This window comes from Tinamus guttatus, unplaced genomic scaffold (genome assembly GCF_059628265.1).
Source record: "Tinamus guttatus ecotype Peru unplaced genomic scaffold, ASM5962826v1 Tinamus_guttatus_pri_ptg000301l, whole genome shotgun sequence".
Taxonomy (NCBI): domain Eukaryota; kingdom Metazoa; phylum Chordata; class Aves; order Tinamiformes; family Tinamidae; genus Tinamus; species Tinamus guttatus.
In genome coordinates this window covers 933,763-1,077,941 of record NW_028288835.1, presented here as the reverse complement: position 1 = coordinate 1,077,941, position 144,179 = coordinate 933,763, and the positions used below count along the sequence as shown (strand labels likewise).

The 144,179-nt window shown below is 42.6% G+C and overlaps 1 protein-coding gene across 1 annotated transcript; it reads left to right on the top strand.

Moving 5' to 3' along the window:
• Nucleotides 1-27,971: 27,971 nt before the first annotated feature.
• Nucleotides 27,972-128,236, top strand: PDGFC (platelet derived growth factor C). Its single transcript, XM_088528083.1, has 6 exons — nucleotides 27,972-28,105; nucleotides 87,081-87,276; nucleotides 101,688-101,868; nucleotides 121,079-121,286; nucleotides 126,164-126,381; nucleotides 127,085-128,236. The coding sequence occupies exons 1-6, from the start codon at nucleotides 28,000-28,002 to the stop codon at nucleotides 127,199-127,201; spliced, it is 1,026 nt and encodes a 341-aa protein (XP_088384209.1). The 5' UTR covers nucleotides 27,972-27,999; the 3' UTR covers nucleotides 127,202-128,236.
• The last annotated feature ends 15,943 nt before the right edge of the window (nucleotides 128,237-144,179 follow it).

Genomic DNA, 144,179 nt, shown 5'->3' with positions numbered 1-144,179 from the left:
TGGAATTTCCTGTTCCTGTTTTGAAAGAACATAGAATTTAGGATGTTGGAACAAGCACATTCCCCTCGCTTCCCCCACATTAGAAGAGAGGAGTCTGTGGGGCAGCCTGAGCGCACAGAGGAGCTGTCACACTGTAGAGAAATAGTCTGAGCCTGGCTGTCAACCATCGAGCCTCAGCTCCAGGGACCAGATTGCTGCTGCTGAAGGGCAAGCGTCGATAAACAGGAATCAGATAAATGGATAAATAATACAAAATAGATAAATAAGAGTCAGAAATGAGTCAGTATCTAATCACAGGCCTGCATCACACATGCATAAAGAGGCCGCTGCCCAAGAGCCGTTCATCCACACTGCGAGTGGAGTGGCTCAGTGGCGCTCTGACGCGCGCACTAAGCCTTGGTTCCACCAGCGTGGGCACAGCAATGCTGCACTTCGGTATATGCTGCAAGACTCCCAGCTGTAAGCGCGAGGCAAATTCAGCCCCCCTAGTATACTAAGCACAGTTGTGCAGCTATTTTCCCCCAAAGCAAAATAGTCACTTTGAGTTTACTTCACATAAGTCACTTAGTGTCAGTAAAAGCAAATCACTCTCCTTTATCCGTTTCTCCCCAGACTGAGTCAGGAGTAATCTACTAGCAGTTCACAACAGCAGCTAATGGTTTTATCTTTTGTGCTAATGCAGCTACATACATTGAATATATTGGGAATATAATCCTCGGGTTTGTGAATACCTCCTTCTTTCTCTTGATGGAGAACCAAGCGGCTTTTCTAGTGGCCTTCTTCAATAACAGAAACATGACTGTGCACAGACGCTGGCTAGATTTTGAAGTGATTTTCCATGAATTTGTTTGGCATTCCTATGAAGGTTGTGACACTGTTCTTTTAGGTCTACAAGCGACTGCATCCTTTCCAGCTTGTACAGAAACTTTTGCTATCCTGACGCCAAACTCATTTTTGTTAATGGGCTCAATCCACTGTCAGTGCAATCAGTGAAGTGCATTTTTCATCAGTCCTAATGGGAGCTGGACTAGCGCCTGTGTTTCTAAATAAAGCCAAATACTGGGCTTATTCTGTATTCAGTTATACACATGTAAATTGGAAATGGGCCAGTTGGCAACTCCTTTTTTCTTTTATTCCCTTTTGTGTTTTGTGTGAGGAAAAGAAACCCACTTTATTAGGGTGAAAAGGGTAAACCAGCAAGATTACAAGGATGAAACCGCCATTCTCTTTTCAAGTGATGTTACACTTGATCTGGATGTCTCAGCTCAAAAGGAGCTTTATAAATTATCCCAAGTTTAGCATCCTGAATAACTTACAGCAGCCTTAGGGCTGATATGACTTAAATTCAGCTGTCCACATATTAAAAGAAACTTTTATATTACTTTTGGTTAAGTATAACAACACTCAAACTATACCTTTTACATGGCACCCATGTCTGAGACAGAATGTGAACTAAACCTATCATGTCTGTTCTAGTCACCCCTTCCCCTCAGGAATTTCTCTTCATTTATTTGCTTTGGCGAAGTGGAAAGATTTTTGCACGGGCTCTGGCGTTTCCATGTGTCTAAAGATATCATAACACAATCCCTGTATTTGACATGCAGGTGGATTATGACAACAGGTTATGCAGCAGAGTTTTGAAAATAAGAATGACAATCTGTTGAGTTTTCAAATGATAATAGTTTTCTACACAGTTTCTTATGCATAAAAATGACAGAAAAAAAAGTGCTTGAGAACACATGCAACATTGCCAATGAGCTTACTCCAGCTACTTCAAAAAAACTGGAAGTCTTCTACCTAGTAAATTTTTTCTCATGTATTTTCTATAGGAATTGCCTCACATTTTTCTAGGTATTTGATTCCCACATGTTGAGTCTAGCAAAAACTGATAATAAGTTTTTTCACATTTTAAATTTTATTCAGTGAGTTTAAATCATTAGCAACAGATTTATAAACTGCAGTTTTATTCACTGTCTTTCACTCTGCTCATTCCTGTTTGAAAAATGGTGATGATCGTAAAAAATCTGATGTCTAACAGGAAAATAATAGCATTTACATGCATATGCAAATATGTACAACTACATAGATAATTACTGACTGTATCTTGCACAATATGTGTCTTACAAAATGAGTGTAAGGAAATGATCATTTAGAGGACAGAGACTGTGATAGAAATCGCGTGGAAAGTGGCGTTGGAGATGAGCACATAGAGAAGAGCAGGCCTCGAAGACTGGCAGGCACTGGGTAATCCCATAATCCTTTCATTTGGTAGAGAGTCATGAACAAATATTTTCTATCATCCTTGAAAACCTGTCTTCACTGACAGATTCTTTCTGTGTCGTTCTGCATTTAGCTATCAAAATGTAGAAGACTTTCTTTCTTTCTTTCTTTCTTTCTTCCTTTCTCTCTTTCTTTCCTTCCTACCTTCATTCCTTCATGGAATAAATAAATAAAATAATAATAATAATAATAATAATAATAATAATAATAATAATAATAATAATAATAATAATTCCCCTAACTGTTCTCTTACTGTTCTGTTCTGGACTGCTGAGCTAACAGGCAGCGCTGTTGGTTTCCATGGAAGCTGGAGTTATTGGTGGAGCAATCAAAAATGGTTCACAGAGGGGAAATTACCTTTTCTTCTCCACCTTTCACAGCCTCAGTCATTTTCCCTGGCACTGATATAGTTAAAGATACAAAGGCACGCATCAAGTTTTGGTATTTCAAAGATAAGCACAGCCACATTTTAATAATCTGAAAATTGGACTGCATGAGTTGTGGAATATTTACTAGTGACTTATAGGGGTCAATCAATGTTTGCCAAAGCTCCTGGAAAAATTTTCTAGCTGTGTTTCAAAGGATTGTAATAATTAAATGAGTGACAGAAACATCAGTATGAAATATGAGCACCTTTTTTTTTCACTAGCTATTAATTGCCTGTTAGGTAAACACTGAGGAATAAAGAATACATAACTTTCCCTGTGAGAGAGTAAGAGATGCTTTGACAAAAGTTCAGTTTATAAACATTTATCAAAATACCTACAGGATTACAGGCAGAGATGGACATTTTCAAGCAGTTGTCGTGATGGTGATAAGATATGTCATTGACCTACAAATGGGAGCTTACCAGTTCAAGTTACCAAATTCTTTCAACTACTGCCTTGAATGGAATTCAGCAGAAACAGTTTCCAATTAGAGAAGTCCTATCAAGGCAAAAAGGATCATTGTTTGGGCTGTCATCCCAGCTGATGAATTTTCTCACCTGTGAGGGCTTTTTCATCAATTACTTTATCTTCTCCTCCAGTGATATTTCTCTTGTCAATGGTTTTATACTCTTTAATTCACTGTTTCCTCTTGATTTCTAGGCTGCTGCATTTACTTAAAGACATTTTGCTTATTGCTACAAGTGAGTTTGGTTGTACATATTTAATTAATGCTATGTTTTATGTCAATATATGTATGTGTCCCCATTTATTTGAGCCACACGGCTTATCTTTGCTTCCTCTTCAAACAACTCAACTCCTCTTATGTCTTTCTTTTTGTTTTCCACAGAAAAATATGTGATGAGTGATACAAGGTTCCAGTAGTGACAGAACCTTTCCATACAGAAATTCTATCTCATTCCAGTCCTTTCTAAGCTATGAGATATAACATTTTCAAAGCCACATAGATAATTTACTGTGATGGAACGAGTGGTGACATAATGCACTTCACTCATGGGAAAGAAATAGGAATAGGTTTTATTGGTAATGGCAATGGTTTCATGAGATTCTATGGCAAGGTCACTTACTAGTTACTGCATGGAGGTTCAAGGATTACCAAGGACACCCTCCCGTTGGGTCACGAGGTTCAGTCTGGGCTTCCTCGCTTTCCAAACTCCTTCTGAGAGGAGTCTGGGTGCAACTGGATCCAGTCCTAGTCCCAGACCTGGTCAACGGTTTAAGGGATTTGTGCACAGTTACAAGGTAAAGTTTACAAGTTCAAAAAGGGAAGGGCGCGCTATAGTCACTTACCACGAATCTGTAGTGGGAGGATCTCTTAACCTCGAGAAGTATCCTTGAGAGGCGTCCCTGCTCAAGGGGACATCCCAGTGTGCAGCCCATTGCCATGCAAGGAGAGCTCAATGGGCTCTTGGGCTGTCCCCAAGGATAAGATGCCTGACTGATAGTCATTCTTTCCATTCAGAAATGACTGTTGGCTGGTGTACTCACAGTTAGCCTTATCTCCCCGTCAGGACAGGGCCATCAGGACTGTTATTGATGGTTGATGTCTGGGTGGGGGAAGAAATCAGCGAGGCGACTACCAGGATCAGATAATGTGGTAGTTAACACCTGAATAGGGCTATGTGTGAGAAGTCAGGCTGAGCTGGGGAAGGAGCCCGTCTGTCTCATTTACCCATACATTCTCTGTGTTTTTTAAGAAAGAAGAGTTCTTGAAAGATGGACTTCTCCCTAATGAAGTCTAAAATTTCATTTAAAATGCTTGATTTTCATTATCCAAGAGACTGTAATTCTGGAGAATAACTTGCAATATGAGAATTCTTAACATTTTTTATCTATCTGTTCCAGATTATCTGGAACATAAGATCATTTGTGCTTAAGACCACAACTGATAAAATAATTACTCAGTGCTTGAGATCTACTGGAATTTGTTCCTAAACAAAAAGACAATTTCGGTGTTCTCATGCCGACATTTTAGAGGTCCTCCTCAGCATAGATCTTCGAAGTATTTGAAACTGAGGTAGAAGTATATATATAATCCCAGATTTATATATGATTCTGACTTTGTCACTTTGATAACCAGTGCTATGTACCAAGAGGTCTGCTGTAGTGTTCATTATTACTCTTGGACTTGATGCTAAATGAAATCTTTAATCTGAAGGGAAGTGTTTTGAGGGACTCGAGGGAAGTGTCAGGTGTTCTGTATGAGCAAGTGCCAGAGCAACGTCACGGAAGGAAAGAGATATGAGAAAACTGAAAAATGTTTGCCAAATTCCCATCACTTCTGAGTGTATTTGCAGATATTCCTGATATTCATGCACACAAATACTCTGAACTCCCATACTTTTAGTAGGTGAATTGAATTCCTGCATCACTGTGCTTATACAGGTAATGTACTGAAAGTATTTATTTTCAGATTACAAAAAAAAAAGAGATTTTCAGAAGAAAAAAAAAGTCGCCGAACCATTTTTCCCTACACAAGAAACACTGGACACAGGAAGCCTCATGAAAGATTACCATAAAAGCTAAAAATAAACAGGGATTACTTGAAAACACAATTGCTCAATATATCCAGAACTGCCAGCAGCCGTTTCCTCTTTAGGCAATTGACTTCATAACCTTACCCAAAGAAATTTCCTGGTCAACAAGTCTTTTCAGAGGCTTTGCTAAAAGAAAAAAAAATACCTTGGTTTTATTTGGTTTCCTTCAGACTGAGTCACTTCATAAGAATTCAGACTAAACAGTTATAGAAGTTGCTAAAAGTAAACTAGTTTGTCCCTGTAGAGGAGTAAAGGCAAACAAGCAGCTATGAAAGCTTGTTGGAAAAAATCTCATTAGCTTGAAGGGGGATTCAGATATCTACTGCACGTCTCTATCTGTGTATTGCAAGATATTTTTTTGTTATTTTTTATTATTATTTTTTATTATTTTTTATTATTTTTTGAGCTTTCGTAGACCCTCACTGGTATAAAGTAGGTGAAGGATTTCAGACAGAAAGGGTTAGCTCCAAACTGAGTATTCAGATAATTACACATAAGAGTAGTAAATATTCTGTGAGCATCACCTGGTCCTCAGTGATGACCTTGGGGGGATTATTTACATGAACAAATTCAAACATGCCGGACTATGTGTTAGTAGCAAATAGAACCCAGTCTCTTTCCTAGTTCTAGCCAGTGATTGATATTTGAAGCAGTGACAAATCTAACAAAGGTATCTAGAGTGGTGAAGTAAGAAATTCTGGCTCCCCTTTCCATCAGAATCTGGATATCTTTCTGTTTATACAGCAGCGTGGACAAGTGGGTTGGCCATAATCTGTTATAGAGCTTCAAAGCACAAAGCACAAATCATATCCTTAATTCCAGACGTAACTCTTATCAATAAAGCTTCATAAGATATGATGAAGAGATCTGTATGGAACAAGACACAGGAGGCACCTTCCATTTCAAATGCTTAGATTATTTTTAGAAGTCCTCCCAGTCTTAATGGAAACAGGCAGTTCACATTCCAAAGACTCACCGGCTCTTCTTTTTAGATTTCACAACTGCAAACACACAAGCCTGAAATCTGACTTAAAAAAAGATATGTCACAGAAAGTTTCCTATTAGAAATGTTTTTAACCACAATGGTCTAACAGATAATTATTTTATTTTGGTAGAGGCTTGCAGCTATGGCTCTATGTTGAAAGTCAGATCTAAGCACATGCTGAAACACTCACTTTCAATTAAATGCTCCCAACTGTTTTTTTTTTTTTTTTTTAATTTCAGTATTGGATTTTACTACCTCTTATTTTGCTCCAAAGAAAAGCTGTTTTTAAAGAAAGAAAATAACAATTAAAATAAGATAACACCCTGCCAGGACCTTTTTAACATAACTAAAATTATTTGTGCATATCCATGTCTTAGTCTGACCCACTCTAGATGTAATAGTTAAACCTATTGTTAACTCTGTACAAAGTAGATCACTTAAGAGAATGAAGTCTTGTACTTTTTTTACTCATTTTAACAAACATTTGACATTGTGGTTTAAGAATGCAGCGAAATTTCAATTGACAGACATGGTTAATCTCCCTTTCTGATGTTTCATTCCTCTCTACAGATGTTATGGATATAGGGCCATCCACAGATAAAGTGCTGATTGAGCTGTAATAGACGCTGGTTCTTAAAACATGCTTTGAAAAAAAACAGTGCGCTTTTTTAAACCTTAAGGTCTTTTCTTGCTGCTTCTGCTTTGGTCGTCTATTGCAAACTTCCTGTCTACCTGCCACAAACATTTGATTACAGCTTCTCCACCCATCTAAAGAGGAGTGAAAATCTTGCCCTGAGGCCGATGGTCACGGAATCAAGGAAGAAAACAAGTTGTTGTTCAGCCTGGAAGTGTCTGCAGCCAAGAACCGCAAAGAACCCTCTTTCCTACTGTCAACATTCAAACTCCTTCTTACTGTATGTTAACCACGTTATAATTGTATTTGGAACCCAGCTTTTAGCTAAATAAATAAATAAATAAAGCTAGATGGCCAGCGCAGGCTGTAGGAGGTCAGCGCAGGCTCTCCTGGCAGACCAGACCAAATGTGAACAAATAGGAGAATACAGATGTTATGTGAAAACAATTTTTCTAAAATAATTTTAGCAATACAGGTGAAGCCCAGGAGTCCTAAGTCTTTTTATCACTCAACATTTTATATAAACATGTAGGTTAATATCACTTAAGCCTCTTCCTCAAGCAGAATAGTTTGAAGATGATCTCTCAATACACAAGAAGCAAAGGAGGACAAAACATTCGCGTGTTGCAAAAAGGCAAAACTATGAACAGGAGCAGGAGCAGGACTCACTACTTACAGGCGATGTGTGGAATGGCAAGCACCTCTATAACTGCATAGACCATGTCCCCAAGCCTCTGTGGCTGGGAAATTCATCTTCTCTAGCCCCATGATTCTCTACTACAGATCCAAAAGTCTTCAAGGAATTGAATTACAAATAGCGGAAGAGTGCAATAAAAGACTGCACTAGAATAAAATATCTTCAGATACGAAAGAGCAGATTCTGTACAGAATGTGAGGACTCGTAATGCTCTCACTATATAACACAAACTTGTTGCAGCTGAGAGAATTTCAGCTCATAGGCCCTATGTTAGAAATGCCAGACTTCATTCCGACCCACATCCTTTTCCTTTTTCTTCCAGGTCAAGGGCATGGCAAAGACTGAAAAATACCTCAAAGGAAAAAAAAAAACCAAACAGTTTCAATGTCTTCAGACAGGAATTCTCGTGGCACATTCTGCTCAGTCAGGGGCGTTCTCCTCCTTTCTTCGTCCCCTTTGGAGCAGGGTCCCCTCCTGGCCGCCCGGCCGAGGCCGCGGAAGCCCCGCTCAGGCTCAGCCCGCAGGCAGTTCATCTCCCGGAGCGTTCGGCACGGGCTGCTGGAACTGCTCTGTAAGGCAGGGGAATCCTGCACCTGCAAAGGCAGAACATATTCAATGTTGAAGAAATCACAAATACAGGTGTATGAAAACATCACAAAAAACATCAGGGAATGTGCTTATAAATTTATCTGTAAATTGTCTAAATCAGCTAAAATTAATGCCTCCCAGCAAAGTTCCACTTTCTCAGCACAACCAGCTATCAAGTACAAGAGAAGGAATGTGTTTTGTAATTATTTGACATCCTGATTCAACCAGGAAGAAAATCCAAGTGTTTCTTTGTTTCTGTTCTTAAGTCTTTGTACCATTAACACCTTATATATTACCTCATTCTTTAACCAAGGGGTCAATACATAATTGCAATTATATTACACAGCTTCCCTTGAAGTGTTGTGTGACTCAAAGCTGCTTCATAGTAATTTCTTCTGGTGAAATTAAAACACATTCAGACAGGATTTAAGAATGCTATACTTAGTTCCATGGCTGTGCGTGGCAAGGAAGGAAGTCTGAAGATATTTTTGACATACGGCGTTAACTTTGGCTTGTCGCAGCGTGCTGACTGTGGTCACAGGTGATGCGGAGCAGAGCGGGTTAACAGCCGGCTCCTGCACACTGCTCAGTGCAGTTCATGCTGCTGAACGGATGGTCACGTCGTGGTGGTTTTGCTGTGCTGTTTTGGTGGTGTTTACCCCTAGGTGGTTCTAGGGAAGCTCCCCGCTTGCTCCGCTCTGGAGCAGTGGCTTGTCTGGAGCCTGCAAACGCCCCGCGCTCTGTGCTAAGGCTACGGCAAGCAAAGCCAGCTACAGCCCTGGGCAAAGGGCCCATGGAACAAGGTGCAAAGAACATGGCCAAAATGGTAGATCTGGAACCAATATGCCCATCCGTAATCTTAAAGGGCATTTAAAACCGTATTAACTTGGTACCGTCTAATATAAAAATTATCCCCTTGTGGATCAGAATTAAAATACACACTTTCTTTTCCATTTGTATGTTACTCTGGGTAGCAATACAGAATAATCTGAGTGAATTAGATGTTTCATCTGAACCTATTGCATCCACAGAATTAATTTAAATATATAATCATACTTATCAATGCTTGGAGCTTTGAGATGGTGCAGTTTCATACTCTGCTGATGATATCTGAGCCAAAAAGCCCACAGCCTCAGCCCTTGTAAGATTTGCTGAGAGCATGAATGGGAAAATTCCCGTATTAGCCAAAAGGCTGGGTGTTAAGTCACTGTCACGGAACCTCCCAGTCAAATTTTGGAATCCATCCGGGTGTCCGTTCTGCAGAATCCCCCCAAATATCAGAGTCATTCCTGTTGAGGGTGGGTTCCTATAGTGCACATGTGAGTAACTTCCTGAGCTAGTTATGAGCTTAGCCTAAAACCATGCTTTGTTCTCGGTTTAGGAAGGGACTTACGGACATGCGCCAAAGGATTATAATGAATCACTTTGATACCACACAGCAGCCCAGACCACAGTAATATCAAATTAAGTATTTTATTTTGCATACATACAAATATATTTATATCCTCATGTATTTCCAATTTCCTGAAGACAAAGAAAGATGAATGTAAGACAAGATCTTTGTTTTTTTCTTTTTTTTGGGGAAAGGTCTTGGTGGCTTCTTAGAGTACTTCTGTCCCAAATGGATTCATAGTTCTTAGGAAACCTGTGATGGAAAAAGCAAGAGACAGATTTCTGCTACTTTGAGACAGCAGCAGGTTTGTTGCAAAATAAAATGCCAGATCATCAAACCGATTATGCTTTTGGAAAGGACATTTCTAGCTCAGAAAGAGGTCATGTTAAAAACAAAACTAAAACACTGCTAAACAAATTTCCAGCCCTTAAGGCTCATTTTATTCTCAGTCCTTTGGATCACTTTTTCCTTGTTTGTTTGTTTTTAATTCTGTATTGGCACGCATATAATTGTTGCAGATCAAGATGCAATTAACTACAACACTTTCCTTGACACATCTCTAAAGACCGAGTATCAGATTCCTTTAAAATGCAAGAGGGCCCTTCCCCCTAGGGCAACAAAAAGCAGGGCCAGTTCCTATTAGTTACGATTCCTTCCTGGAAGAAGCTAAACCGTTTCATTCTAGACGGCTCTTTCTAGCTCAAGTAATAAAGACAGGTCTGGAAATCCAATTACCATCTCTCGTCTGGGGTTTGTTTAATACGTTAGAGAAGGTCTCAGAGAGAGAGATCCAGAAGACATATTTAAGAGGTTTTACTTTTAAATTTTATGTTTGTATCCTTACTGTTTACAGTTCAGGTTTTAAGTAATGTAATTTTAAAAGTAAATACACTGTATTTTAGCACTGCTTAGCCTTTTATTCTTTCTTTCTTTTTTTTTTTTTTCTTTTTTTCTGGCCAGAACATCAGAGAAAACTTATAGTTTTTCCGCATTCTGTTTGTGGCTCTGGCACTGACTTGCATCTCAGTCCATAAAGCAATGGAAATGTGGTTGTGTTTACCTAGATAAAAAACTACTGAGAACAGAGAGAGAGGGATGAGCATTCATTCAGAGAATTAGTTTTAGCCCTACATATGTCAGTTTTGATTTTCATCCTTCTAAAACCAGAGTGAAGGTATGTGACAGGAACAGGTGTGGAAATCTATGGGGTTTTTTAAAGGATATGGAAGGGCAGTTTCAAATCACAGCAATGAAAAATATCAGGCTTGAACTGCTTGCTCAGTCAAAACAAGTAAGCACATTTTAAAGACAGTATTTGCAGTAACTATTTCATCCACGACCTGGAAGAAAAGTCACAAGACAAAAAAACCCACACTCTGCTATGCTGAGAAGAGTAAATGAATCAAAATCCATTGCATAAACAGACCACTCTGACTTACATTTGTAAAACATCTGAAAAGGTTTGAATAAAACCTGCTGTACCAACGAAAATCATTTATGGTATGGGTGGAATGATTATGTAACTTTAACTTAGATTTTGTGGTGAGGTGATGCAATATGAATCAAATGCAAGTGCATAAAAATTAGTTTACACAGGCTACCAAAACCTGTGTTTCCCTGATCAGACAATTTACTTGTGCATGTAACTTGCTCGGCACACAGGATCCGCTGCGCCACGCTGCCAACGTATTTGCTTTGTCAATTAAGAAAGATTGATCCCTCGTGCATTTTCTCATGAGCTTTCCTTTACAGGGGCGCTCAATTTCAAAACAGAGAAATCCACACAGCCTTCCTAAAGGGCAAACAACAGAAGCTGGCCTTTTTAGTGAGTTTTTTTTTGGGGGGAATGGTAATTAAAGTACATTAAAAGCAAAGCTGAGACGAAGCTAACAGGAATTGCTTTGTTGAAGGGATCTGTGTTTGGAGCAAAATAGGTATTAATGTGGTGAAGGGCATGGGTTGAGAGGGGAAGGCACTCGAGCCAAAAATGGAAACAAAGGAAAGTCTCATTATTTCTCCTCCCACATTCTAGAGGCCATCCCATCTTCAGCTCAAACCACTGATCTCAGAGTCAGCTACACGAAAACAGACATACCAAGAAAGACAAATCCAAAGTGCTCCCCGTCTGCTAATTTATATATGTACATTTACACACAGAAGTTTGAGTAATAACCATAGGCAATTAAGTAGACAAACCAGCTTGTTTCAGAAACAGATAATTGTTAGCATTTGCATGAAACAGCTCAGCTTCAGAGAGTTTTTTTCTTTTTTTTTTTAAAAAAAAGCAAAAGCCACTCTACCAGAAAACTCCAGATCCAAATAATCATAGCAGGTTTTTTTGAAGCACCAGGGTTTCCCCAGACAGCCTTCCTAACTAAAGAGACTCATTGTAGGCTACATTTTGTGCAACATAGTTCATTTCCCATTTATGAGTCTTGAGGATCTTCAAACAGTTTAGAAGAAATAACAAAAATATTGGAAAGAGTTTAACTTACAAAAAAGAGGCTTAAAATCAAAAACTTGTTCTAATCTGTTTTTAAAATCATATAACACAGTATTTGAACTTGACATCATACCTACCTTTTTGGTCCATGTGAAGGGAAATGAACCAAAAGGAAAATTCTCTATGAAAGTATCCAAGCCACTTTTAAGGTCCCAAATGGAGTAGTGCTGAGCCCTGTCCCATGGCCACAGAAGCCCTTCTCTGTGTTTGGATGGGTGCTCAGGCTGGCACATGTGCAGCCCTTGGTAATCTATTGAAACAGATTAGCTCTCGGCCCAATTTTCCTTGTTTTTCTTTTATAGTATTTCTGACCATTAATTTTAATAACTGTCATGCTCTAATGTGTTTTATATGTTATCCTAGTTAAGAAAAAGGCTGCTGGTTTAGAAAAAAGCATTGAAAACATCAAGACAGGGGTGTGTGGTGATTGAAGTATGTGAAGAATGAGTAAATCTGAAGGTTAATGTCATTAAAGCCAACACTTTAAAGAAGAGCAAAGGTGTGAGAAGCAGTAGCTGGACTGATACTCTGTGACTGCAGAGCTAGAGGATAAGAAAGTCAAAACTGCTGAGAATCAGGGGATCAACCTGCAAGCCAGTACCTGGCCTTGAGATTGCCGTTCTCAGGGTGAGCCTGGCCAAAAAGATCACTCGGATGCTAATGTGAGGCCTTAACTCTCACTGGTCTTTTAGTTCAGGAGTCTCTGTAGAGCTTTTTTTGAAATCTGTATTGTGGAAAAAAAAAGTCTCCTTTTACTAACAAATCCTGAAAAAGGTATTCATTTTTAACCGGAAATTGCTTTTGGAATCTGACTTCTTTTGACTCATAATATAAATAAGATCGGGAATTCCAGTATTTTGTAACTTGAATTTCGTTCCAGTGATTGGCAAGCAGAAATTCCAGGAAAGTTGTGTATTGGAAGCTCTTATTTGCGATGTTTTTGCCGTCTGATGGTGTGGTAAGCCAGATGGACTTCAAAAATTTTTGATTCCCTAGTCCTGAGTCTGCACTTGGGTAGGGCTTTCAGAAGGGCTGCTCAGAGGTGCTGGTGACACCGTCACACCGTTTACCTCTCACCTCCTGTATCTCCCTGCTCCTCGTTTCCACTGGAAGCAAAAGAGGCTGAACATCATGTGGAATAACCTGTGCCTTGCTGCAACTTACAGCCAAACACTGACCTTGAAACCCAGCCTGGCAAAACTGTTCTGGATCTCTGGGCCCTGCAGAGTCCCCATGAGCACAGGCAAACTCTGCCGTGCCAGTCTGCCCGCCTGAAACTGACTCTACCTGCTTGGTTAAGCTTAGTAACATAGGGGCCGTTTCCTCAGTTAGATAGCAAAATTGTTTTGTTTCGATGAGAAGATATCAGCTATCTTACATTAAAGTTATGTGCCTAACTGGAATTTATGCCTCTCTCAAATTCTGACTAAAATAAGATTCAGTTCCTCAGAAAGATTCCCTCAGCTCCCTTCAGTTCTGCCTTAAACACCTTTTCAATAATAGTGCATTGATGCTAAGGCAGATGAGTTCATTCTTGGCTTGCTTTGTTAAGAATGACTGTATCCAGTAGTAGTTATGACACTGCTTTTCCAGGCTTCCATCTAATGCAGTCTTGCTTCTTGCTAAATTACAACCACTTTAGGACCAACAGTTTTCTCTTCTTTTGTGTTTGTTTTGTTGTACTGAATTTTAACATAATATTAATCTGATACATACCTTCCTTTTATAACAAAAAAAAAAAACTGCTGTATGGAACTCCTTAAATATTAATAATGTATAACTCATTTCAGGGTTCTAAAATACTCTTTTAATCTTTCCTTTTTCCTTTTTAATTTCCTCAGTGACTTTGGTTAGCAAAATCTGCTGATGGCAAAGCTGGGGGGAAATATGAAGAAAGGAAAGAGCGCTATATTAGGCATGAAGAATTGTGTGTGAGGGTTGAAAAAATAGTGAAAAAAAATGAAATTTAAACTTGGACAAAAGTTATTGATACAAATGTCTGCTCTGAGCCTGTTAAGATCAGATCTATCAGGATTTGCAACACAAAAGGTATCTGAATACATTAGTGGCATATAGTACAAGGAGTTCATAAAACTTCTGTCTAGATTTGCTATTCCAAGAAATGAAGAAGAAATATTAATGAAAGAAGTGTAAATCTTGTCTACAATACTGTGGGCAATGCTCCAGAAAACTATTTCTAAAATACAGTCTTTGGGTAAGCGAGGCGTCTTGATGATACAGCAGGTTTCTGCAAGTGGCATTTCTGTGCCTCTTGGCAAACTTCGGGGTATGTTTTTGTTATCTGATCGTGAGTAAAAGCCTGTCCCAAAGCAGGGAGAGCCGTTCCTGGCCCTCTGCCTGGCCCTAGGGAAGAGGGAATCTTGCAGTTAGCTTAGGTAGCGGGAGCACCTGTCCTCACTGCAGGGCTCCGAGGGCGCTGCGGCTCCGAGAGGCCTCCAAGGTGGCTCGACATCCACCAGCGACCTGGATAAAGGATTTGCCTTACACTGAGCTGGAAGGTTTCAGACAGATCCTCCGTGCTGGCTCCAGGGCTGGCCCACACCGCAGCAAGGTGCCTCCTGGCTCCGTGATAACCATGGACAATCTAACAGAGGGCTCTGGAGTCCTCTCTGCAGATCAAGAGCCTGGGAGTCGAATGGTGCGGTTGTTCGGTGCCTGTCTCCTTGATGACACCAGCCTTTTGAACCCTCAGCTGGAAAATACGATTGGGTAGTCTCTCGAATGAGTGAAAAGATCGTGGATCACCTGACCTTTTTGCAAATTTTCCAGACATCCCTTTGGAATTTCTCCAGTCATTGGAGTGTCTTCCTGCCCCTCCCCTGCCTCAAAATCCCACAGAATGTTAAGGTGATTGAGAAGTTCTCTCTGCAGAGTGGAAGGTTATTTTTAGAAAAACCTTCAGGTCGTCAGCTTTAGTAAGTGCAGGATGCCCGATCTCTATGCTCACATCGGGATGAAACTTAAATCGAGCAGTTAATCAGCCACAGTATTATTTTAGGAGAATATTCATAAGGGAAATTGAGCACCTTTTTTAAATGTTCTAGTGGTATTTACAGCCCTGAGCTTGGGGCAGAGGCTCCCCTGAATGATGCGTAAGGAGCCCTGCTCTCTAAAATCTGGATTCACAGCAATGTATGTGCTCCGACATGGCCACAGACAGCAGATAGCCAACAGGTAAAGCCACAGAGACACGATTTCCTCTCTGCCCTTATGTAGCGTGTTAGATAGGCACGTTTACAGCGGAAAGGCTCTTCAGAGGAAGGAAGCTCAGGGTCCAGACACCCTTTGTTTAGCACTTAGCATTTAAATGCTAGATGGAAAAGCAGGTACCGCTGCTTTCTCAGCACTCAGTGGCCACCCACACATACCCACACACAGAGCCAGGTTCGCAGAGCTTCTCAACATGTTAAACTTAAGAGCTGGATCTATGTCTCCTGTTCCAGATCTTCAACTACCATCAAGACTTCCTTGGGAAAGCGTGTCCTTCCTTGAAGGTGTTCTTGAGGAGCAGGTTCACACCAATGAACATCTCGGGCCAATGTGATTCCAGTTGATTAAGATTTGCCAGCTGCTTGGATTTGAGCCCTGCTCACTCAATGTTCATACTGTATTTTCAGTTTATAACTGCACTGCAGCACACCCTGTCCTCATCTCACAGCTGTAAATAAAGGGATTGCACCTTTACAGCAGTGTCAGGGAAAGCAAGGCCCATCACCTGCTCTTTCATGGCTCAGACTTTAAATAGCCTCATTTAATATTGCTCCTTTGAGGTGTGTATGAATATGCTGAATCATGTAGCCAAGCACTTCTAAAGTTCATATTTTCAACCCCAGGGCTCTGAGCAGCTCTACAGACTTGATGTAGCCATGGCTGTGCTATTTCCTGTTCTCATTAAGATGGAGCTATAATCATCTGCTTTTACAGTTTTCCAAAACTTCTCTATTAGCCAGTTTTATTAAAAATATATATATAAATGCGCCTTGCAATGAGATTTTGACGTTGGGTGCGAGTCTCACTGAGACCTGCTTACTCCCATGGTCATTTTTAGCAGCTGCTGCTTAGCAGCCTTCCCAGTTACTGTTGGAATAGGAAGTATTTCATCAGAACGGGAGGTTTGGTGTTGATACAGGTTTTTCCCTAATTGCAGAAGTGTTTATTTTCCAGTTGCTGTGAACATCAGGACAATTAAACAGGCTGGCATAGAAGCATTTTGCAGTGTGCTGTAGCTAGCACGCCGCTCCTCACCAGTACAAGCCTACGCCTGAATCCGCAGAACGTGTGATTTTAAAAGTCTCCAATCTAGCAAAGCCCAAAGGCGGCCCGAACAAGCGGGCACCACGGCTGGATGGCCAGGGATGCGCCGGGAGCGCGGCCCTCGCCCGGGGAGCCCTCGGCACGCGGGCAAGGCGCGAGCGGCCGCGGTGCCGTCGCTGCCGCGCGCGGTGCTCGTGCGTCCCGCGTCGGCCGGGCTGCCTCCGGGTGAGCTGCTAGCTCTGCGCAGAGCTGCAGTGTGCTCATTGCTCTGTACCCGTGCTGTGAATCCCCCGTGCAGCACCCCGGGCTGCGGTGGCTCTGCCACAGCGACACCTTCGAACTGGGGATCAAGAGCCGCGTGGTTAAGCTGGATTTGACCGAACTGCCTCCGATGGAAAGAGTCAAACGATCCGGGCAGATCCGTATGCAGAGCGCAGCACCAGCCAGCCCACGTGCTAGGAGCAGTGCAACCCTGCTAGGGCGACATGCACATCAATTAGCCCTTCATTAGCCCTGGCAGCGACTTCTCCGGGGTGAAATTTTCCTTTCTGCTTTCAGTTCTGAAGCGGTTTCAGGAGCTCTCGGTGAGTAGATGTCAGGTGTCAGCTGGTGGTTCTTACACTTCACTCCACCCTGATACTCCACGGGTGAGTGACGAGTGGCTACAGGAAAGGGAACGTGTTGCTGGGAGGTTTTTAACCTTTGTGGGTGCTGCAAGCTGCTCTGTGTTGTAATGAGCGAGTTCACGTCTGCAAAGCGAGGTGTGAATGTTTACCTTATACACTGTTATTTGACAGATCCTCAAGCTTATTAATTTCCAAAATATTATATAGTTTATTATATTGTCTTTATACGGTGTCATTGCAAGTTGGAACCTGATTTAATAACCTTGAAATCACAGCAATATTAACAGTTGTACTATTCTATTTGCACATTTACCTAAAATAACTCATAAGACTGCCCTAAGCAACTAATGCACTTTGTCCTACAAAGAAAAATTACTCATATTAAATAAAAAGCTATAAACCAAAGTGAACAACCTTAGGAAAAGGATTGGAAGAGGTTTGCAAAAAGCATTTATATTTTTCCATTGTGCAATGTGAAACAACCATTCTTAATACCATAGAATTCACATAAGAATTAAGTGACAGAGCAACCCTGACTTCAGTCAGATAACTGCATTAGCAGTTTTCAGTTGGTCCGTACGGTGCGTTGCGTTTTTCTCATCCGTTCATAGCATTACTCTCTTTAGTTTCAGCTAAAATTGCAGGTGTTGAAAGCACATTTACATGGGTACTTGTGCGCAAGTGTGGTGGGCTGCCCATGGCTTGAAAAAGAAAGAGCACAAAGACCTGACAGTCTGTCGGGTAATGGCTACAGCCAATTTGCCTGAATTTGCCCTCACAAACAGCTCTTCTGCAGTGTAAAGATCTAACAGGGCTGAAAGAATAAATACAGACTATAGATATGCCCATAAAACTTGTAGAAGAGATTGAGAATGACCTTAAAATAGCAATTAGTCTCTACCACAAAAGCAGCATTGATTTATTTCTGTGTATTTGAGCAGAATTCTGCAGAATTACAGCCTCTGCACTGGGATGAAGTGGGTCGGTACTCTGTTGGCCGCCTTCTACAGTCTATATGCAGAAGATGTAAAGTAAAGTAAGTTAAATTCCTGCTGCTTTCATAAGATTTAAGGCATTACTGGAAAATCTATTACTATAATCACTTGCTAAAACTTACTGCACACAAAACTCTTCTCCGGAGTATATGAAACATAACAAATCAGCTTATAAGACAAACTAATTTTTGTAGGTAGTACTAAGCACACAAGCATGCAGCCCATACGAGATGGACAGAAAAGAATGAAAATGCATGAGTCCTGAGCACTGAAGGAGATATAAACCAGAAAACAAAAAAGGCAATAACTGCGTTTTTACAATAGCTTTACTGAGCTCACGGAATATTCATTCTATTTTAGGATGACTTGGTCATGACCAGGTGGGCATTGAAACAACAGCCTTCATTATTTTCTTCATAAAAAAGATCAAAATCTATTCATTACCCTGTAAACAGGACAGCTGAATTGAATGCAGAGATCCCATTATTAAACTATCATTCTCATTAATTTCCAATTACATGATGAACTGAGCACTCTTTCTTAGCTTTGTTTTTGATTTTTAATGAATATAATGGAATTAACGTTCCTCAGTTCAGTGGTTCACAGAACTGAGCAGCAATGTGCTGAGCTATAGAGGATCGCGTGTTATTTGCTTTATTTAGGCATGAACAGGCTCACTGATGCTACATGTGTGGTAGAATTCCTTGTGCACAAGAGGTTTTAGGCTCTCATCCAACAGGGTGATGGGCAGGATTAGGAACCCAATTCTACAGATCCATTTAGGTTGTCTCTGCAGAGTAAGAACTATCTGAAAACCAGGTTATAGTTTCGAAATAGCTCCTTGTAATAACTTTCATATTTTGAATTGATTAAAGGCTTCTTCAAAATACACGATTCACTTTTGGGCATTGCTGAAGTGCTTTCCAAACTGAAGGTAAATTCTCCAAAAAGACACTGACAAGTTTGTCACCTTCAGCACCTGGTTAAATTGCAGGTTTTTGAGACTAACATCCCGAGAAAGCACTAGGGAATTACAGTTTCAATACTCACGTTTTTATAAGTTTGGACTGTAATGGAGTGGTATTCTTCTCAAAATAGATTGTGACAAGGCAGGACATGTAACAGTATCAGAAACACAATACCAAATAAGTACTGCAAAGACCTACTGTCAACCCGAGCACATTTTATGAGATGATCTGTGATCCAGATGGTAGTGATGCTGAAGCTCCTCTTTTTTCACGGTGCTGCGGGAATAAGATACTGTGATTTGATGCCGGTGGCTGATCAATAAAGAAAAATGTTGGCAATATTTCGGAATACTCTGCATTCTTAACTGCATGGCATGAAATCCAGTGATTAATGGTGGGATAGCTTTGAAGAATTACTGGAAAAAGCTTCAATATTATTTTCTTTTGTAGTATATTTCCATTCAATGGATTGGCAAAGAAATAACAATAAGAATTTACTGGTCTGAATAATGTAACACTGGCACATTCTTTATAATCCTGTCCAACTGGCAGTCCTCGATTCCCTGCAGCATTACCTGGATTTCCAGATACAAAAACAAATGTATGATTTAAAATATTAACACAAAAATGCTTTTTTTCCAAGGTTCTTCTACAGGGCAGCCACTGAATATCTAAGCAAAAATTCAACTGCTCTTCTGTATGTCAGATTTCTCCAATTAATTAAAAATCTGCAAAAATTCTTCCACCTATACTTATGCAGGAAAGGATAGAAGGAAGCAGGTAGAATGAAGTCTCAAAGCCCTGGGCAATAGTATTTTGTCCTTAAGAAATCCATGTAGAGTCCATACATGCTTTTTATATATATTAATGATTAAGGAATTAAATAAAAGCTATTTAATAATTCTAAAAATATTAGTACTATGTAATATACTCTGACACAATCTATTAAGATGGTTTGACATTATATAAGACATATTTCTTGGAAAATTGCATTGGTTGAAAGTCGTTTTCCCCCATAGTGATTCTTATTTCTCCCAAAATAATTCAGCTAGTTCTGTGAAGGAGGCAACTGATGGGAAACTTAGTGTTCCTGATTTTCTATGCCCCTCATGTTAAAGCTTTCTTAAAATAGTTTCCACTGAACCCAGGTATTGGAGAGGAGAATTAACTGTTTTGTCAAATGTGTCTACTGCTATTTTTACATAAATTGCTCAAATTCAGGATAATTGAAAAATTACAGTTTGCAAGTGACAAGTAAAGTCTTACTTTTAGCAGATCAGTTCTTTGCAAGTTCCTTCTCTCTTCTCTGGGAAAGCTCCGATGGGCTGAATAAAACTTTGCCCTTGCCCTGCAGCCCCGGGGCTGGAGCAGGAGCACGCGTCCTCTGCCGTGCACGTTGGCATCTCGGAATTGTCTTGGAAAACGCTAACTTGCTTATGAAACTGCGCTGAAAGATCCAAAACTCCTTGAGGACAGAGCTAACCATCCAGAGGTTGAACTGCACATAGTGTGGATGCTGGGTTTGCAGCAGTAACGGTTTAGATCTACTGATCATCTCCTTTAGTCTGTCTCCAATGGACCAGTAGTATAAAAGTGGAATACATCAGTGGTGTAGTCCAGTCAACAGGGGAGGCAAAACTGTGGGAAACTCATTTCATGAGATACTAATGGGAAAAAAAAAAAGATGTCTTCCCTGGTAAGCAAACCCTGATTGGAATTAAGACGGAGGAAAATATAAAGAGGAGATGAATCTGATACTGGGAAGCACGGGAGAAGCAGTAATGAGGACAGTGAGATGGATTAGTGCTTAGAACCAAGTGTGGGTGTAAGATGTAAGATGAGGAGGCGAAAACTTTAATTAAATAATTAGTGGAGTACAAATTTTAGCTAGCTAATTGAGAAGATGAAAGGTAGAAGACTCCGTGTTAGGGAAGAAATATGACTAGGAAAAATGAAAGGAAATGTATTGTGATAGCGCTGAGGCTAGGGAGGGCAGGCAGGCCATGCTCACTGCAAGCACATGCTCCCCAGGTCCCAGTATAAACCCCTGAATTCCAGCGTCATATCTTTCCTGGGCATTTGTAGCTGCTATGCAGTGCCCTACTTCTCATTTCAGATTTATGGCATTCCTCTAACTTATGGACTTGCTTCCATCTAATATCTTAGATGGATTTTATTTCCCAAGCTAAATCTAATCTCCATTCAGCCTAAAGACAGTGTTCTTGCAAGGCTGGTGCTGTCAATGTGATTTCTGTTCTCTTTTGCTGCATTTGAACTTAAAGGAAGGCTCGTAATTATGTAACTCCCTCAGCAATACTCCTGCTCTGCACAGCATGGAATGCCAGAAGATTTAAACCAAAATTCCACAGGTGTATAAAAACTGTAGTTCAATTAAAAATATTCACTATTCAGAATTGTTAATATTAGTACAATCCTTTAGCAAATTAAAAATATCATAGCCTCAAAGTAGATCAAGCAATGGCCTTTTTCTGTTCCAAAGTCAATAAATGTAAATACTCCAATTGACAGCTAACAGGACTGATCTTGGTATCTGTATTGGATGCATGGTCTGCATGGTCTGCATTAATTGCTAGGTATATTATAAATAATGATAACAAAATGATGCCACTATGCCAAAAATCCCTTCAGCTTCTTTTCTCTGAATAGCAGTTTCAAAGCCACTAGAATGTTCATGGACTTAGAAATTCACTTAGTTTAGAAACATTTCAGTATTAAAATGAAAAACACCTTAAAAATAGTAAATGGTGTTTATCAGTGTATGAAATAATCTGTGTATATCTACATGTGTTATTAATAATGCAAAGTATGCCTAGTTTTACTGAATCTGCAGACGGCGCTCCTGCTTTCCAGCTATGTGACACTTAGGGATTGTTGGAATAGCGAGGAAGGCCTGGAAACACAACCCCAACTTGTGATTGCCCACCTGTGTCCTACAGTGCTCGTGGGAAGGAGACGTGCAGGGAGAGCAGAGCTCTCTTTGGAACTCACTAAATATTTAGAGCTGATGTGGACGTGTCTGATGCCACCTTCATCTGTTCACAACAGGATATTGATGGAATCAAGGACGTTATTGGTCTCATAATTGCTGGCATCTGATTATAAAACATCCAGCAAACTTTTAGCAGTTCTGGTACGAAGTCACACAGGTAGTCATAAATAAAAAAAACATTTACATGTGCCTGTGAGGATCTACCAATGTTCACCATAGTTCTTCATGTTCTCAAGCATCTCAAGCATATTATTAAGAGTATATTCTGTTTAAATACAAAGGGCATCAGAACTGCAGGCTGAGTCAAGGGATCGCTGGCAGCTTTCTGCTCCAAAGGCATAAGGGAAAAGAAGAGATGTTTTGATTTCCACCTTCTACCCATTGGCTTTGGGAGCCCATCAAAGCCCAGAGGAGCCAGCAGGTACCAGAAGCGCCTCGCATGGTGTTCAATAGTTTGGGACACCTCTCGTGGGCTGCCCTCCTTGTTGTTGCTGCTGGTAGCTCCTGCAGCCTCCGTGGAGTTGGGTTTGCATGTAGCTTGGACTACGTGAGTGCAGTTAACCAAATAGTTAAAATCTAAATGGGGCTGTTTTAATCTCGGTGTTAATAGGTGTGAATCATACAATTGTACTACAAGGACTTCGGCTCTCAAACGTTTGAGTCATTCTGGAAAATGATTGCTTAAGCTACGCAACACTGAGCCCAACAACCTCAACGTGTTTAGAAGTAGATGTTCAAATATTTATCTTCAGGTGTCACAAGTCTCAAGTCACAAGACTCATTTTAGTATTTTGAAAGAGAAATAAATGCAGCCTTCCTAACTTGTGGTCCAAGTGACCCAATCTCCTTCCGAGCCCCCTTTTTATTTGGTTGTGTCTGAGCAGCCCGCATTCACAATCATCATAAGCCTAGCTGGAGCCTCCTTGAACTTCATTCATTTTTCTCATTATGTTTTAGAATGTTACATAGGAACTGCATCACAAGCCTTCAATTTGCACACAAATTCAAAAGGAAATGAACAAAAAAGCCGAAATACTACAATGAAGCAGGTGATTAAAGGGAACATGTAACTGCTACCAATGATAATTTTTGAGGGTGAAAGCTTCATAACATAATCCGTTAGTTTTCCACTGCTTAATGGTAAATAATGTGGCATTGTCACTTGCAGTTTTGCAGTGTTCCTCAAGGAGCAGCATTCTCCGTTTTGGACTCTGAAGGGACAGTGCACATTCTGTGAACTATCTAGTAAAGGACTGATTCCAAAACACAGAAATAACGAGCTAGTTATTTTTGTGGTAGAAAGGATAGATTAGCCTGGCTGCCTTCACGTATCTCCCAGGATATAAATTGGATACTTCTTTTTATTTATTAAAAGAATAATACCCACATAAATCCACTGCACTATGTTTAGCGCTACCTCCCTTACAAGAGTGCTTGCTCATGTAAGACTCAGATTTTCCATGCGACTCGGTAAGAAGTCTCTTTATCTGACATTAGTGAGTTTAGACGAATCGTGTTTATTTGTACAAACATCTTCTATTGCTTGGTGATCATGAGAGCAGAATATTGTTTTGTTGCTCTTCTTAAACACAATTAGCGTCTACTGCAGTATTGGTTCATGCACTTTATCACACATCCATAAAAGATTTTTTACAAACACAGTATTCAAATATTAAGTATTTAAAGACTTCTTTAGACAATTAAAAATAATTCCATAACATGAACATAACCATTTAAACCTCAACACTCTTATGCCAGCAGTAAAGTTTATTTGTAATGACACTGAAACCAAGAGAACCTAGCATAAAAGCAGACATTTGTCTGTGTGTCTGGATGATCAGTTTAGCAATTTTAAATTACATGCTAAATTTTGCAAAATGCTCATTTTTCTTTGATATGATTTCACAAAGAATATACAGGTGTATTTATCAATTGGTACTTTTAATTCCTGATAAGAAGTGAGACAAGGAGTGGGAAGACAAAAGGATCAACTTCTTTACTTAACAGTGGGTCTTAATTCTGCAAACAGGTATGAAATGCCTAATTCTAACTTTTGTGAGACCTGATTTGGTAGGATTGATTGTATTTGTGCAGTTACGCTATTTCGGAAGCATTTCCCTTCGGCTCATAACTCAACTCATAAAGGACAGAATATGAACTCTGCTCCTCACCAAAGCCAGGCCACTCCAGTAATTCATTAAGCTAATAATAGTAATCACAAAGAAAGCTTTCTTTGTTTCAATGATTTTTATAGTTCTGTGATAAAAAGACTGCTCGCCATCACAGCAAGACCCTGGAGTCCCGAAAGGATAAATTCCCATTGTTTTCTCTTGGCACTCGTTCTCAGTAACATTATTTATGGAATTGGTGCAAAACAAATTCTTCTGGGGCAATCTAGATAATTAGAATTTTATTTCAGTAAAAGAAAAAATCATTTGTAAAATTCTAAATGATAATGAAAAAAAGAATTATAAAATATTTGACAGGGACAAATCATGGTTGCTATTCTGTAGAACAAATTACATCTCTCAGACTATTTGAAGATGACAGTTAATGTAGAAATGGCTGTTGTAATATTCAAACTTAAAAAATACTTTATACACAATTGAATAACTATATTAAAAATCCTTGAAGATTCAAAGTACTACAACACCATCAAAAAGACTGCAAAATGTAAGTGGTTGTGAGAAGAGATGGGGCATGGTAATACACTGGAATACAAAATACAAAGAAGACCCAAGTGCACTTCTGAGCGTGGAGAAAAGTTAGGAGTAGAGGCTGTGTGCAGGTTGCAATACCTATTATGGATAAATAATCTACTTAAATCATGTACTCCAGCCTTCACCTGCAATATGGCATGTTGGTTGTCCTGCCCCAAATAAAACATAGCACAAAAAGATGGCATGAAGAAATGCTTAGATGGGAAGCATAGGAAATATGCCTGGTTTGAAAGGGATGTGATAAGGTTGCAATATGGAAAATTAACAGAGAAGTTCAACTGTTTATATTAACCTATTATCCTACTTCAAGCACATAAAAATACCCGATGAAACTGAAAAGTACAAAATAAAACATAAGTGCAGATATCTGGTAATAAATGCTTAGTGTGAATTTCAGAGAAGATCGGACTTTTATAGGCAACTATGTATTAACACACACAATCTTTTGTATGGGTTTAAAAACAAAGCATTTTTGAAAGAGATGTAGATTCTTGTGCTCAAAAATATACTCTGATCTGTAATTACTGAAGATTAAGAATAAAAGCTCCCTCTCCAGATAGATAGTGTTATTCCATATTCATCCACTATGGGGTTTCTTGCATTTTCCTTTGAAATGTCAGAGCCAGGAAGCCAGATCAAACACTGGTCTGATGCAGCCTAGATTTTCTATAAAGCTATAGAAGACGTTGGCTGTTTTAGCTTTTGAGACATCAAAATTTGAGACATCATATAGGCCCAGAAACTTGTCAACCATTTCCTTAAACACAAAGAGCCCTCTAAAAAGATCTCAAGAAATGGAAGTTAAGCTACAGTGCAGTACTTAATTTACTTGATTGCAAGAAAACACAGCTTGTTATCCTCAAGGTAAAAGATCTGAGTAGTATATTTTAATTTTCCCATCATTTAAAAAAACAAAGACAAAAAGCAACAAATAGTAAATAATAACAGTAAAATAATAAACACACAGTCTGCTTTCTTCAGTAGCTTGCTTGCTTCAAACTCTCTAAGGGCAGGATTGCAGTATGTTCCATGTTTGTCATTCAAAACACAGTTTAGCTTGGATAGAAGCTTTCGGTTGTTGCTAGAATACGTCACATGTTGAGAACAGAGGGGAGTTTATCATTTCTTGAGGGCTGCTTTGGCTGAGGAGAAGGTAGAAGAGCTAGATCGGGGGTGAGGAATCCTTGGAGAACGGACAAGCTTACCCAGGGCAGACTGCCTTCTTGTCCGGCCTCACCCACGCGGATTTTCACCCCTGAAATCTCTCAGCGAGGAGAAAGGTTCATCCTCCCCATCACTCCCCACACGCTCCCGCTATTTAGCTGGTGCTCGGTCTCGTTACCCAGACCCCGTCACGCTGCGATGGGCTCAAACTCCCTTCCCAACAGCTCGGAAAGTTGATCGTGGCTCTCGCAAATGAGTCTGAACACGTCGTTATCCCGATGGCTGCTGCTCAGCGCCGGTCCTTGCAGGCCTCCCTGCAGCTCCTGGAGGATGCTTCCCTCCGCACGCTCAGCTGGGACTGCCGGAGGAAGCGCAGGGAGGCCGTTCACACCCCGAGGGCCGCGCAGCCCTTGAGCAAGGGCAAACAAGCGCTGGGGAGCGAGCACGAGGCCCAGGCGGCCGGCAGGGCTCCGGCCTCGCCGGGACCCCCGCGCCACCGCACCTGCCGCGGCTGCACCCCAGCCCAAGGGGCGCCCAACGGCCACCCAACAGCTGCCCAACGGGTGTCCCCCAGCTCAACGGCCACCCAACAGCTGCCCAACGGGTGTCCCCCAGCCCAACGGCCACCCAACAGCTGCCCAACGGGTGTCCCCCAGCTCAACGGCCACCCAACAGCTGCCCAACGGGTGTCCCCCAGCTCAACGGCCACCCAACGGCCACCCAATGGGTGTCCCCCAGCTCAACGGCCACCCAACAGCTGCCCAACGGGTGTCCCCCAGCTCAACGGCCACCCAACGGCCACCCAATGGGTGTCCCCCAGCCCAACGGCCACCCAACAGCTGCCCAACGCGTGTCCCCCAGCCCAACGGCCACCCAACAGCTGCCCAACGGGCGGCCCCCAGCCCACCGGCCACCCAACGGCCACCCAATGGGTGTCCCCCAGCCCAACGGCCACCCAACAGCCACCCAACAGGCATCCTCCAGCCCAATGGCCACCCAACAGCCACCCAACAGGTGCCCAATGGCCACCCAACGGGCGCCCCCCCAGCCCAGCAGCCGCCCAACGGCCTCCCCCCAGCCCAATGGCCACCCAATGGCCACCCAAAGGCCACCCAGTGGACACCCCCAAGCCCAACGGCCACCCAACAGCTGCCCAATGGCCACCCAACGGGCGCCCCCCAGTCCAATGGGCACCCCCCCAGCCCAACGGCCACTCAACAGGCACCGCCGCCTCCAGCCCAATGGCCACTCAACGGCCACTCAACGGCCGCCCCCCCGGCCCAACGGCCACCCAACAGCCACCCAACGGTTGCACCCCAGCCCAACGGCCGCCCCCCCATCCCAACGGCCGCCCCCGCCTCCAGGCCAATGGGCGCCTAACGGCCACTCAACGGCGCCCAACGCGCGGCACCGGCTGCTCCCTCCCTCCCTCCCTCTGTCCCTTCCTCCCTGCTCTCTCCCCCGCGCCGGCCGCGCCGGGAAGGGCCGAGCCCGGCGCGAGCGCTCGGGAGCCGGCGGAGCCAGAAGGGAGGAGTTTCGGGAGCCAGAAGAGGGGTCCTGGGAAAGGCCGTTCGGAGCGCGGTGCCGCGGGCAGAGCGCGCAGGCAGCCGGGCGGCGGCAGCGGCAGCCCGGCCCCTTCCCAATAACTTCTCCCCGAGCGAAAACTCGTGGCGGCGCAAACGCTCCGGCCAGGTGCGGGCCGGGAGCGGGGGCAGCCCCGCCGGGGCCCGCGGCGGCCGGGGAGGCGCGAGGCGCGGCCCGAGGGCGGCAGCTCCGCGGCCTCCGCGCGGCCGCCTCCCCCGGGCCGTCCCCCGGGCCGGCCTCCGCGCGCGCGGCCGGCCCGGCCTCCGCTGACAGGTGCGCGCCCGTCCGCGGCAGCAGGGCCCGCTCGCCCCCGCCTCGTCGAGTCCTCGGGAAGCTGGGCCGGGGCCAGGCTGCGCTTTGATCCGAGAGGGAGAGAGCGGGGCGGCGGGGGGGAACAAGCCAGAGGAAAACAAAACCTGCAGACGCAGAAAAAGGCTCTAGGAAAAAGTTTTGGATGGGATTATGTGGAAACTACCCTGCGGTTGTGTGCTGCCAGCGCGGGCTCAGTGCTGCCTCCGCCGCCGCGGCGCAGCGCGGCGCCCCTGAGAGCTCCGCGAGTGCCGCCGCGCGCGAGCCGCGCGCCCCGCCGGCCCGATGCTCCTCGTGGCGCTGCTCGTGCTGACGTGCGGCCCGGCCGGCCGCGGCGCCGCCGCCGAGTCCGAGCTGGGCAGCAAGTTCCCGTTCGCCAAGGAGCACAACGGTAAGGGCCGCGGGACGGGGCCGCGGGACGGGGCCGCGGCGCGGAGCCCCCCCGCGCGTTTATTTTCTGCTCGCGGCGTGGGTTTTTGTGTCTCCTCGCTGAGAGCCGTTTTGTGCGGGCTGGAAACGAGCTAATCCTGCAGAGGAAATGAGAATGACTTTCAACTTTAAAGTGTACCTGAACTGTTTGGAAAGCTCTCCAGGGCGAGCTCCCCTGGGCCGGGGCTGCGCCGCGCTGCAGAAAGGCTCCTTTCATGCAGCAGGGGCAGCTTCGGGGTGTGTAATTTGCTTAGCCTCTGAACTCCATATGATTTACATTATTCAGATTTCTAAGCGCCTTTCCTCTTGATCTGTCGTTATGAAGTCATTTTAAAGAATATTTTACGAACTGAAACACTATATACTGCATGAAACTGTGCTTAGTGTGGAATATCTAGAATTAGGGCTGTTTGCATGTATTCATGGAAACTGTGGTGCTTAATGTAAGGAAAAATATTTTACTGGTTTGCACGTCAGCTGGAATGAGATTTCTCCCTGGGCACAACCCAACACAAAAGGACAAGCTGAGAGCTCCCGAGCTCCTGTGCACTATCATAAAGTAAAGCAAAAAATGCAGATTCAAGGCTAGTTCAGTTCTTTCAGCTTTGAACTCGGGACTCTCTTGATAAAAGTAATCTATGCTCTATCTTTTAATAGAAAGTAAAGATTTAGAGGCTTTGCAAGCATTATGAGTTAGAAGAATATGTAATATGCTATCAAATTTAGCAGGAGAGATTACTGCTGCTGTGGCTTGCTAACGTGATGATATATGGCACCTGCAGACTGCCAGAGCTGCTGATCAAAGAGCGGGGCAGGGATCAATCTCTAATCAGAGCAGCTGTGAAGGGCCCAAGGAAAGTGATCAAAAGACTCAGAAACCCAGCTATTCTGACAGGAAACCAATCAGACTCTGTGCACAGGGTAGGAAATTATGTACTCTGCAGAAGAGAAACACTCCCTTTCTACTCCTTCCCAGTTTAGCCGACTTTTAGAGGCTTTAGGGCACCCGGTTTTGGCAAAAACGCGCTTTAGCACTAATGCACTAGAAACGCGTGTTGTTCCGTTCCTGCTGTTGCATTCGCACGGTGAACACGCGGAGCATCCTGGCGCACACGGAATGAGCAGCGCTGGATCCCGCGGGCAGGGAGCAGGGCTGTTGTCAGCCTGCCAGGGGAGGCTCCTCGTGCAGCGCCGGGCTGGGCCTTACAAGGGCACCGCGGCCCCGCGCTGCGACTGCAGCGCCTGGAGGGCAGCCCAGCCGGCACGCAGGCCGTGCTGATATACGTTGGTCTAAGCGTGTGTGACACTATGTGCTCCGCTCTGTTTGCGTGCGGCAGAAATGCAGCTGCTTCAGGTCAAGCTCCAGCTGGTTTTCGGTGCAGTCTGGCATGCTGGAAGATGGAGTCACTAGGTCTTACCCGGAGAAAACTAGTGTCCTGGGCTGCATTCTGTGCTGGTTTGTACCTCACTACACTGGGCTTCGGGACTGATGTCGACTTGAAATCGGCTTTCTAGTTGCACAAATGCTAAACTTGCTTTAAAATAATAAAGACAAGTTTAAGTACAGCTAACTATGAACCCCTGACTTTTCTTAACTTATTTTAACTATTTGGGGGATCAGTAACACTGGTCAAACGAGTTCTTACTTGATTTAATTAGAGTGATTTTTACACTCTGCTGCAATCTGAAGGTTGTACAGCGTTTAGCTAGAGGCAGGTTAGAACTCCCCGGAGTTTTGCGTACGAGATGTAGCTGTTGGCATGCCAAGCCAGCTCTGGTCAGGAGAGGGGGAGAGTTTTCATTCACACAGTCTGCAGTCAAAATCCTGCTTTGACTTGTGAAGCTGCTAAATGGCCACGAAGTTTTGCTCTGGAATGGAATTACGGTGTTACTCAGCTGTACCACCGTACCTCTGGATCGAGGTAACACTCAAGATGCCTATGACCACTTATTAAGTCAGTGGGATTTTTGTGTGACAAAAGGTGAACATGGGCCTCCGGATTTTTTTGTTTCATAGCTAGAGCTATTTTATTGATTAATTAAAAAATTGTTAACTTCAGAATTAAAATTTGACCCAACTTGCCTTATTTACTAAAGGCAGACACGAGGAGCTCTCTCTGTTGCATAGTGGGTGTCATTTTAGGTAGTGTAGTGATTTCCTAGTGTAAATATTTCTTTGTAATCATAAATAAAACATTCTTAGAACACTGTTTTGCTGCTACCTCATAGGAATTTAGTGTGATGGTTGCTGCAGGGCCAGTAGAGTTTCATTCAAAACCACTTAAAACTCTCCCCTTGTTTCTGTTGGCCCTCTATTCTAGTCAGATTTTCTCTAAGGAGAGGTATATTTATAAACTATGACAGCGAGAGATTACAAATATTTTTCTCAAGTATTTATTGAGTTGAATTACAAATAGAAACAGTAAAGATAAATACAAGTTTTTCGTTTGGAGGATCAAAGTAGTCTGTGACTTTTTTTTTTTTTTTTAAACTGAAGTAGCAGTAGATGGTGTGCCTAGTAATCTGGAGGGATTTTAGTTCCATAGTTTAGATTATGCTTGAATGGGGCTTTTGCACTTAGCAGGCATTGTCAGTTCTTTCAGGACTGCTTGATATGTTTATTACAGCTTTTTTCCACCTTGAAGTAAGGGTCAGGAAAAAAATGTTCCCTCTTTTTTGAGGGTGGGACAAAGCCCTCATGTTCTCTTGCCTGGTGAATTTGATTACTTGCATGATTTGCTGTTTTTTTTTTTTCTATGAAAGGTCTTGCTACTTTTCCTTCTGCTTTTGAATACCATTTTTAAAGTAAGTGCTTCTTCCTGTTTATGCAGTTTCAGTGGCTATTCATGATTTAGGCCACTAGAGTTAAGACATTCACATTACATGAGAGTACCTGCCTATGTGATATTATTAATCTAGATTTGGTCACAATGTGAAATGACAGGAGAATCTAGAGTATCTGAGTTCCGTTTTCTTCGATATCATGGGTAAACATGTAATAAATGCTCAAAATTAGCTCTCCTAAGCTACAGAAATCGGGTGTGTGATTTCTGTGAGAAATATGAGAATGTCTTTATATAAAATAATGGAAAAACTAGCCAGGTGCCGTTAGCATTGATGTGTACGGCTTATCTGGTACATCTGAGGTGTGGTAATGAATGCCTGGAAAAGGCCAACCACCCTAGGTCAGTCCACCTGAACCAACTGGCTACATAAACCAGTTCTCCTGCAGTCAGCTGCAAGTGCGAATGGCACTGAATGAGGTCAGTGAAGTAACTTGTGCAAAACTGGAGCATTTATCTGTCATTTCCATAGCACAGGTAACATACCAGCCTTTGGATACATACTTAGTCATTTGTGGTTTCCTCTCACCCCTTATAAATGGAAACTCTTAATAGTTCACAGCTTTGCTGACAGATCACTTCATAATGTATTTCTTAAATCTTTTGAAATGGGGAAGACTAAAACTGCTTAAACCCAAGCAAAGCCACGTCCCTCGAGCTGGATCCTGACACGTGCCTGTCCGGGGCTGTCCTTGGGAAAACCCAGCGCATGCGGATGGCGTTGGGTGGCGGTGCTAAGGGGCAGCCTCCTGCGTGGAGGACCCTTGTGTGTGTTCACAGGGAGCCTGCAGGCCACCGGCCTGGGGACAAAACCACGGGGCAGAAATGCTTTTTGCTCAGGTGCATTTAACTCGCTTCCCAGCGCCCGAAAGAACCTGTAGATGTCCAAGTGATGCAACACATCCGACTCGTTAGGATTAACATGTCAGCATTTCCCTTGCTTCAAGTGCAGTGTTGTGTTGGCAGAGTGATGTCGGGAGAGCAGCAGAGCGCTGGAAGCCCCGGCCTGTAGCTGCGGCTTCAGTGCTGGCGCTGGGGACTCGGGCTGGGCAGCAGCTTTGCTTCCTTCTGAGAAGACACAGAAGTACAACATGTGAATGTTGGGCGTGTAAAAGGAAATTTGACAGGAACTCGATGCAATTCTTCTGAAATCTAGTCTGTTTTTGTTTAGTCCGAAGCTTGTTTTGAAACATTTTAACACCCCTTTCCTGGAAAGTGTAGAGTTGTACCTCATCCTCTTTTGCTTCTAAGCAAAAGTCATGGTGAATTAGGAAAGTTTTTCAGCACTGCAATAAATTGCAATGCAAGAAAAGTTTTTAAAACCTTTCTTGCCTTTGTAATTGACTTCCAGCAGAGTGTCTACCAGTGAGCAACTTGACCCTCTTCCTTTAGTCCTGCTGCTTCTCTCAGTTGTTTTCTCCTAGGGAAAGGTAAGGGTCTAAAAAGCCTGGAACATTTCCCACTTACCCAGATACTTAGGTTACCAGCCTTCTTGTTTCCCTGTTAAACATCTTGAATGGAACTTAAGGGAGAATCTGTTGTTTTTTGCAGTAACTTTTTCCTATTAGGTTTGAAGATCAGAGTTTAAGGCTTTGTGCCTTGTTTTTCCGTGTGTTTTAATATTGGACAAGACACAGTGCATGCCTGAGCAACTGACAGCTCTAATACCAAGGTGTTGTTTTGAACTTTGCCTTCATATAAACATGCTGTCTTTTATACATACAAGACTTAATCTGGACCTTTAGAATCTAATTATCACCTAGTCAACAAGTAATAGCAAAGTAGAGCTTAGCTTCCTAGAGCAGGGCTTCTGCATTAGAGCAGAGCGGGGTTTGTGCGGCGCTGTTGGGTGGATGTCCCTAAAGCTCCGTCTCGTAGTTCCCGATTAGCAGAGGGAACACACTGTGCAAGCTCCGTTTCCCTACAGTTGGCTGCATTCAGTTCCCTTATAGCTCAATACTTTAGTATGGACAGCTGTGTTTTTGCTTTTTAGTCATAAAATGTGTATCTTGCAAAATGCTCAGTGGCTTGCTAGGAACTGGCCTATATATAAGTATTTTTCAGGAGAAATATGTAGGACCTAGAGAAAGTTACACAATAACAGATGATTAGAACTAGCATGTAGAAACACAATTATTTTAATAATATTTATGTATCTGTATGTGCTTAGCTGATTTGGAATTTCTGAGAAATGAATTATACATTAAAACTTACTCAGTGCTATCAGTCCCTGCTGGAAAAACTTTTGCAGCTTTTGTTTGAATCTGAGTACTTTTTCAAGCAGGTAAATGAAAAATCATAATATGCTACTATGAAATCAAAATATAAACTTCACGTTTTCCAGAGGCTTATTTAGAGAGTTGGTTGTTATTTTAAGGTGACAACGTCTGGAAAATTTATCCATGTCTCCATCCATGGAAGTCATAGCCGGTGTTCATCCGTCTTCTGATCCTGTCCTCTAAACATTCTTGTCAGGAGATTTTCTAAACTTATCCCCAGTGTTACCCCAGGTTGATTTGCTCCCAATTTTGTGATCCTGCAGCGAATGCTAAGCGTATTTTTTTAATGTGATCTTCCTCCTTGCCAGGCGCGTGTACGGTCTTGCCTTTGCGTGGTTTCATAACGCGGTTTGTTTCCATGTAAACTGGTCGGGTGTTTAAAGGAGGCCGTTCTGCGCTACCCGAGCACGGCCGTGGCCGCCTGCACCCGCCGGCGAGAGCCCGAGCGGGGCTGGGGACACGTTAAAAAAGCCCCATGAGCTGCTCGATTCCGTCTCTCGGAGCGGCTGGGTTGTTCTGTCCCTGCTGGCTGCTCTCACTCAAGCTGGCTGCTTGGAGACTGCAGAAGTTAACTCTGCGATCATCACTTTTTTGGGGTCCTCCATGGTACGGGCAAGCCCAGCATTTGTGCGTGCAGTGAGTCTGTGTCCAAAGGTTGTTGACGATGAAGCTGCATCCTTCTCCAGCAGTGAGAGCAGGAGAGCGGCAAGGGAGAAGCCAGGAACACCTTCCCAATGCACGTGCGGTGGCAACGTGCCTTTTTGTGAATCAGTCCTCATGAATTAGTCATTAACCTTGCACTTCATGGCAAATTCATTGGAGATATCATAATAAACCCAGATGAGATTCCCCTAGGCTGTCAATACCTCTCTTCCTTTATTCCTCTGAAGTCTCAGCAACACTGAAATTGTTCCTTGAGTTTGTTAAAACTGATTATTACTTGTTTTAAAGTAGTGGTGTCCTCGCATAGCTCCCCTTGGGGCACCTTTGTACTATTTTCTTTGCAGTGCAAGCGGTGCTCTGATTCAGAATACCGGCAGATGAAGGACCAGGTGAAGACTCTTCCTCTGAATACCAGGGTCTGAGCACAGGCTCCGTTCTGGGGTGATGCACTCGGTCACTGCTGCAAAGTAGAACCCCTGTATATGTGTGTGTATATATAAACAATGTGAGTTTAAGTACTCTTTTCTACGTGAACAATATTGCTACTTGTTAGCTACCATTTTAACTTCTCTACAACTCCCAAAAATGCTGCTAAAGGGAAGTGAGGGAGGCCTTGCAAGAGGCGGATGTCTGGCACTGAATAACTTTCAAATACTGGATTTAAACTCCCTTATCACCTTTGCTCAACTTTTCTTGAAATATTAAGTCTGTCTGAGGAAAAAGTAAAAGTGTCTTGGGAATAGGAAACAATGACTGCCTGTGTTTCCTGTATGTTTAATTCTTTGCATTGCTTTTGCTGTCATGTTATGAATTAGTAATAAATTAAATAAAAAAGATATTTGGGGAGGCCAGTTATTATGCTGTGGGTGATTGGGCCTGTAATCTGATAGATCAGATGGAAACAACGTTCAGGCAATAAAAGGCAAAGGATTGGCACTCTTATTGTAGTGTTCAGTGTTCTGCATCTTAAACCCATTACTTACTTCGACATGTGCCAAACTAGTAAGCTTCTGTGAGGGAAAAGGCCAGGTGTAAAATACCAGGAGTCTTGTATCTGAAGAGTAAGTTGTTGTGGAAAAATATTCTCTGCAAAATCTTGTGTGTCAGTCTAGAGCTGTTAATCTCTCAGCCACTTTCTAAGTATTGTTTGTTTAATAGCAGAGAAGATGAGTTTGCTCACAAAGGTACTGATTTATGAAATAACACATCATATTGCCTATCATCTCCTGAGGAAGCTGAGTTGCCTCATCCTAAAACTGTTCATTGGGAAGCTCAGTTTTGTGAAGCACTGCAAGGTAGAGATAGGAGATCTGAGATGTTTGGTTTCCCTGCTCTCCTCCTCCGTGTGAGCATCTGGTGGCCACCAGCCAGGACTAAGGTAGCCGGAGTGGCTCCGTGCTCCTCCTGGAAGCCAGCGCTGCTCCTAGACCATAGCGACGCGTTTCCAAAGCCTTATGGCACGGGAAATTCCTTTGCCACGTGTGGAGAGATGGCATTTCCAAAGGGAAAGTCTGCTGACCGCTGCAGCAGTGGTGGTGAATTACATGAGGCCACTTCCATCTGCAGACCCGGTTTCGCTCGCTTGTGGTTCGGGGGCTCCTTCAAATGCTCGAAAATAAAATAAAAGGAATGGATGTAATAACTTCTTTATGGAAAAATCATAAAAAGCTGCAGGGCCGTGTAAACAAATGGGGTCATTTACAAGACATTTAAGTGATGGATATTCATTCCAAATTCAAAGGTATGGATTAGGTTTTTGCAATCGTCTTGACTAAATTTTGCCCTCAGCAAAACTTTCTTTTTGCCAGTGTCTTTCATATTATAGATGACAAATTTTCAAAAGTTTTTAAAAACTCTTCAGTGCATTCAGAATGAAACGGAGAATTTGGAGGACGATTCAGCAGTATAATTTGATTCTTTTCGAGATAAGTGAGTCCCTTTCTGTTGAGTATGATTGCACTGTACTGCTGTCATGGAACTTTGTAGTGTTCTAGGGGAAAACCCAGCTTCCCCTCTGGATTTAAATGTGTCTGAACTAATTACAGAGGAACGGTTTGGCTCTTTGCTGTGTTCATACAATGCAGAACAGCAGCTGCCGTGATATAAGTAAAACTGCACTGAACAAAAAAAGATGTTGGACCGAATGTAAGCATGGAACATCTTATTTGGGGTGCATCGGCTCCCAACACCTCCGTGACCCACCTCAATGTTTTTCAGAGAGTACTGAAAAGGGACAGTGCAAAAGAAGGTAACTAATATGACAAACACATTCTGTGAGGTTCTTTATGTGCTTCGGTGCCAGCAGAAGCCAATGCAGGCACACGTGTGAGCTCTGGGGAAGGGGCTGGTGTCGGCTGGCATGGGGCACGTTCTGGAGGCCGTTTCTGCTCGGCTCTGCTCTCAGCCACCTCGGATCACTGTTCAGGCGCCAAAATCATTGCAATATGCAATAACTGCCCAGGGCAGGTTTTGCATTGATCTCAGTAAACTGTGCGTGGTTGATCTGTGTGTTTATACACTGGTAAATAACCGGCTGCTGAGCCGTGTTTTGGCGTGATCTTGTAGTCATGAAAATGGTGACTGTTACATGGGAAACGTTCCTGTATCGTTGTACTTATTCGAAGAGGAGCTCCAGAAAATGACTCAGATGCATCGTACTGTGCAGGTTGTAGTGGTTAAAAGGTTTGTATTCATGTTTTTGGCAAACATTTCGTATTTAAAAAATAACAGTACTGGGAGGCATTATATTTTAATATCTCAAGGCTTCATTAGTACCTAGCGTGTCTGACGCTGTATGGGCAGGCTGGTATCTGGAGACGCTTCTCCTGTTTGCCTGGCTCTAGCAGAGCAGGGAGTGAAGCAGAACCTTGTGCCTGAGAGCCAACGAGCACCGGCTCCAGGCACCTGCTTCCTGGGCAGGAGGTGCAGCCGGTCCCTCTGCGCTGCCCAGGGGAGCAGGTGAGTTAAAACGCTTGTTAGAAATAAATATGTGGGGTGGTTCTGCAGTCCAGGCTTCCCCAGCGCCTGCGGAGGCAGGTCTGGGACGTTCCCTGGAGCCTTATGCCATTGCCTTGGAATTACAGTTTTTGTTTTGTCCTACTCAACTTGGGAGTCACCATGATTTGGTGCTACTTTATAAAAAATGACTAAGGATCCTTGTCGGACCTACTTTCTTTTCTTGTAATGAGATTGTTATCATAAAATCTTTTTTTTTTTTTTGATGTATATAAAATTAGCATTTACCTAGTCTTAATTTATGACAATTTATACTCTCATAGTATAAATCTCAAACACCAAAATAGCCTTTCAGGCTCCATTTTTTTTTTTTTTTAAATAAAAACCCTTCAGAATTTTCTTTGGAAGTAAAATCAGTAAAATCAAGAGAGTTTTGTCAGTGTCCTTCCTTGCTCTTCTCACCCTGTGTATTTCCATCCCGCATTTCAAACTGTGATAAAATCCTCAGGCTGCCACACTGGCATTTTCCTGGTTAATCTCTCTGCTAGATTTTTAAGGCATTCTACCCTCTCTAGAGTTGCACGCTTATTTTTAATATGTATCTAATAAAATGAACGTTTCCTTCCGTTGCCTTCCTGCTGCCAGCTGAGGAGTTTCTTGTCCAGCAGGTATCGCAGGGCTCCAGGACAAAGCTTGTTCTGGACGGTGACACATCCAGCATCCCGTCAGCCGGGTGTTTAAGAGCACGCGCTCAGGAAACGGGCAGCGGGAGCGCCGCTGTCCTGGGCATGGGCAGCGTTTCTGTGCGATGGCTGAGGGACATCAGCGACGTCTGGCACGGTCACCATGAGCCCCTACGGCTTTGGAGGGCAGGTTGGTTTTGGAGGAATGCTCACTTTGGCTCTTGCAATAAGAAGTGATTTCCAGTTCTGCTCGTGCAGCCTGCAGTGTCCTCACCCTTCGCTTCCTTGGCGTTCCTAGTGGCAAAGTGTTTGTGGGCACATTTTAGTACACATTGGTGCGTACAGTTTGTGTCAAAAATGAGAACGTTCAAACATACCTGGCCCTTGTGAACACTGCAGATCTACAGTCAGATTACAGAGTCCAAAACTCTAAGTTCTCTAAAGTGTCCTACTAGGCACTCGCTCTTTTTCTTGTGGAACTTGTTGGTAGGGTAAGTGGACAGTGTTTGTTGGAGGAGTCGCTGCAGCCTCGTCATCACTTCTTCTGAAGAGAGGGTTGAGCACATGATGGATCGTTATGTCATTACTGTTAAGGGTCTTCACCAGGAGACTGTTTCAGAGATCAGTACAATCTCTTTACCATTTCTAGGCATTATATTAAACCCTTTGTAGCATAAAATGCTGGGAAAAACCATCTTGATATGTTTTCCTTGTTGGGAATGTTTCTTTTACATCTAATTCTCAGGATGTGCAAGAAGACAAATGGGAATCAAAGCAGGTGCCTTAGCCTGAGTACAAACAACTGGCAACTAAGTTTCTGAGCAACTTTATTAACTTTCCTCTCAAGCAAGGACATTGAGACTTACCTAATGTACCTTGGTACTCTTGAGTATAACAGTGGAGAACTCTGTTTCTCAAATTTATATCCAATTTACAGAATTATCATCCTGCTTGTAGGAGTTTTGTCTAGTTATTGAGTAGAAAAAAAGCATGTTCCTAAAGTACGTATTTCTCAGTGGGAATCTTAAAACTGTGATTCCTCTCAGTAGTCAGAAAAGATGGTGCTGTGTAATGGCAATGTGAAGGTGCTGCGTCACGATAATGCTTGCTGGAACAGTAGGGGTGTTTCTGTATCGTTACCACTCTTAACACAATAAGATCACCAAATACTGTGAGCTGTTTGTGGTGGGACTGTGGTCTGTCCAGCGGTGCCCGTTAGCTGCACGTTGCCCATAGCTCCCTTTTGGGATAGTTTTGCAATCCACAACACTTCCATGAAGAATATTGTTTTGGAGTTGGAGCAGTGGAACACTGCCCTTGCATAAAGCTGAGGTCTCATGCTCGCTATTTAAAAGAAAAAAGAGAAAAAAAAGAGATCTTGCTAACGGTTTTGATTCACCTGGACTTTTAAAAATACTTCACAGTAGAATGGAGATTTACTTTCCTTACCGGCAACTTGAACAGTGCAACATTTTCTTCTAGGAGCAGTCACCTTATACATCGTCTTTAATTACTTAAATTTATAGTTATGTGTGCTCGTGTGTGGCTTACTCTGACATTTTAATGCATGTGGGTGCTAAGTGTTTGTTTGTTCCAATTCAGTTTATTGAGGTAATTTCTTGGCTTAGATTGACTTGTTCTTTTATTTATTTTAATTTTTTTTCTCTTTCAGGAAGTTCTTATTTAGTCTCAATGTTCATTGCCTACATTTTGGATGAGAACGTAGCATGTCATTTTTAAAAGCAATAGTATCTTGTTTTGAGCTGCTTAGACAAGCAGTGGTTAATATTGGAGCTAGAACTCTCAGTTTCACTAAAAGGTGTATAAACACATCTTCAAACATACAATAAATAAAGTGATAGCATAGATTAAATAGTAATCGTGTGTGTGTCTGTCAAGGAATGTTAGGTAATATGATAAATAATATTTACGTTTCACTTCCATATCTGGGGGTTGGGAAGAAAGGGTTCTTCCCAGTTTCCCTACGTGTCAGCTGTTGGGACGTTCATTTAATTCCCGGGCAATAAGGGCTGCTGGGCATGTGTATCCTGGCCCGAGGTGCGCGGAGCCCACGGAGGGAGGAGGCTGCAGCCGGCTCATCCCATCTGGCTCGGGAATTTGTGTGCGCAGCCAGACGTTGCTACCGAATACGGAGCAGAGTAACTAGGGATCCGTGAGCCCTGTCGTGTCTGCCTCTCTTCAGGATCTCAGGAAACAGCGATGGAATACGGCTTTTAATGAGCGCGTTTATCAATAAATCACATGCCAGATTACTGTGGTACACAAGCTCCTAACGCTTCATTAATAATTTCCTGAGGCAGGTTGCTATAAAGCAACACTGGGCAGTCATTGGCTTTGTCTGTGCTTTTTATTAGCCCGTAATGATCAGCTCGAGTGGAGTTTTACTTTTTTAGAGGAAGAAATGAATACTGAGCCGTTTTCTGTCTCGCTTCATGTTAATCAAAGAGTTCATAACCTGGGAGCAAAGAGAGAAATAAAAACCTGCAGCTGTTACTGTTCATGCTAAAGCAGTCTTCAATGTCGTACAAGTATTTAGGTGTCGAATGAAGTGCGGATAAAAGCAAGTTCTTGGGCGTTTTAGCAGTATGGGGCTCTCAACATGAGCGTACTCTGTACTGCTTTCTCTCTCTTTACTCTTTACTCTTTTTGTTGTGACGTAAAACGCAAATGCCAGAAGTGGCCCTTTTGAACTGCTCGTGTTTTGTGTGGCTATGTGCGCTTCTGTGAGACTGCATTGTAGCAATAGTTTTTATTAAACTATAATAAGAGCTAATAATAATTAAGAGAATTAGGCTTAAAATCAGGATTGACATATTTAAAAAGTGAAACTTAATGGTGGCGGAAAAACATCTTGTCCCTGACTGAATTCTCCTTTTGCTTTCTTCTATGACACCTGCTTTGTCACCATAAAGAGCTCGATACACGAACAAGAGGAAGCGAAAATGTAGCAAGTTGCACAATAATACACGGGTGTTAGGTTAGATTCAGTGCAGCCATGTTTTGTTTGTGCTATTCCTCACACTTTTGAATTTCAGGCATTCATAATGCCTAACGCCTGGAATGTTTCTGAGGAGAAACCAGGTTGCCATCAATATCTCTTTGTCCATCTTTCCCTTAACTTTTCATTATTTTTAAGGGGTGAGGGGTCCTGCTGTGAGTGCGCGCTAAATATCATACTGGTAAGTAATATGGTGTTTCCTTTTTTTTTTTTTTTTTTTTAGGCATGCTTTTAGAAAACCAAACAGGAGGAACCCACTGTTGTTCCATTCTTGAGTCGCATTTACAGTGCGAGTGCCGCCGTGGGTGCGGAATAAACTTTGGAATAAACTCCTTTTTTTGTAGGAATAAACTTTGGCAATTTGCAAGACTGCAGCAAAGCTTGCGAGAAGGCCAAGCCTAGCACGTGCCTAAAGCCTGCAGCAGGGACAGCCGGCTCGTCACAGGGCGGCAAGTGCCACTGCGTTGCTGTCCTGACGGGCCCTGTGTGCCCGAGGCTCTACACATGGGAGCAACCAAGTTGACTTTTTAACTCCCGCTACTATATTCTCCAAATTGCATCTTGAAAGCAACATCTAACAAAGTTCCCATTCTTCTCATTTTTACCGGGGATCTCTGTGAAGAAGGTTAGTTTTGTGCCTGAATTCATCCTGATCGAGGATGTCCCCTAGCTGCAGTGAAGCAAATGACTATGAAAGTCAGCGGGGGTTTGGTTGAGAAGGGAGTGGTGGAAAACAAGTGCATTCCTGTGGTAAAAAGATGGGAGAAGGAAAGCGGAGTGGGAAAGAAGTGCAAGAGGACCCATTTTAAGGTCTTGGAAAAACAGTGGCTTTGGTCATAAGGAGTCCTGCGGGTGTGTTTTTTGTTCTTATTGTCGTTACTTTTTAATAAACTGCGCCCTAGGGGAAAAAGGGTGTGATTGAGATAGTGGTTACAGCGTTGAACAGGAAGGCCAGCAGTTTGCACCTGCCAGAAGGGTTTTGGTCGGACGCGTAGGCCTGCTGCCATGGGCCCCGGGGAGGAAGAGGAGCTGTGGGAACGCCTGTGGGTGCCACCTCGTGGTCCCGGGGCTCCAGGAACGAGGGATTGAGTCAGGACGGCCAACGCGTGACCTTGTCCAGCTGGTGGCTCCCGTCTGGCACAGCTAGAGGGGCACCGGGAAGAGGCTTGCAAGCGGCCCGGGGCAATGTGCGTTTCCAAAATGAGCGACCAACAACTCGCTCCTTCTGTTGAACATCATTTCTATATTTTATACCTATTTTACAATCAATATAATCAGCTGCTGAAACGGCTGGTTTCTTGTGTTCTGTTACGTTCTCTGAGATTCCTTCAGGTTCCCCGAGGCTCCCCTTAAGGGACTGCCCGTGTTTTAGCATTAGTTAATAAATCAGAATGCACAAACTGATGCTATAAAAGCTGTATTCTCACTAAGGGGCTTGTGAAGGAGAAGTGGGTTTTATCACACACATACCAGCAATCAACAACGAGAAGGATTTAAATGTTAAGGTATTTTTTAACATACCCAGGCAGCAGTATTGCTATGCAATGCACTTACTCTGCTAAAAAGTGCTACCGAGTTTCTAGCAGAACTTAAAGGATCGGCAGTACCTTCCCAAAGTGGTTTCCATTACATAAAATGTAAGTGAGAATACATAGGGACTTCTGTGCTTGAAAGTACATAATGTACATAAATGCAAGTGAGCTGTCTCCCCTTCTCTTTCCTCATCATTCTCATCTTTAGTAAAAGAGATACAGGGTTCATCATTCCTTGCACTTTTTTCCCCACTCCTTCAAATTTGTGACGCAGGTTTGAGTACTCAAAGTTATATTTTGAAGAGATGGTATCTAGAGGAGCAGCTCCCTTTGACAGCTTCAGACACCTCACTGTCTCTCTTGTAATGAAGCATAATTACTTCTTTAACTTGGTTCTATTTTCTTTTCATAGCTTTCTTAAGCTTAAAAACCTCTCTTGAAGATGTTTGCATCTTAAACTGACTGCAGCATGTTACCAAACGATGATAATGCCACCTCTAACAACTGATATGTAGCTCTTCAGGCTGTTGCTTTAAATTAGGCTTTAGACAGCGTTAACTTGTTGAAACAAAAATCTCCTGAGTTCTCAAGTTGAAATACTTTTTTATTGCCTTTTTAATGCTAAAATAGTGCCAGGGACCTTGAGTTAATGATAGCCTGTCAGAGGAACATTTTGGTTATGTTTGTTTGCATCATGATGTCATTCAGGTCATAACAAAGCCTGAGTTCTGCAAAGTCCAAGGTCTCGCTGTTTATCCTGCTGTTTTCCTGCTGGAGCGGGGAAGGCTTCCGAGGACCCGTGCGGCGTTAGAGCAGGTGGCTCCGGAGAGGGCGCGGGTGGCTCCGCTCTGCTGGTGCCGGTGACGCCGGTGCCGGTGCTCCTGCCTCCCGTCCCTCCTGCGCCGGGCGCTTTCCACGGTCCAGAGCAGCAGCAGCTGCTCGTTGCACACACGCCTCGGGCCCGGTTCGGTGGAGAACTGCTCTTGCTCTCCATAAATGCATTCGGAACGCCCGTGCCAGTGAAGGCCTCCGCGCGCGGCCTGGCCGCGTGCTCGGCGTGGGCCCCGCCGCGACGCCGAAGCGCGGATCCCGCGCTGCCTTCTCCTGCCCGGCCCAGCGCCTTGGAGGCGTTCCAGGACGGTTTGGGATCTTCACAAGAAAGCTGGGACTGCTCCTCATTTATTGTGGAAACCATAGGAGAGGAGCTGTGACAGTCGTGACACGGGATTCAAAAGCAGAGCTCACATACCTAAGAAAGGCGAAGGAAACAAGACTGTGGAGAGCAGAACACTTCAAAGGCTTACTCAGATGTGTGGCTCCTATTTACCAGAAAATTTCACAGTTAAGAATTATCAAACTGAGTTCTAAAATTAGAAGTATTTTATGATATGGAATTGAGGTTTAATTAGCTCATTAAATATTAGACTGAGGAGAAATCAAGAAAATTATTTTTGATTGTGCTCAAATAGAACTGCTTTGTATTTGAGATGAAACAATTTTTATTAAAGGTAGACAAGGAAAAGTAATTAAGGGTATGGGATAATATGCGCATTTTGAATATCATCGATGGTAATGAGGCCAAAAGGGAGAGATAAGGTTAAGTATAATGCTCTGATCTACGAAACTGTAGATTAAAAGAACGCACTAGCAGTGCAATCTGTGTGCCAAGGCAAATCCTGGGGAAATATCTAGAAGGCAGGAGCAGTGCTAGCAGGCCCGAGGAACGTCCTGGTAGCGCAGTGTGCTGGGGCAGGCAGCTCCCCGGAGCTGCTCTCCTCCCTTCCAGCAACTGAGGAGTCAGAAAAAAAAAAAAATATATATATATATATATTTAAGTTGGAGGGAAAGCTTAGGGGTTTGGTAGCCCAATAGCTTTGATAGCTATAGTTTGCTTTGGTAAGGAATTCTATAGTTTAACTGCATTTCGGGTAATTCTTTTTTCTTTTGCTTGCTTTGAATGTGCTATTGCATCGTTTTATTGAGTATCACCTCAGTCCTTCCCTTGTTTGCCTGCGGTTTTTGGAGCTGGCATGCAGCTGTGCCCTGCCGGGGGTAGAAGTCCTGGTCGGCAGAGCCTCCCCTGGGAGCTTCCCTGGCCTGGGGACCCTCCTTGCTGTTCTTTGCACGTGTACATGTGTGCTGTGGATGTGCATAGGAGATAGACGTATTGGTCCCTATAGCAGATCTGTATAAAAACAGAGAGAGAGGATGTAGCTTCTGGTTTTCCAAGTATCAGAAAAATATTGGCAACGGTATTCAAGATTTGGGTATATGTGGATTTCTGCAGTGGTAGTATTTTCTCTTTGACTCTCTGCTCTTTTGCTGCACATTCTTTTTCTCGGTTTTTCCTGGTATTCCTGTTCACAGGAGAACAGACAGCAGCTTTGTATGTGGGAGAGGTGCTGAGAAACTGCTCTGAGCTTTGTGCTCAGAACTGGGAGCGATGGGAACCGCAGGGGTAGGAAGCCATAAATTTCCCCCGAGCAAACTGTTTCCAGGCTCCACTTAGACCATTTCATTGTTAATACTGGTAAAAGATGTTGTCATTTGGATGGTGACTGTAAAAACGAGAAGTAAACTTTCTCAAGTGTTCTTTCTGGAGCCCTAAGTTGTGGTGTCAAGTGGTGTTTTGTTTATTTTGGCCTTGTTTTCTTTTTTTCCCATTGACTTTTTTTTTTTTTTTTTTTCCCCCTTCTGGTTTATAAACTTTCAGGACCAGAACCTACTCCTTGCTCCTTCAATGGGCAGTAAAGAACAGTAGAGACTTTTTCTTCTACCTTACTGGCTCACAAAAGAAGCAGGTCGGTTCCCTGAGCTGATAGGAACAGCCCCTTTCAGTGCTGCCGTGGCAAAACGCAGATTCCTGCAGCTTGGAAGCAGCCCAGAAGTTGGCATTTGTTTGCTGCTCATGTGAGGGAAGGATGCCTGCACGAAGGGGTAGGGATGCTGGCTTTCCGTACGCTGCAGAGCGAGCTGTCTCCGTGTTGTAATGGCAATAAATGATCCTTGTGGATCATTTCAGGTCCACAGTGGAGAAGATGGGGGTTCTTCAGTGCAGTCAACAGCACCGGATCTTACAAAGCAGCAGCTCCTTCCCAAACCCGCATTTCCAACCTGCAAGCAGGTTTGCTAGTGCCCGTGATGCCTCGTCCCGTACGCTCGCTCCGCTGGCGGAGGGGAAGGATTCACCCACTTCCTGGGGCATCTTCCTGGATTTCACAGGATTCGGCACTTCCAGGCTTTCTGTGGAGGACATGGCTCTGTTATGTTTGCAATGTGTTTAAACTGTAGCGTTTAAAGTTTGATTTTAAATTTGCACCAGGAAGTCAGCATTTCTAAGCCTTGGAGGTTTCATGAGAAATAATTTTCATGACTACCTTCTACCATTTTCAGTTATTCTTTAAAGATAGCTCAGTAACTGAACTATTAAATGCCTGGTTTTCATTTGGCGGGTTCCTGAAGGAGGGATGAGCTCCGTAGCCCAGAAGAGCCAAACGCACGTCCTGCCGGAATTCCCTGTTCATGGCAAAGCCTCCCCTGACCGCGGCGATCCAGGCTCGCTCCTTCCTGAGAGGAGCAGCGAAAGGGCCTGACGTTCCTGAGGATGGTGTCAGCGGTGCAGCCATTATTCCCATCTTTAGGAAGCTCTTTGAGGAAAACGTGCTTGCTGAGACATTTTTGCCCTTTTCCTTCAGCCTTCTCTCCCTTAGGAAGGGCTAAATGCACTGCAGGGGGAAAGAAGAGGCAGAGGTGCTTGTTACACTAGCAGAAGAAAGCTTAATAACCCGCTTCATATTTGTCTTTATTTGGAGAATATTATTTGGCTTTACCCACTAAGCAATTGACTTCATATGAAAATGTAGGCCAAAGTGATACCACGCTAGGTGAAACATAATAGAAATCTCTGATCTTACTTGGCTTAACTTGCTGGCACTTCCTTTTCTGGCTGGCGTTCAGTTGCGCCTGTGAGCGCAAAGGAATGGCATGTATTTATACATTTGTAAATAAGATCCCACACATTTTCCGCTGGAGAACAGGCTCTCGGGCCTTTTATGGTCAGGAAGGGGTGTTTCCCTCGCACTGTGAGCTATCCAGAGAAATCCACCTCTCCGAGCGTGTTCAGAAACGTAGGGGTAATGCTTTGTGAACTGAGTTTAAAGAAAATCTTTTGTGGATTGAAGGGAAAAAATGAAGTCTTTTTAGAGTAAAATATACATGGCACAGCTCCTACCTTCTACTAAGTGAATTGCCTCATCCAACTTCTAAAAACAGCAGTTAGATCAAGCCTCCATTGCCATGTGTGTTGTTTTCAGTGTGTCTGTGCATCAAGTGAAATCCAGCTGACCGTTGGGGCTTGGCCTCTTTCTGCAATATCAGTTAATCGCAATGGGTCTACCTACTCTATCAGCTGTGTTCTTAAAAATAAATAAATTAGCCTAAAAATCTAGGTGACGTACCAAAATTCGAAGAATAGTAGCTGCCATCAGATCTATTCTTTCACTTCTCAAAGAAAGGTCTAATTCAGTTTTATTGGTATTGTTGAGTCCCACAGTGGGATGTGGAATATTTAGAAGTCACTGCTATAAGAAGTATTACTAGAGTAATATAGGAAGGCACAAATACAGTATCTCTTTCATGCAGCATTTAAATTTTAGTGGATGTGGTAAATCTATTATTTTTCTTGTATGTGTCGAGTGAAATGTTTTCGGGCCGCTGTAGTATGCAATACAAAATACCCATGCGATGCGTTACTCTCCACCCACTGGTTTTAATCCTCAGTGTTTTGAAGGACCACTAATGATCGCAGAGGCTCATTTGTGAGCACTGAAATGCACTCTAAGGTCCAGATGTAGCTTTGTTAACTACTAAAACAGCAAACGTACAGGAAGTAGAATAGTCACTTGCTGATTGTTAAAAGGAAGAGTCTTCAAAATTTTGACTTAATTTCTGAATAATGCTTTCTGCAGAAAGATAAGTGGCACTTGCCATTGAAGAACTTTCTATTTTCTGACCTTTTTAATTTTGTCAGAATATAATGTTCTTCTTGTAATGATGTTAATAACACTCTTGCCTCTATGTCAGTATAGGTAACAAGAATGTTTTGAATTATAATGCTTATGTGCACTTCTATTTTTTGGGGTTTTTTTTAAGCTCTGATCAAAGATAACCTAAAAGTATTTGGGAAGCTTTGTTTATTCTACTCAGAAATATTAACTACATCTGATAACTAGTTTCATTATTCTTAACCTGCTTTTGGTCATACCATTTTTTTGCAAAGCATTTTGGTGCTTCCTTGAGTTTAGACAACGAGGTTTGCAGTCAGTGGAGAGGTCTGTAAAGTATTTGTACTTGTGCTTAAAATTGTGCGTGCTCTGCATCAGTAAATATAAACAAGAATTTAGGCAAGAATTAAATTCCTGAGGTTACCTTGAAGATGCTTTAATAATATGGCAAGCTATCTCTTCAAGGCCATGTTCTTGCATTAACCTATGCCTTTGAACATACTTAGGTTAAAAAAAAAATCCCTACCTTTCAAGTATTTATTATGTATTTATTACTTCTTGCAAATGTAGAACTCCTTCTACTGTAAGTGTTGTGGTGCTTCCAGCTTTGTCCTTAATAAGGGATAAAGGGCTAGTTATAAAACAGCCTTCTTTGGGTTACAGCTGTCTGGGGGCTTATTTTAGAAAGAGAGGAAAGGGGGCAGAGGGAGGAATGACACGGAATCCGAGGAGATGGAATTTGCCAGAACCGGACTATGGATGCTTTCCCTGCAGGGAGCCCTGGGCCGTAACCTGCTGTGTCTCGTCTAGGAAGGAGCTGGTGCCTCGCTCGCCTGCCTACCCTGTGTGTGGTAATTGGGAAGGCTCTGTTAGTGAGGAAACAGTTGTGCGATGCCGTCCTGCCTTAAGATGAACCAAAAAAAAAGAAACAAAGAAACAAACAAAAAAATCACTGGCGTAGGGCACTTAGGGCGCTTCTAGGGGACTTAATCAGTTCAGCTCTTTGGGTAAGAGCTCAGCACTTTGGGTAAGCCTGGAAAACCAAGTGCCACCAGTTAATTAGTGACATAATCTTGAATGTTTTTCTGCCAGAGGGAAGAGTCAAAGCTATTACTTAAGTGGAAAGAAGTGGGCGGATAGAAAATAGAGAAAAGCAGGCCTCAAGGGGATCTAGCATGTTCCCAGAGCTCTGTTACTGTTGTTACTTGGTGCATTGGGGTATTCCTTTATATCTGAGGTAAGCAGTGTGAAATCTGAAATTGCAAGTGATTTTGCAGACTTTTGAATTGGAGATGTCTGTCTGTTGCTGTTACAACAAGACGTGTTTCCTGTGAAGTCCCACTCTGCCAGCAATCTCCTCTCCTCTCCTTTCCCGGCTCCGCAGGTGAATTCCTTCTTGGCCGGTTTGATCAGGGCTCTTGTCTGCTCTGCCTGCTAGTTCACCGCACAAGGTAGCGCTTTCTCTGCTGGTGTCACCCGCTGATGCCATCACCGGGGCTGGAGGATGGGCAAGGTGCCTGTGCAAACTTACTGATCTCTGCTTTCTGCTGAGCTTGCTCCCTAGCCATATGCAGGGTCACAAACCTAACTGGTGTTAGGGGTAGATGACTCTGCCTTGGGAGTGGATTCCCTTGCCCTACCAAGAAGCTCTTCATGGACACTCTGTGCTCCAAGTTAAGTTCTTTCTTAGGTGCTTGTCTAGATCAAGGTCAAAGGGCTGAGCGTCTTGTAGGTTCACATTTATTAGTTCTTCGCTTTTAGTGCTATCTAAAATGTTAAGGCCTGTGTTACGTTAGGCCTTTCCAAATAGATGTACTGCGCCCTGAGCAGTGGGCTTCTAGCAAGGGCTGCCGTGTCTGAAATCAAAGCTAGAAACCAGCAATTTGCACCTGAGTGCCCGGGCCAGACGCGAGCGCGCTGCTCCAGCTGCAGAGCCCCCGGGCCGTGCGCTAACCCGGGCCAGGCGCGCTCTGCCTGCAGTCCTTGCTCTGACCCGCACAGGAGCGCTCCTTGCTTAAACACCACGCGTTGCGTTGAATGCTCGTGAAGCAGAGGTCTTGCTCTGTCACCACTGAAGTCTGGAAAAAATGGTGTATGGAAAATAAAGGTCAGCTCTGCACTTGTAGGTTTATCAGCGAAAAGCTCCGTAATTCATAGCCGCGTTAGCATTTCCAGTGGCCCTTTCCGACATCATCTGACAGGCTATATTTGTAGCTGAGAACTCTAGTTGTCATGACACCAGGGGGTTAAATTTTGTTCTTTATTATTATTATTGGGTCCCTTCACCTTAAAAACATTAGGTCATTAGTTTCCCTCCCTCCCCCAAAATTAGGGGATGAGTAATTCTTAGCTGCCAGAGCCCTGAAATTGCGTCATCCCCCAAATGTAATAATATTTTGATGACCATTTATACAATTTTCTTCCCTCCAATAGCAGCATGATCTGCTTTATATTATAGCTTTTGAATGCTCTTAACGTTTTTTTATGTTATCATCATTGTGGGTAGTTGTCAGAAGCCCTGCGTTTAACTCGGGAGAAGGTAATCCCGGAATGGTTCCTAATAATGGGACACGTTTGCTGTTTCCCCCACAGCCCCAGGAGCCCAGGCTCGCGGAAGCGCTGGCTGCCGGCGGGAGCCGTGTCCGGGGCCACCAACACCGCGCACTGAGGCATGGCAGCACTGAGGTGTACGTGGTGGTGGTTTACCTTCCTCTCATTGTATTTTTACTCTGTGAAATTCTGATTTCATAGGGTTATTTCTAAAAATTAGTAAATATTCCTGCTTTTTCTGATGTTCTATTTGGTTCCCGACCAGGAAGCTCTTCATGCCTTTCATCTATTTTGTAATGTAATATGTAAGCAAATGCTCATGGCAATCTGTGGAAAGAACAGTCCATCTTGGGGAAAGAAACAGCACAAAGCTATGGAAAGTTTACCAAGAGTTTGGTCTATAAAACTTGGTTATCAAGGAGCTTGTGAAAATATATTTATATAGTAACTTTTGATTACGTTTTCATTCTTAGACTTGTATGAAATCCACGCTTCCATATCGATGGGTAGATAACAAGTAATGCTGCCAGTGGGCTGCGTTTCTGAGCATTTACCTGGAAAATACAACTTGTTGCAATAGCTGTGCTGCTGTCAGCCTATGCTGTTCTTAATAGACCAGCAGATCTCCTGACACAGTCTGTTTTACAACTTACGAAGAACAAAAACTACACTTAGAAAACTTTGCCTGTTGATAAATATGAATAATATTTAACACTTTTTTGGCATATACATTTGAAGATTGCATAAACAGGAATGTCTTGGTCTTTGTCTTGAGACATAATTAAATTTGAAAAAGAATTTATTAATGTAACTTTGGTTAATAAACCTGTGTAGTGCAATGGATGTATTTTATAGCAGTTTGAGTGCTAACGTGAAAGTATGAAATAAAAATTTGGTATCAAGAATGCGTATAAGATTTTAGAGTGTGATAGATTTGAATGTAAGGTAATAGTCTCCCTCTCACCTAGTGTATCAGTGGGGATAAGGCAGCAAACGCAGTCATGTCGTTGTGTGGTTTGGTCGTGCTGTAGTGGAACGTGCAGGTCTCGTCAGGCTGTGGCAGTTTACCTATCTAGTAAAGGTGATGTGTAAGTCCGGTGTCCACTTGCTGCTAATAATTTGTTCAGTTTGCATTGATGTATAAATGCCATTGACTTTGGAGCTAATTTCACGTAGTCTTCCTCCTTGGTTTCTTATACGAGGCTGTGCTATTCCTGTTGTCTTGTTTAGGCTGTTTTGTCAGTAGAGCAGTGTTCTGTTAGTATGTTGGTCCTAACAAAAACTGCAGCATGGATAAACATGTGGATCTTCAGTGACCACAAAGCTCTAACTGCATGACAAGCAAATGAAAAACTGGGGTTTCATGTAAGCAGCTTGTTGAAGGCCTTTATAGCCAATTTCCCTTGGAAGAGTCAATTCCATAACCAGTTGTATCATGCCCTAAAAGGAGTTTTCTTACTGTAAACTGAGGAGATGTAAAACCAGAGAAATGAAGAGAAAAAAATGTGCAATTGCAAAGCCTTTTATTTTGCCCCCAAGGCCTCGCTGTCGGTGCTGCCGTACGGTGCTGAACACAGTGCTGTCCTGTGCAGCCTCTGCCTGCGCCGTGGCCGTCGCGCTGGGGCCGGTGGGACGCGCTCCTTTAGCCTCTCCTGGTGCCTTCACGCTCAAGGTCACACAAGTTGTGGGGCCATTCCCAGGCATGTCTAGCCGGTTACAGGGTCAGAGGCTTAGGATGGAACTGATAAACTTGTGAACTGTGACGCTCTGCCATGTTCTGGGTGTTTAAAAATGGCTCATGTACATCGTGCTACCTGAGGCCGTGCCTGCTCCAGGAGTTTGGACGGTCGGTGACAACCCGGCCGGGGAGGCCCGCGGGCCTGGTCAGTGACAACCCGGCCGGGGAGGCCCGCGGGCCTGGTCGGTGACAAACCGGCCGGGGAGGCCCATGGGTCTGGTCGGCGACAAACCGGCCGGGAAGGCCCGCGGGCCTGGTCGGTGACAAACTGGCCGGGGAGGCCTGCGGGCCTTGTGGGTGACAAACCGGCCGGGGAGGCCCGCGGGCCTCGTGGGTGACAACCCGGCTGGGGAGGCCTGCGGGCCTGGTCGGCGCCGGCGCCGCGTGGGCCGAGCTGCCCTTGGTGTGCAGAAGGTGAACACGTTGGCCTGTTGTGTTCACTGCTTGTTGTGGACATGGCTGTTGCCTTTTATAGCTCAGCACGAATTAGGGTATGTCAAAGTCCTGAAACGCTGTCTTCTGCTGGTGAAAAACACTGGTTAGGGAGGGCTGGTTACGAATGGACCAATGTTTGCACGAGCCCCTTCCCCCTCCCAATAAAAAATAAGAAAAAAAGTTAAATAAAATTGCAGAACTCTCTCATCTTTCTCTCTGAACCTTCCCCCAACTCCCAACTTTTTTCCTCCCTGTATTTGTTTTTAATACTAGTTTTATTACTAAAAGTTAAGCTCACACAGGTGGTCCTATGAGAGGCTGTAAAAGCGGTTGCTTGAGCAGTATGAGGAGAGTGCCTGAATAATGCTGGTTTTTACATTTAGGGCTGATCCTGCTTAGAAACCCCCAGATAGGACATATGCATGAGAGCAGTAAAATATATGTAACTTGTAAAACATTCTGGGGTATGCAGAGAGTTTTAAGATCAGTCAGCAGCACGAATTTTCCCACGAGGAGTATATTTCTAAGATATCTGGCCAATTGCTTCATCAGTCTTTGCTGTTTATCCCTTAGCAGTGATAGTTTTCTTTACATATTACTTCCTTGCATAAGGCTTGTTCCATGGTCCCTGGGATCATGGAACGGGTGGTTGACAGAGTTGTGTTTCCAGCAGCAACAGCTTTCCTGGCTTAAAAAGAAATCAGAAAGTTGCTGAAATCTAAATTTCTGTCCCCCACTTCAACTTTAAACTATTGCTCTAACTGGCAACATGCTTAATTTGTAATGTGAATATTCTGTGGTCTGTGAGCTTCTATTGAAAATCCGCTGTACGTTCCTGTAAGCTTTTTTTAAAAAAAAAAATCAGTAGTTAATACTTTTAAGAAACAATGCACAGTCAAATAAGCAATTGGACAGAGATTCTGAAAACTGTTCTGCATAAATGCTGAAAATGATGGGGAGTTAAGAACCCTGCTGATGGAAGGGTGTTACAGTGTAGGGGAGCTGGTACAGCCAAAAATCCCAGAGCGCAGCGACTGAGAGGGTCCTTAGCAGAGCTGGCCGCGTCTCCTCTAATGCAGAGTGTCCTGCCTTGATGGCAGGGAGGGGACACGACGTCCTGGTGCAGCCCGGTGCCTGCGCTGGAGGCGCAGAGACCTTTACTTGGAGATTTTAGGAGCAATATATTGTTTTTGGTGAAGAAGATAAAACAGTTTTAAAAGTGTGCATGTGTGTACACATACTGAGTGTGTATGTGTTGTTTATATACATATACATATAGTTTTTTTTTCCTGTGAAAATGGCTGTAACAACAACTTGGTTTTTGGCTGACAGTTTTAAAGACTTTGACCATCCTCAGAACCAAGAAAGGATTTTAAAAATGTGTGAAGTGGCATGTGATGTGCTGTGTACTTTGAGTACGTGCCCAAAAATTAAATTAGTGCAGGTGGTTAAGTTTTTAGGGCTAGTAAATACGTAAATGCACACAAAAATAGTGATGTTTTTGAAATAAAAGTTTGTAAGACAATCCACTGCAGATTAGTTACAAAATATCAGTCTCCATCCCTGTAAAAACAGGAATTTACTGAAAGAACATGGACAAAACCTTAACTCTAGAAATCTGAGTAGCATCCCTGCAATACCGTTCATGCTATTGCAGTAATCTGTGAATTAGTCACACATTCACCAGTTGCTCTGTCCAAAACTTCACCCTAGGCTGTAAGCCCTGAATCCCGTACGTGCTTTTCCCAAAAGCTTGTATGGGAAGCCTTACCACTTCCTAATAAAAGAAAAAGTCAACAAACAAAACAGCCTTATCCCCTTTTCCACACAGACAAAAAGAGTAAAACAGCATGTTAGGAGTATTTCAAACTGGTTTTAAATTTTTATACATCCATATTAATCTCATATTTCAGTAAAGTGCTGTTGCCACTTCATGGACTCCATCCCTTAGGATTTAGATCTGATATTGATTTAATGTGGAAGACTTAGAGAAACTCCCAAGAAAGAAAGTAATGTTCTTGTTCTTGTCTCCTGCCCTGCTCGTGCAAGGCTGCCCTGGCCACGAGGCTGCGTTTCTGCTGCCTCTCCAGGCCAGCCCGTGCCTCGTGACTCGGGGTGTCTCCCGAGCCGTGGCAGGAGAGGCTGGTCCTCTGTGCCAGGTGTCCCTGAAGCCGAAGGGCCGTCGTGCTGGTTCCTGCAGGGACGGCTGCCGCGTTGGTTCCGCGAACGGAGCGAGCCCCACGCGGGAATCGCTGGTGGCACCAAGCACCGGCCCCGGGTCACGGCCACCCTGTGAAGTGTCGGCCTTAATTAGGCACCTCAGGGTGGGAGATTTCCTGACTGGTGTGTATGGCAGCAGGTAGCGAGCAGCTCGGCAGACCTCAGCACACATAATGACGGGTTGGCTCTCCTGGGCCTCCCGCTGCTCCCGGCCGCGCCAGGCTGGAGCGGCGTCCAGGACACCTGGCCTCAAAGGAGAAGCATTCCCGTCACCTGCAGAACGGGACGTGGAGTGTGGCCGTTGATTAGATGCTTTGTGTGCGTGCAGGTTTTTTTCCTTTCCTTTTCTTTTTCCTTTTCTTTTTCTTTTTTCTCTTTTTTTTGTCATTTTAGAGTTGAATTTGGATTTTCAGCATATCATGGACAGTACATGGACAATATTGCTTTTTTAAAAAATTCAATAATTTGATCTTCCTCTGAAAGCAAGGGACATCATAGTTGCAGTGTCACCTACTGTAACGATATTTTATCGTGTACCTCCTTTGCTCCAAAATTGCTCTGAATCATGTGTGTATTGGATTCTGATATTAATGACAAACTTCTGCCTATATATATATATATATATATTTGCCTGAAACATTTTACATCTCTCTTGATTTTTATGTCGTATTTCACCTGTTTCTAATGACATGTGAAGCTGGGGTTAACACTCTCTTTGGAAGATTTTGCTCTTAGTTGGCCTAGAAAAATAAATTTCACTTTACTGGCTTTATAACTGTATGTCTGAGAGATCATGTTTTTAATGCTATAAATAATTTTGGGCAACTCAATTTAGAAAAAGAAAAAAAAAATCCAGGAGGGCAGAGGCTATGGTCAAGCTGCCACCTGTGTGAAGTGATCGTGGTCACAGGGGACCTGTCTCAGCGTCCCCAAACACCCCTGGGACCCATTTCCAGGGCCTGAGTGAGTGAGTGAGTGAAGGTGCCTGTGCCGCTTTGGGCCTCTTTTTAGAGCATAGCCCTGACAAAGGGGGTGCTTTCCTTGGGCAGGAGAGCCGCAGAAAACGTTTCGTGGAGTTTGAAGTTCGCCAAGACCATCTTTGATTGAACAAGGCTGAAAAGCTGTGAGTAGATGTGAAGGCTTCGCATGGGTTTGCTCGCGTTGGATAGGCAGTAGTGCTGGGCTGGTCTTGGCAGGGTGTCAGTGCTGACTCTCTTGACCTCACTGTGGTAATCAGTTCTTTCCCCAGCACAGACCCACCACATGCATCTCGCCTCCCTTGAAGAAGCAGTGATTGAGTGTTCTTAAGTGATTTAATCTCTGCGTAAATCTGAAGCTCTGTAGATAAACACTTCGACTAAAAAGCATGTTAAACTCCAGTGTGTTCTCTTTTCATGCAAATAGAGGATTCTACTTCACGAGGTGTTTGTTCATAGTGTTTCTCATTAGTGTGGTCCTGTGTCCAAAGCTAAACTGGGTAATTTAGATAATTTAGCTACTTAGCTAAATACTGGTGTTCCCATCAATCTTTGTTCCTGCTGCTTGTTTCTTGTTTCCAGCAGCCACCAGCATGGGATTTGAAGGACATCTATGTCCCTTTGCTACCCTGGAAGCAGGTTTCCCCACCTCATAGACTGGGAAGTTTTGGTGGGCACTGGCATAGTTGTCCCAGGAGTCATGTGAGGTTGCTCACTAGAAATCCAGTTCTGAACCGTAAAGCTCCTGAGCTGAATTCAGAGCAGCGAAACAGCCCAGAGGAAAGGAAGTGTGTTAGGAAGCTGCACTGCGGGAGCCCTGGGGTTTCAATGCCTCCATAAGCACCAGGGTGTAGAAGGTGAAGTGGGATTGAGAGATGGGACACACTGAGGTGGAAAGGAACATAAGGACTGGCTAGAGAGGATGTGGAAATAGGTAAGAAGAGGAAAGAGAGGGTTTCTGCATTGCTCTGCTGCTAATAATGGAGAAAAGGAGGAGGGGGAGCAGATGCACAAAATGATGAATGCCTTTGCCTGGGAAAGGCAAAGTAATAAACACTCGGAGATGAGTAGGAAAAGGCTGCGACTATCTGAAATAATTTGCTGTTCCGCCTGAACCTGCTTTCCCGTGTTGTGTGTGTGCTTGTGCAGGCCAAAGCCTTCAGCCTGGGAAAGCAGGAGCGCTGGCACACCGGGGACAAGTCCGTTTTCAGGCCCCGTTTTGGAAGGAGAGCAGACTCGGGTTTGATCAAGAGACGTTCAACACGTTACCTCCCTGTCTTCATAATGCAGATACTCTTCAGCTTGCTTGTCTCTATTTTGTTTAGACCTTTTCCAGGGACAAAAGACCAGACAAAAACCATAACCATTGCTTGAAGTGTCCTTCAATTGGTATTATATTATTATGCCTGCATTATGAAATATTTTTAATCAATACCTATTTTCTCCTGTGTTGTGATGCAGGTATAGTAATTATATGTATAATGCATTAAAAAAATCCAATATCGTTTATAGCTTTGTCAAAATAGCAGACATAAAGCAGTTGTTCTTGCAGTAAGAAATCATTTTGTTAAACTTGAGGTTGCCGTGTCGTGCCAAACTGCTCAGGCACATTTCCTGCACACGCCAGGTGCATGTAGCAAAAATACAGTTACACTGGAATAGCAGGTGATCTGCCTTAGACCAAGTTTATTTTTCCTTCAAAACATCTGCCTTAGACCAAGTTTATTTTTCCTTCAAAACCGCTGTTTAAAATGCAGTTATTTCCTGGTAACATTAGAAAGAATCTGCATATTTTTGATGTTTCTGGGAACAAGGGATACAAGGAAGCATACCTGACATAGCTCTAGTGCTCCTTCTGGGATTAGCTGATGTTGTCCGGGGCTTGTATGGTTTTTAAAAAGATTTTTACTTTTGGAAATCCTATAAATATGGCTACACTAGAGGGAAAAATATATAAAGCAGGTTTTTTTGGTACCGTACTGATGATTCTTCTTTATTTGTGTGTTCGGTATACAGTCCAGAGATCACAAAAGGGACAGGTCTAAGACAGGCTTGAGGAACGTCACAGCTGAGCAAGAAAAAGGAGGCTTGAGCAAGTTGCTCGGGTATTCAGAACTGTGTGTACAAATTATAAATCTTCTCGTCTTACATCTAATAAGGTGTTTCCTCAAAGTGAAATTAGTGCATGTTTTTAGCTTTGAAAGGTTCCAAAGTCCAGCTAGCACAAACCATTTGTCTGCCCTGAGGCAAAATTTGTAATAGAAACATTTCTATGCTTAGAGAAGGATTTGGAAGACATCCAGTGCTCAACTATATATATTAAAAATATACTTAATAAGGGATTTTTAATATATGGATGTTAATATTTGTCTTTGTACAAAATACTACATGGATGATTTTTCTTTCAAAATACTAGTTGCCATTGATGACGGCACGTTGTTGCTACCTATCCAAGTTGTTGCTGTTATGTTTTTGATTTTGTTTGGTCTCGTTTCTTGTGAGCGCTTTTTTGTGCCGTGTTGGTTGGTTGTTTTCTTATGTACTTCACAGTTAATATGAGACCTTGATAACTAATAAATAGAGGCAGCTGTGGTGGCCAGTGCCAGCTTTCCTGCTGGAATATTCTTAGTGACAACAGAACTTTCAATATGTCATGGACAAACCGAGCGCCGAAGTGGTGCTCAGTCCTGCTGCAGACTAGGTGAGTGCCATGTGGTCCCACGTGAAGGCAGCGGATTTACATTTGTGTAATTGCTGACGGCAGCGTTTGGCCGAAGTAAAGATGCTTCTTTTTTTTTTTCTATTTTTTTTTAACACATTTTCTTTCTAACCTGGTTTCTTTAATAGGTAAGAAGAGTCTGTACACATTGGATTTTTTAAGTTAATGTTTGAAAAAGTCAAGTGCTTTAAAAGTAAGTTCAAAACAGTGACTGAATTCAGCGACTTCATGGATCAGGTCCTGGGATGGTGGACACAAAGGTTCGTGAGGAAGGGCTGCCTTTGTGCAGAAGTGGTGCTGGTAAGGTTTCCTAGTCAAGAATTTCCTTGGGTTAGTTTTCTCTTTGAGTAAGATCCTGATAGATTAAGTATTTGTACAACTATTTTTTAACAAAAATAAATCACTTCATTATTGGACAATTCATATTTTTTGTTGATCTGATTGATAATCTGTACTTCAAAGTTGAAAAATATATTTAAAATATCATCATTTTTACTCCTGTGTGACCCATTTATGTATGATCTGTAGTATCTACTAATTCCTGGTATAACCTCCTATTTGAGCTCTTCACACCCAGCCCTAACCTAGATAGGAGGGAGGTATAAGCTGTCGTATGGTACTTGTGGCCCTGAAATAAAAATCTGTGCCATTTGGTAGCAACTAGTGTAACTTTTTATTATGAAACAGTAGATTTTCCTGTTACTACTGAAGATAAGGGAAGCAAACCTGGCAGGTAGAGGGTTAGAAGGAAATGTGTGGGTGTGTGTATACGTACATGTATCTAGCAAGACAGGGGAGAAAGGGTAGGTCTGTATAGCATGGGGTTGCATGTAGCCTTTGGTTACATGCCTCTTCCCAAAGCAGTCTGCAGCTGCTTGTTACCGATGCTCTGTCTAGCTGCAGATGTGAGGATAGGTATGGGGAAAGATCGGAAAAATCTTTAAATCCTGCCACCTCACAGGTCTTATTCCCGTATACTGGAATTCCCATAAACTTTCTCTTTCTCTAGTGTTCCTTTCTGCAGAGCTGGTGATAACCATTTGCAGACCCCTTGGTCAGACAGGATGGGTAATCTGAAAGATTCCTGGTTTAGGGACTTTCCCTGGGAATCTTGGCAATAGCGACAATTTCTGAATTTGCGCGGGTGGGGAAGGAAGAAGCGCAGGACGGGAACCGCGGCGCGTCCCGAAGAGCAGGCCGGTCCACGGTTATTCCGAGCCGTACCAAGGACCTGTTACTGCATCTGTTGTGAGGCCGATGTGTTAACCTCTCCCTTCCTAGAGGGAACGGGGAAGATCTGGAGCATTCCCTGGTTATGAACCGCAGCTCGGGATGGTTTCTGCGCACCGGGAGGGAAGAACCCTGCTACCCTGCAGGCGGTGCAAGCAGTGCAGTTCATGCTAACCCATCCCTTAGGCCTCAGGCCCTAAGGCATTATAAAAGAATTGCAGCTTCCTATTTGCTTTGTATCACTGTCAATGTTAACATACAGTTAACTAGCAAAGACAGAACACTATGCTACCAGTACTTATGTCTGCTTCATGACCAAAACTCCACACATTTTCTTAAAAATAACCCTGTAGTGATTACGCTTGAGCCAGAACAGTGGCTCATCAGGAGTGAACAACGCGAGGCTCAACCGAACCACTGCTATTCCCTGGAGCTACTGCAAAACTTAGGAAACTATTTCATAAGAAATCTTTTTTTAGAGGAGCTGGCTGCTGACAGTCACATTTTCTGACCTGGCTTTAGAAAGATTTGAAATCTCACAGACATACTTTGAGACAGTTCAGCACTAGCTAACAAGCTATCAGCAGTCTGTGCCAAAGCATTCAAAAGCAACAGGATAGACCTCTATATTAAGATCTATTTTTCTCTAAACAATGATTACCTCCTTTTCCTACTTGAACAAAATTGAAAAGTCAATTTTTAAATAGATATTGTGTATGTGGGTGTATTTTTATACACTTGTCTACAGAGAAATTTGTCGGTATCCTAGTGAAGATTCCCCGTGTAGGAAAATTCATTACAAAAACCTAAACCTTGGTGACTTGTAGAGAAAAGACAGTTCACAGCTCCAGTTTTAATTCTGCCTTTAAAGCTGTGGATGTACCAGTTCTACTAATGGCTTAGGCCGTTGCACTTGCCACTTGTGAAAGTGCAAAAGTGGATTCAGATCATGCACATATTAATGATTCTCTATTCTTGGGATGTGAAGTTGCTGAATGAGATGCTTAACACTAAATAAATACTGAGGGTGGGTGTAATGGAAACTAGGAAGGCTTTGCAAATGTATTTTGGCACTTCAGTTTGAAACATTTTGCTGTTTGGAAGCTATTTTCATACTTACAAGATGTTCAGCTTCTGGTAATACTAATTAATAATTGTAAAGGTAATCCTGTCACAAGGGAATGCTTTGAGAAATAGCTGTTAAAATCATAGCACAAACTTCCTATGTCTGAGCCATATTCGGTTTCATTTTCAAGACTCAGATTTTTGTGTGTGTTTTTTTTTTTGTACCAACTTTCTAAGTGTAATAATTCATTATAGTTCTGTCCTTTTTTAAGTTGGATCTGGTTACTCTCTTGTTCTCAGTTCCTTTATGAGAATTAAGGAGCAGTTTAGACTTAGTTGAGGACATTCATTTCAACAGCCTTTTAGAAAATACATCAAACGGATCTCAAAATGAGTGGGTTTAGACATCATTAAGGGTTCAGTGGACTATTCAGGTTCAATTTGCACAATTTCATCTTACCTCCCTTTTATCAGCTTAGGTACGCTGGGATTGACTTGTAAGACAAATATGCCTCTTGCAGCAAAGCAGGAGTTATAGAAGAGCAAGCTGGGGTGACGTCTGTTCCTCAAGCTCCAAAGACAAACCTTCGTCTCCTCACAAGGCCTAGGTAATCTCTAAGCCAGTCTTTGCTGTACTTTTCCCCTTAACTGCAAATTGTGCTTCAATGTGACGCTGCGGAGGGAGGACGTCTGCCTTGCTGCTCACCGTGTCCCTTGAGCAATGCGGTTGTGTGCAGCACGAGTAAACCCGGCATGTTCCCTTAGGAATGTGAAAAGTGCCTTCAAATTAGATTGCAAAGAGCATAAAATAAGATGCACTAAACTCCACTGCTATTTTGGGGTGCTTTTTTGTGTGACAGAGTTTTTTTTGTTTTTCTTCAAGTTCCAGCAGTTCTTAACTACAGTAGAGAGTAAATGCAGAGAGGGAAAGCTCAGCACTTGCCAATGCCTTTGAATTTCCATTTCCCACAACTCTCTCTGAATTACATATGCTGCAGCATATGATGGCTAGAACAATGCATACTTCTTGCTACTTCTTACTAAAAATGCTCTTTTATGAATTTGAAAATATTTAGTAATGAAGAAAATTACACCTCTCTGGTCTAGTGCTTTGGCTTTCTACCCGTCATCTTTCAAAGAGCAGTTGTTCTGCAGAATAGCTCCGGGAAGGCGGAGAAAGTAGAAGTTTCTGAAATTCTATTAGTAGCTTTGCGGCAAGATCTGAGGGCTGTGGGTTCTGGCTGGAGGAGGTAGACTGCTCGGAATGCCCTTGAGGCCAGAATTACCATTCCCAGCTCTAGCCTCCCCTGTTAAATTTAGGCAGCAGCTTAGCTTTGTCCTCTAATTAGGAGTATCTGAGATGGGTGAGCTTATTGCTTAGAGTGTGTGGCGGTGCCCAGCCGTGGCTTACGGTGAGGAGAAGGGCTGCGCTCGTCTGGGCTAGGAATGGATGTTTGTTGTTAAGGGGCACATGTTGGATGCGTTGGAAACAATGTGCTGGTTGTAAGAAAGATGTTTATATTCAATGATATTGCATGTGTTTATACCAGATCTGATCTTGGTGTTTCTCGTAACTGTTTGAATTAGAAAGTAAAACAACACATTAACGTCAAAAATAATGTTTGCTCTCTTGAGTCCAGTCCCTGACTTAGAGAGATTTAGATACTGTCCCTTAAGTGGAAAATTTCCATTTAAGGAGACCCAAGAAAACCAGAACGCACTATTTTCCACGCATGTTGACAAAGTAGGTCTCTTCAGTGTAGTTGTGTGGCCTAAGGTCGGTTTCTTTTCTTCCATTCTTGTGGGATTGTGTTTTTTTCCCCTCTCCTTTTCTCCCCTTTGCTGGGGAGAAGCGTCTGCCCTGGTTAGCCCTTTCCCAGGGGTTGTGAATACGAGGAGCCCTTCAGCAGGGTTCCAAGGTTACAGGGGCTATCTTGGGTCTCAGGAGCGGGATTTTCTGTCGGGGCTGGTTGAGCTACCAGAACAGACCTATTCTCTGCACAAAGAGCTCATGTATTCCCGAGAATACTTTGAACCCCGGCTCAAAAATTGAGTTTGCACAAGAGACCACCCTATTAGTCAAACAGTTGTTGAAAGAGAAGAATTGTTTGTTATCCTCCTTCCCCCATTCTGAGGAAGTCTGAAATATCCTTATCTTCAAAGCTTGCAGCAGCTTCGAGGCAAGCCTTGTGCAGGGCTGCCTTTCCATCCCTGCTCTTCTCCAACACCTGCATTCCTCACATCGCTACCAATGCTTGGACTGCAGCTCCAACTGCAGAAGCCTGTGGAATTCATTTGGAATAGGTTCAGAATACAAGAATTTATTTTAAGCAACCACTGATGTAAAAATAAAGCAAATGTTGATCCAAGACAATCTGTCTGAAGTCAGTAGGCTACAAATAGACTTTTTTTCACATTTTATTTTATCCTGCAGTCTCTGCAGCTAGAGCTTTTTAGGACTTTTCATGTTTTGGCAGCTAAATGGTAGTGAAGGAAGACAAAAGTCATGTGGATCACACTTTGTTTGTAAATTGTACTGCAGTTTCTCTTCAACATTTTCATACTATTTTTTTTCATAGCAGCTAATACATATTCTCACCATAGGCAGCAAGAAATGCATAGTTAGTTGTGTGCATCACGTAGGAAACGAACAGGCACAGTTGTCCACCCAGGCTGGGTAAGATAATACTGATCAACTCTCTCTACTGTTGCTGCCCTTCCTTTACAACAGAGAAGGGCAGAGCTTCGACCTCCCTAGAACGATACTCCATATGCATATATATATATATATGGAGTATATATATATATACACTTCACTGCATTTATTGTCTTAAATCATAGTATGGAGATTGGACAAATCAGAGGCTTAGGCTAATTCATGACCGGAGTGACTTGGAAGAACTGCAGCTGCAGGAGGCAGTGATGTCTTTATGGCGGTTCTGAAGCAGGTTTTCACTACCTGATGTTCACCCTTCTGCTTTCTGCAACATAGTGACACCTCGTTCCTGTTCAGTGTAATTTGGTGCTTCTTCGTTGTGGCTTGACCTGAAGCAATCCCAAGTGCCACTTCTATGCTAGCGTGCAGTGCGTTAATGTGTCGCTTCAGAGAACGACCTGGTAGCGCCTCGCGTTTTGATGCACGTGTGCAATCTTGGAGCAGATTGAAAAAGCCCTGTAAATATGCAGGTGATTTCATTTTCTGTAAAACATGATTAGTATTAGAGGTTTGTCTGGGCCAGTGTTCAAAGGTAAAGATCTTGGAAAACATCGAAGAAAATAAGCAGATGATGCTACCCATGTATGCTCTCGGGCTCCTGTCCTGTGGAGCTCGGAGGCTTCAGGAGCTGGAGGTGGTCCCTGTGCGCTGGGCATTTCCAGCCTCTTCACATCTCCAAGTTCCCTTCAGCTCGTGTAGCTCGCACTATTCACAAGGCACCGCTCACTGCATTTCAAGCTGTGTCTTTTTGTGCACAGCTACTCTCTTCTCTCTCAGATTTGCTTTGAACCTGCTACCCGCCAGTTTCATTTGAGCTTCCTCAGTGGTTGGAGTCACCACGTGCCTGGGAAATGGCCAGTCTTCCAAGCTTTTCCAGGCTGAAGGGAATTACCCTGTTCTTCTTGAGGACAAGCAGAGCAGTTTGTCCATTTTGTTGTTCCCTGCTGGTGTTAAAGCTCTCTGGCGATGCCGGAGCTGTGATGAGCCCCAGGGCCTCGGGACGAGCAGGATGTGGCTCTTCCTGCAGCTGGAGCCCCTGGCGCTGCCAAGGACCGAGGCCAGAGGAATGGGAGTACCTGCAAGACAAACGTTCCCAGCCATCCTCTTGGCTGCCTGGCCAATTCCCGCGTATTCAGCCATGGTCTGCAGAATTTTGACCATTTTCCTGTTTCCCACTAAACTTAGAAATGACTAAGGTACTGCCACACTTTTTGGGGTGAGGAGGGGGAACCCAAGCATTTTATTTATTTTTCTACAGGTGTGCTTGTCAGTCTGGTTTGACATAGAGATATAACTAAATCTTGATAGCAGCTTGTTGGGAAGGAATGAGAGCTTAGTAAAAATACGTGTTAATTTAAGAGATTTGTTTTGTGAAATAACAAATGCGAAGAGTGGAGGTAGGAGTAAAGATTCTTGAAACCTTCCTACTTGCTCTGGCAAGATGACTGCTTAAGTACTGTGGTAAAGGTAATTATTTCAGAATGAAATTCTTGTGTTTGAAATGCACGTTTGTTTTAAGAACGTTCTTTGCCCTGTTTGTACCAGACTCACTTTACGGCTGTCTCGGCTGCTTTGGTTCTTTGCTCATTAGGAGCATGAAGCCGATGGAAACGCTGTGCCGGGGAGGATGATCCGGGGAGCACAGGTGGGGCAGCGTGTTCGAACCCGCGCGTGCGTTCGTTCAGACCCGCGCGTGCGTTCGTTCAGACCCGCGCGTGCGTTCGTTCAGACCCGCGCGTGCGTTCGTTCGAACCCGCGCGTGCGTTCGTTCAGACCCGCGCGTGCGTTTGTTCGGACCCGCGCGTGCGTTCAGACCCGTGCGTTTGTTCGGACCCGCGCGTGCGTTTGTTCAGACCCGCGCGTGCGTTTGTTCAGACCCGCGCGTGCGTTTGTTCAGACCCGCGCGTGCGTTCGTTCGGACCCGCGCGTGCGTTCGTTCGGACCCGCGCGTGCGTTCGCTCGGACCCGCGCGTGCGTTCGCTCGGACCCGCGCGTTCACGCAGGGTTTGCCGTGCTGAAGGACAGCCCTGCGCTGCATCCCCGGCGCTTCTGAGCAGGAGCCTCCACTGCTTTTCCCAGGACTGTCCTCAGCTTCTCCCTAACACCGAATGTGCAGACTGTCTGCGGTGCTGCACATGCCTTCCTGCTTGGAGCCTCTGGAGTTTGCTCGCTTTCTCTTTTTTTATGACCAGTTTGATTTCAAGGGAGCAGAAATATAACAAAAGCTCCTTGAACAGAACGATACTCTTTCTGGGTTTAATGGAGCATACTTCACATGGCTGCCTCCCTAGGCCCGCTTGTTTTGTCTGCCTTCTGGAGTACTACCCCGTAAAGAAATCCAACACTTCGCTGTTTCCTGTTGCTCATTTTGTTCAGCGTCACCTATAAATTACTTTGAACTCAATTACAAAACCTTCAGAAGATAATCAGAAGAAAACTGGAGACAGGAAGAAATAATACTGATTTGTTTTTATTCTATAAATCTGCTTTATTGCCAGCTATCTGGGCACAGGATAAAAAAGGGAAGGTTATAAAGAACGATGCTATTTCTGGTTGGCAGTGCACAGGAGTTGATTTAGTATAATCAATGCAGAGGACTTGCCCAACACACACCGCCGCCAAGTCCTCTAAATTAGCAGAGAGACTTTTTGTTGCTTCAGATTTTTTGTCCCTATTTTGATTTTTCATCAACCCTGATTTGTTCTTGCATATTTTCAGCGCCTTTCATAAATTGCTTTATTAATGATTTACCGGTTATTCCTAACAGTGTCTAGAGAACTGTAGTTGTGGCACAATACAAATAATTTACAACTTATCTTTCCAATCCAGGGATCTGTTCTCATAAAAACTAGCCTGTGATAAGTGCTGTGCAATCGCATGGTCGTGGTGTTAGGCATTGAATGAGGGCTGTCATAAATGGTTGGAGGCAATAAGATAAATGGAACAAGACAGCAAAGGATCAATAAACTGATGGAATCACCAAGTTTTATGAGTGTTTTACCCGCAATGTGCTGGATTTGTCCAAACACTTTTGTCACTGCTAGAACCTATGCAAAAATAGTAAGTTAATACATGCTTGTTATGGTACTGCCACTTGCTCAATCACAACTTGGTCACTGATGGCAGCTTTCACAACCTTTGAGGGATTTATTTATTCTTTTTTCCAGTTTGAGCTTTACATTGTGTACTTAATGAGATATCAGAGAGAAACATGGGCGTTTTTATCTCTTTTCACATACTTCCAACTGATCTTTTTCAGTACCTGGGCCCGATTAAATAGAAAAGCAGTGTAAAGAATGAGTGCAAAAATATGGTAACTTACAAACAGAGAAGAACACATACCCAGATGAGATTAACCGCAAACAGCAGCGGGGTGCCGCAGTTTCGGTGTGGAGGGGATGGCCTGGCAGCAGAAGGGCCTCGTGCATTCGTCACGTTGTCACCGCGCCGGGCTGGGCATGTTGGCCCTGCTGCGGCGCGCGGGGCCGGCGAGGTGACGCTTGGGCTCTGGGGAGGTTTCTGTGGCGCGGCCGCTGGCTCTCCCGGGGTGACAGATGGGGCTCCGTGAGCGCTGAGCGCGGCCGGGGCAAAGAGGGCTTCGTTTATGGACCTTGCAGTGAGGCTGCGCTCTCCCTTTCTGCTTGCTTTTACTTGAACGTACGTGGCAAAGTCTGTCTGTGAAATTCCTGAAATCTGTTCGAGTTTACAAAGGAGGAGGTATCGGTATGCGTATACCTGTACTGCATAGTGTATGTTTTGCTGTTCTTCTTTCCTCGCTGTGCCTAAATTCACTCCTACCTAGTTCCAATTTCTTGAGCAGATTTGCTCATTGCAAAGCTGTTTCCCTCCACTTTTTCTTGGCAGTTTCTTTCCCGCTTAGCAGAACTTTGCGTGCAGGCCTCCGCGCGCGTTGCCGCGTGGGATGAGTGGACACAACTGCAGCTAGGCGCTGCCCTAGGGTTTGGGTTTTTTCCCCTCCAGGCTAGACAAGCCCAGGTCCTTGAGGCTCTCCTCTTCCACCACACAAACACAGTAGTGTTGGCGCTCGCTGCCCTGTGTGTCCTGTCAGCCCCTCTCCTCTTGCCGTGGGGAGCAGAGGGAGCTGCCAGGCCTGTCCCCCAGCTGGCCCAGCTATGTGCTTAGCGCTCGCCGCCGGGAGGGCGCAGTGCCGACCCGCTCCGTGCTGCCCATGGGCACCCGGGCCCTGCTCACCACAAGCCGGGCGCTGCTAGGCCCGGCCTGGGCGCTCCTCACGCGCCCTCCTGTTTGCCTGAAGCTCCTTGGGGCTCCTCCCTTGGTGGAGCCTCCTGCCGAGGCCCCTCCGCGCGGCCGCCCGGCGCTCCCGCTCGCCCGCTCTCCTCCCCGTGTGGTGGCACCTTCAGGCTGCTGGAGGATGCGCTCTTTCCCTTTGCCTAGAGTACCCATGAAAACATTCAAAAGTAGTTGCCCTGATATGAACCCTTTCAAACTCTTGGCCATTACCTTTTGAGCTGCATTGTCCAGCCAGTTTTTCCACCCACCTTGTAGTCCACATATCCATATCTCCTCAGCTAGGAGAGGTGCCATGGTGTTATAAGCCGTAATTAGAGGCCTTTACACAGACTTTAGTAAGTTTTACAAAGAAATTGTGCTGCCCTCTCCTTATCTCCAAGAGCCGGTCACCTTACTGGCGAAGACAGGTTGTTCAAAAAAACTTGACCTTAATATGTGCTTGTTGCTTCAAATCCGCCCGTTCCGCGTGCGTCCGGAAGCCGCCTTGTTAGGACTTGCTCCTTTCATCTTGAAACTGAACTGCGATTGAACTGAAGGTGACTGGAGCCCCTGCATCCTCCTCCTCACCTCGTTTGTTGTTTTGGCTTTGCTCTTGAACACACATGAGCTTTGACCTGGTATTTTCACCACGGTATATCCATATATATCCCTAGTGATACTAGTGCGGCGTTCCCGAGTATACTTTGGTGCTTATTAGAGTTGAAGTTTTATCACTTGGTGTTGCAAATTCTTTTCTACGCTTCTTAGAGTCAGGTTTAAGTTTGACCACCCTGGTGAAATGTTGTTTTTCTCCTGCCTTGTAAGATTTCTAATACTCCGACAGCAGTGCCCCCAGCGCTGTTTTTTGAGAAACTGTGTTGTTGCCTCTCTTAAATTATGAAATAAAAGCCATTGTATTTCTGTCCTTCATGTGCTGTATTTTAACAAGTTATTAATCTTTGAGGGAACCACTTCTGTCCTAGGGCACTGCATCTACAAAACTACGTAAAACCTGAAATTTCTACATAGATGGTATTAAAAATATATTTTAAGTACAGTTTACTCACTTATGCGCTTGTTTTTCATGTAGACACCAATTTACTTGTGCGTAATTTCATTGACCTTTGTGGTACTAAGTGCAGTCTTAAACATTAAGTACATGAATAAGCGATTCAAAATTGTGGTTGTAAATAACAAGTTGTTTTGTAGACAGAAATGTGTCCTATTGATGTGGTTTCTTGTTTGTTTGTTTTGAGGGATTTTTTGTAAGTTTGCACTTCACATAAATAACTACTGATGCCTCCCATAACATACCAAGGTATTGCAACATAGTTTTCTTATTTCAGAATGCTCAAAACTGAAAATACAGAATAATCTTGAAAGAACAAAAATCTGCACGGCCTTTTACTCTGGCTAATTTCTGAGAAATAAAAGACTTGGAGACGAGACTCTCCTACCAAGAACCATACCTCCCCAAATTGTGCTGTGCCTCGCTATTAATTTCCTTACAAAGTACCTTACAAAGTACCTTACAAAGATGCTTCCAACACTTTTTGGATCTTTTATATAAAAAGAAACATTTTCAGCAGTGCTCAATATTTTTGTCCTAACTGTTCTTTGGCTGTGTTTTGCTCTCCTCTTCATCATAATTATCTCCTACTGGAGACATGACCTTACTGATTCCCTCCTAAAGGGTCTGATACTTGACTGCTGTTGAAAGAAATCTGTCTCGTGCACAACTGCTCTCTTTGGAAATGGCAGCTCTGCTCAGATGCAGCCTCCTGGAAACCATATGGTAGATATTTTCATCTTGTCCAGCTAAGTTAATAATTCTGAGCTTGACTGTCGTCACAGTCTGTTGTTAATGCAACAATCTGTCTTAGAAATGCCTGCAAGAGGACTGAGCAAAATAGAACTAGGAATGTGTAAATAAGATCATGAGACTCTGTAGCAGTGAGAGGGTAGTAGCTGGAGTCTGTCCTAAATAACGGGCTAACTTTTAACTCCAGTTGAAGGGGAAAGTGGAGGAGGAGGAGAAGTCTTTTGCAACCAGAATATTGTCATTAAGTTTTTTTTAGTTGTCTCCTCTTTGTGCAACTGGACTGTTAAAAACTCATAATTAATTAATGGATTTTGTAAAACAGATGCATTTGAATTCTATTTCTGTACATTATGCATCTGTTCTCAAAGATAGTCTGCAATGTGGTATCAATGATCGCCACTCAAGAAAACAACTTAAAACCACGGCTTGAAGGTTCCCCATCCTGCATTCCTTCTGCCAACCCAGTTCCTGTGGATTCGGCTGTTGCTTCCCTTGGTATTGAGAAGAGAGAAGAACAATATAAAAAGTGTCTTCTTTATATGGGATATTAGCTTATTTTTGTTTATCTTCTGATGCGTCAAACACTGGGTTCTGTGCTGCTTTAGTACAAATCCTGACTGTGCTTAAATGGCAGAGTTAAACTATGCTTGACGTTGGTGGCCTCTCTGGACAGTATTTCTGATAGCATTTGGAGACTTCTTTTTCTTTTTTTTAGAGAGTTTGATGTTTTGCTTGCAAGCATAATTGCAGGAAGAAAACAAAAGCGCACACAGATGAAGGTGCTTTTCTGCAAAACTAGAAGTTCAGCTGGTATTAACCTCAATGATTCAAGACCTTGAATTTGTCAGAGTTGGCAAGGCCAGGTTGTGATGCATAAAATCTGCAGGATCTAGTTTTGAATGGTCGATTTGCTTAGTTTCAGTGTAGACTCTAAACAGATTCTAACCTGTTCTCCACCTCACTACATATTAATTTCATTTGAAAGTTAGAGACTTGAAGAAGAACAGTCTTCCTTGTGTCATCCCTGAGCACACAACCTTTTTTTAGCAGAAGTGCTGTGGTCCGAAGCAGGATTTCCAACGGAAATAGCAGTTTTGTGATGGCAGGTTTGGGATGCTCTGGGTGCCGGCTGCTCTCCGGTGCCGGGGCTCCGGAGCAGCTGGCAGTCCGCTCCGGTGCTCCGTGTGTCATTCCCGATCAGTATGGTGGAAGAAAACTGGGCTTCCTCCAACATTCTGTTTCAGTTTGGAAACAGTATTTCCAACTGTTGCATCTTGTCCAGAACTAGCAAAACTAGATAAATATCATCATTCTTCAGATGTGCTTTCCACTCTGATAAAACATGAGCAATTATTTAAAGAGGAGTCCCCCACCCCACCCTCGACCTTGGTGACATACACTAAGTTTTGGTCTTTTTTGAGCATCATCTGAAAACACTGCGTTAGAAAACCGGTGCAGATGTGTTGTTAGCTTTGGGCACGGGCTCAGCGCGTGGTGGTGTGAACCGGGGGGTGTTTCCCTCTGCTTCCCCCCGGGTGCGCGGGGGGTTTGGGCAGCGCTAGGTGGTTCCTCAGGGACGTCCCGGCTCTGCCGCGCGGCTCCGAGGGGAGCGCGGGCCGCGCTCCGAGGCTCCCTTCCCCGCTGCAGGCCGCCGGCTCCTCTCGGCGCGCGCTGCCTTCGGGCCTTGCCCGGGGCCCTTTCGGGAGCGTTGTCATGCTCCAGCTATGCAGAGAACGAGGTGCTGGGGGTTATTTTGGGGTTTGCCTCGCTCTAGGCCCGTTCCTCGTAGCCGGCACCTGCCGTGGCTGCAGCCCTGGGGCGGCCCTGGCTCCCTCAGCGGAGCCCACCCGAGACCAGGGCAGCATCCAGCTGGGAGATGCTTTGGAGTGAGAGTTTCTTCATCTGCACTTTTACACGAGTTTTCTCCCTTCCCTGCCCTGTCCCCTCCCCAGATTTACAGTCCTGTTGAACGTTTTTGTCTGGAAGCTCAAGCAGAGCTGGTTACTCTAGCGTGCTCGCTCTTGGAGGCCTCAGCTGCCGGGGAGCGCGTGCCAGCCTGCCTGCTGATGGGCACATCTGTTATATTTTATCTGTTTGTAATCCAACTCTTTCCGAGGCCGTTTCTGTCCATATACAGCCAATGCCATTGCGCATCAGTCTCCAGCACAGATGGCAAGTGTGCTCAGGACGGCGTTGCCGGCCTTGGCCGCACTGCAGCCTGGCCCTTGGGGTGGTTTCCTAGCCTTACGCAGCAGTTAGGACACATACAGTCTGCAAACAGTGCTGCACTAAGGACTTTTCTTCCCTTTGAAACGCTGGCAGTTTGTGTCTCTGTTATTCTGCACTCGTGTGAGTCGGGATGAACAACGCGCTGTGCCGAGGGTAGTCCTTGGCACCTGGGCCGTGGTGAGGCGCCGAGCTGCGGGAGTGCTCACAGAAACCCAAGACCTCACAAAGAGCGGTGCGAATAAATACCGGGCTAGTATTTAGACTGGAGAAGCTCTCAGATACTTTGTGCAGATTTTTTTTAAGTGTATTTACATAATAGAGCTATCAACCAATTATGAATATTTACATATAGCCTGACAGCAAAAAAAAAGGACGGACAGGCAGGCTGTTGGACTCGTCCTAGGTCACCCCTGCCAGGGAATAGCAAGAGTGCCCTAGACGAGTATCCAAGAAGCAGAACCCTCTCAGTCTGGGTTGAGGGGGTTGGGGGTTTTGTTTGTTTACCAAGAACCCTTTTTTGTTGTTTTTTTTTGGAAGAAAGCCAGTGACCTCATGCATCACGTAGCCAGCAGAGAGATGGCACTCTGAGTGTGAAGTGGATGCTCAGAGCATTTTGTTCATCACTACCAGCACATGTTGGTTAGCACTTCAAGTGCCGCTCTGCTTTGCACTAAGTGTTGCTTGCTAGGTTTGGTAGTGCTTTACTTATGTGTGATTAAAAAAAATCTGCTTTGGCAGTAAAATGGTGGATTATGAGCATTTTATAGAGGGGAAGAAAAGTCGAATCAAAAAGCTAATTATGGCATAGACATTTCCTAGCTTGTGCAGCTCTGCTGGGAGAACAAAGACAGCTGCAAGGACAAGCTGCAGAAAGTACCAGTTAACTAGTCTGCTCCCTGGCTGCGCACACGTGTCCTGGGCAGCGATGCCAGGGACCCACCTGCTGCATCTCCACAGGAAAAGTCCTCCAGCACCTTCCGCTTGCTGCGGAGGAACCCACGTGTAGGACTCGTGTCACTGGGGTGAGAGTCCTCCTTCCTCGCGGGGTAAGACCACAGTGCCAACAGGGCTGTGAATCTTGGAAATGGCTCTGTTTTCCTGTTTTTAGAGCGCACTTGTAGGTAAAACGTCTAAAACCCCCTTTGGAAAACACGATGAATAACCTGTGCAGTGGTATTGTTAAATGAGCGATAATTTGCAAGTTGTTTACGGTAGACACTTATGATCTATATTCTTTTATTAACTGGATTTTTATCTATTTCTAGAGGGTAAAAGTAGCTGCAATGAATGGTGCTAGATATCAACAAAGAGGTCTGAATATTAAATATTAGTATGCTAAAAGAATGGAATGCAACTCTTCTCTTTTGAAATAGGGATTGCTCGCGGATGCTACAGGAACCTGCCCTTTTGTTGGCATAAATAGGTGAGAAAACAAAAAGTGGGCACAGATGACTTTGGCAGTGGCAAGTCTTTGCAATGAACTGTTATTGCACACCCAAAGAAATACGGTAAAATTACTGACAATGGTGAAAAATCCTAATTTAAAATAAATTACCTCCTATTGTAGGGAGGTGCAAGGGGATGAGAAATTATCCTGGTTGTTTCTTTGCTTGGTGGCACTGTGCTATCCGCTGTCTCTTATCTTTTATAGCACAAATGCCGTTTCGGATCCCGTCAGCAGTGTTTCCATTTGCAAACCTCACCGTAGGGAGGGCGTTTTCAGCAAGCAGGGACGGGCTCAGCTGTCCCTCCCGGCGCTGCGTCCCGCCTGCCGCTCCCGTCACCGGCTGCCGGCGCCTCCGTTCTGGGCCTGGGAGCTCCCATGGAAGCGGTTGCTTTTCCCAGCGCGTTCCCACCGAGCATCCAAAACCACTGCTGTGTTTCAAGTTACTGTTTAGAAAGCAGACATTCTTAGAAATACGATTATTTAGCATTTTATTTTTAACTTTTATATCTAAAAATAAGTGTATGTTTGTATATCTATATACGTGGAATACAATTTCTGTTTGTGTACATAAAAGATGATACCCTAATTTGGCCAAAAGCACTTGCTGGGTTCTGCGTGTTGGCAGAGCGGCACAAACAGGTTTTCCTTCTCTGCAGAGGCACCGGTCTCAGGAGCGAGACTAGTCTGATGATTAATGGTTAAAATTCAGCAGAAGAGCAGACTCCCCAGTGCCCTTCAGCGTGAGGTTGCTTGTTCCAGAGTGGCTGCCGTCGCTTCCTTTCCTCATCATTAATGTCAACAGGGCAGAATATAAAAATCACCTACGTTTTGTGTGAGATTTTGAACAGAAATCATTTCTTAATTTGTCAGCAGTCCATCTTCTAATTCAGTGTGGAACACATCTTTTTTGTTTAGCACCTGTAGTTTGCATGCCACAAATATGCTATGAGCAACTTGAAATAATATGATTCTCTGAAGTTATGGAGTGGGAGAGAAAATAAGGCTTTTATTTTCATCACTGAATTAGGCCTTCAGATTTAGGATAGGCCTTGAAAGAGGACTGCTAATTCTTGCATAGTGCTCTTATGTGTGTGGCTAAAAATGGAGAAGTGAAACGTGTTGAAATATGAAAGCACACACTTATGGGGAGGGGGAGAGCCCATGAAACCCATACACAAACTAGTACATTTTATCGTTACATCAGTAGCTTGATAACAGCCGACAGGCAAATTTTAGGTGAAGAAATGAAGTTTTCTGGAGTTTCTTTCTGCCTCTCGTTAATGAGGCAGAGCAGCTGACTTTTTTCTTCTGCCCCCCTTCAGTGAGCTGGTTCCCAAGGCCTGTATATGCAATATAAGCATTTTCTGCATATGAGTAAAAGCACCTGAGGTGAGGCTTTGATACGAGCACGTGTCTGCAGCTGTTCTACATGACATCTGGGTTGCATCCACATTACCAGCTGTAATGTAAATGGGATAAAAAGGGCAAGAGCAGATGAGAAGGATTCCAGTAGATTGTGTCATCAAATGACTGTGGCCAGTTTAAACATTGAGGTTTTAATAGTGAAACAGGTCTCTGAATTCAGAAGAGCAGAAAAACAAAAACAACCCCTCTCTCCCAATGCCAGAAATCATAAATAGAACTTCTTCCTAGTGACAGAAGTTCATTCATTTCTGTTAGCCTAAAGATAAGGTAGTAGTAAAAACTAAATTTTGGTGGTGAACTGCATAGGGTGCACTTTTTAAGAAAGCTGCTCGGTGGGTTTTTCTTCAGCTTTGGAGGGCAGTAAATCCTAGGTTTATTTTTTGCTGTGACTTGTTGAAGATAAATGCAGCCACATGAGAAGCGTAAGATTTTACATTACTGGTGTGCCCTGAGGCAGGGGTTGTAGCCAGGCTGGGCGGTGATACGAGCCTAGCAGAAAGAGAATTCCTAGCAGAAAGAGAATTCCTAGCAGAAAGAGAATTCCTAGCAGAAAGAGAATTCCTAGCAGAAAGAGAATTCCGTGCTGTGCCGAAAAAGGGACCAGTTCTCGTCTTTCAGGATTTAGCTCTGTAAGTGGATAGACACAGCCACTCCACAGCCATCAGCTGCCTTTTGCATTTATATTTACAGTAATGTCCGTAAGCTCTTAATTCCTGCCTTTTCACAGGGAGAGAGACAACTAGCTTTGCTAGAGAATGGAATTTGAATAAATATTGTTACAGTGTAATTTGCATCTGTAATAAGTGACTTTTTCCTTTTCTCAAAGTAACTGTGCATTGCATGTTCTAGCTTTAAAGATGAATTTAAACTAGTTTCTGAGCTATTCAATTGGGGATTGTGGATAAGTATCGATATGGTTTGGTGCGTCGGTGGCATTTTTTTTTGCAATAGAAATACCCGCAAAAATGTTTTTCAGCGGGGAGAATGATCAGAGCAGGCAATCTGCAGTGAGCAATCAGCTCGGGCCGACCGCCTTTGCGCGCAGGGATGTTGTCTTTACGGCTGGCCGTGGGCTGAGCGCTGCAGGCGGATGTCAGGTATCTGCTGCCTTCTTATCCGGGGCGATCTGATCCGGCAGCGCATGCCGGGGTGCAGGGGGATGTGCTGGGGAACGGCACATGTGGCAGCGCCGGCGGGGGTGGTTTTGTTATCAGGGCGGGCTGGAGCAGCCATTGCAAGGAAAGCGAGGGGTGTTGTAAATGGAGAAAGCAGCTTTGCTGCAGGATGTAGGAGAAAATGGAATGAAAACCAATTTTCCAACTGTTGGGGGTTGGAAGGAGTTTTATATGAAAAATTGCCAAAATAAAGAGAGAAGTTGTGCTTCCAGTCCTTTTATTAATCTATACCATTTTGATTTTACAAAGGTTACTTTGTTTCCGTTGGGCCTTTGCCTAAAGTTTTCCTAGATTAGCCCCTCAAAGTCGTAAGGGTAATAAGCAACACCGGACAAAGTGCAAACGCAGACCCTCGTGGAACCTTGCAGCCCTCGTGGAAAGCCTCCCGAAGGGAATGCGGTCGATGCAGCGCGTCGGCCGTGTCCTCGCACACGCTCGCTCTTAGTCTGTTATCTCACACATAAATACTGTCCTTCTAACACAGCAGAACGTCGCGACGTGGCTGATAAAAACTACAAATGTAGGGAGCAGTGGGTGCACTCCATGCTGCATCTTGGATACATCCCTCTGTCCCTTTGAACACGGGCACAGAGGCTCTCCCCTTTGCTTAGATGAGGTCTGCAGCTGCTCTTCAAACGCCATTGCTGCTCTTTCCCCATTCCGAGAGAAAAAGTGTTCTGGAGGCGGATCTGGGTCCACGTGGATGAGCTGAGAATCCGCGGTGGTTTCAGCCTTCACCACGTCTGGCCAACCTCCTGCCTGATTTCCAAGCTGAGATGACAACTTATTTTTGTGGTTGCTTTTAAGCTGTTTTCTCCCTTTCTCTTCTGCTGTGAGCTCACTGGAAGTTGCAAGCAGCTTTACTCCTCCTTCCAGAGGGTGCTTAACAATCATTAGACAAGCCATAAAAATCCAAGCGATTACAGAGAGATCCTTTCCACTCATTTTTTCTTTTTTTTTCTGTCTGCCATGGAGTGAAATCTGGAAAGAGCTACTTCTTCTGAACTGTGACATAACAAATTTGATCAATTTATGGAAAAGCCTAACGATTTTTAATCAGTGCTTCAATAAATTCCTGTTTATGAATGCACGTGCTTTGTCTTTCTGCCATTGCAGCTCATACTCTCTGCTGTTCTTCATCCAAAGTTCTGTATATAGGGATTTTTTATTTAAGCTTAGTAAATTCTAGTAAAAATATTTTGGTTTTCTCTGTGTGTATGTGTATCCTAGTGCTGGCCAGTGTGCATAAAAAGTTAATCTAATTAGCTCTAATAGATAATCTGGTTCTCTCTAAAATAATACTCTGCTGGAAATTGGAGTGAAACCGGAGTGTGAATAAAATTGGTAGCGTATGAAGGGAAGTGTATCTGTTAGCAAATCTCTATTTACTACATTTTTTGAATCAGGCCCTGCTTCAGACTGAAATAGGCTTTCTTGTCTCTTGTATTTCAGGTTTTCTTATTTTGCTTTAACAGTGACACCTTAATTTAAAAGCGATTATTTTAAAGGAGGGAGGAGTATCCTATAGCCCAGAGGGCTGTGCTGCCATCCAAAGGGACCTTAAGGAAAAATTTCTTCCCAGTGAGGGTGCCAGAGCCCTGGAACAGGCTGCCCAGAGAGGTTGTGGAGTCTCCTTCTCTGGAGATCTTCAAACCCGCTTGGACGCAGTCCTGTGCCACGTGCTCTAGGTGACCCTGCGTGTGCAGGGGGTTGGACTAGGTGAGCTCTAGAGGTCCCTGCCAACCTTCAGCCTTCTGGGATTCTGTGGTTCTAAAGCCTTTGCAGATGTTGCAGGGGAACTGCTACACCGGCACCAGCATCAGCCCCGTCAGCCCCATGTTCTTCATACCGCGTGGGTGTTCAGCTGGCTTGCTGGTTTGGTTTTGGAGCGCATGCGTGCAGTATTCTAAATGTAAGATCCAGTAGATGGTCTTTCAGGTAGTGGTTGAGTGTGCTGCTCAAATCTGCATTGCTAAGTAGATTGTGGGGGGACGTTATTTGAGTTGAGTATGTAGTGAGCACCATGGTGGACATACAGAGCTGGCAATACTCTGGATAAAGGTTAATCAGGGCCTTTTGATTAATGTGGATGGGAAGGAAGTGTCATGGTAGTCACTTAGGTTTAAAATGAAAGGGGGAGGGATTCTAAGAAAAAATGTACTGCCGTATCTCTCTAATTTAGAAGCCAGTTATAAGCATTCAGATGGGTAAAATTACACTTTGGTATGTGGGTTGGAAACGTTGGAATTAGCTTGACGCCAACAGGACCAAAAGAGAGTCCGTGTTAGTTCTTCTAGAACATGTGCACCTCCTCTCCATGCGAGCCCGGCCCGCGCGGTGCTGCAGCACCCGCTGCTGTGACGCTGCCAAGAAAATCCCTCCGTGTATTGGGAGAGTAAAGAGCGCCACGGAGGTCAGAAATAGTGTGGTAAGTGCATAGCTGTGTTTAGGCCTCTGCAAATAGACAACCTGGTCCCAATACCAACCCTCCTCCTTGCCCCTTCGTGCTCTGGGGCTTCCTGACACCGGGCCGTGAGAAGGAAATCTTCCGATGGGGAAATCCCCACTCATGAAGGCAGGCTCAAGAGGAGCGTTATTTAGCTTGTCTGGTCTCACAGATGGCGACAAGTCTTCACTGTGCTTGGTTCTCAAAATACTCTTAATACTCTTTTTTTTTTAAGAGACATTCTCGGTTATTTTCACTCAGGAATCTTTGCTGTCATATTTAGGTTCGGACAGGCGACAGTCAACATTTGGCATCCAGCGTTTCATGTTTCTTTATAGCAATAAGGTTAAATGTGCAGATAATGCTTTACATTAATCTAGCATATTAAAATCTTAACTCCAAGTCTTTAGTTTGAAGCAGCTGCTGTAGCACTTTAGACTTTTTTATTACATTTAATTGAGCAAGAATTTCATAAAACAAACCTCAACTGAGGTGCTTAAGAATAAGGAAGAAAGGTTAACTTGACTTGAAGTTGGAATAAGCACTACCAAATTCAGATCCAGCCCAAACTTTCATGTGTATAACATTCACCATGCAATGCTGCACCAAACTAGGTGAACAAACTTGCAGGCCATAGAAGTTCAATAGGCACTGATGTAACATAGGAAATTCTCTCGGGATGAGCTGTTTGGAAATGAAAAATATTTATTTTTTTCTACAGCAATCACATGCAGATAGCTTAGCACAAAGTGATTGAAACTCGCTGTTAATTGTGGTGCTGGATTATGAATTATATTAATTGCTTTGTTCATTCCAATTCACCTGCCACCATAAACCTGGAATAGTTTGAGAAGAGTTGAAGTGAGAGATGTGACTAAATAGCAGTCTGTTACTGTGAGCAACGCTGAAGATAACACTGCTGTAGAACACAGGGAACCTGGGAGCTGTGCGGGGTTCCAAGGCGAGCGGTGGGCCTTGGTGTGATGCTCTGAGTGAGGAAAACACCCACCACTTCTGTGTGTGCGTGTAGGGGCATGTAAAATAACTTGAGGAGTACATCTGTGTGCAGCATTACCAAGATCCTATTGGGAATATCGCAGGGAGTTCTGTAGTTTAAAATTTTGATAAATGGGAAACATGTCTGAAGCGAGGGATATCGGAGTGATTTGGAGCATCAAATCTCACTTTCATTTTGCAGCTCTGAAGTTTATTCAGATTATCTCATGTAGGCCTTCTTGAGCAGAAGATTTCTTGTATTGCAGACAGACATAAAATAGTGTCAGCACAGCATTGATCCTTTTAGTGGAATGAGCTGTTATAGTCCTCGGGGCTCTGCTTCAGGAACCCCTTCAGTAGCTGATTAGCAGAAGGGTCTCTTGGTCTTACTCAAAACAGGCTCCTGCCTATGCCATGGGGCACAAGTGTTTTGTGGCTGCTCTGCTCTGCCTTTTTGGGCTTACAGGGGAAAGGCAGAAAAGCCAGAGCAAAGCGAGGATGCGATTAGATTTCTCCTAACGTGAGGAAATTGTCCATCTGAGTCAGTGATGGGAATAAAGGCCGTGCTACCAGGCAGGCACTGGAAACAGCATTCACAGTTAGCTGAAAAACGGCATGTATCGAACTGAATTAAAGTGAGGAAGAAAGGAAGGAAAACAAGAGTCAGCATTCCCGCTGGAACTAGAAATGTTATCCAATTCTGTAAAAATTATCGACCTTTATTTTTAATATTGATCGTCACTGCAGTCAGTAAGTCCTTGACATTCCTGGATACACATAAACTTAATAACGAGCAGAATCGACAACACATCTTAACGGAAAGGGAAGGAATGTGAAAAGTATTCTTTCTGCCTTTGGCCATTTAGGTGTATGAAACCTCTTCCTTTTCCCTCCGTGCAGAAAGGCAGGAAATACAAGCCCAGCTACAAAAGTCTTTCTGAATTGCTCGTGGAGATGTGTGTGCTCTGCTAGAAAGTACCTTTGTGAGTGGTGCGTGGTTCAAAGTACTATGGCAAGGGACTAGAAAAGAGAACGATCCAAGTTTGGTTTTGTAACAGTTTTTGAGTTAGTTTTAAACTCTTCCAAATCCTTAACAATTTATATATCATATTTGTAGAGCAGTATTGCTATTGCATTAGTAATTTCTGCCAAATCATATTCTGGGAATCAAGTTTTCATGAGGAAGGCATCATATTCTTTCAAAAATTCTATTCCAAATAAGCAGGCCAACTAAATATGTTTTTCTTTAATGAATAACAAAGATGTACTTTTCCCCTGAATTTGGGAGTATATTGTAGCCTAAATCTGAAAATACATAAATACCTCCCAGATACTGGTTCTGCGGTGCCGTGATGCCACCCTGGCTCCCTTGTTCTGCGGTTAAAACCTGGTTATGTGCATGTGCTGCAGTCATACCTCCAACTGCAGCCTACGAAACACAAGGGCTTCTGGTTTCCTTTAATGTCTCCATTTACTTTATTGGTTCACAGTAATTTTCTGAGTGAAAATGGTAACTATCATCCAGAGTTACGTTGTGATTTGCTATATTATAGTGCTGCACTGTGGAAAGATTTAAGAAAAAATCCATATAAGAAAAGAAAACGGCAAATGGTGAAAAAAAAAGGTCTAACAATTTTCAGGACTGGCATCTTTAAATTTTAGAATGGTGTGTGTGTGTTTTATATTCAAATGAATGATCCCACTCTTCTGAAGTGGGATCAGGATTAATTTTTTTTCTCTGAATAATACCTAAAGTGCAGCTAGTTAAGACATTTCACATGCATAGAATATATTTATTCAGGCCAAACTCCACATGGAACATTGGATAATCTTTTCCCAAATGTTTTGATAGTATCTGTTCTTAATGAGTGCTGCATAATATAAACTGAAGAAACCACAGAGAAAAGAGACATAATAAAATTATGCCTTGATTTTCAACAAAGTCCAGTTTAAGATTAAAAGTTAAACATTTATGTGGGTCAGATTTTAAGATTTTTTTTTTTGTAAAGGGCATAAACTGTATGCACTTTTAAGTGTACATGAAGTAATATCTAGAACTGGAAAACAAGACACAAGAAGATTTTAAGGGATGTCTTTGAGACTAGGGCTCGTGTGAGATGCACTGACATCCTGGTTTCCATTAGAAATATTGCATCTTTGCCTTGTGATTTGCACCTCCAGCACAACTCGTGATTCTGGTTTCATTCACTGAGTGTCTGGAATAGTTTCGAATGGGGAGAAGGGGACAGAATTTTACTAAGTGACGCCTCTATCTGGCGGAGGTCGCTCGGGCCGCTGAATTAGCGGCTGCCCAGATGAAGGGAAGGGAATGCAGCTAATTAGCTTTTTGCTAATTTTCCAATAACTGGGATGCATATTTCCTGCATAAATATGCAATATGCTAACAATCCTATTTATTTCAGGACAATTATTGACTCATCACTCAAAAAAAAACCCGAGTGATATTATCAGCCCATCATAAAATAATTATTCCAGCTATATTAAACATTTACTACAGATGAAATTCCTTTTGTATTCATTGGTAGTTTTAGTATTGATGCCGGTGCAGGTAAGGCTTTACCCATAAACATTTGACTTAAATGCTCTTTGAAACATTTTAGAATAAATGATTCTTAGAAAAACATGTGTTAACACCAACAAGTCATCTTATCGAACGTTTTGCAAAACAGATTCTTTAGCTTGGCTAAAATACAGCATTTAACTAGTTCTTTAAAAAGCTGAGAAGTTCAGGACCAAGATGACTTTCCAAAATAATTTGGTCTGAAATAAGATCTTACTGGAGGTTCCTTTAATTGCCATCCTCCTCTTGGAGCAGAAGCCAGAGTACTAGGCAAAGGGCTGGCAGAGCATGTGGAGGTTATAAAGTATAAATTCAAAAGGAGGTTTGTTAGTATGTGATGAGTCATGATTATCTTCTGCAAGACATTAAGTCATACAGCTGTTTAGAAACTTTATTAGACATTAAATCATACAGCTGTTTAGAAACTTTATTAAATCTCTTACTACAGCTTCAGACTGTATTCTCTGTCTTTTATTTTTTTTCCCCTCTTTTTGCCTTTTTTCCACCCTTCCTTCTTCTTTTTCCATCACTGTTGGGTAAACTGCTCAAACTCACGGTTCCTGGAGATCCATTAGAAAGCTGATGCTTCTGTGCTCACTTCATCTGTGCTCGTCCTTCACATAATGAGAAACTTCAGAGAGGGATCTTTAGCCAGCAGCCAAAAGAGTGTATGGTATTCACTGGTCTGCTTAAGGCAATAAGCCTAGTTTGAATCTAAAATGGTAGCTGAAGGAAAAAAGGGATAGCATAAATTGTAAGCTCTAAAGCAGGCAAAAATATCCTCTAAGGATTCGTTTGAGGTTCTGTGAACAGGAATGTTTATTTTATGTTACCTTTCAGCTGTGTGGGGTACCTACATGTCAGAGGGAGCAGTAATATAAACAAGATGCAGTATTTTTCCGTCGTGTCTCTTTAAAATATAAATATTTAGTGAAATTTAGTTACTGTATTTGCTAATAAAGGTAATGAATGCTTGTACAAATCAGCGGATTTCTAGTTAGAAGACGGGTTTGCGATGTTGTTGTGGGTGTCAGATGACATATTGGTGTGTGTGCATGTATATATATGATATGTACACATCTCCTTGTATATTTACTAGTAATACTTGGAGAATCACATAAAGATTTAAGATAGGCATGTCAAAGCACTGAGAAACCGCAGGAGGCTGGATGTGTCCTGGAGATTCAACCCGGAAAGCCCCATGCCGCGCTGCCTACGCAAGCCGAGAGACAACCCCATGAGGGGCTGGTTGCTCAGCGCTCTGCAAGACGATCAGGAGAGCAAACCCCGCGTGCTTCCAACGCGTTGCTTTGTGTTCTCGGGGAATCGTGGCTTGGAGGGACAGACTGCAGGATGGCCTGGAAGCTGCCTGCACTGCCAGCCTCAAAGGCCCCACGTGCTGCTGGTGGTGAGCAAGCTGGGCTTGTTTGGTGTGGAGGGGAGGGAGAGCAAAAAGGCTCATCTGGTTAATAACGGGCCCACAACCGCTTGAAGAGAGGTTGCAAATATGGCAAAGCTAAAATGGCTGACAGTTTTGGTTTTGTTTTTAAGGCACGCAGCCAAAAATTGCAGCTCGGGAGATTCAGGTTGGACATTGAGGAAAACTCCAGTAGGAGGATAGCACGGCACTGGAACGGGCTATCCAAAGACCCGTCGAATTTCCATCCTTGGCTTTTGAGGCTTGGCTAGAAAATGCCATTGCTGCCTGGCGTAGCGTCGGCTGTAAATCTGGCGAAGCAGGAGCTTGGACTCGTGATCTCCGGAGGCCCCAGCTAAGCAGCATTAATATGACTTTGAGAGTTCTCACCCTGGCACCCATTCCTCATGTGAGCAAAACTATTGGCAGCAGCAGATCATTTTCCACATTTTCCTTTCTACCTGGCAGAGCACTTGCATATCGTTTCAAATGATACATTCAGATAATAATTATGAAGTGCCTGGAGAGGACTGAACCAAAGACAGAGCATAGAAAAAAGTTCTTTCTCTGGCTATTATTTGTGAAAATAACCTTACTGCTTTTGAAAGTCTGGTAAAAAGGAAGAAATAGCATGTTACAGTTCAGATAGACACTTCTACAAAGTCTCAGTTTCTGAACATATTTGTTGTAAAAAGTCTGTGGGAATGTAGCTGGGAAAGCCTTTTATGCTTGCTTATAAACCAAACCTGTAGCCCTCTGAAGTTTTCTCCTTGTGAACAAGCAGTTATTCCCACCTCTGGTTTCTCAGTTTTAAGGCAGAAAACTTGCCCATGCTACAGCATTACCACCTGCCAGAAAGAAGCTCTGTTATTAATCCATAATTATTTGAAATTTGAAAACTTTCTTAATGTTTAAATGTAGCTTTCTTTTTAAGCAGTGATAGCCTTATAATGCTATTTCCAAAAGCCTAAAATTTCATGATTTTCACAGTTAAGGGGGATTGAATACAATAAAACCAATAATACACGATTAGCAGCATCCTCCATCCACATAGGGGAAGTTACGGTGTGAAAGGCTGTGAGACGGGTTTTTGGATGGTTTTCCCAATACTGGCGGTGTCTCGAGTGCGCGTGGCTTCGTGCCGGCAGCCCTTACTGAGGCCGTTATCCCTTCTGCAGCTCTTCCTCCATCTCCAGATGGATGTTTGATGCTTCTGGTTTTCCTCGTGGCCCTCACTAAACTGTAGTGATTATAACGTACTGAGGAGAGGTATTTGCTATATTTAAAAAGTGTCAGCACGGATCTTTGTGAAATGTATTTTGCCCGTGGGGGAGAGGCCTGTGCTTTGAAGCAGGCAGGAGCTTGCCTAGTGGGTGGGTTGAACCTCAGTCTCCGGCGGCAGCCGCGGCGCGGGCCGCGGCGCTGCGCGAGGCGCCGGGCCGAGGCCTGGGGTCGCTGTGCCGCCGGAATGCCGGGAATGCCCTCGTCCGGCGGAATGCCGGGAATGCCCTCGTCCGGCGGCCGTCCTGCGCTGCTGGACACGTCTGCTGATGGTATCTCGCACACACCAAAGGCACGGCCGCCGCTCGCCCTTCGGGGCCTGGGCGTTGGGGCTGTCCTTTCCCAGCAAGCGCTGCCATGACGTCTCCCTAGCTTCTCCAAGGGGTCTTCTTCCCTTCTAGTGCTCTCAGTTTCTAGAGCTTTCTCCTCAGTGATTCCTCCTAGCCTGTTTTTCCTGGAGCTTCCCCCAAAAGGCAGGGCATGCCGTTTGCATCCCTGTGTTGTCCCGTTCGCCTGGGGATGCCCCCAGCTGCTGCACTCCTTGTTCGGGAGCTGTGCAGTTACCCCCTGCGCAGGGTCACCCACTCCGAACCTGCCTGGACCTGTTACTCCCTGTTAAAGGAGAATTTGTTCCTAAAATAAAGCCAGAAGTTGTAAACTCAGAACTAGAGGTAATGGCCACAAACTGAAGCACCAAAAGTTCCACAGGAACTTAAGGAAAAATTTCTTCCCAGTGAGGGTGCCAGAGCCCTGGAACAGGCTGCCCAGAGAGGTTGTGGAGTCTCCTTCTCTGGAGATCTTCAAACCCGCTTGGACGCAGTCCTGTGCCACGTGCTCTAGGTGACCCTGCGTGTGCAGGGGGGTTGGAACAGATGACCTCGAGAGGTCCTGCCAACCTTGAGCATTCTGTGATTCTATGAAACTCATTTCATGGAAACTCTACTTGCCTTAAATGTCCAATGTTGACCATACGTACGTAGCTGTGCTCTTTGCGCACAGTTTGCTCCCAAGAAGCTCTCCAAGCGTGCACGAATGGCCGCTTGGTCTCGCTGGGAGAAGGCTAGTTTTTGTGGTAGGATGGTACAATTTGGTTACGCACGGGGGATGAAAAGGAATATTGGCGCTTACCTGAATACAAGTAACGAGCTCTGTTCTCTTGTGGCAGCGCTTACTTGTTATGTAGTCATACAGAATAACGTATTTGAAAGAAAAGAAATTCTGCTGTGCAAAAGCTAATGTTTGAAATGCAGCAAGTAATGTGTGTGAGAATCTGATATGTTTGTGGATCGGTGTCGTATGCTAAAATAAATGGGTATTTTTTCTATACAAGTGGTAGAGATGGAGATGTATGAAATGGTGAAAGTTCTGTTCACCAGATTGCCCTAAGCCTCTGCATTTGCCCCTATTTAGTGAATCCTCATTTGATACACCTGGACCTCTTACAATCCTTGCTTGGTATGCTCTTATGATTGTCCTGATGATACTAAAGAAGACAGAGTTATCTTACATTTTTAGTATACTGTAAAAATATAATGTGATTTCTAATCTTCTGTGTGCTTTAAATGCAAAAAGAACCACTAAATACAGTGTCATTGTGTCAGACACTGCATTTTGACATGTCTGTCTAAAATAGAGGTCCTTTACATACTTTGGAAATAACACTCTGGTGTAGTAATCTCTGGGAATGTCATTTTTATTATTGTTGGCTCTGGGGTTAGCGTGGAGCTCTCAGCTGACGTACTATACATTACAGAAGAATGCTTATGACTCAGCTAACAAAAACCCAGCGAAATGGCTAAATTAAGAACCTCTCTCTTGTGCAGGCTGTTTTTGTGCTTTCTCTTGTTACTGCATGCTGGCCTCTCTTATTTCGATGTAACTGTCAGTGCTGTGCAACTGTGTGGATACTGGCAAAAGTACACTTCATTAGCATTATGTAAGCAGAAATTCCACTTAAAAAGTACCATTTTCATACCACAAAATGAAGGCAAGAGTTTGTTAGACTTTAAATTACAGATATGTATGGATTAATTCTTTTAAAATTGGAGTGCTATGTCTATGGACTTTTCCTCTGTTACATTCATTTAGCTGTCAGCCTTTACGTGTGCCTGTAATAAGGTTGCAATTGTAGTGTCTGTTTTCATTGTAGAGCAAAGGCCAGGCATCTTGCAGAGCTTCAAATGTATTTTTCATCATAATGCTGTTTTTAAAACAAACAGGAAAAAAGATAATAATAGCAGAAGAAAATGAATAGGTGAAAACAGCATAATGAATAACTTTAGGGTAAAGCTATAAGCTTGTAAAATTATTGATAGGTAACTGAGGAGTCGTCCTATTTGCTGGCTAAAATGTCAAGCCTCACTGTGTACAGGGTCCTAGAAAAAGCAAAAGACAAGTGCTAGAACCTGAGGATTTTGTTTTTCCCTTCGGATGCTTTGGGTCTTAAGTTTTGTCAGCTGGAGATCTTACGAGTGTATGTCTCAATGTTAAAACAGACCCAGATCAAAAGTAGTTGGTTTATTTCTTTCAGCTTCATGTGCTGTCACCTGCTAAGACATTAATTTAATTTTACATTTTCTTGACGGTCTGACAGTGCTAAGGAACTTGGAGGAAATCCTGCTGTTGGGGCTAAGAAGTGAATGTCAACTAAAGAAGTCAATTGACAATTGACTAAAGACATAGTCAATGACATAGTCAAGAAGACATTGCCTCATTTCATGCACTTAGTGACTTTTTAATAGTGTGTCCCCAGTTCTTTCCTGTATGAAGATGGCTTTGTTAGGATGGGTGTCATAAAATCCTCACTGGGGACCAAATCAGTGTAGGAGTCTCCAGGAAGGAGAAACTAATCTAAAGGCTGAGCAGACCTGTCCCTGCAGCGGGGTCATCTCTGCACAGTGTCCCCTCGTGCAGGATGGCAGCAGCTGGCAGCATCACGATAGACCCTTGGGGCTTCCTTGAGGTCACCACGCTTGCATGAGGTGCTCGAGTCCAAGGGCTACGCGGTCGCACCTCTCTAACCTGCACCCCAGCTCGTGCTCTGCTCTCTGAGCAGCAGTTAAGGCTTCGGTCTGGGCCTTCTGGTGTTTTGCCAGCAAAATAATATTGATCACTTTCTGGTCTATCACTACTGCATAGATTTTCAAGAGAAAGAAAGAAAGAAAGAAAACAAAAGTGTATTTATCACTGTACTCCACTTTCAAGAAAAAATGATGCATCTGTTTTTTTCTTTTCCTATAGGAGTGCAGGATCCTCAACATGAAAAGATCATTACCGTGACTACTAATGGAAGTATTCACAGCCCCAAGTTCCCACACACGTACCCGCGCAACACCGTGCTGGTGTGGAGATTAGTGGCAGTAGAGGAAAACGTATGGATACAGCTTACTTTTGATGAAAGATTTGGGCTTGAAGACCCAGAAGATGACATTTGCAAGTAAGTCACTTTTAACGTATGAAGCATCTGAAAGGGAGATGCAGATGATGAAAAAATAACGTTGCTCAGCTTTGGCAAAATATGGCACCTGCTTGTAAATATATTCATAAAATGCGTCTTTAAATGTGTTTGTTTCTGAACACTTTCCTAGTGCTAGGAAATAATTCCATAATTGAAACCTTGGAAGTCCCTCCATGAGGGCCCTAGAGATACAAAAATGTAGAAATAATTCATCATTCCCCCTTCCACCCTCCCAGCCCAGGTTTTGACAACTGGGAACACGTCTTTAATCTCCTTGTCAGGGTGTTAGAGGGATGAATGTTGGAGTCTGCAGGGGAAATGTGGGTAAACATGTTACGGGAACTGGCAGTCAGGTCAAGACAGAGCACATCATTGTTATTCAAACGAAACCATGATACAATCCTTTAGTGGCCTGTAATGCCCAAGTTTTCAATTTTCTGTGAAAAACAGCTCTTGCAAAGAACTTTACATTCCTCAGTAGCAATTTTGTTTTGTTTAGTTTTTTGTTTCGTTTTTCATGAGATTTCGGTACAGATTTTGTCTGCTTAAGCACCGGCCCATTTTCTGTAGAATCTTTACGTCCTTCCTGACACAACGGGCACCAGGATGGACGCGGGTCTGAGCGCAGCCCTGCGGGGTCACGTTTGGGGCTGGGTGGCAGGAGGGGCCTGCAAGGGCAAAAGGGGGCAGGTGCTGAACCCCTGTGGCCTGTTCCTACCATCGGAGCAGTGTTTCCTAAAAAGCCCCGTGCACAAATACTGGTGCGTTGTCTGGGCGCTTTGAGCAACAAACAGAATGTGTCGTTTGAATGGTACATCCCGCTCTAAGTGTTCTTGGACAGGTATTTCACACAGGGCTTTTCTCTGAGCATTTTGGTTTGTTTCATTTTTATTTGGTGTACTCTTGATGCTTGATTTCTTTTTCTTTTAATTTATTGATCTTTTGTTCTTTGTAAGTCTCCTTGTAACACTTTTCAGTTACAAACTTGAACTTCTTAGAGATTATTTTTCGGTTTACCCTTAATTTGGGGAGTGAGGCTCATAGTAGATACACAAGTATCAGTCTTTCATGCTTCCGAAGGAGGTAATTATCAAGACCATGGCAAATATAATAAAATAAGAAGTACTGCACAGAATATGTTTACTCAAATAAATGTGCTCCCTTTGCACAATAAATCTTTTCTTTTGAGAGAAACCTCAGCTTGCTTTTTCTTTTCTTTGCCTGTGGCAGACTGAAGTGGCAAAAGAAAGAAAGTCCAGGTAGGGTGCCTCAATCATCCGCTTGCAAAGAAATAGTAAGATAAGTTAAAATATTTCTAATCTTATAGCTTGAATAGTATTTTAATGGGAGTACATTTATTTTAAGTAAACAAGGTGCTGAATACAAAAATCCTAATCAAAACGGTCCCTTTACGTCGGTCATAATCTTTTTGTGCTGACATTTGTGCCTGGAAAGCAGGAAGTTGCACGCAGACAATTCCTGGTGCCTCGTGTGTACCTTGGAGCACTGGGGTTGTCGGCCCTGCACACAGGGCTCTGGAGAACATGAGTTCTGTGGTTGTTCCAGCTGCCTCCAGAAGTGCAGAGTTTAACTGTGTAAAACCTCTCCACACGGGCAGAGTCATTTCCTGACTTGTCAGAATAATATCTTCTGATAACAATTGCGCTCTAATGTTTCTTAGAGCTTCTAGTTCTTAAGAAAATTATTCCATCTTCTTTCCAGTACCACCTATAGCAAATCTAAGGTTTTTATTACTATATTCCATAATAGTTATTACTTTGCCCTATTCCTTCCATTTCAAAGTGCACAACTTGTTGCCATAGAATAGAATACATCGCAGTTTCTCCATAGTCAAATTTATGGGAAAGAACAGAATAAGATATGACATGAAATATAGTGTTGCTGGCTTAACTATAGGATGAGCACAGCAACGAGAGACCTGACTCCTTAATTCTAATCTGTGGCTGAACCTGGGTGAAGATTTCAGCCTGGTAACAATGCGCTTTTCAGCAGGGTGCAGTTGGTGGCCTGATGTCTTTCTCACACTGTCCCCGTGTTCAGCAGGACCCGATGAGTTACCCGTGCTGGTCACAGTCACGTGTTTTGTCGGTTCTTCCACCTGCATGTCCTGCACGTTGCGAGGTGCCTTCTCTATAGTCACTGCAGCCTGCAGCAGCCTGCAGTGTCAGGCTGACCACAGAATACACTGGAGGAGTTCAGGGCAATCAGCAGCTTTTACGTCTCGGAACCACCGAGCATTGCTCGTGCAGGGGAAAAATGCATTCTGCTATATAAAAGATTTAATGCTTCATGCAGTTCTGAGGAGGAAATGCCCTAGATGCACACTTAATGCTTTGGCACACTTTGGTTTCCCTCTGTGCCTAGAAGCTAGCATCTGACTGACTAGCTTTACCTCCACGTCTGGATTTCTCCTTAGCAAGCTCAGATAATTCAGCTATTTTGTGAAGTTTTTTATTCTAGAGTAGGCACTAAGTTATGCACCTGTGTTGAAGGTACCAGTCCAGTCTCTGCTTTAAGCCCTTTCCTGAATCCCAATCAGAGTGATCCTGCGTGACTCCTGGAGACAGGGGACGTTCATGGCCTGCGCTCCTGACGCAGCCCTGCTCGGAGCAGGGGTTGGCGTCCCCGTCCTCCTGGGATCCCCTTCCTCATCCTCACCAGGATTGCGCGGTTGCTGTGAAGCCTCTTTGGAAAACAAAGTTGAAATTGTGGGATTTTAGAACAAACCTCTCACTTTTCGGCCTTAATTGCTCCCCATTTTACAACTGCAATGCACTTGAAATTTCTGCAGGTCATCTCAGCATTGCGTAGCATGTAGCTATTGCCTGTCTGAAGAAAAGCTCTCCTCCATCTCCACCGGGTCCTTTCTGTAGGTGAGATTGCGAGGATCCAACTGTTTCCTTTAAAAAGTGAGCATAAACTGTAGTTTATGTGGCAGCTGGATCCATGTAAGGAGTTCAGAAGAGATTTAGGTCATTTCACTGGCAATACGATGTAAAAATCTCTGTAAGGTTGCAGTGATTTCAAACTCGTATACTTTGATTTCAGTTGTGATTTGGGAGCTGCTCTCGGTCAGAAAAACACCGGTTCAACTTTCCCCCATGAAGAACACGCACACTGCGTTCATGTTTAACAGGGGGGCTCCTGTGGTGATTAGCTTGTTTGTTGAAGTGTTACTTCATCCAGATAGAAACTACATAAAAATAGAAATAAAGTAGAAACAAATAAAATTAAAAAATAGCCCGCTGTGTTATATTAGTAATGTATGTGTGTCAAACTTGCTCTCTCCTTGTGCACGTACTGCCTATAGTTCTTTCTCTTAGTGATGATGGCAGCTGGTTCTTCTATTTGTCAGGTGATTACAGGCTATATGACTTTTACTGTATGTAATAAAACTTAGAAATGTGCCACAAATCCAAAGTGCAATTACTTTAGATAAGATTGTGAGGACAGTACACAAGTTAGAGAAGGTGAAACCACCCAGTTATCAAGTAATAGATGTAATTTAAACATCATCTTGATTGTAGAACAGTTATACTTATTCCCAACTCTCTTCAGTCCTCCAGTAATTTAAAGTATGGCCTGCTTGTTTGTTTTGTGGTTTTAGCAGCTGAATATGTGAATCTCTTGATTTAGTAAATACCAGTGAAGTATTTAGGTATAATGTTTTTCCCTTGTATTCTACCATCTGTTTGCATCCATTTGTTGTATTGTTGGCCTGACAGTATGTTAGTAAACTACTCAAAGCAGAAGCTCGCTTTTTATTGTATGTTTATATAGCTCCTGGCAGAAGTGAAGGCCCCGTACAGTTCTTAAGTGAAATGGTAATAAGTGCAGTAAAGTGAAGTTGGCAGCACATTCTGTTTGCTGATGTTCACTTTTTAACCCCATCTAGCAAAATGACTTCCCTTCAATTTGAGCTCAGTCATGAGACAGCCAAGATTTGAAATTATTATTTTAGCCCAATTATTATTTGTTGCAAAAATATATAACCAATATTCATTATGAATAGTAACTGTGAGTATAGATACCTGTGTATATAGAAACATATAAACATATTGACATATACATGCATATACAGTGACTACATAAGTAATAGTAACTATATATGTATGTGTAGCAACTGCAATAGGTGTAGTTCATATATATGTATAGTTTTTATGCATACTGTATATATTAACTAGAAACTTGTGTTCTGGAAAATACATGAATTAAATGTAGTGAAGACAGCACTATAGATTTCAGGATTAGTATAATATCAAATTTTTGGCTTAAAAAAAAAGGAAACAAAAGAAATACACACACACACACATACACATATATAGAGCAGACCATAAACCAAAAGCTTGAATAGTCATATTTTGTGTTCCTAATGAATGTATGGTTAGGAAATTGCTGATAAAGGTTAAACAGTTCTAAGATTTGGCTCAGTCCGACAAGGCTGACAAGTAAAATAAAAAGAAACTCACAAACACTGATTTTTGTCAGTATCTAGGAAAAAGGAAAAGATTTGCTTAGCTGTCTGTCTTGACATATGTCAGATGCATGCTATGCAGTGGTGACTTACGGTAAACACAATAAAAAGATGAGACATTTGTTATGTAATTTTTAAAGCGCTTTCCCTGTAATCTAAATCATGATGAATAACTTATGGCATATGAAACTGCCTTGTAATTAGATATATAGATATATAACTGCAGGACCTACAAGCTGCTGTATAAATAGTGATGGATATTTCGATTCTGTTTAGCCTCCTGTCATAAACGGACCTAACCATGTGAACAGCATACACATGGAAAAACAATATAACATACATAGAAAAACAGTATACCCACATACGCCAAAAAAAAACCCCATCATTTTTAAATTTCAGAACCTATAGGAGGAAATAAAATGTTTGTTTTGCTTTGTTCTGCCTGGAGTGTATGATAGAAGCAATATTCATGCATATGGTTAGAACATACTGCTATCAAGCATGGATTCATAAAAATGTATGTAAATCTTCATACAAAGTAAGAGCTAATTCCCTGGCTTTAGTGTCACTGAGTTCCACATTCAAGGTCTGGCTTCCATGAAAATTAATTTCTGGACACTTGACAGGCTGTCTGACATCTTAAATGCTTTTGGTAGAACTTTTTTTGTTGCAAGAGACAGTGATTACAGAGGTGAAGTTATCTCCTGGGTAAGTAAGTATAAGGTTCGAGCTGGCTTTGAGTAACTGGACAAAGACCTTTAAATGAACTCTGGACTTAGAGGACTCGTGCAGAGGAGGATCATGGCTGCTCGTGTGGTTGGGTTGCTGCTTTTGTTCATTTTGTACTTCTTTTCTGGGGGAGGGAAAAGGGGGCTGTCACCTCTGGTTAAAAATCCCCAAAACAACGAGAGTTCCCTCTTTCTCGTGCCCCCAAAGTCCCTGGAAACTCAAATTGTCCAGACTCTGAAAGCAGAGGTGAATGTTTCAATGAAGACCAAGTCTATAAAGCTCTTTTCTTATGTCTGTAGCCCTGGAGCTCAAATATGTTCAATTTCAGGTGTCTGTTGCTTGTTGAAACTTGCTTAATATCATTCTGATAGCAATTTTGTAAACGTGACAAAGTAGATATTGTAGGCAATAAACATTTAAAAAGGAAAAAAAAAGAAAGCACGAACAGATTACAGTTATAAGTGAGACTACACATGTTTCGTAGTCTTCAGAAAGTAAACTTTATTCTGCAGAGGCAATTTATAGCTGCAAAACTATTCTGTTTAAGAGAACGAGGACAGTATTCTGACCAAGGAAGCCCAGCCTGCATGGAAGGATAAAGTTGTTTGCTGCAGGGCTTTGGGGGCTACCACTATATTCTTGTCCACCCTTTTTTCCCCTCCTTTCAAGAAAATCCAATGTTCATTTCTTAATACCCACTCTTGCTGGAGGACGCTATGATGGATATTACTTAGTGAGTTATTTAAAATACATTTCCAAAGCCAAGATCAGTGTCAAACAAATGACCAGTGAAAAGCGTGGAGTTGACATAATCCCATACTCCCAGCAGAGACTATACTCATTAATTTAGAAAACATTTTAGGCTCCTTAAAACTCTTTCCTGGTCCTCTCAATCTCAAGCAAGCTGTTTGGATAAAGTAAACAGTGTCTACAGTATCAAAATATTTTGGTAAATGATCCTAATCCTAATTTATGGCCTCTGAAGTTGTTTCGTGTTGCTGTAGCTGGCTGTGCGCAGTGGCGTGGGCTGCAGCAACTCCCTCCTTTTCACCTCTCTCCTGTCCTTAGGAGAGCAGCCACATCTCCTCACCTGTTTGTTCATCCCCTTTTTTCCCTTTCCTCCTCTCTTCCCATTCCCCTTCTCCCTCTCCGTTTTCCTCTATGGTCATTTCTTTGTACATTGTCAATGTATTAACAAAGCAAGTTGCTTGAAGGAAGCTGTAGTTAAATAGTAATTTCAGCACAAAGCCAGAGACGCACCAAGTAAATGAGTAACGATCCTGTCCTGCCCCTCCTGCAGCAGGGCTGGAAGTGTGAAGGGATGTGGAATTCAGTGCGGTCGTCGGTGATCTGTTCTCATCTGACCATCAGGGTATGGCACGTGAGGAGAAATTGCAACGAGTAGCATTATTTATCCTGAGAGGGGAAGCTGCCCGTGTGTGCCTGTCTTGGGAGATCTTACAGTGTGAAATAAACGCATTTTTTTCTGATAATAACATGAGAACAAGGCGACCAGTAAATTAGCAATAGTCACGAGGAACTGCTATTTCCTACCACTGTGGTTCATATGCTATGGCTGAATTAAAAGTAGGTCTGAATAACAGGACCAAGAATTAATAATTAAGAAAACTGAAATGAGAGGAAACTCTAGCTGAATGAAAGTGCTTTGGGGATAAGCTGGGCTCCGGCCGGGGCTGGGAACGTTTCTTGTGCCTCGTGTGCTGTTGTACAAGTGCTCAGCTGCCTCTTGGGCATTTTGCACTTTCTGTCCAAGCCGCGGTTGGCAGCCGGGCCTGGAGCAGGATATTGGACCTCGTGGCTAATGGTCTGTCCTGGACTGGTAAATGTGAGTGCTCCTAGTAGCAGTCAAGAGACTATGTATCATTATACTACCGAAGTAAAGAAAACAAAAAATCTCATTTAAATCTCCCTTGATTTAGGCAGGTAGGAGGGAAGGCAAGGGGGACAACTTGAGCAGCTCTGTAACTGCTGCTGTATCATCAAGGGCAGAGGTGCTGCCTGCGCTGTCCTGAGTAAATCCTCACATACCTCAAATGCCACTTAGGAATTTAATATTTTTGTTTTGTGGACTATCTTTTGCGTATGGTTAGGAAATTGTTTAGCCAGGAGCTTTCGCGTTGTTGCCTGGAGCCACGGTGACATTCTGAGGTGAATTGGTTGTGCATAAAGGGAGCATTACCATTTGGGGTACGCTGGAGCAGGTACCTTGACCACGGTGAGGCGGTCGGGAAGGGGCAGGAGCTCTCGTAGCTGAGAGGGAACGCCTTGCAGCTCAGCCAATGCTTCTGTGCTTTGTGTTAGTCTGGGTAGTGGGAATGTTATTACGATAACCATGCATTCCAAGGGAAAATACACCACGGTTTTCTGGGCAGCACTGGGAAGAAGTGGAGAGCAGGTATTTCACCCTGCAGAATGTGGGGAGCCCAGGGTGGTATGAAGCAGGATGCTAACTGCCAGGCTGCCTGGGACCGCCGGGCGCTCTGAGGAGGACGTGCTGGGGACCTGCAGGGCCTAGTGCAGCACGAGGCTGAATTCGGGTTGTTTCCGCGTGGTTTCATACTATGAGTGCGTAGCAATGGGGAATTACTTGCAGTCCATTCCTTGGGGAAAGAGATACGACTTTTAGACCAACCAACGTCTTTATTTAAAGATTTTTATTTAAATCTGTATTTATTGTTTAATCTGCTGATCAGCTTTGGTCTTTCTCTGATGCAAGGAAAACAAATATAGGTAACGTCCAAGACAGTTAATAATCAGACTTTCAAGAGGAGAAGCTTCTTCTTACTTCTACTTTTTTAAGTCTCTACAATTGCACTGTTTCTATCTATATTGTAAAATATCTACTTATATGATTGGAATAATGTATCAATAACTGAAAAAAGTCATAGCAATAGAACTTATTAGAAGTCATAGCAATAGAGCTAGATAGCATATGCTATCTAGGAGTGAATCCTGTGAGCGCTGTGTTCCTCAATGTACTTATTTACATTTTTCGTCCCTATGAGTAGTTTAATACATGCTTCAATAATTGCAGGGTTGTTGCCAAAATATGGCAATGTTTTGTTTGGAGCCTGCAGTAGGCTTAGCAATGTGTGCAGTTCAGAATTTCTCATCCTCATGACAAGGTAACTCCTTTTTCTCCCCACAAGGCAGAAGTTACCAGTGGGGGCTACCGATACTCACGTGTTAGATAGGAACTGGGTGCCCATTCCTAAAAAACTGAGCGAGGTGATCGACTTCCCAAAGCTGCTTACATTGGAACCTCATCAGGGAAAGAGTGTATTTTCAGCAACACTCACCTTAGCCCTGAAATAAGCTGTCCATTCAGGAAGGTTTTTGGGGAGGTGAAGGTAAAGATGTGTTATTTTGGGGCAGGAGGGAGGCTGCAGCTAGTGCTGTAACTGTAGCTCAGCAGTTAACAAAAGCTCACACACCAAAGGGAGGATGCAGGTTCATCGAGAATGAAAAGGTGCCTTCTGGGAGCCTAGACAATGGTTGGGCAGCATCTACTTTCCCAAAATTAGGTCAAACAGAATGTCCATTTTTCTTACATAAAAAGTGTTCAGATGTTTGAGGAGTAGGATTTTTGGTTTAAAACTCTAATGGGATTTTTTTCCTCATTTGCTGTGTTGTAAATGTAAATTCATGATCAAAGCATTTGGGGGAAATAAAAGAAAAATTAAAGGGGAAAAATGAAATTAAGGATTTGGCCTTTTTTTTTTTTTTTAATGAATGCTAAATAACAAGGCCAGAATAGTGAAAGAGTGTGTGCTTGAGCTAGAAGCCTCAGGCTGTAACAAATCAGTATGGGGAAAGATTAAATAGAGAGAACCATGGCAACCATATAACATTTGTGAATGAATCTGTGCTTCCAGATGGCAGTTCCTAATGCACTGCACTGCATATTCTAAAATAGATGTATTCAAAGTAGGTTGGCACAGAAACTACAATCCATATTTGGTGAATGGTAGTTAGAATGGTCTCTGTTTATACCTTGAGTATCTTCATTTCATGGAAAATATAGATATAACAGAATCTTTTTTAAAAAAAAAACATAATGTGTTCATTTACTATATTGACTGGATATTTTTTTCTGGAAGTGATGTTTGTGTGTTAATTAAGCATCATTTTTGAGTATAAAAACCTGATCTCATTATTTATTTGGATTATGTCTGGGAGTGCTGTTTCTCCTCAGTGACTGTTCAAACACAGTGTGTAGGGTCAGAAGAGACCGACACTACTGTGGAAATTTGTTTCATGTCAAATCATTGCTGTTCAAACACATTTTCTGTTTTTATTTTAAAACATCAGGCGTGGTAGAAACTGTGACTTGAGAAATAGAACACGGCTCTTTCCAACTATTGGTAAATCTCTAATGGCCTTCATAGGGTTCCCTGTCATAGTGAAAAGCTCTACCAAGTCTGTTAAAGAAGCTGAAGGCCAGGGGGTAACTGCCCGTGTTGTGACCCTAATAACTGGAATTGAATGGCCTAGGTACCTCTCTTAGGACTCCTTTTGGAAAGGGAAGAGATAGGGAGTTTTGTATTTATTGCCAGATAGCAATATGATGTGAAGTGAAAGGCAAATGAGTTAAATAAGCAGGTCAGAAGTGAGTAGACTTGGGCGGCCCGTGGTTGTGTTACCTGGCATGGTTTGGCCATGTTAGAGGAGGGGAGGGAAATCCCCAAAGTAAGATCTCCTTCTGCACAAGTTGGAAAGGCAGTGCGGAAATACACGGTTTTGCTATTCCCAATTGTATTTATTGTTTTTATTATCTTGATTTTTGTGTGTCTTGTATCTCTCAGTTTCGAGGGAAGACTTTAGGCTCTGTGAAAGAAGAGGTGTTGACAATAGAAAAGAAGAAAGTTCTCCACCTATTGAATGAATGGAGCAGTACACCCTTCTTTTTAGGTGTGTGTTTTTATAAAGTTAGGGTAGGCCAAGCCTGTGGCTTGGAACACACTTTCTCTTGACACTTTCTCCTTTCCAGGGGTCCTCGTCCTTCCCTCTGCCCCCTGCCAGAGGCTTTGGGTTCCCCTGGTCCCCCGTGTTTCTGCTGGAGGCCGCCCGGGCTCTGCTCCCACACTTGGCTTTGCACAAACACACAGCTGAGCCCAGTGCTGAAACTAAAGTCTTTGCTCCGCAGAAAATGGAAAGATTTCAGGAGCAAAAATGAAAATGCTTTGAAAGTAAGATGGTTGGGGAGAGGAAATTTTCCTTTGGAATGACAGTGCTTAGGAAAATACCAAAATAATGTTTTCAGGATGACCATTTCTACTAACTTCCAATGTTTCTAAAGCTAAAGCTGCCCCACAACTATAAAGCCTCTAAGTTCTGTTCAAAAGCAGTTTGCCTGGTGGACCCCAGGCGACCACCTGGCTTGGATGCTCTTGGTCTGGGTTTGAGGTAGGCAGTTCAACGGGCTCTCCTGGCACCATGAAAATGTGCCACAGGCTTCCACACACTCCGAAATGAGGCGAAATACGGCAGTGTCCCACGGCGGGCAGAATTAATGTCAAGAATTGTTATCAACACCTTATTTCTTCATTAAAAAAAAAATCAGTGCTTATTGAAGGAGGAAGAAAAATGTGCTTCACCCTTCCCAAACTGTTTTAATGGATATACTGATTTTGTCTAGCACAGATCTGTACTGAGATGGAAAAAATCTAGCATCTCTGATATAACAAAGTTTTTAACCATGTGGGTTTCTGCTTCTTACATTTATTGATGGATTTGTGGAATTTTGAAGGCAGAGGGAAGCCATGCAAAGGTCACAGAACTGTAGGCCAAGGTAAACAGCCTGTCAGAATATGTTTTGCAAATGGCAGTGTAAACCACATAAAAATATAGAAAGGAGAGGGAAAAAATCCCTTGGAAAATACATTTCCTGGCTGGCAAGCCCTTGAAGTTTGGAGTCATTTACATTGCTGCTTTTCCTCTTTTAAAGAAATTCTTTGCACAGGTTATTAGTTCTATCTATGGTCCCAGACATCTAGATGATAGAGGAGAGGAATGTGTGCTGAGCACCAGGTATCAGGGAGAGTATTAGGGGCTGATCCTGCATGACTAAAGGCAAAGATACCTTTCATGCCAGCAAAGGTGAGACAGCTGCCCATAGCCCTCAATTCTACTTAGTAATATTTGAATAACGCCCAGAAAACAGGTACAGCATGAGTTCATTTCTCTGGTCATTTTGATAGAGTTTCATGTTCTCTAGTTTGTTCATAGCTGTTTGTTTACTTCAAATAACTAGTGAGTGTGCTTTAAACCTTTCTGAATCCAGTACAGATTGAAAGTGCTCACTCAGTTCTTTGATCCTTGTTTCCTTGGCTCTCAGCTCTAGGATTTGCTTGGTGGGGAGGTGATTTTGGACGGCCGTGATTTGTCCCTGCTGTTTTAGCCCCGGCGTGTGAAGCCTCTGAGCTGGCAGCACAACCTGGAAGCCGTGAGGTGCCGTAACCCTTGTTTTGGGGGTTATGCTAGGAATTTGTAGCTGCTTAGAAGGTTTCCTTGGCTGGCTCTTGCAGCTCATTCAGTCCGGGTAATTGACAGGAATAAAGTTAATGGATAGAAATTATTGGATAGCTAGGAAACATCTGGGGGTAGGTTTGGTTTTGTTTTCCCGTTGGTGAAGATGGAATATCTAAAGATTCCTTTTTCTGATGGTGGAATTATCATTTTGTGCAGGAAGCTCCACCTACATCAGTTCAAGAGGAAAAAAAAAAAAAAAAACACGGTAGTTGCATGTCATATATTTCCTTTTGAGAGCAGAAATTTTGTCTACAACACCAGACTTGTTTGTTGAACATGAAAGAACATAAATCCTCCATACGTCCTGAGGGAGAGGTTAGAGAAAGGGAGGAATCATCCTAATCCGCTTGGAGCTCTGTGTGCTGGATCATATTGCCACGAGAAAGTTGGCTTGGGTCGGCTCATGGGGAAGGTGCAGAAAGTGCCCTAGATGGGGCTCCTGGCAGTTGTGCACATTCCCGAGCTCTGCCGTGTCCGGAGTGTCTCCATGCTGATCACTGGGAACAGGTGGGATTCCTATGGGAACAGCAGCAGGGCAAGGGAAAGTCATCGAGATGCCTCTCGATGAAGGTATCGCATCAAATTGAAAAGCGTTTTGATTACAAAGGGCACCTTGCTTGCAAATGCTGCAGAAATGATCAAGGAGAGAAGAACCGAATATAAGAAGAAGAAAAAAAACAGATAACTTTGACAAGCCTGTCTTGTGTGTCGAAAGCTGAGTTTTGTTTGGGTTTTACCAAAACAAAACAAAAACACTCTTCTTTCTTAGCTTTCAACTAATGAAACCATTAGCTTTCATTTTAAGGTCTATGGTTTAAACTGTGTGGAATTTGAGCTGCTCTTTCTTCCTGGAGTGCTAGAAAACCAAAGGCTGCAAGGGGAGAGTAGTGTGAGAGCTATGTAGAAGCACTGAATTTCTGGACAAAATCTTTAAATTTGAATAAATGTAGTGCTTGACTTGTTCACGCTTTCCAAAACAGAAAAGTAGGTAAGGAATTATTTTTCCATAGTCAGGAAAAAATGAGTCTCTCTCTAAAAAAACTTCATAACATAATCTTAAAAAAAAAATAATAAAAAAGCTCAAAACCAATATGTTCAGGCAGCCCAAAAGCTAAAGTACAATTAATGTAAACATTGCCTTTGTAATAAGTTGTATACCTTATCATAAAATTTCACTGCTGGATCAGTTAAAGAAGTCATGTTAGTATATGGGGAAAATGGTGATAAAGTAATTAGTATCATAAGTTCGACAAGATTTAAAGCTCTGGTACATGGCAGTAATGGGTTTTGAACACAGTAATGGGCATAGTCATTGCATTCATTTTTAATTAAATGGAAAAAAAATACTGGTCCTTTAAATGGAGATAATAAATGTACAAGTCTGACTTGCACAAACATGCAACACAAGAATTTACTGCCTGCTGTCTAACCAGGGAACTGGGAATCATTATAAAGATTAGCTTTACTGAAAAAAAAAAAATCCAGAAAACGCTTCAGTAGAAAATGTTTATGAGGTAATAATGTTCACATTAAATATTACTTGGCATGTTTAGCAGTGTGTGTGTACGGGGCAGGGGGTTAAAATACGAGCAGTTGCTTATCATAAGAGGTGGGACTGTTCAGTAGCAATGACCAATTTGGATTGTTTTGAGAGAGATATTTAATGTGTGACTGTATATGTGAAAAGACCGTAAAGATGCAGGAAGCTGGAAACGCTGCCAGGCCTGTGTCCTGCCTGTCCTTGGGAAGCCATGGGCTAGGATAAGTGATGGCTCGGGAGCCGCAGCCCTGCTGCCACGGTGACGGTGACAGTGATGGTGACGGTGACGGTGACGGTGACGGCCTAGGGCTGTCCCAGCTACACCTGGAGGAGGCCTCAATCCCCCCTGTTTGTCCTGTCCGGGGGCAGCTGGCAGGGACCAGGTTGGGGTGTTGGGACCAGGCGTTCTTCTAGAGCCGTGGTTTCCAACGTTTTTATGGCTTGACAACCCCTGGACATTTTCCAATGGAAGCGAGGACCTTTCCATAGCAGATTTAGGCTTATTGATGCCAACTGACCTGCTTTTTTTAGTTACCTTTCATGGAGCTTTTTGAAGTTGTTCGCAGATCCCCAGAGACACCCAGACCACACATTAAAAAAACAATTAAACTAAATCAAACCTTATATGTTTCACTTTTTTAAAGCTCTCAACCTATATATCTCTTGTCAGTGTAACCAGAATGTCAGAGTCTTTCTGATACATGGTACATTTAGGCCTTTGCTCAACAAACGTCCCACCGGGATCCACGGCTTTGAAATGTGTCCTAGCCGGTAGGAAAAGCCTTGTAGGAAAAGTTTCCCTAACCACTTTACCCTCTTGGCCTGGAGCGCTCCTATAAGCAGGCGATTTTCAGCAGCGGAAATAAAATAAAATAATAATAATAAAAAAAACGTTCACTGGTGGCACATTGAGTATGTCCATGATATTGCAGTGTGAGTTACTGTGTCATAACTGAGCAATTCCTTTTTAATTTTTTTTTCTCTGACTTTATTCGGTGCTATCCCATGTTGTGCTTGTTTTCCATAAAAGGAACAAACAAAACACACTCATAAACGATTTTCTCTTCTGTCCAGGTATGACTTTGTAGAGGTTGAAGAGCCAAGTGACGGCACCGTTTTAGGGCGCTGGTGTGGTTCCAGTACTGTGCCAAGCAGACAAATCTCTAAAGGAAACCAAATCAGAATAAGATTTGTGTCTGATGAATATTTTCCTTCTGAACCTGGATTCTGCATCCATTATACGCTTCTTGTGCCAGTAAGTAATATATTTCAGTAAAACAAAATCTTTGAAGTAGTAGCTCAAGAGAATCCTTGAATTGTTTAGAACTAGCTACTGTTTATTTCTTAATGATAATAATGAACGATCTGTCTTCCAAAGTTGTACATTCTGTTTCTGCTTTGTAACGGAGTGTGCTTGCGGTTTGTCTTGGATGGCTTTGGCTTGGGAAGTTGTGGGCTCCGCTGTTTGTCTGGAAACTTCAATAAAATGTTTGCGTTCCTAATGCAGTACTGTGAAAAAGGCATTTCTGCTGGCTTTGGGAAAGGAGGAGGGAAAAAGGCCGTATAACAATCAGCTGCATGACAGTTGAAGAGTTATTAGGAAACAGAGAAAAAGAAGTATTGAAAAATGGAACTAGTGTTAGCCACTTGCCGGTAGAAGCAGGCAGTGATCTTCTGCAAGCTGTAATGATTATACCCAGTTAAATACGGAGAAGTTTGTATTTTGTGTTTCAAACATGACTTGTTTCATCACGGTGACATAGTAGACAATGTATGCTACTCGGTTTCCATTGGCTTTTCCTGGGATGGGGGGGAAAGCACTTGGGAGTTCTCTTGCTTGGTACTTGTAATCCCAGCTCCATAAACACTTGTATCTCTAAAATGTAACTATTAATTGTCAGTAGGTTTCTGTTACCTTTTCTTTTTTATTTTTCACCAAGTGCGATCTCTATGCTGGCAAAAACAATATTCATACATTTTTCAAGGATTAGGTAATGGCCTGAGACATCAGAGTGAAGTAGAACAGAATTTGACTTCTTTTAGAATAGATATTCTGAATTTAAAGAGAGTAAGGGGGAAAAAAGTTATATATAGATATATATAGATATATATATCTTAATAAATGTGTATATATATATATATCTTAATAAATGTATATATATATATATATAAAGTTCTCTTAATTCACTTTGTACCTCTGAACCATCTTGTGGTCCGTGGTATTTGGTTGATGGAAAATACTTGCAAGCTCAATAAAAAGCTGATCAAAAGACTCCGTGTAACCCCGCTGACACGCGCTCCCCTCAGAACACATTTGGCTCTTGCTGCTTTTGCCATTTGTGTCTTTCCTCTGCTTGCAGGGCCCCAGTTACTGAGAAGAAACAAAGAACAATTATGTGCATCTTTTCAGTAGTACTTAACCTTTTGTATATATATAATATATTGCATAGAGTATATAGAGAGAGCACACTGATAATGATCTCTGTGAAGTGTGGTACTATATACTCATTATTTCCTGCTGTATTTTCTTTAAATATTTATAAAAGTTTGGGTCTAGCTACTTAAAAACTAAAATTCCTAAAATAAGGAAGATGTATACTTGACTTTGTTCATGTTAGATCCTTTCTTAGTAGAATATGTATGACGTGATAATGATGAATTTTGGAATCCAAAAAGATTTTAATCAATCTCCACACCAACTTGGAAGAGGACCATCTTTAAAGGTTTGTACACCTGGGGGCAGAATGTAGTCAGTATGTAGACTTTAGAAAATGCTAAGAGAAAATCCCTAAATAGATGTTTTGTGTGGACAAATAGCAGATTCCATTGCTGTCTGTCTAATACTACTTCCCACCTGCTACATGTCTGTCTATGTACTATGATTTATGTACGATCTATTTTTTGTATAATAACTACCTTTATGCCATGCTGTACAAATACACTCTCAATTTGTTCTTCTGCATGTGATTGGAAAAACTGGTTGTAATGCTTAAATAAGCAACATTTCCAAAGAAAAGAAAACCTTTGATCATCAGAAAACTTTTTTTTTTTAATCAACATTAATTCAGTAGACAAAGACAGAGCCGATGCATTTCTTTTTCTTTTTTTTTTTTCTAAATCCTAATTGATTCCATGAGAGCTGCCTATACACTTAAAAATGCCCTATAGAAGAAATTAAGTTGTGTTGCCTCCCTCACAGGTGGCAATGAAGAGCAGTCCCCTTGATGCCAGAGGAATTCCGCACTGGGTTCACAACGCTCAGTGGAACAACTGGTTTTGCAGTTGGTGAGGATTAGTTCCCAGGTCTGTCAGTAAAAGGGATCTGATCTTTTCCATCAGAAGTTCGGCCCCAGTTCGGGGTGCAGAAAACCTTTGCACGTCGCATCGTGAACAGTGCACGTTGCTCGCGATGCCTTGCAGGATTAGACCTGCTTCAGGGTACCTACATGTGTAGAGAGCTGACGCCAAGAAGCTGGACTTGTCTTTAACACTGTAATGCTCTATCATCTCACGTTGTAAGAGGCATGAAAATGTACAGCTCCCCAAAACAAAAGATGTCAGCTATAGGAATGGCTGGAGTATAAATAATCCCTGACACGCTATAACCGACTCACCAGCTCGCACAATGATCCACTTCAATGAATTGGTCCTAAACAGTTAAAGATCTCTTTTTCCCTTTTTTTTTTTTTTTTTCTTTTTTTTTTCCCTTTTTGAGAGGAGGGGAGGGTGAGAGGCCTGGTAGGCCAGCAATGAGAGATTGTTTGGGGAGAAATGAAGCAAAACTGAAATAAAACAGTGCAAGCTTGTTTCTGTATTTGGAGGCCACACACAGAGAGGGGCACTGGACACATTTCAGGTCCTTTAAAGAGAAAGAGAAATGGCTTTGTTTAAATCTGCTGTAGTTTATAGTTGATATGCATTTTACTTTGTATATCATATTTCAAACCAACTTCTCAGAGGGTGAGTAAGTAGCAGGAGAGTGACTATCGATCTGGTTGCGCTCCCTCTCCGCTTAGTGAGTGGGAGGGCTCCAGCAGCTCGGATGGCACTGGATTCAACACGAGCTCATGGAAGGCGTCCCGGCAGGGCTGTGGTGTGTGGTGTGGGAGCTGTCTGCACACAGAGGGTTCCTGAGCGAGGCAGCCAGCCCTTATCCACGTCTGACTGCAGGGATTCCTCCACTTCACATTGCGCTGCCCAGGCTGCTTTACTCTTCCCAACATCTTGTTCTAACTCTGCTTTGCTTCCCTTTGTTACATCTTTGTAAGTTTTTTGTTGTTCTGTTTCTTTTGGGAATGCAATGAAATGGCAGCACTGAAGAAGTCTGCTCTTACTAAGGAATCTAGTTTGTGTGGCTTTGAAATCCTGCGCTGTGCTCAACGTGAGTGTTGTCCTTGGTGCCCCGTTGCACATTGTCACTTAGGCTGTGGCCACTGGGGACCTGCATCGGCCACCAAGGGTGGCTGAGCAGCTCTGTGTTTCTGTTCCTATCAAAACCCATGTATTTGGCAGCATCATATCAAACTTCCTAGAATTTTATCCCAAATGCCATCCATACTCCATCTCGGCCCCCCACCTGCTCGCCTGTCCCCAGGTGCAGCTCTAACCTGTAAGTAATTGAGAGAAACCTCATAGATGATTATAGTGCATTGGGCTTCAGCCCTTCCCGGGCTTGTTTAGTTTAAGTTATGTCAGTTAAAGTTTGGCCTTGAAAGGGGAGGTAATAAAGTCCATTGTTCCTTGGGGGAGCGGGTGAATGGGACACTTGATGCCTGAGGTGCCATTAAGGAATGCATGACTGATTGCCAAAGTAGTTATTAATTATTCAGGGCACTGGGAACAAAGCGGCTCCAGTTAAAGCGGAGGCTGGGGGTGACTGTATTCCCCTCTTTTTTGGCATATGGTAGCGTGTCATTTGTCATTGAAGATCATGCCAAAGATCTTTGCACAGAGCAGACTTAACCCTCTTGTATACGACTGAAGATGAAGCGGCAAATTCTAGAAGTTTCTTAAAGATTGACCTGCCAAATCACTTTTAAGCCAGGTGTTTCTGATATTTTTATTTATTGATTGATTGATTTTGAGCGCAGTATCTGTATGGCTACCTGGAATTAATCCAAGAGGGCCTTTTTGTTTCTTTTTTCTTTTGATGCTGTTAACACTTTGGTTGTTAACAGTAATGCTTAATGAAAGGTGATTAATGTTTTGCAAATCATCTGTTTACAGCAATAACTGTTTCTTTAATTCATCCAAATGGGCCCAGCTTTGTTGTTTTACATTCAAGCATGATCATTTTGTTTGTGGATCTTTATAATTGAGCTTATTTAAGGAAAAATGCAAATAAATTAAACAATAGGAAAAAAAGGAGTAGTAATAAAAGAGGTAATGCTGTTATGCAGCCTTCTCTTTTGAAAAGTGCACAGATTTCAGAGCTATGACATGCAGATCCCATGTCAAGACAAAAACCCTGCAGAGTTCCAGCCTTGCTTGCAATAACTGCGAAGCAGAACATCACAAAGGACATTGCTGATCACACCTAAAAATGTTTAAAAAAATGAAAAGAAAAAGGGCAAGAGACATTAGACATTTAGAACCAAATTTGTGTTCGTTCAGTTAGAAAACATTTGGGTGTTGATGAGGGAAAGGGGACAATAATCTGCTTATAGGGAAAACGGACTGGGAAGGGGCCCCCCTTGTGGGTTATGGCAGCAGTTATCTTTAGTCTTGCAGTAGTCATTCCTATTCACTTAACAGATATTGAAGTCTACACCCGTGAACAAGCAGGGAGGACATCAGTAAGGAAAATAATTTTCACTCATTAAACTTTAATACTGTAGTCTGGAGAGTATTTTTGAGAATCCACGTTTAGGACAAAGAATGTCTTGTAAATAAAGATCATAACATTGTTATGTTCTTTTTTAGTTGTGAGGTTGTACTCTGCTAGTAAAGAACTATTAGATACTGAAATATTTTTAAATAAATGGTTTTCTTGCAGGGCATTTTGCACTCAGAGCTTGAAGGATAATTCAGACTGAGAATTCTGAGAATTCTTTACTTAGTTATGGAAATGGCTGCTTAGTTATGGAAATGGATTTTTTTTTCCTCATTAAGTTCATTTAAGAAAGACCAAAATAGCTCTAACCAGGGCAATTACACCAAATAAATTAACAAAAGGATATGGCCATTCCTAGTAGCAGCTAGGCTATTGGCTTAAAAAAAAAAAAAAACAAAGACATTGTCTTTACATTGTCTTTTCTTGTTGAAGTCTTAGAAAACCTCACTTCCATAATCATAGAATCACAGAATGCTTAAGGTTGGAAGGGACATCTGGGGGTCATCTCGTCCAACCCCCTGCACACATGTCTCTTTTCAAATGGTTGGATAAAGACCAGATGAAGCTGGTTGGTCTTTTGTCAGTTAGGACCAATACTGTATTTAATTCTTCATGTGAGTGTGAAAATGTGTTACTCAATAGAGGCAGAGGTAACATCCCATTTCTGCACCTTTCCAATCTCATTCCCAGTTTTCCAAATGTCAGGCTGTTCTGGATGAAGCCAGTGCTCTGTTGAGCCCTGCTGTGTAACCTTTGGTGGTCACGAGTGGGTGACTGAGCAAACCCGTGTTTGTTCTCTAGTCAGAGTCACAGAGCAGACTCCTCTGGGCCATGGTGAAGCAGATGGGATTGCTGGAGGGACAACAACCAGGAAAAGGATGAGGAGGTGGCAGCAAAACAGGGAGCGACATGTGGAGCACCCCTGGAAGTGGCAAATGGAGTGGTTGCCAGCATCATTTGATAATTACATTGATGTTGTTCTCACTGGTGAACTCCTCAGACATCTCTATTATAAAGCCTGTTATAAAGTCCTTTGTCCTCAAGGAGATTAATTGCTGTTATGTTGCTGGTTGCAGGACTAGTAGCGCAGGAAACATGAGGAAACAGCAGGTTGTGAAGCAGTGCAAAGACAAGCTGAAGACAAACAGCCCTAGTGGAGTGTAGAGAAAAGGCAGCAACCCTGGTAGATGGAAAGGACTGGAGCAGGGAGCGGCAGCGTGTGGGGAGAGCGGGAGAAACACCAGGAGAGGTGCAAGCAGAAACACCAGGAGAGGTGCAAGCAGAAACACCAGGAGAGGTGCAAGCGTGGGAGCAGGGGTGTGCAAAATGTGCAAACGGGGTGGCAGGAGACTGAGCGGAGAGCAAGGACACACAGACTGACCAGGGAACAACGTGCAACAAAGAATGGAGATCAGATCAAGGAGCAGAGAGCCTCGCGCGTCGTGAAAATGACGTTGGCCAAGTAAGAGCTGTGCCCGGGTTACGGGTGCTGAGCAAACATGCTTTTATACTAAAGGATTGCATGAAAGTCATGAAGTATTTTAGGGACTTAATGTGATAAAAACTGGCTCAAACTGGCTAATGTCTGCAACACCAGCTGGCAAAATATATGTTCCAACAGCATCTAATCACGGCCCTTAGAGAAGATGTCAAGAACTTGCTGTTCATTAATTCTTTAGCTTAGCTTTTTAGGAAGAAGAGGAGGTGTCACAGTCGTGTGACAATTTTAGGGAATTATATTTATTTTTCATATTTTAAATTTTATAAAATGTCATTGTCTAGTAGACTCTCCCTTTTCTGGTTTCCAGGATCAACCTGTTATTCTCATTTTTTTGAAAGCTCACTGATGGCTGCTCTGCAAACTGCAAAGCAAAGGGACTCAGTCTCATTCTCAAGTAATCCCTGACTAACTGGGTCAGTCCTAGATTCTGTGTACTTTCAAGTACTGAGATGTTGTGTTTTTGACATGCTTGCTAGTGGAAAAAAAAAAGTGAGCAAAGGCCCTTTTGGCATTAGATGTGAGGCAGCAGCCTATTTTGCAGTTACCATTTTAGCTGCATTTGTGTCGTGTTCCTGTCCGTTTTTACATGTTCAGCCATGCCACAGACCTGCCTGTTCCCTCATCCCAACAAAACACGAGTGCAGTGACTAACTAGAGTAATTTTTCTTACAGTGATAATTTTTCTTACTTTAACACAAATAAGAAGCGCTTTACACAGGAATGGAAAGGAAGTACTTGGGGCAAAGCAAACAAGAGTTGCTTAGTGCAGCTTGTCTGTGTTGTTGCATAGGGTCCAGATGTGGAAGGGGTTCCAGAGCAGCGAGGGAGAGCAGGGATGGTGAGTGTGAGCTCCAAGCCGCTGGGGAGCAGCTCCTGTAGGTGCCTGGCCGCATCATCTGGCACCACGGACTGCTGAAAGCACCTCTTAAAATCCAGGAGAAAAATCCTTGACAGAGTAATAACACCGGATAGTAGCTGCAGGGGGAGAGTTTGCTTGTGGAAAGATTAATTTAGGGCCTTGGAGTGGTGTTAAGAGAAATCCTTGTGTTTCCAACAGGGCAGAGATAATAAGCACTGTGGAAACACAGAAATTTGCACCTGTCTGCTCTTTGCTGCTGCAGGTGGGGATTAGGAGCTGCCGTCTATCAGCTTCTATAAGTGCTCGGAACTTTTCAATGGGGACGATGAGGGCTTGGCTGAAGAAAGCCGGGGTTGTTGACAGGTTTTGTTTGTTTGCTTCCCTGGGGAAGCCCCGGGCACCACGGAGCTGCTGCGATTGGAGTGTGGGGAAGGGCGCTGCGGAGCTGGGAGCTCAACTCCCTGGAGAACTGGGACTGGAAAAACCTGCGTGTGAGAGCACGGGGCTAAATTCATGCGGCAAAAGACGTTTCCAGAGGCACAATGCGCGTACTGCCTGAGCACTCTGCTTTTGAGCTAAGCAATAAATCACAGGAAGAAAAAAAATATGCAGCAACAATTATGAGTCACACTAAACTGCTGGGCTTCAAACTGAAGGTAGCAATTTAGTGCATGAAAGACTTGGTTTAAGGATAATTGAAAAGTGGAGCTATGAAAGCAGATGGAGCAGCCTGTGGAAGAAATTTTACAGGCGGAACTACAGGCCTGGAAAAGTTGGTAGTTGCCCTCTGAGCTGCATGGATTCCTAGGAGAGCCCCGTGCTGCGGCGGTCCCCACGGGCTGCACAGGAGCCCAGCTCTGCTGGCCTGTCCGTCAGGCCACAGGGGCAGTTTCAGCTGCAGAGGTGCAGGTGTTTAGATCTGATGCTCTGCAGAGGTGCAGGTGTTTAGATCTGATGCTCTGCAGAGGTGCAGGTATTGAGATCTGATGCTTTATTAGGGGTTTGTAGCTCTGTTAGCCTAGGAGTTCAACTAAGAGTTTCTCAGGGATCTTTTTTCTACATATTCTTCCAAGAGTGACAAATACCCTTTCAACAGCGTGACTTGTCTAACAAGTGAGATGTTATGCTAAGGCAATTTTGTTGGAAATAAGTACCTTTATGGTCCCGTAAAGAGTTATCGTAGTAAATGGATTTATTATAGTTATTTATTCATCATAGTTATTTATTTCAATTGAGTTACCATAGTAAATGGAATTCTTTTAAATGGATTCTCAGATGTTTTCCTTTCAGAAATGTTTCTTTCAATTAATTTAGTGTCAAATGTAATATGTTTACCCATGGGATCTTTCGAAAGTATTTCAGCCTGCGTTGCTACTTAAAGAATCATTACTGTACAGGTATGTGGATGTGAAAGTGTCACTGTTGTTAAAACCTCGAAACATCTGCAATCTAAAGGTTTTTTATACATGAATTTTGCTAATTCGGACCCTGCACTGAACTGACCCTGAAGTTTTCTGCTGATGGAGATGGCTGAAATGAGTAGGTAGCCAAGGGGAGAGGATGACTGAGTTGACCGACGCTCATGAGATTGCTCAGACGTCCCCGTTAGTGCTTGGAGGAGACAGCCAGATGCCCAAACCCTGGGTGTTTTTGGCTGCCAACGCCAGGACAGCCGGCCTTGCGGAGTGTGCAGGGTGCTCGCGGGGTGGCTCTCACAAAGCACTCTCGTCCTAGGCACTCCTTGGGCTTTGTCTTCAGCATTTCACTGTGCAGTGCTCCAAGTATCAACAGTTAATAATAAAATACTGACATTTCTTGAATCATCTATGTAATGCCCTTTTGGGGGGGAATTTGCATCTCTTGATCAGAACAAATTCTGTCATAGTTTTGTCCTTTCGTGCACTCTGTCAATAAATTTAGTTTTAAATATTGTATATATCTTTTTAAAATTGCTTTTCTGTTCAAGGGAGCAATAGGAACCTTTCATGTAGAGAAAACTAGCAACCAAGCCCAAAATAGCAGTGCATCTTTTGGTGCAACAAAATAAAACTCCCGTAGCAGGGTTTGGTATTTCATTACCTGAAAGTGCTTATGGATTATAGGCAAAATTGGAAAATAAACTAGAAACTGTGAAGATGTGAGCAAAAACATCACCTTTCCTCTGCGGGCAAAAAATATTTCCAGAACCCATTTTGTACAACAACTCTTTACTCTTGCTTCCCAAGTTTGACTTAGGCAGTACGTCTCGACTCTATTTCATTTTTGGCATCGAGAGCTTTCACAATTGGTTTCTCGTTAGTTTTTGCATTCGAGTGTCTGTCACTAATGCTCGGGATAAGTGTGGTATACACTAAGGTATATACCCAGTCTGCTTGTAAATAAGAAGATAATGTGTTTTTAATATCACTTAAATTTATCTGCCTTATTTCTGACATGTTCTTCACGCAATTGAAGGCCGCTTGCAGAGAATGGGGTTTATTTTTTGTGATCATATGGTTTTGCAGCACCCTTGCTGTCATGCTCAAAGGATAAACTTGCGGTTAGCTAACATATTTGTCTGGTAGGCTAATGCAATAAATAACTTCATTTGTGTGATGCTGGGTTCAGCAGGATGAGAGCAGTGCCTGCAGTTTACAGAGAATCAGACGCTTACAGTGCTGAAAAAATCAGGTGGAAACAATATCTCACTTTGACTCATTATTTAAACTGATAAGCAAGTAAAAAAGAAAGAACCCATCTAACCACTTCCTAGACTGTGATGAACAGCAGCCTGTGAAACCGCAGTTAATCAAAGCCTAGAAAACCACACGTTTTGATGTCTGTGTTCTGTAATTAGTTCCATATATTCTACATGAAATCATCAGAAACACTGGGAATTCCTGAGTTAGTGAACAGAAAAGGAGCTGCACAAGGAAATCTTTGGGTATTATAAATAAACCCCAGCAAAAATAAAAGCAAAAAAAGTATGTTTCAGTGTGTAAATATTCATTTTCAAGTGGACTTTAGCAGCCATGTGATAGGAAGGGCCACATGTGTGACACTGAATGAGCAAAGGTTCTGCAGAAGGCTGGGCAACTCTTTGGAATAAAAAACATCCCTTAAGCAAATGAGAATATTGCTATTTAAATGGGTTAAAATTGATGCTGTTTCGGTGTGTGGCGCTTGCTTTTTTCTGCAGATAATAGTGAAATTGTTGTTTTAAATTATGGTGCCTGGCTGAGTGTAGAGGAATCCCCTGAAAGGAGCTAAGTGCATGCAGGCCGCAGCCTCTCCGGGTCAGGGTCACGGTGCCAGCCCTTGTGGCTGCAGGTTTGGGACTGCAGATTCGCCTAAAACTCTGCAAGGAAAATAAACTGCGTGACTGACAACGTAAGTTAGCATGATTTTTTTTTTCTATCACTCCTATTTACAGCAAATGTGCAGTCTTTGCTCATACCATGCTAACATGCTCTAATTAATTAAGGAAAGAACTTAAGGAATTGAAAGACTTGAGATCTGGTTGACCAGATCAGTTACAGATAATTTGGCCACGTCTGTGGACAGTGACAATGTTCTGACTAGATCTTTTTCACGTTTAATAGAAATTGATTGATTTGCTAGTAATTTTCAGGCAAATGAGATTTTGCTGTGCAGCATAATGGATTTTTAATGCTGTAGGTTTATTATGTGAAAGATGTCATCTTTATTTTTATTACGTGTGTCAAGAGGGCTGAAAATGAAAATGAATTGTACAAAGGGAAACCGCATTTATGCATTATAATAAAAATAATTAGACTATCAGTTTTAATGAATTTTAATGACAGCAAGGGCCAGGCTGAGGCAGGTACTTGCAATGGTGCCTTAAATGTAACATATTCTAATATAATGCATTTGCTCTTGCTGTAGGCAGCATAAATGATTCAAAATCTCACAGGAACTATTCAAAGTAGAATGAATAGGCTGCTTTTAAACTAACTATGAAGCATTGTTTTTAAATAGCAGCCATACTGGCTAAAAAAAGCAGAGACAATCAGAAATGCTTCTACGTTTAATTTACAACCGATGCTAAAACCTTTCCTAAAATGAGTCAGATTACCTGGTGTTCTGAGGCTTTAAAGAAATTGTGATGCTGACAAAGGATCTTCTGCTCCCCAAACCCAACTCCTACCAGAAATACGTTCGTTGGGAGCGTTGGGGATAAGCTAGGACTTGTGAGCTTTCTTCAAGAGAAGGTAGCTAAATGGGGTCCAAAATAGGAAGTACTTTCATCAACTTCCATAGTCCTGTGTAAGTGATTGTGGGTTCACCTGCAGGTAGGTGGAGAAAAAACCACCACATATTCTGTATTTAAATATGCAGGGGCACAGTCATTGCTTGATTATGCATACAGAAGAATTGGGGCCATACCTAGTCAATGGGGCAAATTTTAATTTATTTCTACAATTCAATTTTCCATTCTTGCTTGATTTTTCATAACTGTTCATTACATCCACAGACAGATTTCTTAGGTGTTCTTTTGCACTGCTTTACATGGTTTGCAACTTCTTTTTCTAATGCGTAACAGAAATCCTTTTGGCAATGAATAGAAGTGAATATTTTTTGTCCTCTCATTGATGGATTTAGGGAAGAGCTGATAATCTGATGCTCTATTCCACATTTGTTATCACGTCTAGTGATAGCGGATATCAGTCTAGTCTCATCTAGATTAAAGACATTTGTATCATTAAATCTTTTTTCATAGTTCATGTTTTTTTTTCTTTTTTTTTTCTCTGAATGTTCTCTCTCTGTCTCCTTTTTCTTACAAGTCCTGGGGAACCAACCAAACCCTGCATTTCAGCCAAGGCCTTTCTGGCAGCTCTGCAGTATCACATTATGGTGCTGTTATGAGTATATAAATATATCTGAGATCTATCTGCTTCACAACAGGACCATGTTTTCTTTCCCATTCACTACAACCCTGTTTTCTCCTGCTGCAGGATTTCAGTTGATCTACCTGCTTTGTATTTATATCTTTCTTATTTTTATTCCTGAATACCAAGTGTCCTTGGAAGACATTTTTTCTTAAATTTCTCCTCTTTCTGATTGATTTTGCCTTCTAGTGACTGTGTAATCACATATAATAGTGTAACGAGGTGGCGTGAGATGGGCAGTGCCAAACGGGCAGGCGAAGGTGCAGCTGGGCACAGGATGTGTCAGAGCAGCCTTGTGGCTGGTCAGTGCAGGGCCTCAAAGCTAGCCCGCAGGTTGGATGTCTGGCTTAAAAATATTCTTAAAAATCTTTCCATGAGTGATGTACTCATAGTCATGCTTTGTAGTCCTATCATGCTTCTTAACTTACAATGTGTGTTACATTTAAGTTTAAATGTGACAAAATACAGGTCATTTTTCTTCGTGAATCTTAAAACACAGTAAATCTCTGGCGCGTTTGATGGCCCTGTGCAATGATACACGCGGCAGAGCTGCGGCTGCCTCCTCCCAAAGCAGTGTTTTGTGCAAGGCTTCGTACCAGGCAAGGCAAGCTGTGATCTGCAGTGTGTGCAGTGCAGGAATGCTGGCTGTGCCCCGGCCCGGGTCATCCCACATGCACACAGGGCTAGAAGGAAGAGCAGTTCAGCTCATAGATTGAAATACCCAATTAAAATTGCATGTCCTATAGAATCATTTTCATCCTCCTTGCCAAATACGCTTCCCAGTATTAACGAATAGTCATTCCTCGTGTTTAATGTTTGCTGAACCTTCCATGAACCTGCTGGGATAAGTAAACAATTTGTTGACAGCAGCTACCCATTTCTGATACCTAGAGGAACTGTAAAAGAGACTTCACTCCCTGACTCCAGACACTTTCTGGCCTCCTTTTCACTTAGCTTTTTCTTTTCTTTTCTTTTTTGAATTCCTCTTTTTTTTCACTTACATGAATAACTCTCTTTAAAAATATCTGAAAATATTGTGTCCCTTAATTATGGCTGACCACATCCCCTGTCACTGAAAAATGTTCAAAACCCTTTTTTATCCAGAACAGCTGCAATTATGTTGGCTGTTTATTCCTTACAAAATACTGTTTATCAAGTAAGAACTAGCACTTTATATACAGAACAGGAAAAAAATGCTGTTGTAAATCATCAATGTAGCTGATACAAGTGTATGAAATTTCGGATGTGGATGTAACTGAGGTGATTAATAATCATGGCACCCACTTTGCAATGAGCTCTGAACCCACGTTCCTGGTCCCACATGTATGTGCTCACTGGGCTCTCGTGGTTGCAGGGATGGTTTTTGCGTTGGCTCAGTGCTGCACCTAAGCCTTCAGGTTACTGATTCCCAACGATAGGCTGCTGTATTTCTCCTTTTAGTAGAGAATTTCACATTTTAAACATAATTTACATGTGATTTAGATAATGATCATTTTGATGTTGCTTTTGCAAATTTTTCTCTTAAAGTAATCTACATTCTAGCCTAGAACAGATGCACATGGAGGATTTCATTATTGTATCAAGATTTAGATAAAAGAAGTTGATCTGTGTTGGGATTAATTTCGTTCTTTTCAGCCAAAGTTCAGTTACATTTTTAAGCTAGTGATCCCTCTGCTCTAAATTTGACTTTTGATCTGGACTCCAACAAAAAGATTTAGTAGGATCTTATAATAAGTGCAAGGAGTTTCTGACTTTCTCTTGCTCTCTGTGTCTCCCTGTGTCGTCGGGTTTATGCTCTGCTGTGGCAGCCAAGTATTTGATATATAATTTCATAGAAGATTTCCATTCCAGGACGGGGAAAACTGTGAGACATTCATCAGAATAGAATATTCCAGAAAATATAATGGATTAACAAAAAAAGCAGTAGTAATACGCTAAGAAGAAATAACCTGATTCATCCAATAGAACTGAGTCTTGAGGTAGGTTATATAATGATACTACTCGTATCATACAGGACTAACATTTTGCACAGTGCTGACAGGTTTATTCTTACACATAGCACCGAGAGGATGAATTTTCATAGCTGAAGGTCTCACAAATGGGTTAGTTTTTTGTACTACATACATGTGAGCAAGTAAAAGCTTAAAAAAATTGGTGGTTTCAGTTAGGTGTGGGTTTCTAGATGCTTTTCAGAATCCTTACAGCATGTATCTATGGGAGAGAAGAACTTTTGTTATGCCAAGAAACTTCTGTGGCCTCAGGGAAAGTTCTTCTTAAGCTAGATATTTATCCTCTTGCGTAGCTTCGAATGGCACAAATAAAAGCATTGCTGTGAATATAGAGGCGGAAAACAGGCTATCTTTATTGTGAGTGTTACAAGAATGTGCATGTCTTTTTAGTTTCAACAGCATATCTCTAAATCTAAGCAGGGCTCAGAGTGTTCTTTTATTATAATAATAATAAAATCTGGTACTCCACTGGAACAAATGTATGTTGTTTCTTTCAATGTACTAGTCCTATCTGCATTTCCAAGACTGTGTGTCTCAGTTTTTCTTTTTTATAGCATCCCTTCTAGTCTGATTCATCTACATCGATGATGAATATTTTATCTGAATTATGCCCTACTGATGAATGGCCTTTCACTCAGAAATTCTGACAATGTTTTCTTCAACACAAAGAGTGAAAAAAATTGGGCTTTCTTTTGGGGAGAAGATTTTTTCTTTCTTTTAATGTATTATTCCATTCCTGTAAATGTCAGATCATGCCAAGTATCTGACTCAATTGTTTTTGTTGTTCTAGGCTTAACTCTGTGATTACATTATTAAACATGAGATTCCTGACTCCTGACTGCCGCAGACTAACAAAATTACTACTTTCCTTTAACTAGAAGAGGCTCTCGGTACCTCAGTTATATCCTCTGAGGTAAAAACAAAAGACTATTTTAGATCATAATGATACTTAAGAGCTGATGTCTTGTAGATCAAGGTGAATGCTCTTTTATTTTGAACCGTTTGTCTGAAGAATAAGTACACAGGATCTGTATAAGGGAAGAACTGAGTAGGTTATGACATACAATATCATATCCAAAATTTACCCTTCTGGACTCTTAAAAAAAAAAGTACCTAAGAAATGTTTTTTGTGTGCCTTCTCTCATGGAGATTGTGATATTGAGGAAATACCTTTATCCCCATGTTACAAATGTGATAAGGCTTCAGTAGGAACTTTCGTGATATAAAACTCCTGAAGCCAGAGCGAACCTGGGATGTTTGCGCTCTTGGCCCCTCTGCTTTGGGTTGTGATGACTCAGCTGGTGGAGGTCCGCGCTGTGAACAAGCTTGTGGTTAAAGAAAAGGCAGATGAGAAGTGTTCTTTTTTTAGTCAGATTAGCTCTTGTTTATGGTGCAGCTGCACACAGAGTCATGTTGGCACAACAAGGCAGTGCTGCTGCCACGTGGTTTATACCGTGGAGCTGGGGCCTAGCTAATGTCCTCAGGGCCTCGCAGGAAGTGTGTGGCAAAACGAGAAATTAATCACTGGTCTTCAGAGTTAGGCTACACCCCAAATCATCCTTTAGGGCTCAGCTTCAGCTAGATAATTTCAAATTCAGTTGTTGAAGGTTTGTAAAGGCAGTCTTAATCCTATTTCCTTCGTTCCTTGAAAGCCAATATCTTGACTCATTGCCTAATGAGTCTCTCTCATATTTGTGAATGCCTTAAGGAACTTCTATGAGGCATTATTTTTGCTGGAATCAAGTACACATGTGGAAGTACAATATTAACAGATCTACTGAAAATTCTGTTTGATCCAGCACTGATTTTCGTTCTTGGCTGTTCTACAGGCCAGCTGAGGTCCTACATTTTTTACTCTACATCTTGAATTGTCTTTAGTAACAACAAATATAGAGTTGTTTGGCTCTGCCAGTGGTCTCAAACCTAAAACATTGTTATTAATCAAAGACTCTTCTGAAAGACTTCTTTAAAGAACAGTATCTGCGTTGTTCCTGATGCAGCGAAGTCGGTGAGCCAGATGCACAGGTTGTGCTTTTTTGCCTGGGATCCAACTCCAAGAGCATCTCCTTTGCTGTGGAGAAACTTGGAGAGCATCACTTTAAATAGGTGAGGGCAGCTATAAGGGAGAAGCACGGTTGAGAGCTGGCTACCTCTGTAACGTCTCCATCAGCATTTGCACAGCTGAAGACCTAACGTTTATCGGGGCCCTACTAGAAAGCTTTCACAGCCCATTTTGTGGTGCACTTGCTGCTCTGGCACGTCCCGTATTCTCACCTGAGGAGCCCGGCGCCGCGCGGCTCCGCAGCAGGTTCCTGTCAGGAATACCGAGGGAGGCAGCACGGACACCCAGGCGGGATTCTGCCAGCTCAGCCCGATATTATTCGTTATGTGGAAGGAATTGTAACAGAGGCGATGTACTACAAAAAAGGGAAGCAGCTTCATTTGAGTACTTATAGCTATTTGAGGTTGCAACTGCAGTGCCACATTTCAGAGTTATGCTGAAATTTTGTAGTGATTTGTTCTAAAAGGTATGCTTTTTTGATAATGGTGATTTAATTTTTTGTATTATGTCATTTCTCCTGTTATCCTTTCCAAGAATAAAACTTTTTGTAGGTGCAAACATTGCTTCTAGGCACAAAAAGCTTTGAGTGACTTTGGTTATAAAATAAACAAAAAATATACCAATCATAACTTTACAGTGGAACTTATCTTTAAAATTGGATATATTCTCACTGTCATTTAAATTGACTGAAGTAAGAGATTATTGGGAAATACATTCCTAATCTGAAAATCTTAACTACTGTCTTCTAAAATGTTCATATTCAATGTTCTGCAATTTTTCTTTTCTAATTACATTTTTAAGTGCCTCATTTTGCTGTGCGAATAATTCACAAGTGATGACAATTTTTATTTGCTTTGCAATGCCATTAAACAGAATGATTCACTATTCCCTCATGACTTTTCAACTCTGGGAAATGCCTACTGAATCCAGAAAAACGCAAATTGGTGGATTAGTTCCTATTTATGTATATAGGTAGTTCCTGTATATGTATCGTATGCATGTTCTGAACTGTGAAACATAGAAATAGATTCTAAACCAATAGATTTTCACCTGGAATCAATCTATTTCACTGGATGAGACACTGAAGTATATTATACTGGAAATGAATTTGAAAAGAAAAATTCTTCATATTCTTCTTCTACCATTTGATCCTTATTTTATTTTTCACCTTAGCAAAACCCAACACCTTCAAGCTATTAACAAATATAGTATCTTGGAGAAAAGCAGAAAGAAAAAAGTTGTGATATTTATTTCTTTTAACCATCTGAATTATAGTGTCATGGCAGTATTTTGAAACTTGCTGAGTAGCATGTTTTGCTAAGAGCAAATGTTTAAATTATAGACCAGAATATGTTGCTTTATTATCATAACCTAATAGATGGATCAGCAAGTTATTTTTTTTAATGTGGGCATTGGAGAGAAGAGGAAATGAAATATGTAAACTTTCTGAAATCCACATTCATCAAGAATGGGGACAACTCCTTCGCTCACTTCTGGAAATGATGCTGGAATAGCAAGATGAAAATAGCCTAGAAATGAGTGGTGCCAGCAGAGTAGACCTATGTTTTGTTTCATCCTTGCAAGGCTCCTAGGTAAAAAGCAGCACAGATATTTCTAGTGACTGTATTTGAAGCAAATAGTAGGGAGGTCATGGCAGTTACTTCTGTTTGCTGCCCTTTCAACCACAGGCTTAGCTAAAACCAAAAATACATATTTAGTAGAGTTGAGAGCGCAAAAAGGAAAATATAATTATTGCTCTGAAATCTTGCAATGGCAGGCATATTTTCTGAAATTGCTGTTTAGTATGTAGTGTTGCAAGAATTCTTTTCTTAAATAAATGTTCCTGCATAGGTGCTACATTTTTCCGCAATCTATTTTGCTGATCATTTTGTAAAGGTAAATAAATACATTATGGATGGAAAAAAATGGAAGCATGTTTACACACCACATTAGATTACAGACAGTGCCTGAGCAGCTCTTTGGAATTATCTACATGTATGTGCATGTGTGTATATGCACACAGGCCCGCAGCACGCGTATGTATGGATATGTCAGTGTACCCAGGGCAATATAGCACTCGTATAGACCCAGCCACCTGCAGAAAGGCAGGAGAGGATTTATTCGTGCAGGACCGGTGTTGTGCAGAGGTGACAGGCGCCGTGCAGAGGAGTGACAGAGCGGGTGCACGTCTGACCCAGCCTGGTTGGAGATTTCATGGGAAGTGTTGGATGTTTCATGGAACCACGCTCGAAAGAAGTGATCCATACAAGATTATATAGTTAGGTTCATGATATTTTGACGTTCCTGTCTTCTAAATCAGCTGCAGATAGAAACTTTCTTTATCTTTCTTACATGACCCAAGCAAATTGTTGCAGTGTGATAGTACGTACGTAATGGCTGCAGCAAGGTCTCCCTGTCCAAGGGCGGTTAGCAGGGTGAAGCAGCACTTCCAGCTTAGGGCCTGAAGGTTTCTCTTCCTACCTTCATTTAATTCTCTAAAAACGTGAGTCAATTTGTTTAAAGGGTGTTTTAAAGATGTTGTGGAGAGTGAGCGACCACAGCAGTCCCACTAGCGAGAGCAGCGCGTGGCTGTTGTCGTGCTGCTGTGTGTGTAAGAGTGTCTTGACCCTTCTGCTGTGCGAGAGGGCATAAGCTTTTTTAGTGCTCAATTTGAGCATTTAAGAATTTTGAAAAAATAAAAGTAAAAGAGAAATAATTATAGTAATGCCACATGTTGCTCTTACTGTATTTACTATTGTTTATGTTTAACTGGAAACATAATTCGTAGCACTGTGAAACACAGGTAGTGGCTTTTTCCCCATCTATAGGTGATACAGGTTTTCATTTACGCTAGGGCACATTTGCATTTTACATTGAAAGACAGGAACAAAAAGGCTGTGGCAGATCCCCTAGGAAGGCAGCATGTGAAATACGTCTTTCTTCAGGTTTCTGGAGGGTGTAATTGCTTGTCATGGGCCCATATTTTCACATCTCCATTTGCTCTGTTTCCACGATGTCGTCCATCACTTAGTGAACTTCCTCAAGGAACAGGTAAAGTAACACGCTATCTTTCAGCCTAGGAATGCAAGAAGTGGGAAGACTGTCTGCTGGAAGTTTGTTTACTTTTATCGCCAAAGAATAATTAGGTACTTTTTGGCTCTCGTCATTTGTCTTCTTAGGTAAACTGCACACTGGAAACAAGCTGGCCACTTATAAACTTTCCCAGCTATGTATAACTTCATAAAGCACAACACTTCATCAAAGCAGATCCATTAAAGCTGACTGGTACTCTTCTCTTGGCTTTGATTGCAGCACCACACAGAAGCACCCAGCCCGTCCTTGCTTCCCCCGTCAGCCCTGCCATTAGATGTGTTAAACAACGCCGTGGCGGGGTTCAGTACCGTGGAAGAACTCATCCGGTACCTGGAACCGGAGCGGTGGCAGCTGGACTTGGAAGATCTGTACAGGCCCACATGGCAGCTTCTTGGAAAGGCATATATTCATGGGAGAAAATCAAGAGGTAAATTACACTGCTGATTGGCCCTGCAAGCTGCTACAGATGATTTTGGGACAAAGAAGCAGTAATCATGAGCCTTCCTGGTTCCAAGGATAGAATGTGTCAGAGATCATTGGTGTTAGATATTTTCAGTTGTGTTTTCCGAAAAAGGACAATGTCTATCCTCAAAACTCAAAAGTATTCAGCATGATAAAAATAACAAAACTACAGCAGTCAGTAAACTTGGGACCTCTTTGTTTTCAGAGAGGAGGAACTGTGGGTTTCTTTTGTACGGAGGGCAACTCCTTTATGTTTTGATTAGTGCAGGTCATTCCTGACACCTACAGAATCAATTAATTAGCAAGGTTTCTTTCCTTAGCATGTTGTCAGTCTCTGCAGCCTGTGAATTGAGAGCTAAATGTTTCTCTTCCCATGCTACCCCATGAAATCCTTGTGTCCATGTTTGATCATTCATTCATCAGCTTCATCAGATGTGAAACGTGCATGTACTGTAAGACTTGTTGAAATATTTCTCATTAAACAAGTCATTTTATCCCACCTATATTTGGCATTCTTGAATTTTCTACCACATATCCTCCAGATGCTGCCTGCTATTTCATGTTTATGGCTTTCATGTGGATGGATAGCGTGCAGACTCCTTCCTTTCTCACCACATAGCATGAAAATAAAGATAGAGTTCTCAGGTGCCAAGTATAAACTAAATTATCATCTGATCAGGAAGGAAAGGGAGGAGATGAAAACCTTCATAACTCAGATATAAATTTTTGACAGCTCATGCCTGAATCATAGTCTAAAAATGAATCCTTCTACCCTACTTCTGTTGCTACAGCAATATATTATCAAGTAATCGAGTCAAAGAGGAGGAAGTTTCTTTAAAAGGTTTCAGCAATGGACCGTGTCTTTCAGAGAGCCCTTTAACACTTTTCTAATTCCAGAGTTTCAGTATTTGCCAAATACATGCTATAAGCATACAATAAGTAGGGAGAAAAACAAAATGTAATATGTGGAACCTTACATAAACCAAAATGCAGGTGTTGGATAACATCTATATAGACAAAAGCAACTCCCTGCAAGACAGATCTTCCAAAGAAACTATCAGAGTAAATCTTTTAAAGACTTCTAATTAGATACTGAAATAGATTTTTCCACTGAATAAACATATCACAGCATTGCCACATTCATCTTAAAGAGACCACCCTCAGACTGCATTACTGAGTGTGTAACTTAATAGCCTGGGGCAGAAAATATGTCCAGTTGAGATGACATAGTACGAGCTGTTAGGTCTATTAAATAGTTAGGGAAAGCAAACTTTTTTATATTGTTGCTTTTAGTAGAATGGTTGCTGTATTTAAGAATGTTTGGAGAGGTCCATGCCCTAAAATGTTGTGGATTTTCTTTCTCCAAACTCTTTGACTCTATGATTAGATCAGTTTTGGTTTTGCAGTATTTCAGTGCAAAAGCTAAATTAGTGTTCTCATGTTCATGAACAAGCATCGGTTTATATCTAATTAAAAGTATATATTACTTTATGTGGAAAGGAGAAGAATATCATGCTCTAGCTAATAATTCACATGAAAAAGACTATATTTAGACAACCTGAATTCCACAGAACTTCTGTGTCTGATGTTTTCTCTGGATAAAATGCTTCCAAAAACTTCTATCCAGGAAAGAAGAAACAGCAAGTCCAGAAGCTTTGATGTCTAAATATAGCCCCAAATTCTTTTACAATATTAAATACAGCCCTAAATTATTTTACAGCTCTAAATTATTATTTTTTAATATTAAACATACTTAAAAATAAAATGTGTGTTGCAGGGCAAATAAATGATCCTAACGCTTCAAATAGGAATCTATGAATAATCATTAGCCCATATTCTGGAGTCTGTTTAAGAGCAGAGTCATAATCCAATGACAGTATTTAGTAGATACTTTTCTGGCATATAGAGGAATGGGCTTTTCTCTTTTGCACTCCTTCTTTGGAGTTTGCAGCTTGCACAGAAACCCATTTTGAAAGAGCTCTTTGCTGTTGTATGAACCATAGGAAAAGTGCACTCCCAAGAACATCCCCAAGGAGTCTCCCCTAGGACTCAAACCGTTCTGCTGTGTCTACATACTGGTGTCTCAACCAGGATATAGTCCTTTTCACTGTCTTTGGGAGTAGGATACATCTGGAAAAATGTTTTGGAGAAGACAGGTCGCTGTTATACTGAATGCAAGTCCCAGAAAATGCTGAACAGTCACAATGCCAGTTAGAGAAATCAGTTCCTTTCAGGCTGGTGTGCACATGGAGTATTTAAGATGTGTATGCTAATGAAGACACACTTTTAAAACAGACTTTACTATAGACTTACCTGCATTTTACATTTACTGTCCCTTTTTTTCCTCCTCCCCTTATTTTTATTGTAGTGTTTCTCATTCTTATGCTACTGCAGAACCTTCCATTCTTCCCGAGCTAGTGCTAAACAAAAGAACTTTGACTGTTGTGTCAAACATGATACATGAGTGGAAGCCAAGTTGAAAGAGTGTTTAAATGTTCACATTATAACAGGTACTGTAACTCAGTGCACTTGGGAAATCCACATAACCTTTTATTGTGGTTAAGTAAACACTTTTAAAGGGAATATATACATTCTCTCATCTAGCTTCATGCCCACAGTGTGTTAAAATAAATTTTGGACAGACAGATAGTCTTTGAAAAAATAACAGCTTCATTCACACACTTCAAAGAAGTGATTATATAAGCATCGGATAAATTTGCCACAGACATTTAATGAAATTGAATTACATAAGGTAGGGTGAGAGTTCATGTGAAGGTGTAATAGCAGAATACTTTAGTGCATTGTAAAGCACAGAGACCAAACGTGCAGGTTTCGGCTCTTCTGGTATTTTTTGTTACAGTAAGGCAAACTTTGCATCTGCCCAGGGCTGAACGTGTGTTCTCATACACAAACTTTTTAAAGTTTAGTCTGGAGGTGTGAGGGTTTCAGCTGAGTTTCATTTCAATTTTGTGACCAAGTGTACAATACGTTTACTGTTCATTTAAGGACACTGTTGTTTTCTCTGTGACTTGACTACAACTTGTAGAGAAAAACCGATGCATTCAGTTCCTCTGTTGGCCATGGGTCAGGATGCCAAGTAGGCAGCTCTCTTCTCCTGGTCACTGGCATGTGAGAAGAGACAGGTAGTGTCTTTGGTATCAGTGTCCAACTTCTATTTTCAATTTCTTGAGGTGAAAGAACAGGCAGAAATCACGTTAGGAGACATAAACTTCGCTTCCTGAAGTTCATTGTACCCAGCACCGTCAGGCTCTGTAGAAATCTACCAGCAGAAGGAATCAGCAGAACTATCACTCGCCTTACTGTATTTTTACATGTATTCCTGTTCAGATTCATCATTGATTTCATACCCACAGGTATGGGAGAAAGAAGTTTCTGTCCACAGTCCCTGATAAATGGAGGTAGATATGTCCACCCTCCAAATGACTCAGCCTAGAGCTATTAGCTGACCACAGCAGCTTAAATCATTTCTATCTTCTCCCTGGGAATCCCTCCCAGAAAAGCCTTGTATCTCTTTTCTCCTGCTCCCTTCTCAGCTTTCTTCAGGGCACGCTCTGTCTGTGTGGGAGGCAGGCTGGTGTCCTATCAGTAACTGCACTGGAGTTATTACACACTCCTCACTCCTAAAAATGAGCTTGTTTATTTAGGAGCCTGTGTTAACCTGATAGTAAAGGAATGAAGTGCCCCAGCTTGACTTTCATTGTAAATGTAAGCAGAGAAAAGGCTTCAGTGTGTTTAACTGACCCTTCACAATATATCTTTACTTTCGGATGTCAGTATATGGTAAGGTTTGCAAAAGAAATGTTTTAAGAACTGTGGAATGAAATTATTGCCCAAGGATCTGCTCCTGGGACAGTACTAGTGAGCATTTCTTTAGAGAAGTGCAGCTTCTAAATTCTCTGTTTCTTATATGTTTAAATAGAAGTGAGAGGAGATAGCTGGTGTCAATAGGCTAAGGTAACCTGGTAATCTTTGGAGGCTCTTTACATAGCAGAGAGAGAAAACAGGTATCTTTTCAGAGGAAATACAGTAGGAATATATCTTAACTTTATTCACAGCTTTTCTTTTTTATTGATAAACTATCAATGAACGATACTAACTATCAGGTAATATAAAGAGTTTGTGAAATAATATATCCATGGTTAATAATTTTTAAATTGCACTGAGATATTTTTCTTCCCAGTTTCTTCTCGAGTCGGTTTAAAAACAGTTGGTTTAAAGGTCTGCACTGCTCAAGACTTGCTACATTATTACATTCAGGCCATATTACATCAACTTCTTCTTTCTACATTATTCTTCTTTCTGTTCAGGAAGGTAAAGTACTAATAACCAGCAGGAAGGAAAACCCCTGTGAATGAGGCATAATTCCACTCCTTACTGATAGTGGGAGTGGAGAGAAAAGGTTAAGGCAAAGTGTTGCAGATCATGGACAGTACAGACTGGCTCCTCTGAAAGAAATAAAACTGATTCCTAATTGCTGTGTGTGTTTTCAGTTCATAGTTAATATGGAATAGGAACACTCAAACTCAGAGTGTGAGTGTGGCACAAAGGGAACTTCGTTAGGGTTGATATGGTAAAATATTCACCAGAAGCTAGAAGCTAAAGCTTATTTTGCTTAATTTGAACCAACTCTTCCAGAGTTACAACATAAATAGTGAGTACTCTGGGGCAAGGAATTTTCAAATTTGGTTTCACAGTATTCATACAATGGCAGTATGATCCTTTGGGCCAAAGCTTTACCTAGTGCAAAAGGGAGCTTTTCCCAAGGGTCCCACGCGTTGGTCCAGCAGCAGTGGGCTCACGTTTTGTGGTTTGCGTTTGCAGTGGTGGATCTGAACCTGCTGAAGGAGGAGGTGCGCCTGTACAGCTGCACTCCGCGCAACTTCTCGGTGTCGCTGCGCGAGGAGCTCAAGAGGACGGACACCATCTTCTGGCCCCTGTGCCTCCTGGTGAAGCGCTGCGGGGGGAACTGCGCCTGCTGCCAGCACAGCTGCAGCGAGTGCCAGTGCGTGCCAACGAAAGTCACCAAGAAGTACCACGAGGTAAGCGCGCGCCAGGGCCCTGCACGCTCGGGAGTCCTCAAAGACAGCTCAAGGATCTCTTTTATTACAAGTTTGCCAAAGTATGTTTTAAAATTGTGCATATCTGTGTTACTTAAAATTTTAGTATCTTCCTTTTAAAAATATTGTACAGTAGTGAAAGGAGAGTTGGTACTTTATATTTAGGTTTCATAGTATCCCTATAGCTACTAATATATTTCTATGCTGACTGTATATAGACTCATTGTGAAGAGTGAGCTTTTCCGTGGAATTGCATACTAGTTTATTAGTGGATTTTGGAAATATCACACCTCCTTGCTAATGTTTTCTGCTTTAAAAAGAAAGAGATAAGGAAAGAGACTTTTAAAAAGAAAGGATCCATTTCCATTGCTATAAATCTATAGTTAAAATTGCTATTATAGAGTTATCTCATAATTCCATGAGATTAATTATATCACCAGTCCTTAAAGAAAACAAACAAAAACACAAAACTGCAAGACTCTTTCATAATAAACAAATACCTCTTCAGTGTGTTATAGTCACATTTGGAGAGGCCTGTAGGGTGGAATAAATGCAGGATTTGGCCTAGGAAAGGTCTCCTTTCTTTTAAGAAGCTTCCAGCTGGTCTCTGGAGCAGTCTAGTCCTAGCCTAGCTGTGTGATGATGCACTTGCTGTTCTCTTGATGCTCGGGTTGTTCTCCCGCAGGTTCTCCAGCTGAAGCTAAGGACTGGTGTACGGGGATTGCATAAATCCTTGACAGATGTGCCCTTGGAGCACCACGAGGAGTGTGACTGTGTGTGCAAAGGGAATACTGAAGGATAAACATGGCTCAAGGGTGCTGTTTTCTTGAGAAGCACGTTCAATCAATGGCTGATTCTGTTATGGGGCTTGTGCATTATCTCCTTCTATAATCTCAGTTGTTTGCTTTGGGGATCTTCCATCTTCAGGATTTACAGTGAGCTCTAAAAAGAGAAGTCAAACTGGGATTATGTGTTGTATAACAGCTCTGTTTGGAGGCCCAGTGAAAGGATGGGAGAAAGGCATCAATGAGGGATTTAAAACGTGTGTTGGTTTTGTCCCCAGCAATTTTCTTGACAAAACATGGATTTATAATTTAGGAGTACAGCTAAAGTTAGAAGGCTCGCATCATGGAGACTTGATCCTGCTGGCTGGCACGTTTCTACAGCTCCAGTGCACCTTGCCTCTGTTGAAAACATCTGAAATCTGTCTTTCTGGGTTCAGCTACTCCTGTGTGCTCTAAATGAAGCATTCGCTGTTTTATAAACTTGGTTTAAAACAGACTGTCGTGCTCCGAATAAAGTATAATTTGCCTAATACTGGTAGGAAAGACTGGATTTTTACATACGTTCTAGTAAAGCTCCTGCCTTTTAGAAAGAAGACCGGACAATAGCTATGGAATGAGCTAACATTTAAAGAACAGTGCCTTTGTTCTTACTACTATGGCCCATGATTTTGTTGTTGTTGTTGTTTGTTATTTTTATCGTGTACATTTTTATACTCTCCTTTTGACAATATAACTATTTGCTTTTCTAAACTTGTTAAATATATCTATTTTTACCAAAGGTATTTAATATTCTTTTTTATTACAACCTAGATCAAATATTTTTTAGTTTTGTGAGACTTTAAAGCCAGATTTATACAGTTGGAGGAACATAGATTACTATGGGAACATAGGTTACTATGGGAAAGGAGTGTTATTGCTTGATAGTTTGTTGCTAGACAGTGGAAAAAATAAGTTTTTTTACCTGGAAACACAGTAACAATAAACAGAAATGTGTGGATGAAGGTCTAACCTTGCTAGTTCCATGATACTGAAAATATAAGAGACAGAGATTACTATAAATGGTTTCAGAAGTAGATATTAAAAAATTCCTCTCTCTATTCTGGCATTTGTTCCAGTAGAAAAAAAAATGACCATAGATAGATGCGTTCTGGCTTTTTTAATTGCTTAATTTCTTTGAGGTAGGCTGATCTACAACACGAGAAAGAAGCTCGGTGTCTTGCTGCCTCCACCGTGCCCATGGGAAGGTGGCTGCAGTGTGTGCTGTCCTGTTGCTGGTTGTATCTGTCCAAGTTCTGTCGACCCACAGGATTGTAACACTCTGCAGGACAGGTTTATGAACTATGTTTTTGTTTCTTCTGTACATTTTATCCTTTAACCAATACACTTATCCCACTCTATGCAAATTGAAAAGGAAACAGTAAAATATTTTGCTTGTAAAATGCTTTAACATTATGTCTAGTTTATTTTTTGACTATTGAATTTGCAGATTGTAATGAATCACCAAATAAAGTAATAATGCTAATTTTGGGAGAAGAAATGTTTCGGTGTGATTGCATGTTTATATGTGATAAATATACAATAACAAAAAGTAGAGAGGGTTATTCACTACTTGTTATTCTGAAATCATCTGTTATGAAGATAGATCCATTTCCTTGTGCTTTCGTTTTCTTAATTATTTCTCTTCAGCTCTAAATCCAAGAGAAGAAAAGAAGGAATATGGTGGTGTTGTTACAAACATTCAAAATATTTCGAGTAGTGTGGATGTAAAGCTGTCAAGTAGAAAAAAAAAAGTTTCTTTGTTATTTTTTCCATGTGAAAATGAAACGGAATGATATGGATGTTTCTATCTGTCAGTATGACTTTATGGTAGTGATTTTGAAAAATTCTCAGGTGAAATCTGATTCTGTCTTAGCTGATATGTTTTTACAACTCCCAATTTCTTATTGCATAAGAAAATTAGCTGATGGAAATGCAGAGTTATGGTCCCACAGGAAACCTAGTTTACTTGAATTTTGAGTCCTTAACCAGAGTAAAGTGTGTTTCGCAGTAACGCTATTTTTGAATTAATATTACGCTTTCTTTCTGATATCTTTGTGAGAGCTTTTCAGAATCAAATTTGATTAAAAAGAGAAATGACAGCCTCTGGCACCATAATTCATCAGAAGAATTGAAAAATGTAATTTCATTACTTACATTACTCCTGTGGGATATATGTGTGGTGTCATCCTCTCTGTAGACTTGCTAGTGAAAGGTGATGTGATGACGGGCATTTCAGGATACCTTCAGTAGATCTGAAGTTAATGTTTTCCAAAAATTACAAATATTTCTTCTGCTGCACCCCTCTGCTTTTGGCTGCCTTTTCTTCCCTGCCCGTGTTCTGGTACCAGTTTCCTTCCCAGTTCCTTGCTATAGGTCAAGCATTTGGCATCCAAAGTCATGTCCTTTTTTCTCTTTTCATCCCAGATATTGTGGGAATTTAGCACTCCAGATTTTGGCTAGCTTAGGCAGCATGGGCAGCTCTGAGTATTTTTAGAAGACCAATTCTGGAAAAGATGCCAAGCTGTGGAGTTAAAGATGACTTTTTCCTGCTTTGCGTCATATCCTCTATACTATTTGATAGAGCAAGTACTCCCTGATAGTCGAAAATTTCTGCTGGTTGGTCTGATGGGTTGCACCGTTCCTACATAACGCCTATGTGCCCTAGGTTTTGTTTCCTAGATCCTGCTGAGTTTGCCATGGCATTGCATCCAGAAGATCCTCGAAACCTTTTGAAGCTGACAGCATAGGGGAGCGGCTCTCTTAAAAATAAATAGAATTAGTGATTTCAGTCTTCACTTAGCAATGAGCGAAACATGGGGCAGCATGGAGAAAATCCTGCTGGTGCTGGAGGTAAGGGGAGGGCAGGGAAGCGGGATGCGGAGCAGAGCGCGGTGCAGGAGAGGGGCTGCGCGGGGCAGGCTGCACCAGGCGGGAGCCGGAGACCGGTGACAGTGCCACGAGGTGACACCAGGTGGGAGCTGGGCAATAGTGATGGTGCCACCGCAAGGTGACACCAGGCGGGAGCCGGGAGACGGGTGACGGTGCCGTGAGGTGACACCAGGCGGGAGCTGGGCGATGGACAACGGTGCCGTGAGGTGACACCAGGTGGGAGCTGGGAGATAGGCAGCGGTGCCGTGAGGTGACACCAGGCGGGAGCTGGGAGATGGGCAACAGGAGGCAGTGCCATGAGGTGACACCAGGCGGGAGCTGGGCAACGGTGCTGGTGCTGCCGCAAGGTGACACCAGGCAGGAGCTGGGCGATGGTGCCATGAGGTGACACCAGGTGGGAGCTGGATGATGGGAGACGGTACCACCAGGTGGGAGCTGGGCAATGGGCGACGGTTCCGTGAGGTGACACCAGCCTGGAGTTGGGTGATGGGTGACGGTGCCGTGAGGTGACCCCAGACTGGAGTTGGGTGATGGGTGACAGGCGGCGGTGCCGTGAGGTGACACCAGGCGGGAGTTGGGTGATGGGTGACGGGCGGCGGTGCCGTGAGGTGACCCCAGACTGGGGTTGGGTGATGGGTGACGGGCGGCGGTGCCATGAGGTGACACCAGGCGGGAGTTGGGTGATGGGTGATGGGTGGCGGTGCCGTGAGGTGACACCAGCCTGGAGTTGGGTGATGGGTGACGGGCGGCGGTGCCGTGAGGTGACCCCAGACTGGGGTTGGGTGATGGGTGACGGGCGGCGGTGCCATGAGGTGACACCAGGCGGGAGTTGGGTGATGGGTGACGGGTGGCGGTGCCGTGAGGTGACACCAGCCTGGAGTTGGGTGATGGGTGACGGGCAGCGGTGCCGTGAGGTGACACCAGCCTGGAGTTGGGTGATGGGTGACGGGCGGCAGTGCCGTGAGGTGACACCAGGCGGGAGCTGGGAGATGGGTGACGGTGCCGTGAGGTGACACCAGCCTGGAGTTGGGTGATGGGTGACGGGCGGCGGTGCCGTGAGGTGACACCAGGCGGGAGTTGGGAGATGGGTGACGGTGCCGTGAGGTGACACCAGCCTGGAGTTGGGTGATGGGTGACGGGCGGCGGTGCCGTGAGGTGACACCAGCCTGGAGTTGGGTGATGGGTGACGGTGCCGTGAGGTGACACCAGCCTGGAGTTGGGAGATGGGTGACGGGCGGCGGTGCCGTGAGGTGACACCAGCCTGGAGTTGGGTGATGGGTGACGGTGCCGTGAGGTGACACCAGCCTGGAGTTGGGTGATGGGTGACGGGCGGCGGTGCCGTGAGGTGACACCAGGCGGGAGTTGGGTGATGGGTGACGGGCGGCGGTGCCGTGAGGTGACCCCAGACTGGAGTTGGGTGATGGGTGACGGGTGGTGGTGCCGTCACCGCGAGTTGCCGACGGGGGAAGCTGTGGGTGAGGGGTGCGGGTCAGCGGAGGGAACCCAGCACCGAGGGCCCGAGGGGAACGGGGCGGCTGCGCGCGCTCTCCTGGCGCCCTCACAGCTCCCTCTCCTAGAGCCTCCGGTCCTGGGCACCTTCCTCCCTCCAAGGACTTTGTCACCTGAGGATGAAACTTGGCCTGGTGATTCCGAGGAGAGAAACTCCTGCAGCCTTGCGGTGGGCCAGATGTTTTATATACATGTAGCGTAACTGCAAGGTGAGCAAATGCTGGTTGCTGAGGGATCCTGGAGAAGAGCCTGGGGAAGGCGGGGACTCGCTCAGCCTGCGGCCGTCCCTCCCGCTCTTCCCAGGCCGTGGAGCTTCCCTAGCAAATGGAGTCGCCAGGGCTGGGCACAGGAACCGGGCACAATCACCACGCGTCCTGCTTCTGGGTGGGTGCGCTGACCACCACCACTGTTTAGGCTTAAACTGGGAAATAGTATTGGAAAAAAAAAGTTTTAAAACTGAACTTTATAAATGTACTAACAGTAGACAGAACTTTTGCTTAAATTTCACCCTGTACTTTCACCCTATACTTTTAGAAATGATTGTCCAACTCTTCTTTCCCGATTTGGCTTAGAATTCCCACACTGTAAGACTCATTAACACCCTTTCTGCCTCTGAAGATCCTGTCACCAGAAGATGAAATTTCTCCATCAGTTGTTTTTGAGGAGTGTAACTTCTGGCAGTCTAAAGGTGGGCCAACATTTTTGTATCCAGAATTACTTATAGAATTAGAGAAATATTCCTCTGAGGGTTTTGTCTGGTTATTGTTGGTCTCCTACTGTCTCTAAGTAAAGAGACAACAGCATGGCAATATTAATCATGAATTGCTAACAAGCAATTAGCAGTGCCTTTTTTGCTACATTTACAGGTGATCAGTGGGGAGTGAAAAGGATGCTGTATGGCTAGAAAAAGATGGATGAAAGTGGATAAAAAGCCCATGATTTTCAATGTGGAATAGAAGTCGATCTTTTGTTTTTGTGGGAATTTTCTAAACGGTTGCTGTCTATTTTAAGAGTGAATTGCTGAACTGCATTAATATAAGCATCTGTGTTAGGTAATAAAGGGGAAAGCTGCTATTTAAAAGGATTCTTAATAGTGGAAATAGCTGTGTGGAATAAAGTAGCTCCTCTAAATTAGACAAGATCCAGATAGCGTAGGCTGCATTTTGTAGGTTGTATCATGTTCCTGATAGATGGCTTAGACTTAAAGTAATTAATCCCCCAGAGGAATAGGTGGGGAGTTGCCAACCTACGGTGAACACTGTGGTTTTTATGGATTCTGTAGATGTTTACATTCCTGAAACCCTTGTGTCAGCCATTGTCGGCTTGGGAGTGATGTGGAGCAGCACCAAAACTTTAGTCACCAAGGGCGTTGACTGCAGATCTCCTGGCTTTTAAGCTCTTAAGTTTCCTTACTGCTTGTCTCCTGGCTGCAGGGGCTCGCAGCTCCTTTGGAGCAAAGAGAGGAAAAAAAATAAAGGATTCGTGGATCAAACAGCAGAGCACATGGAGGCGCAAGCAATACTGAAGCACAAAGTCACCTCCTTCAGTAGCATCAGCTAACAAAAGCCACTGCATGATTTTCCTTCTGGTAAAGGACTATGTTGAAACTCTTAAAACAGTTGGCTACAAGCTGTTAAAATAATCTCATTTTGATTGTCTGGAAAATAAAGGAAGTCTATTTTCTGTTTGACTTGTGTAGGTACAGTATTTCGGCTACTGTTAAAGTTCTCACTTATAATTTTATGCAGAAATGCTAAAAGAACAGGGATTGCTGGATGAGCTCTGAAGCTCAGCAGAGTAACACTTTTCTGATGTAACTTGTGGCAATTTGCTATTTAAGTTGGTTTGAGTAAGTCTTCTTTTCCTGACAGTTTTTTTTTTCCATGGGTTACTTCATCAGACAACTTGCCTTTCAAAGCCCTTTCATGCACCTTTCAAACCCAAGGACCGTGTTTTGTTTTTTTGTTTGTCTGCCAAAATCACAGAGGAACAATATGGTTTCTCTTTCCAGTATGAATTATACAAAATTGCTCAGGAAAGAGTCAGATAATTTGCCTAATGCTTCTCTGCAACTGCTAAAAGAAAAACCAACTTTCAGCTCCATCATGGGAGAAGGACGGCAGCCCCCTTCAACGCGTGGTTCCGCGCACGCGGCCGGGTTCCGCTCCGAAGCGCGCTCCGTGGCGCTCTTCATTGCGCCCTTCTCTCTCCATTTAACATAAAGCCACAGTCCAGCCCTCCCACTTGGGCAGCTCCGCTAGATGCATAAAATTAATCCGTGTGAATAGCCCACGTACAGGCCTGTGTTCCGAGCAAAACTTTTCTTTCCCAAAGAAGCGCGTCAAGAAGTCATGCAGCCTGGAATGATTTCCCATACAGCTGATCTTGGCATCTCTTGTTTTGCCTAGTGAACTGAAGACAAAAGCGTTGGTTCCACTAAACAAGGCCACCTTCCTCAGCCTCTGCATCCCAGAAGACAACAATTCATCCCACACTGGTTCTGCTGTCTCTCTTCTTCAGGCTGGAATCTGACAAACCTCATGTCTTAGTAAATTCTGCATTTCCTTCACTTTGCAGAATCCCAATAAGAGAACAAAACTGGCAAAAAAAATCTCGTTGATTTTGCTTTGTGCTGCTTCATCCATGGAGTATGTTGTGGGATCTCAGGCACCACCAATATGAAGCTTGTTTTAGAGACAAGGGCAGTGAGGGCCACGATATTTAGGAAATTGTTTTTGAGGAAGAGGATCAGCTACTGATCGGTAGAGTTAGCATCTTAGTGAGCTGTCGGCCAAATATACCAAAATTAACTGCTCAATTTCTTTAAAACTTGCACGCACTGTGAAGTGTTCAATAAAAGCAGTAGTTCCTGGAAGCTATTGGAAGAATCAAAATAAACGGATTATTCATTTAGAGGATGTTGTTAATATATCATTGATGCTTTCCTTCTTTAAGCCTCACTATCCCTATGCTTTGGATAAATTAAAACTCTAGCATTTTCTAAAGTTGATTCTGTTTTACCAGTGATAATTGTAATTTAACCAGAAATATTAAAGGTGATCTTTAAAGTGCCACCATTCCTAAAGAGAAATGAGTTGTTAACTTCTGGGGCAGGAGGCTCACACCCTTGGTGAAGGATAGAAAGGAGACAAATGGTGACCAAAATGCAATGGAAACCAAGCTGTGGCCTTGAAGGAATTCATGTCAGAAACCTTGGTGATTTTTCATGCTTCCAACAGTTTTGCAGTGTGGCATGCTAATGCTGAAGTAATGTGGCTCTTTTGCTACGTGTAAAAATAAGGATATATCATGGCCCGTTGATGTATTCCCTGCAGTTTGTGAAACCAAGCTAGGTGGCTGCATTAGCACAAACATAATTTCCGCCAACATTAGGTCTCCATCCTAATAGTGAAATATTCAACTCAGGTTAGACTAGGAATTAATAAACACCGGGTGAAGCATTTCCTTATCCCAAGAAGGATATGTGTCAAATTGCCTTGTAAACTTTATGGTCTGATAGATGACATTCTTTTCTTTGGTTTCTGTGAAATAGGAATCCAAGGGATTCATATCTGCTTTGTTAATCATTACATTCAAGTTAAAAACTGGAGATAAGGATGTGAAATAATCATATGTTATGTGTCAGGAAAAGGTCTGCATCTAGACCAATATCCTGTGTGAAATCACACCTTTATTTTTCAAGTTAGATCAGGTTTCTTGTATAAATTACAGGCTTTGAGCTTGCCCTTACCAAAGAGCTGGCCGTTCTGCGTTTCGATTTTTCTTTGATAACCGTGTAAGAAAATAGCCATTTTCTTTTCAGGCTTGTTAAGCGTGCCTTGCCCGACCAAAGGTACCTCGTAGGCACAAAGGCGCAGGAGGAGTTACTGCTCCTCTAGGAACTGACCTAAAGAGCAGTGTTGTTGTTGCAGGAAGCCCGTTCGTGGGGACAGCAGTGACAGGAACGGTGCCACACGCGGCGACGTGAGCGCGGCTCCCCAGGTAGGCCAACGTGTGAACACCCATGGGGCTGCTGCCTCGGGGGCCCACAAGGATCTGCTGCTTTTGAGCCTCTTGGAGGGAATCTGCAAAGGAAACGACGTCGCCTCAGTCTCCTCCCAGAAAAAGGGATGAGGAGCTAGTTAAAATATCCTATACTTATAAATTCCTTTTGTCCCATGGGAATGTAAAACAACAAATAGAGTATTTACTTAAGCAGTGCTGGACTTCCCTGTACCCATGCTTCAGGGTGGCATTTAGATCAATAAGAGCAGCATTCTTTCCAGTGTGAAAGCAGTGAACAAGATCCTCTGTATAAATATTTTACTCTCCAAAGTACCTGCATTAACACATCACTGCTATACTAACAACACTCGATCATGTCAAACTGCTTTGTGTGGTGGGGTAAAACCTCGGCCTTAAACATGGTAACTTAAATACAGTAACTATGTGAAGCAGTCTTAAAGGATTTTAGAATTTTGGCTGCCCTCAAACTCTCCTTGGAGGCCACCCTGGCTAGACGGCTGCGGTGCGAAGCGTCCCTGTGACCTCTGTGTGACAGCTTTAAGCACTGAGGTCCTGATAACACACTTATTTAAATGCAAGAGATAAGGCAGGCCCAGATTTATTTTTAAGTTTCAGGAGGAAAAAAAAAAAAACAGAGAGATCATTCCCAGTTGGCAGGAAGGATAGCCCAATTCCTCAGTAAGGATTGTTTTGTCTCTTGAAACTTAAATTTCCTTTCCTGTCATGGCAAAGCATAAGGGTAAAATAAGGATTCTATAATTAAATACTTAGTTTTGTTCACTTTCCTGCATTCTCTTGCATGCCTTTCTGCGATACAAGCAGTGAATCCAGACTGCCTGAGCCTGTGCATTTCTCTCTATCTTGGTAGTGCCCATGTGCCTCCAAACATAGAAACTTGCAGATTTTGGAGATGTTTTAGATCAGTGTCAGTGCGGTTAAGCAACAAAATTAGTTAGCAGAGAAAAGCAGTTAGTCAGTGCAAACAAATAAGCTCAGGATCTCCAAAGACAAAAAAAATGGAGGACCGCGGGGTGCACGTTTAATAGCTTGGAAGGGATGTGCCTTGTGCTTGGATTTCAGTGAACCAAACATTCCTACTGCTCCTGCTTCGTAGTGTGTTGTGCCATTTACCCGCAAAGCGAGGAGGAAAACGTTACCGCGGGGTGGAGCGGGGAATTGGAAACCAGTCGTGTGCTGATTTCTGAAAAGCCATTCAGGTATGACAAGAGCTTGCTAATTCTTCTAGCACATCTTTGGCTGCAGTCTCTTATCATCTAGTTCAGCAAATCCCAAACCTCTGCAGCTGGAATAAGCTGGTGCAATTGCGATTCATGTGACACGAGTAATTTGAGACTCAACAATCTTCATAGCAATCTTCTCCCACTGTGCAATCTTCGAAAGTTTAGTCTCCTGTTTGCCGTGTTAAGTTACTTGCTGCTCCCTCACCCTATTGTGGCTGTAGTATTTTCAGTAATTGGAGACATTATGTTTAATTTTCTAGCGCTGTGAACTTTTTTATCCTACTGATGCTTCAGAAAAGTTGTTTACCAAAGGTACATATTGTGAAGTGCATTTTACTCAGCTTTTACTGATTGAAGCCCACAGGTGATACACACAATTTTGTGTGGAAAGAGCAGGAAAATAATGTAACTCATTCATTCTGCAAGAGATTTAAGTACATATTTATTTCTTTACGGTGGAATATTCAGCTTTTCTGCGGGGAAAAAATTGTACAAGTTTTTTCTGATCCCTGCTTAGTATATGCTCTGCCATATTTGTAGGGACATTTTTATAAGCTCCAAGTACACTATTGACTTTAAAATTGACTTCACTAAGTCAATTTTTTAAAATATTTTATACTTAAATGTGTGGATAGTTTTTGCTGTTGTGATCTTCCAGAAATGCCTGTGGTGAAGAGACAGACGGTAGATTACAGTAATGAATTTCCCTTCTAATTTATATGGGAAAACCTCTCTGTTGTTCAGACTGGGACACAGAAGATTTCACGCTTTACAGAAAAACACAGGAGTTGAGACCGAAATTCTAGAGTGCAAACTCTGTGCTGTCATCAGCAAAGAGTGTGTTCTTCCATGATCAACACTGTGAGAACAGTGGTGTTTCCCCCTCTCCTTCCTTCAGTGAGGAACTGGCCTGGAACTCGGGCTGTGCCACTGCTGCCCTAGGCAATGCTGAGCAAGTCACTCTCCTTTTCTTTAATTCTCTCTTCTCTTAGATGTGCATGATGGTATCTTCTCTTGACAGTGCACTTGGAGATCTGAATCTAGAACAACAACAAAAACAAACTTTAAACAGAGATCTCCGTACCCTAAGACTGAAAGAAAACCATGTAGCTGAACCCTGTGGTGTGAAGACTGAAAAAGAAATGGGATTAGAGAACTTTCTGGCATGCAATTGCATTGCAATACAAGGAGGCCCATGGTTTGCCTAGTTAATCTATTCCACAAGGTGCTGGGATGCTGCAAAGAAATCATTTTACTGTCTGCTGCACTGCTCTGACCTGTGGCATCTAATGGGATTGAAGTAAATTGTTAGGTTTTTTTTCTTCCAATCTTTTCCATTCTTTTTTTTTTTTTCCTGAAGGAAGCTAGTCTTTCCCCCACTTTATCATGCTTTTGTTATTTTGTTTAGTTAGAGATCCATGTTCAATATTTTACTAGCAGCCTTTTTTTTTTTTGGCTGCATTTATTAGTGGTCTTTATTTCAGTTTTAAAGACTTATTTATAAAATACAACTAGGGATTTCTATTCTTAGTCTTCTTTGTAGACTTAGCGGATTCTTCTTCCTGCATTGAGGCATTTTGGAGTATCCAAATGCTTTTCTGCACATCTCTTTCTTCTTTCTTTTTCCTCATCGTATAAGCAGTCACAGTTTATACATATTTTGGCAGCTGCTGTAATTCAAAAAGCTGTAATTCAAAGAAGGCCTAACGCTAAACTGAGTTTAAATATAAAGTGAAATAAGTAATGCGACCCCAAATTGACATTGGATTATTGAAAATCTCTGGGACCTAGTTCTGGTTTTGATGCTTCAAAACCAAACTCAAAGCTTTCTTAGATATAATGAAAGCACTCCCATATAGGTATATTTGTTTATGTGTGCATTTGTAAGTTGTTTATTTTACTAGAGTTAATTTTGTGGTGGAAACTTTTTGGGTTTAATGGAAAAATATTCCTAGTTATGTGCTTCAGGTGTTATCTTTGACGTGAAATCAGCTCTTACTACCACATGTTCTTGTGTGTAATATGTACTGTATATTCAGTATTTTTATTCATATGCCATAATTCCTAGCATGCCGACTTATCATGAAAACAAACAAACAAACAGAAGCAAATACTGACAAAAGGAATTGGGGGTAAAGAGCACCGATTACATGGAATGCAATGGCTACAGCAGGAAAGCCTTCAGCACTATGTGTCTTACCCTATCCTCAGCGATAACATGAAAGCTCCTTCCAACCCCCAATCTAACTGCCATGGGCTTTTTAGTCCGTACAACACCTGGTTTCTGCAGTCCTTTCAAAGTAAAGATTTCGGAGGTAAGTCCATAAATCCAGCAAGTATCGACCCCAAAGCTTTGAGCACTGCTTTGTTCCTGTGTTAATCGGACTTCTTGTGGTCGCAATGAGTAGGATGCCCAGACACTAAAGGTAAGAGAGCCAGGCTGGCTACACCCGCTCTCGTGTCATTCCTAGCGTTTCATCTGCTTCTGCAGGTGTCTGAGGATTGTTTCTGGCTTGAAAGGTTTATTGTTCCCCCCTACTCCCATTCTAACCGTAATCTCGTTTTTCAGATCAGGACCAAATCATAACTTTGTAATAGACATGGTTTCGGGGGAAAAAAAAAAAAAGAGAAAGTAGTATCTGTCCACAGAAAGAACCTGAGCACTTGTGTGTTAAACTGTAAAGGGGAAAAAGAGAAGAGTGTTATATATGTTTTAAAATTCAAACACTCTGTTGTAAAAATAAACAGTTCTGTGATAAAGCAATGAGGTTTTTTCCCACTTTCATCTTTCTTAATCAGGACCTTTGTTCATTTGAATTCAGTAATGTCGTCGTAGCAATGTATGCTGTGAGATGATAATATTTTGACTTGTTCTGAAATGAAGTGGAGCATGCAGAATTTATAGAGACAAGTTACGAACCCTTAAAAACAAGATTTTATAATGGAAGTGTTGACACAAGCTTAATTCTGCTGGCATAATAAATTCCATTATAGCATTCATTATATGACTTTCCAGTCCTTTTATAGACTGTGGAGTCTCTGGAAACCAGATGAAATAAAGAATAACCAGACTATCACACAAACTCCTTGCAGTAATTACTTCTTCAAAATGGCATATGCTCTGTGAGCATTACTATTGTTTTCGGGAATCTTCTCCTTTTCTTATGAGACATTTTGTTTTTTCCCCCTTTTTGGTCCTGAATTTTTGTATGGATGTATGTGAAGAAACTTGCTAGGTACTTTCACAAAGTCACAGGAAAAGTAGAAATTTGGAAGAACACTCAACCAAGTGTGCTAGTTCATATGGGGCCAGTTGTATATTTTAATCCCTTGTTTGTCGGATGAGGCTCACATTTGTGCAAGGTTCAATTTCTAAGACCAAGGTGAGCTAGGCCATGTTACATAGGCCACAACTACAAAGCGATTCAGCATCTGGTCCCCAGCGTTAGTTGCTTGACATTGTTTGTCCATTTTGCAATGGAACGTGGTGGAAAGAGGCCAGAATTAGGACATTAAAGCAAATAAATTAAGGCTGGGACTTGTATTACTTGTTTTCTTTTAGATTGTTTTGGAAAAGTTTTGAAAAACCCTATCATTAGTTTTCTGGGGGGAAAAAACAGTACCAAAGTGGTTTCTGAATGGCACCTTTTAAACCATCTGATAAATTCATGAGATCTGAGCCAACTTCTGATATTATTTTTTAATGCAGATAGTTGCAATTCGTGATGCTACTTTTTTGAGTAAATCATGGAGTATCACTTTCTCGATGGTGATTATGTGGACTTTCACCAACAAAAAATCTCACTGTGCGTAATAGGAACTCCAAAATATTAGTCCTTTGTGCAGCTTTAGGCTAGTGTCGGCTGTTGGAAGTAACTGTCCCTTACCTCATCTGAAAGTGGTTAGCGGTAGCCGTTCATGAACACGACTTTACCTGATGCTAGAGGAGGGAGTTTGGATTGAATTCTCACAAATCTTTTCAACGAACCGGAGGAGAGGCTTTGTTGTAAGGAGCAGAAAGCCAGAACCCTGCCCAGAATTCAGGTTTCTCACTAGCAGGAGGATCAAGGTGGACAGTTTTATTGTTCTTGTGTGGGTATACAGATCTGTAGGAAATTTCTGTAAAGAAAGTGTCCATTTAGGATATTTACTTCACAAAAACTCTAGTTCTTTCTCTAGCTTCTGTAAGCAATAGATGTTCCTGAAGTAATTCAAGCCTGGGATTTCAGGTTATTCCTGGCTAGGCAAGAGTGGAACAGGGGAACTGGGCTCCCCTGTGCAAGAAGGACGTGGAGCTTCTAGAGAGGGTCCAGCGGAGAGCCACAATTCCCAGAGTTCCCCTTTAGGTTGTTATTCCAAGAAATGACTTAGGGAAGACTAGGCTATAAATAACAACTTTTTAACTACTGGAGCTGTTCAGTCCTTTGCTTCCAAGCTGTGAGGAGGCTGACTTTAATTAGAGGTAGACAACTGGCAATTTGTGAATTGTACAGACAGACCATCCTTAGCACATTGAATAACACTCATATTTGTCCATCTTGGCAAATAAAGTATTCCTTTCATCATCCCATAACACATTTCCCTTGTCCATTTATGTGTACAGGCACACATTAACGGGATAGCAAAAGTCCACCATAAGTAATGTGCATGATGTGATTGCACTATAAAGAAATAATAGCCAGCAGAGCACCCAGCAATTACATTTTCATGGACATTTCTGCGTATTTCTTTTCATTATTATGAATTGCTAATACCTGTAGTCCTGGGATTTCAGGGAATAGTATCTGTATTGGTAAATCGTTACGCTGAAGCTTCAAGGTTACACAGTATTTTCAGTCAACGTATTTGTTTTATTAATAAATATAGGAATAATGTTTTCTTTCAACAGTATAAGATTTTGACCAGGCCTCTTTGGAGAATGAATCATTGATGCACTGTGCCACGGTTCCTTTTCAGTGCCTTGTCTGACTTCTTAAGAATGATTGCTTTCTGGGCTAAATTTGAACCGTTTTATAGGTATTCAGACTAAAAAGAGAGATTGAACTTAAAAATGCAAACTATTTCAAGTGGATAAAGGTCTCAGAGTAAAGTTAGTGAAAGAACAGGTAGTTTTTAAGAAATGTATTTTCTTTCACTGGATGCCATAGCTTCCATGTGCACCGTGATGGATCATGTAAAGAGCAAGAAGAAATGCAGGAAACCAACAGGATAATACGGATGTCAAGTTCTCTCTCTGTTTACCTCTGTTTACTCATTTGCCCTCTTTAAGAGAAAGCCACGTGTAGTGGATGCTACAGAGAGAAACCTAATGTGACTGTACGTATATATAACATATGCTATATTATACTATATTAAATTACTTCCATGTTATGTATTAAAAACTTACACGATCTGTTAACGCTTAGGAATTTTTAGGAGATATTCTGCAACTTAATGACTGAATAGATTATTTAGGTGAGGAAAATCAAATCAATAAGGATGCATTAGAATGTGAGTTGCAGAAGTTTTTATCACTCATACTTTTTACTTCCAAAGAAATGAAATTCCTTTGGAGAGGAGCTGGAAAATAACTGCTGCTTAAAATCATGCACAGAATTCTTCCTGCTGTAATTGCAATCATAAAACAGAGTTTTCCATGTTTATATTTGGTTTTGATTATTATATCTTTTGTATTTAAAGCTGAAAAGTTATTCAGGAATAACTGATGTTGGACAAGTCTTTAGAGAAATGGAAGAAAGCTTAATTCTTTTATAGAATCAGTCCTGCCAATTTAACTATGATTTGAAAAGATTGGAATTATTACAGGTTTTCATCTGCAATCTCTATTTGCAGAGAGGAATTTGATAAGGACTTATGACAGATTTTTGCCTTTCTTCTCCCACTTATTTTTATCACTCTTCAGAGAAACTGCACATAGAGAAGAAAGAAAACTATTTATAGGAGCTTCTTGCTTCAGGAATGAAAAATGCTTTAAGAGCGCTGAGTCATGTTTACATTCTGCTGTACCTACACAGTACATCAGTGCAAGGCCAATGCGTTTTTCCAATCAAACTGATTGTATCAAAGACAGTAGATTTCTTTTAACTGCAGGATTTTAGTACGCAATTCAGATATTGAAAATCCCACCTACTCCAAAGACTTAACAATATCTGACTCATTCATAACCATGAACTGCAGGTAGAAGATGCAAATGCTTCCTCCACAGTTCTGCTTATGGATTTATATGGGTTTGAGAAAATTGGATGGAAAGCATAGGATCCATACTGGAATTTCTTAGATTTCTGTCATGGAGAGCATCAAAATATGATAAGCAATGGGTGCCACATTATCATGTTTGTACCTGTGTGCCCGTCCACATCCCATGGTAACATCAAATTAAGCCTAAACGTTTCACTGTGGAAGTAGGAGTTTTTCACAACCCTTTAAGATGTGGTGTGCCATCAGTGATTTGTAAATATACTTGTGTTTCTACATCCACTTTCTATCTTGAAGAAAGTTATTGACTGGGACTACTTGTGGGTAGTGGTACTATATTGTAGGTAGTGTAAGACACTGAAAATTTGGAGAGGTTTTTTTTTTGAGAGAGTTTTATGCTTGCTCATCCCTGTAACACCTGAGCATCTTGCATACAAAATGAATAGGAAAATCTCATGCGGGCCTTAAAACATTTCAAGGGTTCTAGACAGTTCCCGAGCTCAGCTCGCTTTGTTTTGCTCTCTTTTCGCAGGGCTGCGGGGAGGCCTGTGGCGCGGTGGCAACGCTGCAGTGCTCGAGCTTTGAGTGTCGCTGACGTTGGCAAGGCCCTTTCAGAGAGGGACGTTGTGCAGCGTTTGCTAAAGATGGTCAAGCCTGGATCTGCCTGCTGTGCCCTGGCAGAGGCTTCATCCCGTGCTCTTGACGCAGCGCGAGCGACGCAGCCACGGCTGTTTGTTGCACAGTTTCCAGGGATCACGGCTCTCGTGCCTTGCTAACATCTAATGTAAGTGTGAAGTTCCTCCTAAGGGTGCTGCATGGGTTTGGTGAACCCGTTTATACCACAGAATTCTTGCCACTCTCAGCTCTCTAAAGCTAAACAACTTCTTGATGGAAGAATATACTTTCAAAGTTGTCTGCCCTCTTCTGATATGCCAATGTATGTGCCGATGATTGATGCTGGAGTAGTAGCTGCCAAATACCTGTCTTTTGTATCAAGTGTTGTTTTTTTCTGTGTTTGTTAGTTACCAGCAAATTATGAAGGAATGAAAAAAACTCTCACGATGAGGTGATTGCTGGTTATATGAGAAAGTTAAAT

What these genes read in the sequence shown, in the direction of transcription:
- PDGFC (XM_088528083.1), top strand. Translation starts at nt 28,000, where the DNA reads ATGCTCCTCGTGGCGCTGCTCGTGCTGACGTGCGGCCCGGCCGGCCGC. An exon ending in GTTCGCCAAGGAGCACAACG is followed by an intron (nt 28,106 to 87,080) that starts GTAAGGGCCGCG and finishes CTTTTCCTATAG; the next exon opens with GAGTGCAGGATCCTCAACAT. An exon ending in ATTATACGCTTCTTGTGCCA is followed by an intron (nt 101,869 to 121,078) that starts GTAAGTAATATA and finishes CTTTGATTGCAG; the next exon opens with CACCACACAGAAGCACCCAG.